General features: G+C 44.4%; 5 protein-coding genes and 1 long non-coding RNA gene across 24 annotated transcripts; 3 read left to right on the top strand and 3 right to left on the bottom strand.

The window, feature by feature from the left end:
• Nucleotides 1-24,304: 24,304 nt before the first annotated feature.
• LOC115204939 (uncharacterized) lies at nucleotides 24,305-24,941 on the bottom strand. The gene is made up of 3 exons (XR_003880532.1): nucleotides 24,870-24,941; nucleotides 24,569-24,661; nucleotides 24,305-24,430 (listed from the first exon to the last, which is right to left on the bottom strand). It is a non-coding gene; the product is annotated as an uncharacterized LOC115204939 (long non-coding RNA).
• Nucleotides 24,942-29,791: 4,850 nt separating this feature from the next.
• LOC115206392 (zona pellucida-like domain-containing protein 1) lies at nucleotides 29,792-34,435 on the bottom strand. 2 transcript variants are annotated; one of them, XM_029773300.1, is made up of 11 exons: nucleotides 34,364-34,435; nucleotides 33,871-33,984; nucleotides 33,491-33,711; nucleotides 33,109-33,290; nucleotides 32,672-32,744; nucleotides 32,369-32,466; nucleotides 31,848-31,928; nucleotides 31,449-31,620; nucleotides 31,112-31,214; nucleotides 30,754-30,783; nucleotides 29,792-30,439 (listed from the first exon to the last, which is right to left on the bottom strand). In XM_029773300.1, the coding sequence occupies exons 2-11, from the start codon at nucleotides 33,974-33,976 to the stop codon at nucleotides 30,264-30,266; spliced, it is 1,242 nt and encodes a 413-aa protein (XP_029629160.1). In that variant the 5' UTR covers nucleotides 33,977-33,984; nucleotides 34,364-34,435; the 3' UTR covers nucleotides 29,792-30,263. The 2 variants fall into 2 exon arrangements, with proteins under 2 accessions (XP_029629160.1, XP_029629159.1); XM_029773299.1 differs by lacking the exon at nucleotides 34,364-34,435 and having other exon boundaries at nucleotides 33,871-34,200.
• Nucleotides 34,436-52,855: 18,420 nt separating this feature from the next.
• Nucleotides 52,856-77,542, top strand: LOC115206391 (phosphatidylinositol-binding clathrin assembly protein). Of its 13 annotated transcripts, none has more exons than XM_029773289.1 (24): nucleotides 52,857-53,408; nucleotides 64,223-64,365; nucleotides 64,662-64,737; nucleotides 64,913-65,015; nucleotides 65,439-65,532; nucleotides 65,813-65,924; nucleotides 66,152-66,258; nucleotides 66,431-66,472; nucleotides 67,256-67,267; nucleotides 68,005-68,090; nucleotides 68,420-68,543; nucleotides 68,762-68,895; nucleotides 69,176-69,276; nucleotides 69,439-69,594; nucleotides 71,663-71,746; nucleotides 72,077-72,172; nucleotides 72,394-72,498; nucleotides 72,578-72,691; nucleotides 72,926-72,956; nucleotides 73,073-73,172; nucleotides 73,360-73,422; nucleotides 75,070-75,177; nucleotides 75,514-75,618; nucleotides 76,112-77,542. In XM_029773289.1, the coding sequence occupies exons 1-23, from the start codon at nucleotides 53,279-53,281 to the stop codon at nucleotides 75,604-75,606; spliced, it is 2,214 nt and encodes a 737-aa protein (XP_029629149.1). In that variant the 5' UTR covers nucleotides 52,857-53,278; the 3' UTR covers nucleotides 75,607-75,618; nucleotides 76,112-77,542. The 13 variants fall into 13 exon arrangements, with proteins under 13 accessions (XP_029629152.1, XP_029629149.1, XP_029629146.1 ...); XM_029773286.1 differs by having other exon boundaries at nucleotides 64,898-65,015; XM_029773287.1 differs by having other exon boundaries at nucleotides 52,858-53,408; nucleotides 64,898-65,015; nucleotides 68,768-68,895.
• Nucleotides 77,543-78,033: 491 nt separating this feature from the next.
• Nucleotides 78,034-105,797, top strand: LOC115206390 (uncharacterized). 4 transcript variants are annotated; one of them, XM_029773280.1, is made up of 19 exons: nucleotides 78,034-78,475; nucleotides 80,847-81,099; nucleotides 90,951-91,105; nucleotides 91,662-91,770; nucleotides 93,680-93,746; nucleotides 93,934-94,039; nucleotides 94,544-95,455; nucleotides 95,704-98,790; nucleotides 99,934-100,047; nucleotides 100,183-100,233; nucleotides 102,761-102,849; nucleotides 102,952-103,068; nucleotides 103,346-103,515; nucleotides 103,682-103,784; nucleotides 103,906-104,067; nucleotides 104,341-104,419; nucleotides 104,613-104,721; nucleotides 104,963-105,168; nucleotides 105,280-105,797. In XM_029773280.1, exons 2-19 carry the CDS (start codon nucleotides 80,999-81,001, stop codon nucleotides 105,426-105,428), a joined length of 5,886 nt encoding a protein of 1,961 aa, XP_029629140.1. In that variant the 5' UTR covers nucleotides 78,034-78,475; nucleotides 80,847-80,998; the 3' UTR covers nucleotides 105,429-105,797. The 4 variants fall into 4 exon arrangements, with proteins under 4 accessions (XP_029629140.1, XP_029629141.1, XP_029629142.1 ...); XM_029773281.1 differs by lacking the exon at nucleotides 100,183-100,233; XM_029773282.1 differs by lacking the exon at nucleotides 102,952-103,068.
• Nucleotides 105,798-117,900: 12,103 nt separating this feature from the next.
• LOC115206388 (heat shock cognate 70 kDa protein) lies at nucleotides 117,901-124,185 on the top strand. Of its 2 annotated transcripts, XM_029773277.1 has the most exons (10): nucleotides 118,185-118,305; nucleotides 119,227-119,290; nucleotides 119,950-120,159; nucleotides 120,260-120,465; nucleotides 120,643-120,795; nucleotides 120,945-121,500; nucleotides 121,925-122,127; nucleotides 122,351-122,549; nucleotides 123,278-123,510; nucleotides 123,672-124,185. In XM_029773277.1, the coding sequence occupies exons 3-10, from the start codon at nucleotides 119,955-119,957 to the stop codon at nucleotides 123,846-123,848; spliced, it is 1,932 nt and encodes a 643-aa protein (XP_029629137.1). In that variant the 5' UTR covers nucleotides 118,185-118,305; nucleotides 119,227-119,290; nucleotides 119,950-119,954; the 3' UTR covers nucleotides 123,849-124,185. The 2 variants fall into 2 exon arrangements, with proteins under 2 accessions (XP_029629136.1, XP_029629137.1); XM_029773276.1 differs by lacking the exon at nucleotides 119,227-119,290 and having other exon boundaries at nucleotides 117,901-118,305.
• A 518-nt stretch (nucleotides 124,186-124,703) lies between these two features.
• Nucleotides 124,704-126,804, bottom strand: LOC115206389 (lens fiber membrane intrinsic protein-like). Of its 2 annotated transcripts, none has more exons than XM_029773279.1 (5): nucleotides 126,567-126,804; nucleotides 125,952-126,139; nucleotides 125,441-125,590; nucleotides 125,154-125,288; nucleotides 124,704-124,884 (listed from the first exon to the last, which is right to left on the bottom strand). In XM_029773279.1, exons 2-5 carry the CDS (start codon nucleotides 126,124-126,126, stop codon nucleotides 124,823-124,825), a joined length of 522 nt encoding a protein of 173 aa, XP_029629139.1. In that variant the 5' UTR covers nucleotides 126,127-126,139; nucleotides 126,567-126,804; the 3' UTR covers nucleotides 124,704-124,822. The 2 variants fall into 2 exon arrangements, with proteins under 2 accessions (XP_029629139.1, XP_029629138.1); XM_029773278.1 differs by lacking the exon at nucleotides 126,567-126,804 and adding an exon at nucleotides 126,426-126,466.
• Between the last annotated feature and the right edge of the window lie 16,516 nt (nucleotides 126,805-143,320).

Here is a 143,320-nt window from a genome sequence, read left to right as displayed (position 1 = left end):
ACTGAAAACTTGTACCTTCACTACTAGCAGATTGACCTGAAAAAACACCTATTTCCATAAGACCCTGCTTTAATTTAGCTTTAATAGTCTCTTGAATTTTTTTTATCAACAATCTCAATCTGATAATGTTCAGCAATTTCAATTAACTGCTCCTTAGTACACAACTCTAAGGCTACCTCTGAAGGAGCTTGAACAAAACCACTCAGAATGGTGGCTCCAATCACACCAGCTCCAATCACTAATGACCCTCTGCCTGCAGGAGGAACCGCCCCTGCACTGTAGAGGAGGAGCCGTGACACTAATGAACTCACTCACCGAGTCAGTGTATACGTCAATGTTGTTCTCTGAGGCGTGGAATCTTGAAGCGTGGAATCCGATTGGTCAGACCAGCATTGAACGGAACTGAGCACGGGCGTTTCCTGTTTTAGTTTCAGTCTATAAGGCTGGGAGCAACAAAATGGAGTCATGGTCAGATTTGCCGAAGGCAGGGCGGGGGAGGGCTTTGCATGCATTGCGGAAGTTCGAGTAGCATAGATCCAGAATGCAAGCAGCCCGTGTCACGCATTTGATATGCTGATAGAATTTCGTAAGTCTCGTTCTCAGGTTAGCTTTGTTAAAATCCCCGGATACAATAAATGCAGCCTCAGGATGTATGGTTTCCAGTTTACATAGAGTCCAGTGAAGGTCTTTCAGGGCCGACGAGGTATCTGCTTGGAGGGGGATATACTCGCCTGTGACTACAATTGAAGAGAATTCTCTTGGAAGATAATTCGGAGGGCATTTGATTATAAGGAATTCTAAGTCAGGTGAACAAAAGGACTTAAGTTCCTGTATGTTGTTGTGATTACACCATGAGTCGTTAATCATAAGGCATACACCCCCGCCCTTCTTACCAGAGAGATGTTTGTTTCTGTTGGTGAGATGCATGAAGAAACCGGGTGGCTGTACCGACTCTGACAACGTATCCCGAGTGAGCCATGTTTCCGTGAAACAGAGACTGTTTGTTAAGGCTGGGCGCTGCTGGTGAAGAAGTCAGGTGCAGGAGAGCAGAGAGTTGTGAAACAAGCGCGCACTTTATTTGGCAGGCAAAGTGTACAGCGCGAGAAATCACAACCTGAATAAGGTTTAAAACAAACCATCTACGTGTACACAATACACGGAACAAACCAGCTATACCCGAAACACCACGTAACACAAAACAATTTCACACAAAGACATGGAGGGGAACAGAGGAATAAATACATGCAGTGTGATTAGGGAATGCAAACCAGGTGTGAAGGAACCAAGACAAAACAAATGGAATGATGAAAATGAAGCGGCGATGCCGGGGCCCTCTCGATGTCCAGAGGGGGTGGAGGAACCTCCCGCACCTCAGATTCCTGGAGCGGACCAGCCACCACCGGCCTGAGGAGAGACACATGAAACGAGGTGTTAATACAGTAATCAGGGGGAAGCTTTAGCCTGTAACACACCTCGTTTATTCTCCTCAGGACTTTGAAGGGCCCCACAAACCGTGGACCCAGCTTCCGGCATGGCAGGCGGAGGGGCAGGTTACGGGTCGAGAGCCAGACCCGGTCCCCCGGTGAGAACACAGGGGCCTCACTGCGGTGACGGTCCGCGCTGGTCTTCTGGTGTAGCGCGGCCCGCTGGAGGTGACCATGGGCGGCCTCCCATGTCTCCTCCGCGCGCCTAAACCAGTCATCCACCACAGGAGCCTTGGTCTGACTCTGATGCCACGGTTCCAGAACCGGCTGGTACCCCAATACACACTGAAAGGGGGAGAGGTTAGTGGAGGAGTGGCGGAGCGAGTTCTGCGCCATCTCGGCCCAGGGCACGAACGCCACCCACTCCCCCGGACGATCCTGGCAATAGGACCGCAGAAACCTGCCCACATCCTGGTTCACTCTCTCCACCTGCCCATTACTCTCGGGGTAGAAACCCGAGGTGAGGCTGATCGAGACCCCCAGACATTCCATGAACGCCCTCCAGACTCTCGAAGTGAACTGGGGACCACAATCAGACACTATATCCTCAGGTACCCTGTAGTGCCGGAAGATGTGTGTTAACAGGGTTTCCGCAGTTTGTAGGATCGTAGGGAGACCGGGCAGAGAGAGGAGACGACAGGACTTAGAGAAACGATCCACAACGACCAGGATTGTGGTGTTTCCCTGTGAGGGAGGAAGATCCAGGTGTGACCAAGGTCGTGGTGGAACGGGCAAGGGATGTAGCTTACCTCTGGGCAGGTGTCTAGGAGCCTTACACTGGGCGCACACCGAGCAGGAGGAAATGTAAACCCTCACGTCCTTGGCCAAGGTAGGCCACCAGTACTTCCCAATCAGACAGCGCACCGCCCGACCGATCCCCGGATGACCAGAGGAGGGTGACGTATGGGCCTGTCACGTCCTGACCAGTATAAGGGTTAATTGGGATTGTAGTTTGGTCAGGACGTGGCAGAGGGTATTTGTTTTATGTGGTTCAGGGTGGTGTTTTGGGAAAAGGGTGTTTGATTTAGTATTTCCGGGTTTTTGGTTTATGATCTATGTTTATGTAATTCTATGTCTAGTCTAGGTAGTCTGTTTTCTATGTAGAGTTACTTGGGGTGGACTTCCAATTGAAGGCAGCTGTGTGGTGTTGCCTTTGATTGGAAGTCCTATATTAGTTGGGTGTGTTTGTCTGTTTAATTGTGGGAGATTGTTTTTGCATTGCGTGTTTTGTAGCCTGTAAAACTGTTGCACTATCGTTGTTTATTGTTTTTTGTATCGTGTTCACGTTAGAGATTTATTAAATTCAAAGATGAACACGACCTCCGCTGCGTATTGGTCTACCTTTTCTGACGAGGACTTTTATATTTCTTCTGAAGACGATGATTGCTGTGACAGAATCTCCCACCAAACCAAGACCAAGCAGCGGAGAGAGGAGCAGCACGCTCAGGATACAGACTATGTGGAGAGATGGACATGGGAGCAGGTTATGGCCGGAGAAGGCCCATGGAGTATGGCTGGTAAGGACCGGGAACGTTTCCGAGGATCAAGACTGGCGTTGAAGCACGAGAGGCACCCCCAATAATTTTTTTGGGGGGGGCACACGGGTAGTTTGGCTAGGCATAGGAAGAGCCGGAAGCCAGCTACCCGTGGTTATATGGAGGAGCGTATGAGGTGGAGAGCGCCATGTTTCGCTGAGGAGCGCACTATCTCACCCATACGCACGCACAGTCCGGTGCGCGTTATCCCAGCCCCTCGCAAGTGCCGTGCTAGAGCGGGCATCCAGCCTGGTAGGAGGATGCCTGCGCAGCGCATCTGGTCGCCGGTACGCCTCCGAGGACCAGGCTACCCAACTCCCGCTCTACGCACGGCTACCATCAGGCCCCTGCACAGCCCAGTCTGCCCTGTACAAGCACCACGCTCGTACAGGGCTACTAGTTCCATCCAGCCAAGGCGGGTTGTGCAGGAGGTAAGATCAAGACCGACTGTGCGCCTCCATAGCCCTGGGTTTCCAGCTCCTGTCTCTCGTGCCGACCCGGAAGTGCGTCAACCCAGTCCGACTCGTCCTGTTCCCGCTCCCCGCACTAGCCTGGAGGTGCATGTTCACAATCTGGTACGCCCAGTACCAGCACCACGCACCAGGCTTCAAGTGCGTAAACCCAGCCTCGCCAGTCAACAGTCACCAGAGCTGCCCGCCAGTCAACAGTCACCAGAGCTGCCCGCCAGTCAACAGTCACCAGAGCTGCCCGCCAGTCAACAGTCACCAGAGCTGCCCGCCAGTCAACCGTCACCAGAGCTGCCCGCCAGTCAACCGTCACCAGAGCTGCCCGCCAGTCAACAGTCGTCAGAGCTGCCCGCCAGTCAACAGTCGCCAGAGAGGCCAGACTGCCCTGAACTGCCAGACTGCCCAGTCTGTCCCGAGCTGCCAGACTGCCCAGACTGTCCCGAGCTGCCAGACTGCCCAGACTGTCCCGAGCTGCCAGACTGCCCAGACTGCCCCGAGCTGCCAGACTGCCCAGACTGCCCCGAGCTGCCAGACTGCCCAGACCGCCCCGAGCTGCCAGACTGCCCAGACCGCCCCGAGCTGCCAGACTGCCCAGACCGCCCCGAGCTGCCAGACTGCCCAGACTGCCCCGAGCTGCCAGACTGCCCCGACAGCCTGGAACGGCCAGAACCAGAGCCACCTCCAGAGATAGGTGGGTTAGGGAGGGGGGGGTGTAGCACAGTGCCGTCATTGACGGCAGCCACCCTCCCTTCCCTCCCTTTAGTAGGGGGGAATTTTTATTTTGGTGTTGTTTGGGGTTATTTTTGTTAAGGTGCTTCTGGGGTTAGCACCTTTAAGGGGGGGGGGGGTACTGTCACGTCCTGGCCAGTATAAGGGTTAATTGGGATTGTAGTTTGGTCAGGACGTGGCAGAGGGTATTTGTTTTATGTGGTTCAGGGTGGTGTTTTGGGAAAAGGGCGTTTGATTTAGTATTTCCGGGTTTTTGGTTTATGATCTATGTTTATGTAATTCTATGTCTAGTCTAGGTAGTCTGTTTTCTATGTAGAGTTAATTGGGGTGGACTTCCAATTGAAGGCAGCTGTGTGGTGTTGCCTTTGATTGGAAGTCCTATATTAGTTGGGTGTGTTTGTCTGTTTAATTGTGGGAGATTGTTTTTGCATTGCGTGTTTTGTAGCCTGTAAAACTGTTGCACTATCGTTGTTTATTGTTTTTTGTATCGTGTTCACGTTAGAGATTTATTAAATTCAAAGATGAACACGACCTCCGCTGCGTATTGGTCTACCTTTTCTGACGAGGACTTTTATATTTCTTCTGAAGATGATGATTGCTGTGATAGGGCCCAATAGATCAACTGGTCATGGACAGGCAGACGGAACGTACATACCCCCGATGGGACACTGGGGGGACGTGGGCTCTCTACGTAACGCCTGCTATATGTCCGTGTCCAGCTCCAACACAAACGGCGCTACAAGGCAGGAGGCCGGGAGTATGGGAGTCTGATCCATGGACCGCTCCTCTGTGTCATACAGCCGGGACAGTGCACCTGCCTTCACATTTTGTGAACCTTGTTTGTATGACAGGGTAAACACAAAATGGGTAAAGAACATGGCCAACCTTGCCTGACGAGGGTTCAGTCTCCTCGCTGCCCAGATGTACTCCAGGTTGCGGTGGTCAGTCCAGATGAGGAAAGGGTGTTTAGCCCCCTCAAGCCAATGTCTCCACACCTTCAAGGCCTTAACCACAGCCAACAGCTCCCGGTCCCCCACATCACAGTTCCGCTCCCCCGAGCTGAGCTTCTTCGAGAAGAAAGCACAGGAGTGGAGCTTCGGAGGTGTGCCCGAGCGCTGAGAGAGCACGGCTCCTATCCCAGCCTCGGACGCGTCTACCTCCACTATGAACGCCAAAGAGGGATCCGGATGGGCCAGCACGGGAGCCGAGGTAAACAGAGCTCTTAGCTGCCCAAAAGCCCTGTCCGCCTCAGCCGACCACTGCAACCGTACAGGAACCCCCTTCAGCAGTGAGGTAATGGGAGCAGCCACCTAGCCAAAACCCCAGATAAATCTCCGGTAGTAATTGGCAAACCCTAAAATCCGCTGCACCTCCTTTACCGTGGTGGGAGTCGGCCAAATACGCACGGCTGAAACGCGTTCACTCTCCATCTCCACCCCTGATGTGGAAATGCGATACCCTTGGAAAGAGACGACCTGCTGAAAGAACAGGCATTTCTCAGCCTTGATGTACAGGTCATGCTCCAACAGTCGTCCAAGTACCCTGCGCACCAGGGACACATGCTCGGCGCGTGTAGCGGAGTATATCAGAATGTCATCGATATACACCACTACACCCTGAAAATCTTGTCTACAAAGGATTGGACTGATGGAGCATTCATCAACCCGTACGGCATGACAAGGTACTCATAATGGCCTGAGGTAGTACTAAACACCGTCTTCCACTCGTCTCCCTCCCGGACACGCACCAGGTTGTACGCGCTCCTGAGATCCAGTTTAGTGAAGAAGTGCGCCCCGTGTATTGACTCAATCGCCGTGGCGATGAGAGGTAGCGGGTAACTGTACCTCACCGTGATTGAATTGAGACCTCAATAGTCAATGCACGGGCGCAGACCTCCCTCCTTCTTCTTCACAAAAAAGAAACTCGAGGAGGCAGGTGAAGTGGATGACTGAATGTACCCCTGACGCAGAGATTCAGAGACATATGTCTCCATAGCCTCCCTCTCCGCTTGCGACAGGGGATACACGTGACTCCTGGGAAGTGCAGCGTCCACCAGGAGATTTATCGCACAATCCCCCCGTCGATGGGGTGGTAATTGTGTCGCCTTCTTTTTACAGAAGGCGAGAGCCAAATCGGCATATTCTGGGGGGATGCGCATGGTAGAGACCTGGTCTGGACTTTCCACCGTGGTAGCACCATCGGAAACTCCTACACACCTCCCCGAGCACTCTCGCGACCACCCCTTGAAAGCCCTCTGTTGCCATGTTATGACGAGCCAACCAGGGAATGCCTAGTACTATGGGAAACACAGGAGAATCAATGAGAAAGATACTGATTCTCTCCTCGTGACCCTCCAGCGTCACCATAGCCAGGGAGATGGTGGCTTCCCTGATTAGCCCGGACCCTAATGGTCAACTATCCAGAGCGTGTACCGGGAAAGGTCTAACCACAGGAGTAATGGGTATCCCTAAACTAAAGGTGAACGCTCTGTCTATAAAATTCCCAGCTGCGCCTGAATCGGCGAGTGCCTTATGCTGGCAATGCGGGGGAAAACTTGGGAAAACAAACATCTACAAACAAGTGAACAACAGAGGGCTCTGGATGAGAGTGGTGCAAACTCACCTGGGGTGATGCCAGAGTGCCCTGCCTGCTGCCTCGACTCCCAGAGGAACCAACCCGGCACCGACCTGCAGTGTGCCCTCTGCGGCCATAGATGGTGCACGAGAAGGCCCCTCCTCTTGCCTCCCTACGCGCAGCCCCTCCCAGCTCCATGGGCCCCGGAGCGGGAGGGCTGGGAGATGGAACTGACAGAGCCCCCTCTGGACGTCCGCGGGTGACCAACAGGTCATCCAACCGAATGAACAGGTCCACCAGTTGGTCAACGGTGATGGTGGCATCCCTGTATGCCAACTCCCACCGGACGTCCTCTTGCAGGCCTGCATCGGTAGTGGTCGATGAGGGCCCTGTCGTTCCATCCCGCTCCGGCGGCCAAGGTCCGGAACTCCAGTGCGAACTCCTGTGCGCTCCTCGTCCCCTGCCTCAAGTGGAAGAGCCTTTCCCCTGCCGCTCTCCCTTCGGGCGGATGGTCAAAGACGGCCCGGAAGCGGCGGGTAAACTCCTCGAAGTGGTCCAACGCCACGTCTCCTTCTCCCCACGCGGCGTTGGCCCACTCCAGGGCTCTCCCCAAGAGGCACGAGACGAGGGCGGACACCCTCTCCCTTCCCGAGGGAGCTGGATGAACGGTGGCCAGGTATAGGTCCAGTTGTAATAGGAACCCCTGGCACCGTGCTGCCGTCCCATCATATTCCCTGGGAAGGGAGAGACTTATCCCACTGGGACTGGATACAAGAGGGACGTGTAGAGTTTCCCCCGGTTGTGCTGGTTGAGGCACTGGAGAGACTCCCTGTCTCTCCCAGCGGTCCATGGTATGGACAACGCGATCCATCATGGCACCGAGATGTTCTATCATTGCCGAGTGTTCCTGGATGCGCTCCTCGACTCCAGGAACATAGACGTATTCCTGGTCGTAATGATGGTAAGTTGTCATCGCTTTTATATCTAATAGTTCTTCCCGGCTGTATGTCATAACACTTGAGATTTCCTGGGCTAACAATGTAAGAAATAATACATAAAATGTGACATAAAAAAACAAATAACTGCATAGTTTCCTAAGGACCTGAAGTGAGGTGATCATCTCTGTTGGCGCCAATCAAATGGCCCCCCGGACTATTTACATTGAGACCTCCCCCCTTTGTTTTTACACTGCTGCTACTCACTGTTTATTATCTATGCATAGTCACTTTATCCCTACCTACATGTACCTTGACTAACCTGTACCTCAGGACATTGAATCGGTACCGGTACCCCCTGTATATAGCCTCGTTATTGTTATTTATTGTGTTATTTTAATTTTATTTAGTAAATATTTTCTTAACTATTTCTTGAACTGCATTGTTGGTTAAGGGCTTGTAAGTAAGCATGTGACAAATAACATTTGATTTGATTTGCACTTAACTCATTACAATTTGCTCTGCAGGTCCTCGCCTTGAGAGTTGACACTTGACTGCACTGAGGGGGGATTTCTCCCAACTATTTAGTACCATGCTGTTCGCCAGCACTTTATGCCTGATCAGCTCGCCAGTTCCCCTTTCATGCCTAATCACTCCAAAGACCTGAGTGAGACGAGAGGGGGGTCTTCTCCACTATTCGCCGTAGAGGGCATGCAATTACATGGAGCCCATCAACTTGGTAGCTGTGGCTGCCAGGTTAAAGTGCCAATGTACAAGTATGAGGGTTTACCTGTCTGTCTGTCTGTCTGTCTGTCTGTCTGTCTGTCTGTCTGTCTGTCTGTCTGTCTGTCTGTCTGTCTGTCTGTCTGTGAGTTTGGGTCACAGTATGCTATGTACCACATGCATAATGAAACAGGTTGGTTTAGCTTAGCAGGCCCACACCCCAGGCAGTCTGCCCCCAGTTTGGGGATGTGTGGCTCCCTCCATGAATTATGAAAGGTGATCCTGCCCCTCAGGTCTCCCAGCGGCTCACACAGGGATTTGTACACGTTCACCCATCTTAGCCAGAGTGTCAGAGGGCATTTGTGTTGTGTGAGTGCACCGAGGGTGTCTCTGATAATGCCATGTGGGGGTGGCTGGCCTGCCTCCCCCTACACCCCCTTGTAGACTGCATTAGTGTTGGGTCAGCAGGGCTAAGTGGGCATGCGTTCCTCCAGTAGAGTAGAGTAGGTGTGGTTGCAGAGAGACAGCCAGCCACACACTCCACACTAATGGTCCCACTCTCTACTCTCTGCTGATTGCACCACACAACATTTTCCTTTCAACCACTCCCCCTCCCATCCTCCCTACTCCACTCTCTGCCCCCAAGTCTGTTGACTACTAACTCTGTGATTGCAAAATCAGGGGTCTGCCATAATATATGTGCTGGCTCGACAATGTCAGCACATTATCTGTTCTACATACTTCCCTTTCGCTGACAATATGACAACTTAGGAGGTTGTAAGGGATGCACCAGAATCTTTTAAAAGGAAACATATGTTTTTGTAAAAGCTATGAGCCGTGAGTGTTGATAAAGAAAAAGCTAAGACTTTACTGTGTGCACATCTGACAAATACATTCTTAAGAAAATGTTGCTTCTACCAAATTAAGGTTGGTGCTCTTCAGGGCTCCCCCACTCCCTCAGCCCCCTCTCTGCCTTAGTCCCTCCCTGCTTTCTGTCTGCCTGGCTGTGCATTATTGATGGGGTTTAAATTAAATGTGCCTTTGTTCCATGAGAGACGGACACAAGGCGTGTTCCCTTCACTTACACTCACAGAGTAGACAGGAGGAGCCTTCTGCCCCCTATCCCGGCATACAGCTGGGGCTTCATCCATCACATTAAGAGGTGTTCACATCAATCATTAACAAGTAGCCCAATGTTGAGAGAATGGTGGCTAGCTTGACAAATATGTTAAGATGAAGCAGGACAGGGTGATGATGATCTTACCCGTTTCAGAAAATGTATTTAAGACTATATGGGATATCAAGATGGGAACAGGGGAATTAATTTCATAGAGAGAGAGAGAGAGGAAGAGATCAACTCTGTTCAAGTTTATTCTGAAATAAGTAAAAGTCGCAAACCAGACTCAATAGATGATCTTCACTATCCTTTAAAGGGGGTTTGGTAGACTCCTGATGAGTTGTGAATCTGACACTCAAATCCTGTTTCTTGGGTGGCCACCACTTCCACAGGGGTTTTCTTTACTCTACTCTTCTGTAGGTACCTATAGTTTGATAATAGTCTAGTAACCTCTTAAAATATGTGTAATACGTTTGTGTAGTGGTCAAGGAGACAAACAGGGCTATTCCTCGAAAGTATTATTACCCCTCCTTTTGGGGGGATTTTACATACTTTTTGTCTTTCTTTGTCTGCTGTACTGGTTGCATAAAGACAGAGCCAGACCCAACCCTCTTGTTGTCTCATATCCACATATCTGCTGCAAATAGGGAGACAATTTGAGAAATTCCAAATCTAAACCAAGTGCTTGGGTCATAAGATTAGAAATCACCTTTGCATGACCATAAACGTTTTGCCTTTATCTTCTAACACTTCTCCTGGTTAAAACATGTATTTGTGAGTCTAGGCTCCGTATCTAAAGAGATGTCCATGGTGAACTACAGAGCAACTGGTCAGGTTTCTCTTTGAAAGAGATGTCAGTCACACACACGTGGCACACACACCTCAGACACATGAGCACATATGCACAAATACACTCATACACGCATGATTGTGCACACACCCAATCCTCTTTATCTCTATTATGAGTCTTTCAAACATCTAAATCTGGTGTACTAGTGTCTCTGGGGCCACATCTAATGGGTCATCTAATGCATCTTCAGCTGGTCATATCTGTTCTAAGGGCCATGCATTTTACCTGCCTGGTATCCATGCCAACATTAACACTCTTTTCAATTCTGTAAGAATACAGAGCTCTATGACAGACAGAGACCTTGGCGATGTGTCTGTAAAGAAATAAAGAGAAGGCTTTGTTGATTTAATACGTGAAATTGATAGACTCTTACTCTTCATATGGCTGACCTGAATTACAGTAGGCCAAGTCTATCAATCCTTCATACTTGTCCTGTCTGACCAATTCAAACACAGTACCATGCAAACGGTTGCTCAGCAATAGAATCCCCCAAATAATGTACAGCTGAATCAGTGTAATATTACCCTTAATGTCACACCTTGATCTGTTTCACCTGTCTTGGTGATTGCCTCCACCCACCTCCAGGTGTCTCCTGTTTTCTCCATTAGTCCCCGGTGTATTTATCCCTGTGCTTCCTGTATCTCTGTGCCAGTTCGTCTTGTTTTGCCAAGTCAACCAGCATTTCTCCTAGCTCCTATTTTTCCCAGTCTCTGTTTTTTCCTAGCCCTCCTAGCCCTCCTGTCCTGACGCTGAATCAGCCTGCCTGACCACTCTGCCTGTTCTGACCTTGAGCCTGCCTATCCCCTTGTACTGTTTGGACTCGGACCTGTTCACTGAACCCCTGCCTGTCCTGACCTCGAGCCTGCCTATCCCCTGGTACTGTTTGGACTCTGACCTGGTTTATGAACTCTCGCCTGTCCCCGGCCTGCATTTGCCTACCTATTTTGGTTTAATAAATATCGGAGCTCAACCATCTGCCTCCTGTGTCTGCATTTGGGTCTCACCTTGTGCTCTTATACTTAAAGATGGATCAATAGATTCATTAGTCTCACGCCACTGGGCACACACTGGTTGAATCAACTTTGTTTCCACGTCATTTCATGAAATGACGTGGAACAGATGTGAAATAGATGTTGAATTGAAGTCTGTGCCAAGTGAAACAGCTCTTGAGATAGTGATTGTTTCTTGTTTCTTTCATTTTGTGTTGAGCCATCATTCTGTGCTGAGTGTGGCTCAAAAAAGGTGTATACTCTAAAACCACATAAGATTTTCTCCCACATTGGCAAAATTCAATCTCAACTGATTGCATGATTTATTTATATTCTGTACTGTATATAAAGCAACAAGAATCTGTAGAAGGCAAGGCACTGGTTGCAGGCAGCTGGTTTCCCCAACAATACTAACAGGCACTTACCTAAAACAAATCACATCATGAGAATGCATTATTGTGTTACTGTAATGGTCATGTGTTCCATCTGGCCTGTCAAGTTAGGCCCAGATAAATACAGTAGCAACAGAAGCAGAGCAACCAAACAGAACACAGAGTTCCAAACCAACCCCTCCCCAGACTAGATCCAGAGTATTAACATTTTAGAGAACCATCTGTAGCTAAAGGTTAATATCCACACTATTAGAGAAGCACATGCCTGTCCTTGTTATTTTAATTCACCTATAAAGAAGCCCTAATAAAGAGAGGGGAGATTTATGCCTAACACACAATTACACTAATCATTATGGAGATTACTTACACAACTGATTTATCTTCTGCTGTTTCGAAATGAGTCAACCTGTCACAGAGTTTGTCATGGCCTACTTAAAATGCTAAGGACAGTGCCTCGACCTTTCCCCCCTATTTCAGGCAGATCACTTTTCATAGGTTCACACAACATATTCACCTTGTATTTAGGACACCATTATCAAACAAAGCCAGACCACTCACTTTACCTGTGAAGAATATGATGCTAAGATTACTTTGAAGAGACATCACTAGTGAATCATGATATACAGTGCCTTCGGAAAGTATTAGGACCCCGTGACTTTTTCCATATTTTGTTAGGTTACAGCCTTATTCTAAAATTGATTAAATTGTTTTTTTCCCCTCCCCAATCTTCACACAATACCCTATAATGACAAAGCAAAAACAGATTTTTATGTTTGCTAAATTATTAAATAAAAAACCCTGAAATATCACGTTCAGATCCTTTACTGAAGCACCTTTGGCAGCAATTACAGCCTTGAGTCTTCTTGGGTATGATGCTACTGTCACAACTTCCGCTGAAGTCGGTCCCTCTGCTTGTTCGGGCGGTGTTCGGCGGTCAACGTCACCGACCTTATAGCCATCGCTGATCCATTTTTCATTTACCATTGGTTTCGTCTTGTCTTACATCACACCTGGTTCCAATCTCATCAATTACATGTTGTGTATTTAACCCTCTGTTTCCCCTCATGTCCTTGTCGGTGATTGTTTGTATGTATGTGATGTGCAAGTTATGTTCTGGTGCGCGACGGGTTTTGTAACCACTTGTATTATTTTGTAGATTTTGGTTTTCGGAGTTTTGTGAGCACTTATTAAACGACTCCGTTTATACCAAGTTCGTTCTCCTGCGCCTGACTTCCCTGCCACCAGCACGTACCCATTACAGCTACAAGCTTGGCACACCTGTATTTGGGGAGTTTCTCCCATTTTCTCTGCAGATCCTCTCAAATCCTGTCAGGTTGGATGGAGAGCGTTGCTTCACAGCTATTTTCAGGTCTCTCCAGAGGTGTTCAATCAGGTTCAAGTCCTGGCTCTGGCTGGGCCACTCAAGGACATTCAGAGACTTGTTCCAAAGCCACTCCTGCGTTGTCTTGGCTGTGTGCTTAGGGTCATTGTCCTGTTGGAAGGTGAAACTTCGCCCCAGTCTGAGGTCCTGAGCACTCTGGAGCAGGTTTTCATTAAGGATCTCTCTGTACTTTGCTCCGTTCATCTTTGCCTCGATCCTGACTAGTCTCCCAGACCCTGCCGCTGAAAAACATCCCTAAAGCATAATGCTGCCACCCCCATGCTTCACCGTAGGGATGGTGCCAGGTTTCCTCCAGACGTGAAGCTTGGCATTCAGGCCAAAGAGTTCAATCTTGGTTTCATCAGAACAGAGCATCTTGCTACTCATGGTCTGAGAGTCTTTAGGTGCCTTTTGGCAAACTCCAAGAGGGCTGTCATGTGCCTTTTACTGAGGACTGGCTTCAGTCTGGCCACTCTACCATAAAGGCCTGATTGGTGGTGATGCAGAGATGGTTGTCCTTCTGGAAGTTTCTCCCATCTCCACAGAGGAACTCTGGAGCTCTGTCAGATTGACCATCGGGTTCTTGATCACCTCCCTGACCAAGGCCCTCCCCCCAAAATTTCTTAAAACCTTTTTTCGCTTTGTCATTATGAGGTATTGTGTGTAGATTGCTGAGATTTTTATTTATTTAATCCATTTTAGAATAAGGCTGTAACGTAACAAAATGTGGAAAAAGTAATGGGGTCTAAAGACTTTCCAAAGGCACTGTAAGTGCTCTAATTTACTGGAGGGCCAGGTAAACAATAAAGGCACTCCCTACCACTGCATTGCAGACAGCACAAGCTTATCTTTGAGGATTCCTCCCTATCAATATATCCTTCGTTAGTTAGAGTAGTAGTAAATCATAGACTCACTAACATTAACCCTATGCTGAAAAACTGAAAATGGTGGTTAGATACCCCCTAGTGGGAAGATGCTGGAAGAGCAGCATGTACTGTACTGTACTTAGAAGGAAAATCATCCTGTGACAGATGAACAAATCTACCAAATATTTACTGTATGGTAAGGAATAGGCAGTCTGTGTTTACATTCCATCAAATGCATTCCATTTTTTTTGTCGCCCTACATTTTTCAATTACAAATTGGATTAGGATCAGTTCCATTTCAACCCAGTCATTTGTTATTGGCAATCATTTTGAGTGAGTTTTGAACGTTTCAATTAACAAAATGTTCATACATTTTCTGATATTCACATGAAATAGAACTGACCACAACTCTGCAACAAGACAAGCATCTCTGGCTTCAAGTAGAGTAGCCTAGCCTGTTCCAATTCATCCCAAAGGTGTTTGATGGTGTTGAGGCCAGGGCTCTGTGCAGGCCAGTCAAGTTCTTCCACACCAATCTCGTCAAACCATCTCTGTATGGACCTCGCTTTGTGCACAGGGGCATTGTCATGCTGAAACAGGAAAGGGCCTTCCACAAACTGTCGCCACAAAGTTGGAAGCACAGAATTGTCTAGAATGTCATTGTATGCTGTAGCATTAAGATTTCCCTTCACTTGAACTAAGGGGCCTAGCCCAAAACATGAAAAACATCCCCAGACCATTATTCCTCCACCCCCAAACTTTACAGTTGGCACTATGTATTGGGGCAGGTAGCGTTCTTCTGGCATCCGCCAAACCCAGATTCATCCATCGGACAGGCAGATGATGAAGCGTGATTCAGCACTCCAGAGAACGCGTTTCCACAGCTCCAGAGTCCAATGGAGGCGAGCTTTACACCACTCCAGCCGACGCTTTGCATTGCACATGATGATCTTAGGCTTGTGTGCGGCTGATCGGCCATGGAAACCCATTTCATGAAGCTCCAGACGAACAGTTCTTGTGCTGATGTTGCTTCCAGAGGCTGTTTTGAACTCGGTAGTGAGAACGGCACTCCACGGTACCGTTCTGTGAGCTTGTGCGGCCTAACTCTTTGTGGCTGAGAAGTTATTGCTCCTAGACCTTCCACTTCACAATAACATCGCTTACAGTTTACTGAGGCAGCTCTAGCAGGGCAGAAATTTGACAAACTGACTTGTTGGATAGGTGGCATCTTATGACAGTGCCACGTTGTTTTTCTATGGAGATTGCATGGCTGTAAGCTCAATTTTATATACCTGTCAAGAACAGATGTGGCTGAAATAGCTGAATCCACTAATTTGAAGGTCTACATACTTTCATGTGTCTACATACTTTTGGCGGTGTAGTGTATATACAGAATTTAAACCATTCACTTCTTGGAAATATACAAAGGTTTCAGATAACAGTTTCCACAACATAGATTTTAAGCATCAATCCAAAAGTAAAGCCACAGAAACCCACCTGAGTATCCATGATACAAGAATCACACAAGCCTGGAAATTATAGGTTGTCATACGTGTAAGATTATTCGAAAATGTCCTATTTTAGACAGGAAAAGGTTGCAGTCCTTAGTCTCACTTCCTTTGGATATAAAGGTCATGACTTAATTAAATAACAAAATTAATCTTAACATCAACATTTAGTAATCTTTCTGGAATACAGATTTTTTTTTAAAGTACACTTATCACTTTCACTCATCCTTATGGCATCTGCGATCACTTGATTGCAAGGTACACTCATTTGCAACCAATCTTTAATTCTATATAACATGCAACAAAAATCAAGATTACAATAATATAAAGTTTTGATTTCAACTTTAAAATGCAGCTCTGGATTGTACATACACACAGATTAGGTTTCTTACAGGGTCAGTAGTCAACTATCTGTATTTACCATAGTCACGGTCCATCCTACTTGTTAACACAGTTATTAACTAGGATAGCCATAAGGCTTTAAACCAATGAGAATATTCATGTTACCACCCCTGAAACAGTTTCTCAAGTGATCCAAAGAAATGTAAACGACGCCAAAACGATAGTCAAGGTTGAGTGAGTAGAAGAGAACACTACTTTTACACCTCCACTAGTATTGAAATGCTACCCTGTCAAACTCATGTCATGTCTCTATCTTCTGATGACCAAAGGGCTTTGGCATGGTAGTCTTAGACACTGGCATTAGCTTAACCACTTCAGTTTGCAGTAAAAGGTTGCAGCCATCAGTGGAGCAGCCACACCAACCACAATGAGAACTGCTACGGCAATCCCCAGGCCACCAGGCGCACCCAAGCTGCTCCCTTGGCCACCAGAAAGCACTGTGCACAAAGAGGAGAGGGAGCTACATGACACATTACACCAACAGCCAGTGGAAAAGCTTCTTCCCATCTGAGCAACTCAATAGATTGGCCTACTGAACATAAGGATGGTGAAATTATCATTACATTAACAAATGTCTTTTAGGAAAGATATGACGTCTTATTATAAGCATATTGCTATATAGAATATAGGTACATAGAGAGTGGACATACAACTCTCTGCCATGGTCTTGATGGGTCCTGAGGTGAGGGTAGAGGTAACATAGAAAAAAAATCCAGAACACTGAAATTAGTATCATTTATTACGTTTGGCATGTATGTTACGTGTGGAATGTATTATTTTGGATGTCCATCATCCATTTCTGTAAGGCGTCTAGGTGTAGCAGGTAAGGCGGAGTCAGGCGCAGGACACAGAGATGAGTAATTCACGTAACTTTACTCAAAACAACAAAATTCCAAGATGGAAAAGAATCAAGCTCACAAAATACAGACCAACTTACAACGAACAAACACGCACAAAACCATGGGGAAATAGAGGGTTAAATAAGGAACATATAATTATGGGAATGGAAACCAGGTGTGTACAATGAAGACAAAACAAATGAAAAATGTAAAGTGGATTGGTGGCGGCTAGAAAACCGGTGACGTCGACCGCCGAACGCCACCCGAACAAGGAGAGCGACCAACTTCGGCGGAAGTCGTGACAGTACCCCCCCGACGCGTGGCTCCAGCAGCACACCGACACCGGCCTCGGGGACGACCCAGAGGACGAGGCGCAGGGCGATCCGGGTGGAGACGGTGAAACTCCCGCAGCAACGAAAGGTCCAGGATGTCCTCCACCGGCACCCAGCATCTCTCCTCCGGACCGTACCCCTCCCACTCCACGAGGTACTGAAGGCCTCTCGCCCGATGCCTTGAGTCCATGATGGCTCGAACAGCATACACCGGGGCCCCCTGTCCAGAGGGGGCGGAGGAACCTCCCACACCTCAGATTCCTGGAGTGGACCAGCCACCACCGGCCTGAGGAGAGACACATGGAACGAGGGGTTAATACAGTAATCGGGGGGGAGCTGTAACCTGTAACAAATCTTGTTCAGTCTCCTCAGGACTTTAAATGTCCCCACAAACCTCGGACCCAACTTCCAGCAGGGCAGGCGGAGGGGCAGGTTTCGGGTCGAGAGCCAGACCCGGTCCCCCGGTGCGAACACCGGGGCCTCACTGCGGTGGCGGTCGGCGCTCGCCTTCTGCCACCTTATGGCCCGTTGCAGGTGCACATGGGCGGCGTCCCAGGTCTCCTCCAAGCGCCTATACCATTCATCCACCGCAGATGCCTCGATCTGGCTCTGATGCCACAGTACCAGAACTGGCTGATAACCTAGTATGCACTGGAAGGGAGATAGGTAGTAGTTAGCAAACCCTAAGAACCGCTGCACCTCCTTTACTGTGGTTGGTGTCGGCCAATTACACACGGCTGAAATGCAGTCACTTTCCATCTCCACCCCTGACGTGGAAATGCGGTACCCTAGGAAGGAGACGGACTGTTGAAAGAACACACATTTCTCAGCCTTGACGTACAGGTCATGCTCCAACAGTAAACCAAGCACCTTGCGCACCAGGGACACATGCTCGGCGCGTGTAGTGGAGTATATCAGAATGTCGTCGATATACACCACTACACCCTGCCCATGCAGGTCCCGGAAAATCTTGTCTACAAATGCCTGGAAGACTGATGGAGCATTCATCAACCCGTACGGCATGACGAGGTACTCATAGTGCCCAGAGGTGGTAATAAATGCCGTCTTCCACTCGTCCCCCTCCCGGATACGCACCAGATTGTAAGCGCTCCTGAGATCCAATTTTGTGAAGAAGCGCGCCCCGTGCATTGACTCGATCGCGCTGGCTATGAGAGGCAGCGAGTAGCTGTACCTCACAGTGATCTGTTTCATACCTTGATAGTCAATGCACGTGCGCAGACCTCTTCACAAAAAGAGAAACTCGAGGAGGCAGGTCAAGTGGAAGGCCGAATGTATCCCTACCCCAGAGATTCGGAGACATATGTTTCCATAACCGCCATCTCCTCCTGTGACAGAGGATACACGTGACTCCTGGGAGGTGCTGCGTCCACCAGGAGATTTATCGCACAATCCCCCCGTCGATCGGGTGGTAGTTGAGTCGCCTTCTTCTTACAGAAGGCGAGAGCCAAATTGGCATATTCTGAGGGGATGTGCACAGTGGAGACCTGGTCTGGACTCTCCACCGTAGTCGCACCGATGGAAACACCTACACACCTCCCCGAGCACTTTCGTGACCATCCCTTGAGAGCCCTCTGTTGCCACAAAATAGTGGGGTCATGATAGGCCAACCAGGGTAGGCCCAGCACCACGGAAAACGCAGGAGAATCAATAAGGAAGAGGCTGATTCTCTCCTCATGACCCGCCTGCGTAACCATGCATAGTGGAGCGGTGGCCTCCCTAATCAGCCCTGACCCTAATGGTCGAATATCTAAGGCATGCACAGGGAAGGGCATATCAACAGGAAAAATGGGGATCCCTAAACTATGGGCAAATGAACGGTCAATAAAGTTCCCAGCTACGCCTGAATCTACTAGCGCCTTATGCTGGGAATGCTGGGAATGCCCCCCCTCCGGTCACCCTAAGAGCAGCACCTCCCAACTCCATGGGTGTCGGAGCAGAGGTGCTGGGGGATGGAACTGACGGACCCCGATCTGAACGTCCGCGGGTGGCCAGCAGGTTATCCAGCCGGATGGACAGGTTCACAAGCTGGTCGAATGTAAGGGTGGTGTACCCTTACATACCCTTACATTCACATTCACCTTACTGCACCGGTAATGGTCGATCAGGGCCCTGTCATTCCATCCCACGCCGGGGATGGGTTCAAAAGTCCAAAGCAAAGTCCTGTGCGCTCCTCGCCCCCTGTCTTAGGTGAAACAAGCGTTACCCCGCCGCTCTACCCTCAGGCGGATGGTCGAAAAACCGCCCAGGAAGAGGCGGGTGAAATCCTCATAGTGGTCCAATGCCGCATCGCTCTCTCCCCATACGGCGTTGGCCCACTCCAGAGCCTTCCCGGATAGACAGGATACGAGGGCGGACACTCTCTCGCGTCCCGAAGGAGCCGGGTGGACGGTCACCAGGTAGAGCTCCAGCTGGGGTAGGAACCCCTGGCACCCGGCAGCCGTCCCATCATATTCCCTCGGGAGCACGAGCTGCTTATTACATAAAGAAGAACCTGGATAGAGAGAGTTAAATTATCCAGTGAGCAGGTGCACTGTGTCTGAATGCAAAGGAGGCAAGATGTTTAATCAAGCCCACTATTACAATATATAGACTTATATATAGACTTTATTTTTTCTATTGTGTTATTGACTGTACGCTTGTTTATTCCATGTTTAACTCTGTGTTGTTGTTTGTGTCGCACTGCTTTACTTTATCTTGGCCAGGTCGCAGTTGTTGTTCTCAACTAGCTTACCTGGTTAAATAAAGGTGAAATAAAAATACAAATAAAAAACAATGAATACTCATTTTGTCACAGGGGTCGTGGAAAGGAGACCAAGGCGCAGCGTGTAAAGTGCTCATTCTTTCTCTTTAATGAATACACCTCAACAAATAAACAACAAACAACCAATAACAGTCCCGTCAGGTACACAAGACTAAACGGAAACCAACTACCCACAAACCCCAAAGGAAAATAGGCTGCCTAAGTATGGCTTCCAATCAGAGACAACGAAAGACACCTGCCTCTGATTGGAAACCATACCCGGCCAAAACATGGAAAACAAAACATAGAAATAGAATACTAGAAAAACCCACATAGAAACAGAAAACCCAAAATACATACAAAACAAACCCCCCTGCCACGCCCTGACCATACTACTATGGCAAATGACCCTTTTCACTGGTCAGGACGTGACAGTACCCCCCCCCCCGAAGGTGCAGACCCCGACTGCACCCAAACAAAAACAACCCCAAACACAAAGGGAGGGAAGGGAGGGTGACAAACGTCTATGGCGGTTCATGTGCTACACCCAGACCCCTCCTCTGCCTCCGATCCTCTGGCAACGGAGGTGGCTCCGGATCAGGGCGTAACCCCCGTTCCCCCCGCAGATCCCCCCGCTTCTGTAACTCTGGCATGTGGATCATTATCGGAGGAATCGGACTGTAGATCCTTACCGGAAGCTCTGTGCTGTAGACCACCGCTGGAGGATCTGGGCTGCAGGCCGCTGCTGGAGGCTCTGGGCTGCAGGCCGCCGCTGGAGGCCCTGGGCTGCAGACCACCGCTGAAGGCCCTGGGCTGCAGACCGCCGCTGAAGGCTCTGGGCTGCAGACCGCCGCTGAAGGCTCCGGGCTGCAGACCTTCGCTGGAGGCCCCGGGCTGAGAGGCGTCGCTGGAGGCCCCGGGCTGAGAGGCGTCGCTGGAGGCCCCGGGCTGAGAGGCGTCGCTGGAGGCCCCGGGCTGAGGGGCGTCGCTGGAGGCCCCGGGCTGAGAGGCGTCGCTGGAGGCCCCGGGCTGAGGGGCGTCGCTGGAGGCCCCGGGCTGAGGGGCGTCGCTGGAGGCCCGGGCTGAGGGGCATAGCTGGAGGCCCCGGGCTGAGGAGCATCGCTGGAGGCTCCGGGCTGAGGAGCGTCGCTGGAGGCTCCGGGCTGAGGAGCGTCGCTGGAGGCTCCGGGCTGAGGAGCGTCGCTGAAGGCTCCGGACTGAGGAGCGTTGCTGGAGGCCCCGGGCTGAGGAGCGTCGCTGAAAGCTCCGGACTGAGGAGCGTCGCTGAAGGCTCCGGGGTGAGGAGAGTCTCTGTAGGTTCCGGACTGGAGACCTTCGCTGCAGGCTCCGTGCCATGGATCATCACTACTGGTTCCGCGCCATGGATCATCACTGGAGGCTTTGTGCCATGGATCATCACTGCAGGCTCCGGGCCATGGGTTATCACTGGAGGTTTTGTGCCAAGGATCATCCCTACAGGCTCCGGGCTATGGATCATCACTGGAGGCTTCGTGCCATGGATCATCCCTACAGGCTCCGGGCCATGGATCATCACTGGAGGCTTCATGCCATGGATTAACCTGTTTAGGATAGGGGGCAGTATTTTCACGGCCGGATAAAAAACGTACCCGATTCAATCCGGTTATTACTCCTGTCCAGAAACTAGAATATGCATATAATTAGTAGATGTGGATAGAAAACACCCTAAAGTTTCTAAAACTGTTTGAATGGTGTCTGTGAGTATAACAGAACTCATATGGCAGGCCAAAACCTGAGAAGATTCCATACAGGAAGTGCCCTCTCTGACCATTTCTTGTCCTTCTATAGCCTCTTTATGGAAAATAGAGGATCTCTGCTGTAACATGACATTTTCTAAGGCTCCCATAGGCTCTCAGAAGGCGCCAGAACGGGGAATGATGACTCTGCAGTCCCTGGGCGAAAAACAGCAGGGGATTTGGAAAGTGGTCGATCTGAGAACAATGACACGGGTGCGCGCGTGCATGTGAAGACTCTATTTTATATTTTCAGTCTTTGAACGAAAACAAGGTCTCCCGGTCTGAATATTATCGCTATTTTATGAGAAAAATCGCATAAAAATTGATTTTAAACAGCGTTTGACATGCTTCGAAGTACGGTAATGGAATATTTTGAATTTTTTTGTCACGATATGCGCCGGCGCGTCACCCTTCGGATAGTGTCTTGAACGCAAGAACAAACACAGCTATTTGGATATAACTATGGATTATTTGGAACCAAAACAACATTGGGTGTTGAAGTAGACGTCCTGGGAGTGCATTCTGACGAAGAACAGCAAAGGTAATCCAATTTTTCTTATAGTAAATCTGAGTTTGGTGAGTGCCAAACTTGGTGGGTGTCAAAATAGCTAGCCATGATGGCCGGGTTATCTACTCAGAATATTGCAAAATGTGCTTTCACCGAAAAGCTATTTTAAAATCGGACACCGCGATTGCATAAAGGAGTTCTGTATCTATAGATCTTAAAATAATTGTTATGCTTTTTGTGAACGTTTATCGTGAGTAATTTAGTACATTCACCGGAAGTTTTCGCGGGTATGCTAGTTCTGAACGTCACATGCTAATGTAAAAAGCTGGTTTTTGATATAAATATGAGCTTGATTGAACAAAACATGCATGTATTGTATAACATAATGTCCTAGGAGTGCCATCTGATGAAGATCATCAAAGGTTAGTGCTGCATTTAGCTGTGGTTTTGGTTTTTGTGACATTATATGCTAGCTTGAAAAATGGGTGTGTGATTATTTCTGGCTGGGTACTCTCCTGACATAATCTAATGTTTTGCTTTCGTTGTAAAGCCTTTTTGAAATGGGACAATATGGTTAGATAAAGGAGAGTCTTGTCTTTAAAATGGTGTAAAATAGTCATATGTTTGAAAAATTGACGTTTTGGGATTTTTGAGGAGTTTGTAATTCGCGCCACGCTCTATCATTGGATATTGGCGAGGCGTTCCGCTAGCGGAACATCTAGATGTATTAACACTACAGGTTCCGGGCCATGGATCATCACTGGAGGCTTCGTGCCATGGATTATCGCTGGAGGCTTCGGACCATTGATCATCACTGGAGGCTTCCTACTGGGAGCTGGAACCGGTTTCACCAGACTGGGGAGACGCACTGAGGACCGCGTGCTCAAAGCAGGCACCGGCCGTACTGGGCTATGGAGGCGTACTGGAGGAAGAGTGCGAGAAGCAGGCACAGGACGTACTGGGCTATGGTGGCGCACTGGAGGGAGAGTGCGCGGAGCAGGCACAGGATGTACTGGGCTATGGTGGCGCACTGGAGGGAGAGCGCGCTGAGCAGGCACAGGGTACACTGGGCCTTGGAGGCGCACTGGAGGTCTGGCACTTAGGGCTGGCACAACCCATCCTGGCTCGATGTTGACTGTAGCCCGGCAAGGGCGGAGCGCTGGTACAGGACGAACTGGGCCGTGCTGGTGAATGGGGGGTACCGTGCGTAGAGCAGGTGCAGGATAACCTGGGCCGAAGAGACGCACTGGAGACCAGATACGTTGAACGGGTGCACTTCTCACTGGCTGACGGCCAACTCTAGCACAGCAACGGTGAGGAGCTTGCACCGAGCGCACCGGGCAGTAAGTGCGCATGGGTGACACCGCGCACCACCGCATAACACGGTGCTTCTACCGTCACTCGCTCCCCACGGTAAGCACAGGGAGTTGGCTCAGGTCTTAACCTCGCCTTCGCCAATCGACCCGTGTGCCCCCCCCAATGGGGCGCTGCCTCTCGGCCTCTTCTTGCCTGCCTAGCCGTTCCTCCCAGTATCGTCGTTCCGCCTTCTGCCTCTATCTCCCACTGCAGACGGCGATACTCCCAGGGCTTGTCCAGGGTCCTGCCCCATCTAAGATCTCATCCCAGGTCCACTCCTCTGACCCATACTGCTTGGTCCCGCTCTTCCTCCTCGAGAATGCATGCTGCTTGGTCCGTTGGTGGTGGGTAGGTCTGTCATAAGGGTCGTCTAAAGGAGACTAAGGCGCAGCGTGTAAAGTGCTCATTCTTTCTCTTTAATGAATACACCTCAACAAATAAACAACAAACAACCGATAACAGTCCCGTCAGGTACACAAGACTAAACGGAAACCAACTACCCACAAACCCCAAAGGAAAACAGGCTGCCTAAGTATGGCTTCCAATCAGAGACAACGAAAGACACCTGCCTCTGATTGGAAACCATACCCGGCCAAAACATGGAAAACAAAACATAGAAATAGAATACTAGAAAAACCCACATAGAAACAGAAAACCCAAAATACATACAAAACAAACCCCCCTGCCACGCCCTGACCATACTACTATGGCAAATGACATTTTTCACTGGTCAGGACGTGACACATTTGATATGAACCGGGCAACTAACACTTTTTCAATATTTGATTGAAGATTGTTTTTAATTTTTTTGACTTACAAAAAGATTGATACAAAAAGATTAAAGAATGTTGAGATGGAGAGCAGCAGGGAGACGGACACATAACATCAGTCCAGAAGCACATGGTATCTGTAGAGAAAGAGTGAGGTCATCAGAACTGAGTCAGACAATTCAGATCACAACTAGAACCCTTTATACTCATTCTAAAACTGTTTGATTATTATTTATTACTAAGGCTAAGTGGGAACACAACAAGAAGGTTCTTACTGGCATGTCAGGTTGGCAGCTAAAACCTGAACGTAGACATTAGTCCTCAATAACCAGAGAAGGGATAGCCAGGTGTGTGGTATAGTTTGCATCCTGGTGAAGGAAGAAAGGAAGATGGCATCATTATGAAAGCACACTTACATAAGATCTGACATATGATCAGACATGTTTACACATGTTGGTATAGGTTTACAGTTATTTTATAAGGTGGCAGCACATTGGCAAATTGGCACTTTGCCATGTCGCAGCCTTGTGTATATGAATGTGGGTGATTAGTAGGTGCTGGTTGTGTTATCCTAACCTGAACAGGGCATTGCTCAGAGCACTGATGAAGCTACCATTGTTGTTCTTCACAGTAATGGAGGAGGCTGACCTGAAGAGGAGAAAAGAGAAAGGTCAGACAGAGTACCTAGATCCAGTGTAGCTGACTGATTACTACAGCAGGACCCAGGCTAACACTCTCCCCACAGAAAGATCAACTGCTTTGAGCTGTGTTTGAACTGTGTAATATCATGCTGCAAACAAAACAACTGTTTGGGTGCCGTTTCAATTGCAGAGCAGTGGCTGATTTTCAAATGTAAGCGATATATCTAGTAAATCTTTTCACTTACACGTCCACTAGGGTGTTCTTGACGAGGTACTCCAGAGGGTAAGCACATGAGTAAAAGTACTTGAGCTCAGCATTATAGGTGACCGTTCCAATGTTGGTGTCGTATGATCGGACCACCCCGCTCACATTGACCGTCTGGAGGCTGGAGAAGTCTGAGAATGTCCCTGTTCCCGGAGGACATGTTGACTATGTGGCTTTGAAGGTTGCTGTGTGCAATAGTGTGTAGAAAATAGCATTTCTCTCTGTCAGAAGGACACCTCTTCAGCACACAAGCAAACCAGAAAATGAGATCTCTCGTTCCCTTGAAATTTCTTTTAGACTGAAAGCCATCACCTGTTCTTTAGTGTAAATGGGCTTTCAATTTAGTGTTACTTTCTAGCTTGTGATAAGGTAAGTTTCAAAAGTTTTAAAAGTTTCACAGGAGTCAAAATCTCTCAGAGAAACATACATTCTCTGCTCCCTCATTCCCCTCAGTCAAGGTCAGTGGTGCTGCGAGTCTTCCCTCTATCACAACACTCCTCCAGGGCAGAGGAGAGCATACATAAACATTATCCTATTAATAATCACCAAGAAGACACTCCCCTTGGCAAAGGGGAAAGCTGAATCTCAGGACAGGAGGAATCACTCTGGTGTTCAGAGTTCCCTTACAGACTGTGTTATACATGATGTGGCTCAGGATCAACAGACTAGATGGCATGGCAGATTTGAATAGCCAGGTCAATGTAGGAGGACCCCCAGACCACTGAGGTGTCTGTGTATTCTGATAGATGCAGGAAGACACTGAGTAAGATTAAAAACATTCAAATGTATTCTGAGCTAATGTATACAGATAAACCACTATAGTTTAAGTGTCCCTGCTCTAAAGCAATCCAGCTGTTTCAGACATGATTCAAATAACAATTTAACAAGACTATAACCCTAACCACCTCAAACCCTTTTTTTGTGTGTATTTTACCCTCTTTTTGCTATCCATTTACGATCCAATTATGATCTTGTCTCATCGCTGCAACTCCCCAACGGGCTCGGGAGAGGCGAAGGTCGAGTCATGCATCCTCCGAAACATAACTCGCCAAATCGCGCTGCTTAACACCCGCCCGCTTAACCCAGAAGCCAGCTGCACCAATGTGTCGGAGGAAACACCGTTCAACTGACGACCGAAGTCAGCCTGAAGGCGCCTGGCCCGCCACAAGGAGTCGCTAGAGCGTGATGAGCCAAGTAAAGCTCCCCCGGCCAAACCCTCCCCTAACACGGCCGGTTGTGACACAGCCCGGGATCGAATTCGGGTCTGTAATGAAGCCTCAAGCACTGCGATGCAGTGCCTTAGACCGCTGTGCCACTCAGGAGGCCCACCTTAAATTATTTTATCATAAACACTGTCTTAGATGAAGCTGAGATGGTTAGGATTAGCTACAGTAAACAAGAGTTGAAATGTAGAAGTGATGTAGTTACTATACCTGGTTGTCTGGCTTAAGCCCCACATTCAGCAGGTGTGAGGGCCTGATCATGGCCCACAATGCACAGGGAAGTCAGGATGAGGAAGCTGCATAAAGCCATCTCACCAGTCTGTCCTCGCTGAAGATGTGCAGCAAAACACACAGATGTCAATGTCAAGCACAAAATGTGCAAATCCAAAATCCAATTTATAGACTAGCATAAAATGCTATGGGATGACTCCATATTCCTAGATGTGTGCAATCTGTAGTACATTTACTGTCGACTCGTTGTATATATAGGGACCAGGACTAGTTATATAGTTCTCATACTTCCTTGGGATTGGTTGGAAACAGGGTCATTGCCATCTTGGTGGGGTTGTTTCAGGTAGTGGGAACAATTCACTTTTGTGGATAAACCACTGTGGGTCTTATCCTGGAGGCAACTAAAGGAAACCCTACACAGTCCCCTTCAAAGTTATATGGTAAACATAGGGCAGGTGGCTTTGTGACTTTGTGTGTGATCCTGCTCCCCTTTGTATGCTTATATGAAACGTAATAATCAAGTAAGTATATGGTTCATGATCTTTAGGGACCACACACACAATGTGAGGGGTGTCGTGTTGTTTTCTTTAAGTTCTAATACGATTTAGGTGACCCACACCTAGTTTTCAACCACTTTTAAGGGAGGGGGCTTCAGCACTATAGTATATGAGCATTAAAATGTGATATTTTTTTATGTTGGGTGAGTAATTAACATAACATAAAAAATGTCATCTTTAAATCCCTATGCTAATCAAGTGAATCCCTTTGTTGATATGATCATTTCAAATACATTACAGTGAGCACGTACTGATTACAGTTATCAAAAACACTTTGAACAAATTCAATTCTTCCTGTGTTGGGGAAAGTACTAATATTATACAGAGCATGTCTGAATAATATAAAGCTCCCGTCCAGACACATATTCATAATGAACCTATGAAAAAAAGATAATGCGACTCCAATTCAAATAAAACCAAATATGATATGTAAATGTCACCAAAAACGTTACCAAGAAACGTGCCCTGTGTGACTTTGAAGAGTGAGTCCACATACTTATTATGCATCATGTCTACATCTAGTGTCTATATCTAGTCTTCTTCTTCGGTCTGGAATCAGTAGTGGGACTGAAAGGAACTGCATGAAGGTCAGTGGTAACCTGATCTTGTCAGGTCAGCCACCTGGGAAGGGAAAATATTTACTCTGATTAATAAATAATAATAATAATAATACATTTAATTTGTATAGTGCTTTTCATACAGAGTTATCCCAAAGTTCAAATTTGACTAGAGTCATATCAGAGCACATGGGTGGTTACCATTGTCCTTTGTGAAGTGCACAAAACCATGGAGAGGATTACGGACACACACACACACGACATTGTCATTGTCATGACGTGTACACTTATTAAACATATCAGGGTCTTTCTATCTTTTTTCACAGATCATGTGTTTTCTGGTCACTACAAAAAACAAAATGCAGTCTGGGTTTGGACCTGGCAGTGACCTGAACTTTGGTTGAATATTGTCCATGAAAAAACAAAACATAACCGCTTATCAAAGATAGTAAATCTAGAGGGTGATGACTGCTCTCATTTCTCTCCTCTCAGTCATCAACAGCCATTGTGGACATAGAATATAATGTATAATAGCTGCTGAAATATGGGATTAGCACAATAAACAGCCCAGATTGCAGGATTGTAGTGTGGGTTACATTTCGACAATTGGCATGTTATAGTTAGACATGTTATAGCAGGTCACTGGGACCATATTCCTCTAATATGGAGGTGTATAAATCATGATCATCATATAATTGAATTACAATTGCTGGAATTCAAACGAAAATAGCAATATTTATGCTGTATCTTTGTTTACAAACTGCCTGCACATGTATTCTGAAAACTGGAAACTTTCTACAATATTAAAAAACCTTCTGTGATTTTATTTGATCTTGGGTAAAATACAAAATCAGGTCCGATTGAACTCTAGCTTGAAGTCTCAAACACGCCACAACATCAGTGTTAAAATGATACTAATACACTATGAAGGCCAGTAAATAATATCATTAGGCAGACTGATATGTAAAAGATTTATTTGAAAAATACCCCCCCCGTGTAACTCCTATCAACATGATTATAACTTTAAACACATAATACGAAATTAAGTAATTATAGTAAATGGATTATTGCTTTCTTTTTTTAACCTTCCACATCAAATAGCACATTCCCTAAAAAGAGGAAAAACACATCTTCCTCAAATAAAAAAAGCACAGGGTGAAATCCTGACTTGAGCAAGTAATTTGAGATTTCTTTAATTAAGCATTGATGGCAAAAACTTTCCCAAACATTCAAGTTATGTGGAAGTCAGGATTTCAGCCATGCTTAATACCAATAAGTACTGTACATACGGTACATACATATTCATCATGATCATACATATAGAATGATGAATCACTTCTTCAATTCTCCTCACATGTTAGTACTATACTTAAGTCTACCTTATCTCAGGTTAAAATAGGCAGTGCGTTATAGAAATAGCTACAAGTAACGTTTTGGTGTTGGCCTTTGTAGAGGACAGTATCAGTCATCCCCAGGTGTCAGGGTTATTTGAATGACCCTTTATTTATTTAATGTAACTGACAGCGTGCCAAGCAATGGATGACAAAAAGACACTAAGGTATTGAAAAGATGGGAAATCAGCCTCACATACAGACCTGGGTCACTTTTATTACACACTACCTGTAAAAAACAATACACTGGTCTATCAATGGATCAGAACAAAACAAGGAAAACAGTACATAACATTATTATTATTGAACATATACTGTTCCCCTGTACACAAAGTAGGAATGAACTATTTACAGTATTAATATGCGCTTGAGTATGTGTATGTACATGTACACGTGAATGTGTGACAGAGTTTGGCATGACAGTGACTGTTACAGCTGCCGGATAAAAGTAAGTTAGCGAAATGGAGAGTAAGTACACATTCAGGGAAGGTAGAGTAAGAAATGGAGAGTAAGTACACATTCAGGGAAGGTAGAGTAAGAAATGGAGAGTAAGTACACATTCAGGGAAGGTAGAGTAAGAAATGGAGAGTAAGTACACATTCAGGGAAGGTAGAGTAAGAAATGGAGATTAAGTACACATTCAGGGAAGGTAGAGTAAGAAATGGAGAGTAAGTACACATTCAGGGAAGGTAGAGTAAGAAATGGAGAGTAAGTACACATTCAGGGAAGGTAGAGTAAGTAAACCTTTCAGAAAATACAAGTCCCGCTCTACAATAACTGTCCCTATTATGTGTTGATGTATTTACTTGGTAGGTACATAGGCACATAGTGAAACTATTGCTTGTGGCTAAACCTCCTCTTACTCTAGAATCATTGTTTGAGATCACAGATATCTCTACTGTGAGTTTATTTGCAAGTTATTGACATTTTGCATCGTATTTTCACTACAATTACACTGCACCTGCCTATTTTAGCTACAGTGCAAATGCATACTGTAGGTATTAGTTATAGTTAGATGGATACAAAAAATGAGGGGGAGAATGAGAGAGAGAGAGAGAGAGAGAGAGCGAGAGAGAGAGAGAGAGAGAGCACACCCATGAGAGGTTTATTTGAAGCCAGGGTTCCATGCTCCTGAGGGAGTGGCTGTAGGGAGGCGGGGTCTGCGGAGGAGGCGGAGCGAGAGCAGGAAGAAGCCCAGACTGAACACGCCCAGAATGACCACACCTGACAGCAGAGCACTGGTCACTGGGTTCAACGGGAGGGAGGGGCCACTCGATGCAGCTGGATTACCACACACAAACACACAAAGAGTAAGTATGGGCAGACACAAATACTCACTGATATAGGCTAAAATTACCACAGTTAATGGTTATGAAACACAAAAGGGAAGTGAAACTTGTGAGTTAACCATTACTATCCTCATTTCCACTGTAAATCCGAGAGTGTCATATTTCCATTTGAAGGTAGTGAATGTATAAAGAATGTAAATATGTAGCACAGAAAAATTGTCTTTTGACATCATAAAGTGTATAGGTTAAGTAAATATATCACTTGTCAAGGCATTGCACAAGCAGTGACAAAGTGAGAGAGCTTACCGAGTTGTGAGTTATTCATTGGAGTTTCATCTGTAAAGAAAAAAAAAAATCATTGATTCTTTCAGTTTCAACATTATTGAGGAACACAACCATGCATTTTAATACAAATGTACTGAATAACCATTGAGTATACTGTCAAATCCCACCTCATTTTATTCTCACATAACCCTCCATCAGTAGATTTCAAGACTATACAATATATAATCGAAAGGGATTATCGTGTATAGACTACATCACATAATACAGTATTAATACTTACTCTACAACTATATCATGGATATCAAAATAATCTAATTGAAGTCAGACAAAACTATAGTCTAAGTTGAAGTGGTTATGGATGAAGAGGTATCCTGCGTACCAATCCTGGTAATGATGGGTCCAGCAGTGATGATGGCATCCCCAGACGACGGCCTAGACTCCAGGCTATCCTCTACGTCCCTCCTACGCCGACGGCCACAGATCTTCCAATATTATATTAATATAAAATCACATACATATACTCCTTTATATGAAACTGTATTCAATACGGAATAGTGAATAGTGCTAAGGTATTAATGGACTATGTGAAGCTTCATATTGATCAGAAGTCAAGAAATATGGTACATGTTTTCTGATATTTGCAGAGCATTGAAGTTCCCCCTACTGACTGTACTGATGTTGAACACACCATTTGGTAAGGTGTCAAATGTTCTTACCGGCATGAGCAGGACACAGTCATCTACCCGACACAGCTTGGTGACACAGTGCAGAAACACAGTGGACATCTTCTGGTGTCTGTGTTTGACAAAACGGAACACTTCGAAGGCAAAACGACCCATCTGACTCTTCCCATTCTCAAAAACAGTCGTCTGTGGGTCTTTATGGCAGCTGTTTGGAAAGAGCATCGCACGTGCACAAGCATTCACACAAGCACGAACACACACAAAATGCACTGAAACATCTAGACCTGTTTTAACTGCTCAGTGAGAAAAATGTCCTATCATTCACCATGAAAACCCATTGTAAGGGTCTCTATGATAAGTGGTTGAGGGTGAATGGGTAATGGGACACTTTTGTCGTTTATCCTGGCATCATTTGAGAAAAAGCGTGATTACCCAAAGAAAAGGTCGTAGCGCAGTTCATCATTGGGATTCCCTGAGGGAGTGGTGTAACAGTAGTCCATCAAGATATTCCATCTAGAGAGAGACAAAACAGTACGGGGCTGATACAGGATAGAGATCTAACCACACAACACAACAGGACAGATCAGACATTCTTAGCACCACCACTGGCGCCTTCACACAGTCATAGAGGACAGCTGAATGGCAATGAACCAAAGAGGATAGAACTAAATTGGTAGGCGGCATAGAGGTTAGGTCTTAAATGATAGCGTATGTGTATGACATACTGTGTATAGCATAGTGCAGTTGTACTTGACTACTATATCAATTCTATGCCATCCAGGTTATGTGGGAGAAGGTTACAGCACTTATAATGTCATAATCATAGCTTTCTGTTCACATCATGTTGGAAATCTTTGTGCTTCTCAGATCCTAACCCCATCTGTATTGTGAATAATAGAAACTAGAACAAAATATATAACTTTTTCATATCTGAAGATCTCCTTATGTCTTACCGTTTGTCCAGGTTTGTGGCTTTCACTGCAGAAAACACTCGGGTTTTCAAAGCCAGTCCGGCCATTGGGATAGAGAGTTGTTGGTTGTAGGTTGAGTCCTGCACAAAAAGGAGTTTGGCCGTGAATCAAAAAGTTGCCTATTTTTATGATACTGTATGTCTATTTCTACCTAATAAAATTGTCTCATCATTTGTTTAGTATTTTGAGCATGTTCTAGTTATTATTTGACATTGAATTCCTACTATGAGGACCCTGTTATGAAGTCCTTGTGTGCACTAAAAAACAGTGATGTTGTGTACTCACATTGTAAAGGACCATACTCAATGTGCTCACAAAGGTACCGTTGCTGTCCTTCACTGATATTGCAGCAGATGACCTAGAAAAGGTTCAAATTAATTAGTACAGTTTTGTACAGTTTTTTTTGTATTTTATTAGGATCCCCATTAGCTGTTGTGAAAGCAGCAGCTGCTCTTCCTGGGGTCCACACAAAACAAGAAACATGCCATAATGCAGAACATTAATAGACAAGAACAGCTCAAGGACAGAACTACATCAATTTAAAAAAGGCACACAAGACACAAACTATCGAGGTCAATATGAAATTGCTGACTGACTTCAAATGTCAAATTCATCTTCCAAATGTCAAATTCATCTATCAAAAATACTGAAATATCTCAACTTATTCAATAATTCAATTTTATTCAAAATAAGCCCTTCAGGTGTTTATTGCAGGCACCTACGATGCCAGCTGTGAGTTGTTGACCAGGTATTCCAGGGGGTAGCTGCAGCTGAATTTGTACAGCAGGCCGGGCAGATAGCTGATGATGGATGGCGGGTCTGGAGTGTCGATGTACCCTGAGATATTACCAATCTGCACCAGCGACATGTTCCCGTAGGCATTAGCCCCGTAAGCTGTTGTCACCTGAGGACAGGGACATTGTCTCAAAATACACAACAACAGAACTAGTACAACTCCTACCTTAGCCTCAAGCAAGACGTGCTCCCAAAATATAAAACACATTAGATTCTGGTGGTCATACTAATACAAACCTGTGTAAGTATAAAACATAACAGAAGGTGTGTGTGTGTGTGTTCGTCCGTCTGTGTGTGTGTATTCCTTACCACCAGGCTATTGCCGCAGGCCTCCAGTGTGCTGAGGCTGATGCTGAACAGTACTGCCGTGGGGAACGTGTTGTTATTGATGAAGCCCCGGCAGTGGGTATCGCCATGGCGACCATTGAGCGCAAGGTCTGCAACGGTGTAGCCGGAGAACAGCACCGGACAGAAGTTAATCTTCAGGGTCATGGTCTGAACCCCGCAGTACACGCTGATGTCGCGCTCCGCTAAAGAGAGTAAGAGAGAGAGAGACAAAAAGACAAAGAGAAAAATAGACAACGAGATAAAAGGGTAAACAGCAATTCTAACAACAATTCTCAGAACTAAGAATAAGTTAAAATGATTTGAGAGAATTTACATAGAGATGAAACGACTGTCATCCTCACCGGGAAACCTACTGTGGTAGTTGGCATCACAGTTGTATCCATTAAACTGTGCCAATACTGAAGTGGTCCTACTCATCAGCAGGAGGATCAAACATATCCGCTCCATCTTAACACCTAGAGAGCGAGGTTCCCACATTTCCATCCTTCAGAATGTTAACAACGTATAACCTTCAAAATATCTAGGGTGTTGCATGAAAGTCTGTAACTGTACTGTACTCAAGTTAACTAAAAGGCTTTTCAAATCCCCTAAAGTCCTGCAACACTTCTCATTTAGACCACCTCTTACCATAAACCCTCTTGCCCTGGTCCCCTTACTGCACCTCTTTCCAAAACTCAATACCCCAGCCCCTTTACTCTAATCCCCTAAATACTTTAACAAGTCCCCTCTTTCTAAGACCCCCCAACTCATTTTAATCCGGTTCCCTTCTTTTTCTGAACCCCTTGCCCTGGGCCCGAGCCCATCTTACTGTGGTCTGTGTGGTGGGTAGCTCACCGGTGCTCCATATGGTCTCGGCTGCAGCAAAAAAGCTAATGGACAGGCCAGCTCTCTCCACAAAATGTGTGTGCCAACGTGCGTGCGTGAGTGAGCGCATATGTGTGTGCCCACGCAGAGATAGAGAGAAACGGGGACTCGCTATGGAAACACTTCAACAAAAAGTGCTTCCCAGCAGAACATGGGAAACTCCATCAGAGGTGAATGGCCTGGACAAATCTTTTCACGGTGCTCGAAACCTGAGCGGGCTTGCAGGGTTCCCACTCATCTCCCCTTGGTCTGATCTCCGTCTGTCATCCCACACAAACGGCCACCTCAGCAGGGGGCCAGACCTGGGAATTAAGCTGTCATCAGGTGCTGAGGAGAGCGGGCCGTGGCCTACATTCACATGAACATAAAAGTCAACTCACGTCTGGTCTGCATGGTCTAATGCAGGGCTGTGTGTAGGTAATTGTGATGCGCAGGGTATCACTTAGGGTAAAGTTAATTCTGTGATTTAAACTGAAGAGTTTATGGTGTAATTTGGACCTACTTAGACTTGGAAGTTTTGTTTTGAAGGTTGTTTACATGAATTTATATTACTTGTGATTAATAAAACTTTAAGCTGCAAAGCTCTAAATTAACTTTAGTCATTGGTAGCACTGGTGCTCCCAACTTAAAAAAGTTAGGAACACACCAAACAGTATTTTCGAGCACCAGAAAAGTGATTGATTAGATATGGACTACATAAGCCCATCTCCTATCCAGGAGCCTCTTTCCTTTCTTCCAGTGTCATCTTAAACCACACAGGTTAAGTTACCAGGTTACTAGCCAGCAAGGTAACATGACTGGACAAGGTTGTTTTGTTATCAAAACAAATACTTAGCAACCCATGTGTAGTTTAAAACGGTATGCAACATGGTATATGAATTTATAATGACCACAATTTAAAAATCTATCTCAGGTAATATGAGTTATACATTTTGAACGGTTTGGGCTAGAGATTAGATGTTTTCTAAATGGTAAACGTGGGGTGGAACCATGACGGTCACAAATACTACTCTTGGTACAGCAAAGCATCATCAGACAAGGCTTGGCAGTGTGTTCATTGTTCTCAGGTGCAACGGGAAGTGAATTGCACACTGCTGCTACCTCGCTCCAAGATCCAACCAAGGTGCATAAATTGAGGAGCAAACAGAATCAATAAGAAAATTAAGTAGGCTTTTATACAGTATATTTAAAAATGTCCTCTGTTAATGGACCAATCACAATGGGAATACAAAACAAAACATTATGTTATTGGTCATATTTTTTAAACTTATTTACCAATCACATCATGTTTTTGTTTTCCCATTGTGATTTGCCCCTGAACCAGAGACGTCGCTGGTAGCAGGGAAATTGACAGTCTGGGGGGTTACTGTAGTGGCGGGCTGCCTCACAGACAATCCACGGAATTGCTCCAGCAATGTGTTGAAGGCACGGTCCTGGCGTTCTGCCAAGGTCGGGAATCCTTCCATAAGACCATAAAGTAACTCCTTGTGTCTTCCAATGGTGGCTCCCTGGGAGCAGACAGCGTTGCGGAGCTGGCCCGAGTCTGCTGTGTTAGTCATGGCCAGTTCATACTATCATAACTCAGTATATGACCCAGATAAAGATACGGGAAGTGGATAGTACAACATGAGCACAAGAACTGTTTGTCGGGAGCTTCATGAAATGGGTTTCCATGGCCGAGCAGCGACACACAAGCCTAAGTATCACGACTCAGGATATGACCCAGATGCAGACACAGGAGGCGGATAGCACAGTTCTCAGATGATTTATTAGAAACACCGGGCAGGCAAAGGGCAGGTCGAGGGCAGGCAGAGGTTTGTGATCAGGTCAGAGTCAGGCAGGTACAGGACGGCAGGCAGGCTCAGGGTCAGAGCAGGCAGAATGACCAGAACCGGGAAAAACTAGGAAACAGAACTAGACAAACAGGAATGCGGGAAAGAACACTGGTAAGACCTGACAAGACAAGACGAACTGGCAACAGACAAACAGAGAACACAGGTATAAATACACAGGCGATAATGGGAAGATGGGCGGCACCTGGAGGGGTGTGGAGACAAGCACAAAGACAGGTTAAACAGATCAGGGTGTGACACTAAGATCATCATGCGCAATGCCAAGCGTCGGTTGAAGTGGTGTAAAGCCCGCCGCCATTGGACTCTGGAGCATTGGAAACACTTTCTCTGGAATGATGAATCACGCTTCACCATCTAGCAGTCCAAAGGACGAATTTGGGTTTGGCGGATTCGAGGAGAACGCAGCCTGTCCGAATGCATAGTGTGAACTGTTAACTTTGGTGGAGGGGGAATCATGGTCTGGGGATGTTTTTCATGTTTCGGGCTAGGCCCCTTAGTTCCAGTGAAGGGAAATCTTAATGCTACAGCATACAATGACATTCTAGATGATTCTGTGCTTCCAACGTTATGGCAACAGTTTGGGGAAGGCCCATTCCTGTTTCAGCATGACAAATCCCCTATGCACAAAGCGAGGTCCATACAGAAATGGTTTGTCGAGATCGGTGTGGAAGAACTTGACTGGCTTGCACAGAGTCCTGACCTCAACCCAATCAAACACCTTTGGGATGAATTGGAATGCCGACTGCGAGCCAGGCCCAACCTCACTAATGCTCTTGTGACTGAATGGAAGCAAGTACCCACAGCAATGTTCCAACATTTAGTGGAAAGCCTTCCCAGAAGAGTGGAGGCTGTTATAGCAGAAAAGGGGGGACCAACTCCATACCAGTGCCCATGATTTTGGAATGAGATGTTCGACGAGCAGGTGTCCACATACTTTTGGTCTTGTAGTGTATCAAAAATCTTCTGTGAAGGAGTCAGGTTGGATACACATCCATGGCTATCGAGGAGGGAGGACACACTTCCCTTCGCCTACGAACAAACTTACACTCTCCTCAACTACACAATAGTGCCCTCAAAGCTCATCAATAAGCTAAGGTCCCTGGGACTAAACACCTCCCTCTGCAACTGGATCCTGGACTTCCTGACAGGCCACACCCTGGTGGTAAGGGTAGGTAACAACACATCCACCACGCTGATCCTCAACACAGGGGTCACTCAGGGGTACGTGCTCAGTCCCCTCCTGTACTCCCTGTCCACTCATGACTGCACAGCCGGACACGACTCCAACACCATCATTACATTTGCTGATGACACAACAGGGGTAGGCCTGATCACCGACAATGACGAGACAGCATATAGGGAGGAGGTCAGAGACCTGGCCGTGTGGTGCCAGGACAACAACCTCTCCCTCAAAGTGATCAAGACAAAGGAGATGATTGTGGACTACAGGAAAAAGAGGACCGAACATGCCCCCATTCTCATCGATGGGGCTGCAGTGGGGCAGGTTGAGAGCTTCAAGGTCTTTGGTGTCCACATCACCAACAAACTAACATGGTTCAAGCACACTAAGACAGTCGTGAAGAGGGCAAGAAAAAACCTATTCCCTCTCAGGATACTGAAAAGATTTGGCATGGGTCCTCAGATTCTCAAAAGGTTCTACAGCTGCACCATCGAGAGCATCCTGACTGGTTGCATTGCTGTATGGCAACTGCTCGGCCTCCAACCGCAAAGCACTACAGAGGATAGTGCAACGGCCCAGTACATCACTGGGGCCAAGCTTCCTGCCATCCAGGACCTCTATACCAGGCGGTGTTAGAGGAAGGCCCTAAAAATGTCAAAGACTCACTCCACCCTAGTCATAGACTGTTCTCTCTGCTACCGCACAGCAAGCAGTACCGGAGCACCACGTCTAGGTCCAAGAGGCTTCTAAACAGCTTCTACTCCCAAGCCATAAGACTCCTGAACATTTAGTCAAATGGCTACCCAGACTATTTGCATTGCCCCCCTCACCCCCTCTTTACACCACTGCTACTCTCTGTTGCCACTGCTACGCTCTGGTGTCACTTTAATAACTCTCTCTACATGTACATACTACCTCAAATAACCGGTGCCCCAGCAAATTGACTCTGTATCGGTACCCCCTGTATATAGTCTCGTTATTGTTATTCCACTGCTGCTCTTTAATTACTTGTTACTTTTATCTCTTATTCTTATCTGTATTTTTTGGTGAATTGCATTGTTGGTTAGGGCTAGGCGTCCCGCGAGCGATTGTTTGAGGATGGTACCCCACATAAAAATATTATTCCACCGGCAAAGGTTTCATAAATTCACAAATAGAGATTAAATATTCACTTACTTTTTGAAAATCTTCCTCTGATTTGTCATCCAAAGCGTCCCAGCTATAACATGTAGTGTCGTTTTGCTTGATAAAATCCTTCTTTATATCCCAAAAAGTCAGTTTAGTTGGCACCATCGATTTGAGTAATCCACTCATTCAACATGCTGTTAAGGCAGGGCGCTGCTGGTGAAGAAGTCAGGTGCAGGAGAGCAGAGAGTTGTGAAACAAGCGCACACTTTATTTGGCAGGCAAATTGTACAGCACGAGAAATCAGAAATCACAACCTGAATAAGGTTTAAATAAACAAACCATCTACATGTACACAATACACGGAACAAACCAGCTATACGCAAAACACCTCGTAACACAAAACAATTTCACACAAAGACATGGAGGGGAACAGAGGAATAAATACATGCAGTGTGATTAGGGAATGCAAACCAGGTGTGAAGGAAACAAGACAAAACAAATGGAATGATGAAAATGAAGTGGCGATGGCTAGAAGACCGGTGACGTCGACCGCTGACCACCGCTCGAACAAGGAGAGGAGCCGACTTCGGCGGAAGTCGTGACAGTACCCGCGCACCGACACCGGCCTCGGGGACGACCCGGAGGACGAGGAACAGGGCGATCCGTTCGGAGACGATGGAACTCCCTTAGCAGTTCAGGATCCAATATGTCCGCCACCGGAACCCAGCACCTCTCCTCCGGACCGTACCCCTCCCACTCCACGAGGTACTGAAGGCCCTTCGCCCGGCGCTTTGAATCCAGGATGGAACGGACGGCGTATGCCGGGGCCCTCTCGATGTCCAGAGGGGGGGAGGAACCTGCCGCACCGCAGATTCCTGGAGCGGACCAGCCACCACCGGCCTGAGGAGAGACACATGAAACGAGGGGTTAATATGGTAATCAGGGGGAAGCTTTAGCCTGTAACACACCTCGTTTATTCTCCTCGGGACTTTGAAGGGCCCCACAAACCGCGGACCCAGCTTCCGGCAGGGCAAGCGGAGGGGCAGGTTACGGGTCGAGAGCCAGACCCAGACCCGGCCTCATTGCGGTGATGGTCCACGTTGGTCTTCTGGTGTAGTGCGGCCCGCTGGAGGTGACCATGGGCGGCCTCCCATGTCTCCTCCGCGCGCCTAAACCAGTCATCTACCGCAGGAGCCTCGGTCTGGTACCCCAATACACACTGAAAGGGGGAGAGGTTAGTGGAGGAGTGGCGGAGTGAGTTCTGCACCATCTCGGCCCAGGGCATGAACGCCACCCACTCCCCTGGCCGATCCTGGCAATAGGACCGCAGAAACCTGCCCACATCCTGGTTCACTCTCTCCACCTGCCCATTACTCTCGGGGTGGAAACCCGAGGTGAGGCTGATCGAGACCCCCAGACATTCCATGAATGCCTTCCAGACTCTCGAAGTGAACTGGGGACCCAGATCAGACACTATATCCTCAGGCACCCCGTAGTGCCGGAAGACGTGTGTAAACAGGGCCTCCGCCGTTTGTAGGGCCGTAGGGAGACCAGGCAGAGGGAGGAGACGACAGGACTTAGAAACGATCCACAATGACCAGGATCGTGGTGTTTCCCTGTGAGGGAGGAAGATCTGTTAGAAATTCCACCGACAGGTGTGACCAAGGTCATTGTGGAACGGGCAAGGGATGTAGCTTACCTCTGGGCAGGTGTCTAGGAGCCTCACACTGGGTGCACACCGAGCAGGAGGAAACGTAAACCCTCACGTCCTTGGCCAAGGTAGGCCACCAGTACTTCCCAATCAGACACCGCACCGTCCGACCGATCATGGATGACCAGAGGAGGGTGACGTATGGGCCCAATAGATCAACTGGTCATGGACAGCAGACGGAACGTACATACGCCCGATGGGACACTGGCGCGGGCTCTGTACGTAACACCTGCTCAATGTCCGCGTCCAGCTCCCACACAACCAGCGCTACAAGGCAGGAGGCTGGGAGAATGGGAGTCTGATCCATGGACCGCTCCTCTGTGTCATACAGCCGGGACAGTGCATCTGCCTTCACATTTTGGGAACCTGGTTTGTATGACAGGGTAAAGACAAAACGGGTAAAGAACATGGCCCACCTTGCCTGACGAGGGTTCAGTCTCCTCGCTGCCCAGATGTACTCCAGGTTGCGGTGGTCAGTCCAGATGAGGAAAGGGTGTTTAGCCCCCTCAAGCCAATGTCTCCACGCCTTCAAGGCCTTAACCACAGCCAACAGCTCCCGGTCCCCCACATCATAGTTCCGCTCCGCCGAGCTGAGCTTCTTCGAGAAGAAAGCACAGGGGCGGAGCTTCGGTGGCGTGCCCGAGCGCTGAGAGAGCACGGCTCCTATCCCAACCTCGGACGCGTCCACCTCCACTATGAACGCCAAAGAGGGATTCGGATGGGCCAGCACGGGAGCTGAGGTAAACAAAGCTCTTAGCTGCCCAAAAGCCCTGCCCGCCTCAGCCGACCACTGCAACCATACAGGACCCTTCAGCAGTGAGGTAATGGGAGCAGCCACCTGGCCAAAACCCCAGATAAATCTCCGGTAGTAATTGGCAAACCCTAATATCCGCTGCACCTCCTTTACCGTGGTGGGAGTCGGCCAATTACGCACGGCTGAAACGCGGTCACTCTCCATCTCCACCCCTGATCTGGAAATGCGATACCCTAGGAAGGAGACGACCTGCTGAAAGAACAGGCATTTCTCAGCCTTGACGTACAGGTCATGCTCCAACAGTCGTCCAAGTACCCTGCGCACCAGGGACACATGCTCGGTGCGTGTAGCGGAGTATATCAGAATGTCATCGATATACACCACTACACCCTGCCCGTGCAGGTCCCGGAAAATCTTTTCTACAAAGGATTGGAAGACTGATGGACGGGCTGACGGGCTGCGGCGTTCTGGATGAGTTGTAGGGGTTTGATGGCACAGGCAGGGAGCCCCGCCAACAGCGAGTTGCAGTAATCCAGACGGGAGATGACAAGTCCTGGATTAGGACCTGCGCCGCTTCCTGTGTGAGGCAGGGTCGTACTCTGCGAATGTTGTAGAGCATGAACCTACAGGATCGGGTCACCGCCTTGATGTTAGCGGAGAACGACAGGGTGTTGTCCAGGGTCACGCCAAGGCTCTTAGCACTCTGGGAGGAGGACACAATGGAGTTGTCAACCGTGATGGCGAGATCATGAAACGGGCAGTCCTTCCCCGGGAGGAAGAGCAGCTCCGTCTTGCCGAGGTTCAGCTTGAGGTGGTGATCCGTCATCCACACTGATATGTCTGCCAGACATGCAGAGATGCGATTCGCCACCTGGTTATCAGAAGGGGGAAAGGAGAAGATTAATTGTGTGTCATCTGCGTAGCAATGATAGGAGAGACCATGTGAGGATATGACAGAGCCAAGTGACTTGGTGTATAGCGAGAATAGGAGAGGGCCTAGAACTGAGCCCTGGGGGACACCAGTGGTGAGAGCACGTGGTGCGGAGACGGATTCTCGCCATGCCACCTGGTAGGAGCGACCTGTCAGGTAGGACGCAATCCAAGAGTGAGTCGCGCCGGAGTTGCCCAACTCGGAGAGGGTGGAGAGGAGGATCTGATGGTTCACAGTATCAAAGGCAGCAGATAGGTCTAGAAGGATGAGAGCAGAGGAGAGAGAGTTAGCTTTAGCAGTGCGGAGAGCCTCCGTGACACAGAGAAGAGCAGTCTCAGTTGAATGACCAGTCTTGAAACCTGACTGATTTGGATCAAGAAGGTCATTCTGAGAGAGATAGCAAGAGAGCTGGCCAAGGACGGCACGCTCAAGAGTTTTGGAGAGGAAAGAAAGAAGGGATACTGGTCTGTAGTTGTTGACATCAGAGGGATCGAGTGTAGGTTTTTTGAGAAGGGGTGCAACTCTCGCTCTCTTGAAGACGGAAGGGACGTAGCCAGCGGTCAAGGATGAGTTGATGAGCGAGGTGAGGTAAGGGAGAAGGTCTCCGGAAGTGGTCTGGAGAAGAGAGGAGGGGATAGGGTCAAGCGGGCAGGTTGTTGGGCGGCCGGCCGTCACAAGTCGCAAGATTTCATCTGGAGAGAGAGGGGAGAAAGAGGTCAAAGCATAGGGTAGGGCAATGTGAGCAGGACCAGCGGTGTCGTTTGACTTAACAAACGAGGATCGGATGTCGTCAACCTTCTTTTGAAAATGGTTGACAAAGTCGTCCGCAGAGAGGGAGGAGGGGGGGGGGGGGAATTCAGGAGGGAGGAGAAGGTGGCAAAGAGCTTCCTAGGGTTAGAGGCAGATGCTTGGAATTTAGAGTGGTAGAAAGTGGCTTTAGCAGCAGAAACAGAGGAAGAAAATGTGGAGAGGAGGGAGTGAAAAGATGCCAGGTCCGCAGGGAGGCTAGTTTTCCTCCATTTCCGCTCGGCTGCCCGGAGCCCTGTTCTGTGAGCTCGCAATGAGTCGTCAAGCCACGGAGCAGGAGGGGAGGACCAAGCCGGCCGGGAGGATAGGGGACATAAAGAGTCAAAGGATGCAGAAAGGGAGGAGAGGAGGGTTGAGGAGGCAGAATCAGGAGATTGGTTGGAGAAGGATTGAGCAGAGGGAAGAGATGATAGGATGGAAGAGGAGAGAGTAGCAGGAGAGAGAGAGCGAAGGTTGCGACGGCGCAATACCATCTGAGTAGGGACAGAGTGAGTAGTGTTGGAGGAGAGCGAGAGGGAAAAGGATACAAGGTAGTGGTCGGAGACTTGGAGGGGAGTTGCAGTGAGATTGGTAGAAGAACAGCATCTAGTAAAGATGAGGTCAAGCGTGTTGCCTGCCTTGTGAGTAGGGGGGGACGGTGAGAGGGTGAGGCCAAAAGAGGAGTGGAAAGAAGGAGGCAGAGAGAAATGAGTCAAAGGTAGACGTAGGGAGGTTAAAGTCACCCAGAATTGTGAGGGGTGAGCCATCCTCAGGAAAGGAACTTATGAAGGCGTCAAGCTCATTGATGAACTCTCCAAGGGAACCTGGAGGGCGAGGGCAATAAATGATAAGGATGTTAAGCTTGAATGGGCTAGTGATTGTGACAGCATGGAATTCAAACGAGGAGATAGACAGATGGGTCAGGGGAGAAAGAGAGAATGTCCACTTGGGAGAGATGAGGATTCCAGTCCCGCCACCCCGCTGACCAGATGTTCTCGGGGTATGCGAGAACACGTGGTCAGACGAGGAGAGAGCAGTAGGAGTAGCAGTGTTTTCTGTGGTAATCCATGTTTCCGTCAGCGCCAAGAAGTCGAGGGACTGGAGGGTAGCATAGGCTGAGATGAACTCAGCCTTGTTGGCCGCAGACCGGCAGTTCCAGAGGCTGCCGGAGACCTGGAACTCCACGTGGGTCGTGCGCGCTGGGACCACCAGGTTAGAGTGGCAGCGGCCATGCGGTGTGAAGAGTTTGTGTGGCCTGTGCAGAGAGGAGAGAACAGGGATAGACAGACACATAGTTGACAGGCTACAGGAGAGGCTACGCTAATGCAAAGGAGATTGGAATGAAAATTAACTAAACAACTGGGGAAGCGAGAGAGCAGGGCCTCCCTCACTAACCATTCGCTGAAACACTCAAATATAACTATTCCAACTTCCACTTAGAAATTATAATTGATGTAAACTACAGTGGTTCAATGTTTCCAGGAATAGGCTCAAACTTAGTTTATTCAGCTAGATAACTTGGTACAGTATTCTTCCGTGAAACCCACCCAGTGCACCGTGTCTTATGACGCCATAGCTAACTAGCATGCTAGCATCCAATAACACACGGTTAGCACCAATACTTGGTTACAACAAACTACCAATGGATCATTCGTGTCCGTGTCTAGTTCCTTTCATAACGCAGAAGTAATTAAACGTTGGCTAGCTAACACAAAGTCAGTCCTGCTAGCTACACAAGTGGACTACACAAATCGAAAGCTTACGTTGCAAAAATCTTATTGACTAAAAATGATACAGTACTGCTAGCTGGTAGCTGGTAGAGTTGGCTAGCTAGCAGTGGCTGCGTTTACCTTTATCTTTGATACAAAGACAACTATGTAGCTAGCTAACGTTACACTAATCAAATCGTTCTGTTGTAATGTATTTAGTTTCTACAGTACCGCTAGTTGGTAAAGTTGGCTAGCTAGCAGTGGCTGTGGTGTTGTGATGTTGCCGCCGTTTGGAAAACAGCGCGAACGAACGAATACAGCTGGCTAGCTGGCTAGCTAACCTTGTTAGTTTCTCAAAGTTAGTTTCTCAAAGCTACACCTACACCTTTAGCTACACCTTTATCCTTGATGCAAAGACAACTCCTTGATGCAAAGACAACTATGTAGCTAACTAGCACACTGCAGGCACCGACATGCAGTGTGCCCTCTGCGGCCAAAGATGGTGCACGAGAATGCCGCTCCTCTTGCCTCCCTACGCGCAGCCCCTCCCAGCTCCATGGGCACTGGAGCAACCAACAGGTTATCCAACCGAATGGACAGGTCCACCAGTTGGTCGAAGGTAATGGTGGCATCCCTGCAGGCCAACTCCCGCCGGATGTCCTCTTGCAGGCTTCATCGGTAGTGGTCGTTCCATCCCGCTCCGGCGGCCAAGATCCGGAACTCCAGTGCGAACTCCTGTGCGCTCCTCGTCCCCTGCCTCAAGTGGAAGAGCCTTTCCCCTGCCGCTCTCCCTTCGGGCGGATGGTCGAAGACGCCCCGGAAGCGGCGGGTAAACTCCTCGAAGTGGTCCAATGCCGCGTCTCCTTCTCCCCACACGGCGTTGGCCCACGCCAGGGCTCTCCCCGAGAGGCATGAGACGAGGGCGGACACCCTCTCCTTTCCCGAGGGAGCTGGATGAACGGTGGCCAGGTATAGGTCCAGTTGTAATAGGAACCCCTGGCACCGTGCTGCCGTCCCATCATACTCCCTAGGAAGGGAGAGACTTTTCCCACTGGGACCGGATACAGGAGGGACGTGTAGAGTTGCCCCCGGTTGTGCTGGTCGAGGTGCTGGAGAGACTCCCTGTCTCTCCCAGCGGTCCAAGGTATGGACAACGCGATCCATCATGGCACCGAGATGTTCTATCATTGCCGAGTGTTCCTGGACGCGCTCCTCAACTCCTCTGACCGGGGTACCTGCTCCTGCTGACTCCATAACAGGGTGTGAAATTCTGTTAAGGCTGGGCGCTGCTGGTGAAGAAGTCAGGTGCAGGGGAGCAGAGAGTTGTGAAACAAGCGCACACTTTATTTGGCAGGCAAAGTGTACAGCGTGAGAAATCACAACCTGAATAAGTTTTAAACAAACAAACCATCTCCATGTACACAATACACGGAACAAACCAGCTATACGCAAAACACCACGTAACACAAAACAATTTCACACAAAGACATGGAGGGGAACAAAGGAATAAATACATGCAGTGTGATTAGGGAATGCAAACCAGGTGTGAAGGAAACAAGACAAAACAAATGGAATAATGAAAATGAAGCGGCGATGGCTAGAAGACTGGTGACGTTGACCGCCGAACACCGCTCGAACAAGGAGAGGAGCTGACTTCGGCGGAAGTCGTGACACATGCAGAGAAAGGAATCTGAAAATCTACCCCTAAACTTTGTTTCAACAAGGCAAAATACATTTCAATTTACTCCTCAGATACCCTAAAATGTAATCAAACTTTAATATTTCTTACGGAAAGAAGTATGTTCAATTGGAAAAATGATATTAGCAGGTGCGTCCTGTCTTCATGGCATGCGCAAACACGAATTTCCAAGACTATGTCCCTGTACTTAAACTGATCTTTCTTATTTGTTTTTGAAGTTACAAGCCTGAAACATTGAATATAGACTGCTGACACCTCGTGAAAGCCATAGGAATTGCATCCAGGGAGCTAATTTTCAATATGACCTTATACTTGCCATTCTAAGAGGATGGTCTCTCAAAAAAGCAAAATGTCCGGTTGGTTTTTCTTTGGATTTCTCCTATCATATCTATTGTGTTGAATACACAATACATTATTTTACACAATACATTATATCCTACATTATTTTAACATTTCTTCAAAGTGTTTTCTTTCCAATGGTACAATTATATGCATATCCTGGCTTCAGGGCCTGAGCAACAGGCAGTTTACTTTGGGCACATCATTCAGGTGGAAATTTAGAAAAAAGGGGCCTAGGCCTAAGAAGTTATTAACTGTTTAGCAGTCTAATGGCTTGGGGGTAGAAGCTGTTAAGGAACCTTTTGGACCTATACTTGGAGCTCCGGTACCACTTGCCGTGCGACAGCAGAGAGAACAGTCTATGACTAGGGTGGCTGGAGTCTTTGATCATTTTTAGGGCCTTCCTCTGACACCGCCTGGTATAGAGGTCCTGGATGGCAGGATCATGGCCCCAGTGATGTACTGGGCCGTTCGCACTACTCTCTGTCGCGCCTTGCGGTCGGATGCCGAGCAGTTACCATACCAAACAGTGATGCAACCAGTCAGGATGCTCTATTTTTGAGGATCTGAGGACCCATGCCAAATCTTTTCAGTCTCCTGTTGGGGAATAGGCATTGCTGTGCCCTCTTCATGACTGTCTTGGTATGTTCCCTGCCACATCCGACGAGCATCAGAGCCGGTGTAGTAGGATTCAATCTTAGTCCTGTACTGATGCTTTGCCTGTTTGATGGTTCGTCAGAGGGCATAGCGGGATTTCTTATAAGTGTCCGGATTAGTGTCCCTCTCCTTGAAAGCGTCAGCTCAAGCCTTTAGCTCAGTGCGGATGTTGCCTGTAATCCATGGCTTCTGGTTGGGATATGTATGTACGGACACTGTGGGGACGACGTCGTAGATGCACCTATTGAGGAAGCCTGTGACTAATGTGGCATACTCCTCAATGCCATTGGATGAATCACGGATCTGTGCTAGCAAAACAGTCCTGTAGCTTAGCATCCATGTCATTGGACCAGTTCCGTATTGAATGAGTCACTGGTACTTCCTGCTTGAGTTTTTGCTTGTAAGCAGGAATCAGGAGGATAGAATTATGGTCAGATTTGACAAATGGAGGTTGAGGGAGAGCTTTGTATCCATCTCTATGTGTGGAGTAAAGGTGGTATAGAGTTGTTTTCCTCTGGTTGCACGTGACATGCTGGTAGAAATTAGGTAAAACAGATTAAAGTTTTCTTGCTTTAGAGTCCCCGGCCACAAGGAGAGCCGCTTCTACAGTATATGTTAAGGAAGCTTGCGAGATAACATTGGTATTTGCATTGATTCACGTATGATGAGTAGTGTGTCATGTTGTAGGCTACTCATTAAATATGTCTGGTGTATTTCCTTCTTGGATCAATGCACACTTCATGAGGGAAAATCAAGTCTGAAACAAATGTCAAAGTGGAAATCACAATCCCCAGAAGCCTTTTTAAATACACTAAACGTTTTAAATGTCCTGCATTGCGGGAAAGTTCTCCTGCAACAGGGTGACCAAATTAAGATCATACATCTGTATGTGTGTATTGTCCTTGTGTGTGTGTGTGCTTGTCTTTTGTATTTTGGTTTGTTTGTTAACACCCCATAATACTGTATGCACCCCAATAGAGCATTAGTGTATTGATAGCAGCCTCCCTCATGTGTCACACTTGGTGCTAGATTGAAGCTAGGCCACAGCTGGACACAAAGCCTTCAGCACACAACGGGAAAGGGGACCCTGCTATTCATTAGCATAATGAGGCTGGGCTGTAATCAAATATGAAGCGAACACAAGAACACAACTGCCATTGAGAACAAATAGCCATGTACACAAAAAATGTACAGATGTAGGATCTTAATTTGAGCCAGTTTGCTACAGGAAAGAGTCTTGCAGCAAAAGGATTTGTGAATTATTATGTGGATTCAAAATTATGGGCATTGTTTGTAGGGGCTGATACATTTTCCTTTAGGGTAAATCAAGTCTGAAATTTTAAAGTGGAAATTTCAAATGTTAGAAGCATTTCTAAACCTCGAATACACTAGAAGTTTTCATTTCCTGCCGTGCAGGAACATTCTTGGCAACAAAAGAGTGATCAAATTAAGATCCTACATCTCTATACAGATCAAATTAAGATCCTATATCTGCATACAGATGTAGGATTTGATCACTTGTTGCTGAGAATTTTTCAGGAAATGAAACTTGTAGTGTATTAAGATCCTACATCTATACACATAGTGAAACCATTACCATCTAACACATGCACTACTTGGCCATGTGTTCCACTTAAGTCATTACTTTTAATAAGAAGCATATATTGTTAAGGCCACCTTTAAGGTGTGTGTGTGGGTGAGATGCTCTTTGTTATTTAGAAATCTTATTTTCAATGTTATGGTTATTACAGCATATACTGTACATTCCATAATACAAATAACATAATTTATTTGTATGCTGGAATGAAACATTTGCCTAGTGAGATTCTGCCATGCTTTTACACTGTACAATAGCCTACCCTATGTCCCTGAGGTTCAACCTCTGGGCTTTAGGAGAAAGTGGTTTCTATAGTGTTCTGAAATCTCCAAGGTCACTTAGGTGAGTTGTGAGTTCTGCCAGATATTACAGTCTCTATCAGATCACCTTCTAAAAACAGCCTGGCCCAACAGACACGCAAATCCTACAATCTGAGTTCATCGCAAAACTGGTGAGTTTCAGTGTAATTTGACACTCCAGCTTTAACACAAACATGGAAACCTAGTCCTCATCAAAGACTGTTCTGCATTTGATCTTCAGTGAGCAATGTTTCTAAAAAGCCATAAAATTCTTCTACCATGGGACTGGGTTTAAAGTGGATTTAAAACCACTATATATGAGCCTGTCCCATGAGTTTCTCTTATTCAATATACACAAATAAATTGATATATCAAAATCAAATCAAACTTTGTCACATGCGACAAATACAATAAGTATAGACCTTATCGTGAAATGCTTACTTATGTAGTAGACACAGCAAGAGTTGCTCATTGATAAAAGACACTAAAGAAAACACTCTGGGACAACCAAATTCTGCTGGGTCTTGAATTTTAGGATATAAATGACACTAAACTACTAGGATAAAAGCCTTATGTAGTGTATGCTTACATGAGTGCAATATGTTATGGTAACGTAAGCAGAGCTTTGCGTCTCTCTTGAACTTTGACCATGAATGGAAATGTGCAAGGGTCTTTTGTTGAGCGAGAACCATGCTGCTAATATTCCCATGTGGGAGAGGAAAACCACAGGATGACATACAGTAGAAGTGGGAAGTTTACGTACACCTTAGCCAAATACATTTAAACTCAGTTTCACCATTCCTGAAATTTAATCCTAGTAAATATTCCCTGTCTTAGGTCAGTTAGGATCACCACTTTATTGTAAGTATGTGAAATGTCAGAATAATAGTAGAGAGAATGATTTATTTCAGCGTTAATTTCTTTCATCACATTCCCAGTGGGTCATAAGTTTACATACACTCAATTAGTATTTGGTAGCATTGCCTTTAAATTGTTTAACTTGGGTCAAACGTTTTGGGTAGCCTTCCACAAGCTTCCTACAATAAGTTGGGTGAATTTTGGCCCATTCCTCCTGACAGAGCTGGTGTAACTGAGTCAGGTTTGTAGGCCTCCTTGCTTGCAAACGCTTTTTCAGCTCTGCCCACAAATTTTCTATAGGATGAGGTCAGGGCTTTGTGATGGCCACTCCAATACCTTGACTTTGTTGTCCTTAAGCCATTTTCCACAACTTTGGAAGTATGCTTGGGGTCATTGTCCATTTGGAAGACCCATTTGCGACCAAGCTTTAACTTCCTGACTGATGTCTTGAGATGTTGCTTCAATATATACACATCATTTTCCTACCTCATGATGCCATCTATTTTGTGAAGTGCACCAGCCCCTCCCGCAGTAAAGCACCCCCACAACATGATGCTGCCACCCCCGTGCTTCATGGTTGGGATAGTGTTCTTCGGCTTGCAAGCCTCCCCCTTTTTCCTCCAAACATAACAATGGGTATTATGGCCCAACAGTTCCATTTTCGTTTCATCAGAACAGAGGACATTTCTCCAAAAAGTACAATCTTTGTCCCTATGTGCAGTTGCAAACCGTAGTCTGGCTTTTTTATGGCGGTTCTGGAGCAGTGGCTTCTTCCTTGCTGAGCAGCCTTTCAGGTTATGTCAATATAGGACTCGCTTTACTGTGGATATAGATACTTTTGTACCCGTTTCCTCCTAGCATCTTCACAAGGTCCTTTGCTCTTGTTCTGGGATTGATTTGCACTTTTCGCACCAAAGTACGTTCCTCTCTAGGAGACAGAACGCGTCTCCTTCCTGAGCAGAATGATGGCTGCGTGGTCCATGGTGTTTATACTTGCGTACTGTTGTTTGTACATATGAAAGAGGTACCTTCAGGAATTTGGAAATTGCTCCCAAAGATGAACCAGTCTTGTGGAGGTCCACAATTGTTTTTCTCAGGTCTTGGCTGATTTCTTTTGATTTTCCCATGATGTCAAGCAAAGAGGCACTGAGTTTGAAGGTAGGCCTTGAAATACATCCACAGGTACACCTCCAATTGACTCAAATGATGTCAATTAGCCTATCAGAAGCTTCTAAAGCCATGACATCATTTTCTGGTATTTTCCAAGCTGTTTAAAGGCACAGTCAACTTAGTGTATGTAAACTTCTGACCCACTGGAATTGTGATACAGTGAATTATAAGTGAAATAATCTGTCTGTAAACAATTGTTGGAAAAATTACTTGTCATGCACAAAGTAGATGTCCTAACCGACTTGCCAGAACTATAGTTTGTTTACAAGAAATTTGTGGAGTGGTTGAAAAACGAGTTTTATGGCTCCAACATAAGTGTATGTAATCTTCCGACTTCAACTGTATTGTTTATGTATGTAACGCAACCCTTTACATAGAGAATAAGGACAGTGTCATAAATACTCAGTCAAATATCAGTCATCCATCTTCATTGAAAATAGAAAAGAAAGGCAAGCAGGATAAGGGAAATGAATAATGGGCTATATATCCAGCGCAATGAGAATAGAGGAGATAGTGAAGTTATGATGGATGCACCTGCAATAATCTGATGTAATTATAATAAATTAAGAATTTACATAGGCTTTTGGACTGTCAAGACAAAATTAAGAAATAAAACATTTGTTGTTCAACACTAGCCCTTTCCTTTTAAGGTTCTGTACATTACAGCCTGTCTCATTTTTACATTTATTTTTATTTAACCTTTATTTAACTAGGCAAGTCAGTTAAGAACAAATTCTTATTTACAATGACGGTCTACACCGGCTAAACCCGGACGATGCTGGGCCAATTGTGCATCGCCTTATGGGACTCCCAATCATGGCCAGTTGTGATACAACCTGATACAGCCTTCCTCATGGGTCAAGGCACTTGACACACAAATGTAACCTTTTCCTTCCAGTGTTGTGATGTATAGGCCTACTCAGAGCCAGAGCCATATCAGAATAAAATATATGGCTCTGGGGCTACTTTGTAATTGAAAAATGATTACAAACAGTTCAAATTAATCTAACTTGAGGTTATCCAATAACTTTAGCAGTCATTTAGTTATCGAAAGGGCTCCAAACTATTTCTATAGATGTAAACTTAATACCTAGAGTGACTCTGCTTTTTCACAGTAATTGTACAATCCTTTTTCTTTACAGTCTATGATGAGTAGATGAATGGATGTTCATTGTTCAGGGTGGGATGGGGATGAAGGATGTGATCATGTTGTTGAGAGTTTTGTGGCACTATACTTCCCCCCGGTGGTATTTGGTAGTGGTAGCACTGAATTGAACCACAGTTAAATAACGTCCAAGATGATTCCATAGGTTGCGTTCACACAGGCAGCTCAATTCTGATATTTTTTTCACTAATTGGTATTTTGACCAGTCATATCAGCTCTGATAAAGATCTGATGTGATTGGTCAAAAGACCAATTAGTGGAAAAAGATCCGAATCTTGGCTGCCTGTGTGAATGCACTTACAGAGCCTGTGTAGCCTAGGCCTAATCAACAGAAACGAGTCAATAGCAGCCTGCAGGGAGTGGAACTTGGACAAATGTGTTGCAAAAAATAAATAACTGTGGGCATATGCCTGTTTAGCAGTTTATCTTGAGATTTGGAAAATATTATAATATTATTGGTGAAAATTGATTAAGGTCTAACTGCTTTCGTCTGGCATATTACATTCCCACCAAAACCACAATCAGTTGTGGACACCTGCACAGAATAACATTTGATGGATTATGATGTAAAATCTGATTCCAGGTCGGCATGCTCCGTGTAAACGTCATACATTCTAACCTTTCTGAGAACAGAGCAGGCCCGCCATTTCCCTGAATGCTTCTAGTCCTTTAAACCCAGTAGGAGTGGCGATACGAAGACACACAGGGATCCAGTGAGCGAGAGATCGGGATGAGAGATAGGCAGAGAATGAGTCAGCCTACCAAATGTACCACCGCATCTTTATTTATGAAATCAATTTGATCAAAGGCGTCATTCGGATCAACACTGGACTGAAATAAGCAAGCTTTGGATACGTTTGATACGTTTTGTTGTATAATTTTTCTTCTGCCTCGTCGCCCTGTCTTTTTCTTTCAGTTTTTCCCCTTTCTTTATTTTTAAATAGGTGGTGGACTGGAGGTGTCGACCGTGGAGATTATATAATTCAATTAATTTGGAACTTTATAGACATTGTGATTTTTCAAATTCTTTGTTGCATCAATAAACGAAGATGTCGGGGCAGAGCATTACTGACAGGATAACTGCAGCCCAGCACAGTGTAACTGGATCTGCTGTGTCGAAAACAGTATGCAAGGCCACCACACATGAAATAATGGGTCCGAAAAAGAAACATTTGGATTGTAAGTATCGAAATTATCGAGAGTTTCTGATGTGTCATTCATTAAAACCAGTCGGAGGTCTTCATCTCGTGAGTTATGGCGATGCTGACAAGGCCTGAAGCCTGAGTGGATAGGCTAATGTTATTGCTATGTTAGCTCCTGTCAAAATGTTTCAAGCATACATTTTAGCAAAACGGGAGCATACAATGAGACTGCTCGTAACATTATTTAACTGGACGTTAACAGTAATATCCCATTTTTTGATAATTTCAGTGTAGGCCTACTCATCATCACTGTCACATTAGCTAGCTTTCTAGCCGTCTGTTAAGTGGTTTCATTCATTCTGCATAGCTTTAGGCTGCCCTCCCAGACCTAAACAGTTAACATGTAATTATCAGTCATAGTGTATCTTATCTTGCAAATTATTGACAAGTTCTCTATGATACAGTACATTAACGTTTTGGCTATACAAAAATGCCCCCCAAAATATATGTTCCAGGGAGTAAATTCAGTAGACCTATTTTATCTATTTACCAGAAGAGTGTATAACAACCACATTTGAACAGCTCAGCTGTGGAAACTATCTTGTTCATTTTTCAGAGTAGAATGCTTTGTCTCATATGTAAGTTGTAGCCTACATTATCATCACTACTAGGTGTGTGTCACTGCTGGGGGCCGCACACATACAGTGCCTTTTTGAAAGTATTCATACCCCTTGACTTATTCCACATTTTGTTGTGTGACAGCCTGAATTCAAAATTGATTAAATATAATTTTCTCTCTCCCATCTTACCATAATACCCAATAATGATTAAAACAAATCAAATGTATTGAAAATGAAATGCACATATCCAATTTACATAAGTATTCACGCCTCTGAGTCAATACATGTTAGAATCACCTTTGGCCTCGATTACAGCTGTGAGTCTTTCTGGGTAAGTCTCTAAGATCTTAGCACACCTGGATTGTACAATATTTGCACATTATTTAAAAAAAATCTTCAAGCTCTGTCAAGTTGGTTGGTGATCATTGCTAGACAGACATTTTAATTTCTTGCTGTAGATTTTCAAGCAGATGTAAGTCAAAACTGTAACTAGGCCAATCAGGAACATTCAATGTCGTCTTGGTAAGCAACACCAGTGTACATTTGGCCTTGTGTTTTAGGATATTTTCCTGCTGAAAGGTTAATGTTTCTCCCTTAGTGTCTGTTGGAAACCAGACTGAACCAGGTTTTCCTATATTGGCAAAATCCCCAGTCCTTGCCAATGAATAGCATACCCATAACATGGTGCAGCCACCACTATGCTTGAAAATATAAAGAGTGGTACTCTGATGTTGTTGGATTTGCCCCAAACATAACCTTTGTATTCATGACATATCAAATAAAATTTTATTTGTCACATATGCATGTTTAGCAGATGTTATTGCGGGTGTAGCGAAATGCTTGTAAAGTACATTTCTTTGCCACATTGTTTGGCAGTTTTACTTTAGCACAGGGTTGTCAAACTCATTCCATGGAGGGCCAAGTGTCTGCTGGTTTTTGTTTTTTACTTTCAATTACGACAGACAACCAGGTGATGGGAGTTCCTTACTAATCAGTGACCGTAATTCATCAATCAAGTTCAAGTTAGGGGAAACCCTGCATTAAACTCTGGTAACTATTTTCAAATCACGATTGGCCTCATGGTGAAATCCAAATTCCTTACACTCCGGCAACTGAGTTAGGAAGGACGCCAGTATTGTTGTAGTGACTGGGTGTATTGATACACCATCCAATGTAATTTAGTAACTTCATGCTCAAATGGATATTCAATGTCTTTTTTAAAAAACAAACATTTTATTACCCATCTACCAATAGGTGCCCTTTGCGAGGCATTGGACAACCTCCCTGGTCTTTGTGGTTGAATCTGTTTGAAATTCACTGCTCGACTGAGGGACCTTATAATTATCTGTATGTGTTGGGTACAGAGAGGAGGTAGTCATTCAAAAATCATGTTAAACACTTATTGCACACAGAGTGAGTCCATGCAACTTCTTATGTGACTTTTTGTTACTGCTGAACTTTAGGCTTGCCATAACAAAGGCGTTGAATACTTATTGACTCAAGACATTTCAGCTTTTCATTTTTTATTAATTTGTAAACATTTCTAAGAACATAATTACATTATGGGGTATTGTGTGTAGGCCAGTGACACTATCTCAATTTAATCAATTTTAAATCCATTTAACACAATGTAGGAAAAGTCAAGGGGTGTATGTCACTTCCAACTATTGTATGGTCTGTCTCACTCACCTGGTCTCTAGTTACAAAGGTGTAGCAATTGCTCACAGGAAAGGGAAATAGAATGTGTCAGGATGCCCTTTCATTGCAATGGGGTGTTATGCATAATTGAAATTCAAATGGACTGGTAGAGTATCAATAATCAATTCATGATTGTGGGTGTTTTATACATTTCTATTACATTTTTTTATAATCAAGTATAGTACACTCAAATCATATTAGAATTGTTCTCTCAATATTGGTTGGTAGGCCTATCCCTTTGCAATATTTGCTCAATCAGAAGTCTAGCCAAAGCTGTGTTTGCACTTGAGGTCTGTGAATGGTTTGGCTGCCTGTGTAGCAGAGCTGCCTGGTTACTTGCCAGTGGAGTAAGAGGTATTTGGTACAGAGAGCTCTTTATAGCAGTCAGGGCCAGGCACAAAGATTTTCCTCTGGACTCCAGTAGTCTGATTTAATCAGGCTGTAATACACAATTAATTGGTATATACTTTGTCTCAAATTTTGAGCAGCTGAAGAACAAACCACACAGACAACTGGTGAATGTAATTGTATTCAACATTCTGGCTTGTAAGGAACATTTACACAATTTTGCAGGCATTAGTTTCAGGCTGTATATACCAATTAATTGTAAATTACAGCCTGCTTAATCAGACGAGGCATCCATCAGACTGCTATATATATATATATATATATATATATATATATATATATATATATATATATATATATATATATATATATATATATATATATATATATATATATATACACACACACACACACACACACACACTACCGTTCAAAAGTTTGGGGTCACTTGTTTTTCCTTGTTTTTGAAAGAAAAGCAAAACATTTTTGTCCATTAAAATAACGTCAGATTGATCAAATACAGTGTAGATATTGTTAATGTTGTAAATGACTATTGTAGTTGGAAACGGCAGATTTACACATATATATACATAGGCGTACAGAGGCCCATTATCAGCAATATTAGCTAATCCAAATGTATAATTTGAAAAGGCTAATTGATTATTAGAAAACCCTTTTGCAATTATGTTAGCACATCTGAAAACAATTGTGCTGATTTAAAGAAACAATAAAACAGGCCTTCTTTAGACTAGTTGAGTATCTAGAGCATCAGCATTTCTGGGTTCGATTTCAGGCTCCAAATGGCCAGAAACAAAGAGCTTTCTTCTGAAACTCGTCAGTCGATTCTTGTTCTGAGAAATGAAAACTATTCCATGCGAGAAATTGACAAGAAACTGAAGATCTCATACAACACTGTGTACTACTCCCTTCACAGAACAGCGCAAACGGACTCTAACCATAATAGAAAGAGGAGTGGGAGGCCCTGGTGCACACCTGAGCAACATATCATATTGCAGAATGCTGTGCTAGCCATGCTGGTTAAGTGTGTCTTTGAATTCTAAATAAATCAGACAGTGTCACCAGCAAAGCACCATCACACCTCCTCCATGCTTCACGGTGGGAACCATACATGCGGAGATCATCCGTTCACCTTCTCTGCATCTCACAAAGACACAGCGGTTGGAACCAAAAATCTCAAATTCTGACTCATCAGACCAAACAACAGATTTCCACCGGTCTCATGTCCATTGCTTGTGTTTCTTGGCCCAAGCAAGTCTCTTCTTATTGGTGTCCTTTAGTAGTGGTTTCTTTGCAGCAATTCGACCATGAAAGCCTGATTCATGCAGTCTCCTATGAACAGTTGATGTTGAGATGTGTCTGTTACTTGAACTCTGAAGCATTTATTTGGCCTGTAATATGAGGTGCAGGTAACTCTAATAAACTTAACTTCTGCAGCAGAGAACATTTTCCGGATTGACTGACCTTCATGTCTTAAAGTAATGATGGACTGTCGTTTTTCTTTGCTTTTTCAAGCAGTTTCTACCATAATATGGGCTTGGTCTTTTACCAAATAGGGTTATCTTCTGTATACCATCTCTACCTTGTCACAACATAACTGATTGGCTCAAACACATTAAGAAATTCCACAAATTAACTTTTAAGGCCCACCTGTTAATTGAAATGCATTCCAGGTGACTACCTTATGAAGCTAGTTGAGAGAATGCCAAGAGTGTGTAAAGGGTGGCTACTTTGAAGAATCTCAAATATAAATATATCTTAATTTGTTTAACTTTTATTTTTTTAATTTATTTTTTACTATGATTCCATATGTTATTTCATAGTTTTGATGTCTTCACTATTCTACAATGTAGAACATAGTAAAAATAAAGAAACCCTTGAATGAGTAGGTGTGTCCAAACTTTTGACTGGTGTGTGTGTGTGTGTGTGTGTGTGTGTTACACAGTACCTTCGGAAAGTATTCAGATCCCTTGACTTTTTCCACATTTTTCTATGCTAGCCTTATTCTAAAATGGATTAAATAAAAAATCTTCAGCAATCTATACACAATACCCCATAATGACAAAGCGTAAACACTTTTTTTTTCATTTTTAGCAAATGTATTAAAAACAGAAATACCTCATCAGACCCTTTGCTTATGAGCTCAGGTGCATCCTGTTTCCATTGCTCATCCTTGAGATGTTTCTACAACTTGATTGGAGTCCGCCAGTGGTACATTCAATTGATTGGACATGATTTGCAAAGGCACACACCTGTCTATATAAGGTCCCACAGTTGACAGTGCATGTCAGAGCAAAAACCAAGCCATGAGGACAAAGGAATTGTACCTAGAGCTCCGAGACAGGATTGTGTTGAGGCACAGATCTGGAGAAGGGTACCAAAACATTTCTGCAGCATTGAAGGTCCCCAAGAACACAGTTGCCTCCATCATTCTTAAATGGAAGAAGTTTGGAACCATCAAGACTCTTCCCAGAGTTGGCTGCCCAGCCAAATTGAGTAATTGGGAGAAGGGCCTTGGTCAGGAAGGTGACCAAGAATCCGATGGTCACTCTGACAGAGCTCTAAGGTTCCTTTATGGAGATGGGAGAACATTCCAGAAGGACAACCTTCTCTGCAGCACTCCATCAATCAGGCCTTTATGGTAGAGTGGCCAGACGGAAGCCACGCCTCAGTAAAAGGCACATGACAGCCCGCTTGAAGTTAGCCAAAAGACTCTCAGACCATGAGAAACAAGATTTTCTGGTCTGATGAAACCAAGATTGAAATCTCTGGCCTGAATGCCAAGCTTCACGTCTGGAGGAAACCTGGCACCATCCCTCCAGTGAAGCATGGTGGTGGCAGCATCATGCTGTGGGGAGGTTTTTCAGCGGCAGGGACTGGGAGACTAGTCAGGATCGAGGCAAAGATGAACGGAGCAAAGTACAGACAGATCCTAGATGAAAACCTGCTCAGGACCTCTTATCGGGGCAAAGGTTCACCTTACAACAAGACAACACAGGAGTGGCTTCGGTACAAGTCTCTGAATGTCCTTAAGTGGCCCAGCCAGAGCCCGGACTTGAACCCCATCGAACATCTCTGGAGAGACCTGAAAATAGCTGTGCAGCAACGCTCCCCATCCAACCTGACTGAGCTTGAGGATATGCAGAGAAGAATGGGAGAAACTCCCCAAATACAGGTGTGCCAAGCTTATAGTGTCATACCCAAGAAGACTCGACGCTGTAATTGCTGCCAAAGGTGCTTCAACAAAGTACTGAGTAAAGGGTTCGAATACTTATGTAAATGTCCGTTTTTATTTGTAAGATTATCATTTTTTTGCTTTGTTTTCCCCCCCTCAATCTACACACAATACCCCATAATGACAATGTAATCCATTTTAGAATAAGGCTAAGGTAACAGAATGTGGAAAAAGTCAAGGGGTCTGAATATTTTCCGAAGGCACTGTATGATAAAAAAATAACTTGACTTTTTCAAGTTTTCTTTTTTAATCTGTGTGACCATCCTCAGAAACACTATTCGTTGCAAAGATGCACAAGTAACAGTGAATGCAACGAAGGACCTCTCCATTTAATTCACTCTCACTTTAATACATTTAATTATATACTGAACAAAAATATGAACGCAACAATTTCAATGATTTTACTGAGTTACAGTTAATTTAAGGAAATCAGTCAAAGGCCCTAATCTATGGATTTCACATGATTGGGCAGGGGTGCAACCATGCGTGGGTCTGGGAGGGAATAGGCCCACCCACTTGGGAGCCAGGCCCACCCATTGGGGAGCGAAGCCCAGCGAATCAGAATTAGTTTTTCCTCACAAGGCTTTACTACAGCCAGAAATACTCAGTTTCATCAGCTGTCCGGGTGGCTGGTCTCAGACGATCCCGCAGGTGAAGAAGCTGGATGTGGAGTTTGTGGGCTGGCGTGGTTAAACGTGGTCTGCGGTTGTGAGGCCGGTTGGACATACTGCCAAATTCTCTAAAACGACATTGAAGGCGGGTTATGGTTGAGAAATGAACATTCAATTATTTGGTAACAGCTCTGTTGGAAATTCCTGCAGTCAGCATGTCAATTTTCATGCTTCCTCAACTTAAGACATCTGTGGCATTGTGTTGTGTGACAGAACTGCACATTTTAAAGTGGCTTTTTATTGCTCCCAGCACAAGGTGCACCTGTGTAATTATAATGCTGTTTAATCAGCTTCTTAATATGCCACACCTGTCAGGTAGATGTATTATCTTGGCAATGGAGAAATGCTCACTAACATGGATGTAAACAAATTTGTGCACAAAATTTGAGAGAAACAAGCTTTTTGTGCATATGGAAAATGTCTGGGATTTTTTATTTCAGCTCAAGAAACACGGGACCAACACTTTACCTGTTTTTTATATTTTTCTTCAGTATATGTAATTCAATTTCAAGCATGTTATATCTCTTCTGCAAGCTGGTTATGCATAATAGGTTACCGTTCAAATGTCATTTTCATTATGGGAGCATATTGCATGACACACAGGTACAATGACGTGGAGGTTGCTGGTTCAGACCCCAACTGAAGCATGTAGTAGGCTAGCTACATACTTTATTTATTTTCCTAAATTATTTTGGGAGAAATTGCTCTTTGAAACTACTGGAAAACTGTGTGAAACCAAGGTGATCGCTGGTCAGTTAATCTGAAAGTGTCCACTTTTAATAACTTTTTAATCCTATGGACTATCTATGCTAAAGTTGTGAATTGATTCAGCCAGCCTGTTGTTTCACACCTGTTAGTTGAGTTTAGGCCTACAGTACTCTCCTGGGGTACAGGAGTCTTGATCTAACAGTATGAGTGAAAGTCGCCCCTCCCAGTCTTCCCTGAATAATCAGCTAGCCATGCTAACTGCTGCTCTGGAAGGTTATACTGTCCTACTTAGACTCCTGAAAACATGAGAATATAGGCCAGAAAGCCAGGCCTGGTTATTACACTGACTATCTGTTCATCACTCAGTCTGACTCTGAATGAGAATGGGTAAGCACAGGTTTGACTGGCATCCCCCATTCTCTACATCAGGGCTCCAACCCTGTTCCTGGAGTACTACTGTCCTGTAGGTTTTCACTCCAACCCTAATTTAGCGCACCTGATTCTAATAATTAGCTGGTTGATAGATTTACAACTGAGGTTGGAGGGTAGCTCTTCAGGAACAGGGTTGGAGAGCCCTGCTCTACATGAATTATCTAATATGTACATGTAGGTAGAGTTATTTAAGTGACTATGCATAGATAATAACAGAGTAGCAGCAGTGTGGGGGGGGGGGAATGCACTACCCCCTGTAGTTCCTTGCGGTCGGAGGCCAAGCAGTTGCCATACCAGGCAGTGACGCAACTCGTCAGGATGCTCTCGATGGTGCAGCTGTAAAACCCTTTGAGGGTCTGAGGACCCATGCCAAGTCTTTTCAGTCTCCTGAGGGGGAATAGCTCTTGAACCATGTTAGTCTGTTGGTGATGTGGACGCCCCATCGATGAGAATGGGGGCATGCTCGGTCCTCCTTTCCCTGTAGTCCACAATCATGTGTCTTGATTACGTTGAGTGAGAGGTTGTTGTCTTTGCACCACATGGTCAGGTCTCTGACCTCCCTATAGGTTGTCTCATCATTGTCGGTGATCAGGCCTACCACTGTTGTGTTATCAGCAAACTTAATGATGGTGTTGGAGTTGTGCCTGGCTGTGCAGTCATGAATTAACATGGAGTACAGGAGGGGACGGAGCACGCACCCCTGAGGGGCCCCCGTGTTGAAGATCAGCGTTGCGGATGTTGTTACCTACCCTTACCACCTGGGGGGCGGCCCGTCAGGAAGTCCAGGATCCAGCTGCAGAGGGAGGTGTTTGGTCCCAGGGTCCTTAGCTTAGTGATGAGCTTTGAGGGCACTATGGTGTTGAATGCTGAGCTGTAGCCAATGAATAGCATTCTCACATTGGTGTTCCTTTTGTCCAGCTGTGAAAGGGCAGTGTGGAGTGCAATAGAGATTGCATCATCTGTGGATCTGTTGGTGCGTTATGCAAATTGGAGTGGGTCTAGGGTTTCTGGGATAATGGTGTGCTTCCCTTTGTAGTCTGTAATAGTTTGCAAGCCCTGCCACGTCCAATGAGCGTCAGAACCGGTGTAGTACGATTCGATCTTAGTCCTGTACTGATGCTTTGCCTGTTTGATGGTTTGTCAGAGAGCATAGCGGGATTTCTTATAAGCTTCTGGGTTAGAGTCCCGCTCCTTGAAAGCGGCAGCTCTGCCCTTTAGCTCAGTGTGAATGTTGCCTGTAATCCATGGCTTCTGGTTAGGGTATGTACGTACAGTCACTGTGGGGACGACGTCCTCAAAGCACTTATTGATAAAGTCATTCTCTTATGTGGTGAACTCCTCAATGCCATTTGAAGAATCCCGGAACATATTCCAGTCTGTGCTAGCAAAGCAGTCCTGTAGTTTAGCATCTGCTTCATCAGACCACTTTTTTATAGACCAAGTCACTGGTGCTTCCTGCTTTAATTTTAGCTTGTAAGTAGGAATCAGGAGGATAGAATTATGGTCAGATTCTCCAAATGGAGGGCGAGGGAGAGCTTTGTACGCGTCTCTGTGTGGAGTAAAGGTGGTCTAGAATTTTCTCAACCATTTTCCTCTAGTTGCAAACATGCTGATAGAAATGAGGTAAAACTGATTTAAGTTTCCCTGCATTAATGTCCCCGGCCACTAGGAGCGCTACCTCTGGATGAGCGTTTTCCTGTTTGCTTATCGCAGTATACAGCTCACTGAGTGTGGTTTTAGTGCCAGCATCGGTCTGTGGTGGTATGTAGACAGCTACGAAAAATACAGATGGAAACGCTATAGGTAGATAGTGTGGTCTACAGCTTATCATGAGATACTCTACCTCAGGCGAGCAAAACCTTGAGACTTCCTTAGGTATCGTGCACCAGCTGTTGTTTACATATATGCATAGGCCACTGCCCCGTGTCTTACCAGAGGCTGCTGTTCTATCCTGCCGATAGAGTGTATAACCCGCCAGCTGTATGTTCTTAATGTCGTCGTTCAGCCACGACTCGGTGAAACATAAGATATTACAGTTTTTAATGTGCCGTTGGTAGGATATACGTGCTTTCAGTTTGTCCCATTTATTTTCTAGCGATCGAACGTTAGCTAGCAGGACGGAAGGCAAAGGCAGATTAGCCTCTCATCACCTGATCCTCACAAGGCACCCTGATCTTTTTCCGTGAAATCTCAGTTTCCTTATCCAGCGAGTAACAGGGATCCGGGCCTGGTCGGGTGTCTGTAGTATATCCCTCCCGTCCGACTCATTGAAGAAAAACTCTATGTCTAATCTAAGTAATCGCAGTTCTGATGTCCAGAAGCTCTTTTCGGTCATAAGAGACGGTAGCAGGAACATTATGTACAAAATAAGTTACGAACAACGTGAAAAAAACAAACAAAATAGCATGGTTGGTTAAGAGCTGATAAGATTGTCATGTCTGTGTGCCCAAGAAAAGACCCAGGCCTCAAATAGCAAACTTACATAAACGGTTGAGAATCAATTTTCTTCTTGTTATGTTGTGAAGAGAAAATAAGCTTGAAAGGAACTTAGCCTAGAAGCTGACTTGTACTGGTTCATGGGGCTCGTTAGAGTAGAGCTTTAGGCCAACTGAGGCTATAGACGAGTGGAGAGAACTGGTGGCGGAAGGAGCAACTAGTAGTTACTTAAGATATTTGACCAAAAATATATTGTTTGATTTAAAGATGGTGACATATTCATCAGGCTTTCATCTATTGAACTTTAGTAGACCCTCTTGAGGAATTGCCATGGCAAAAAACTTAAGAGAGAGGCAGCCTGTAGTACCGTAGCATAGTAATTAAGTGTCTTGAGTATAGTTAGGCAATTAGCAAGACCTTGAATTAAAGCTAATTGAATGAGATTGCAGTTAAGGGGAGAGTGCCCGTGTCTCTGTTTTGAACAGATTTAAAAACAGTGTCTTTCATAGACTATTAACGCGACTTGACCCCAAAATTCAACTCCCCCATAGGGGAAATGCCTTGTATCCAAAGTTGTTTTAACTTCTACTGGCCACTACTGTTACTACTTGACATCAATTATCCATGGTCTTCGTAGACATCGAGCTATTGCTAACATGTCTCTGTCTGTCTGTCTCGTCCTTAGACCTGATCCATTGCACCAATGAGATGAACGTGAACATTCCCCAGCTGGCTGACTCGCTGTTTGAAAGGACCACCAGCACGAGCTGGGTGGTGGTCTTCAAGTCGCTCATCGCCACACACCACCTCATGGTCTACGGCAATGAGGTGAGCTGAGCTTACAATCACCACTCTCTACAGTATTCTCTATGGCTACATTCACCACTCATTACATTATTGTCTGTAATATATATTATTTCTATAATAGCAATGCTATAGTGTTGAAGTTTTCAGTTCAGACATTAAGACAATCAATTGCTAACCATGGAATTTCTAGGTTTATATCATAATAAATATTTTTATAAAAATCTGGAAATTACTCTGGTGCGCCGGTCGAATTCTATTTCTGTAGATCAATGGAAATTAAGAACACGCGTTGATACCCCTCTTTTTCTTTGATACAGCGTTTTGTCCAGTACTTGGCTTCAAGGAACACATTATTCAACCTCAGTAATTTTTTGGACAAAAGTGGTTTACAAGGTAAAGTATGAGTACTTGGCTCTCAACTGCTGTTTTCAAGCTCACCTTTAACTGTTAGTGACAAATACTTATAAGCGGAAACAATATAACTTATGAACGAATATAGCATGATTCTCATGTAGGTTTTCATGACAAATGTAAGATTTATATCACTTCTCAGGTCTCTCTCTCCCAGGCTACGATATGTCCACGTTTATCCGGAGGTACAGTCGATATCTGAATGAGAAGGCTGTGTCATACAGACAGGTTGCCTTTGACTTCACTAAAGTAAAGCGAGGGTAAGAAATTCCCAACATATCAACAAAAGAAAGTGGTATGTTTGTTTTTGACTGACCCTCTCCTTAGCTGAATGTATGTCTATGGAGTTTTAAAGGCTCAAACAATTTCTTACAATAAACACTTTCTCCTTGCAGAGCCGCCCACAGGTGTAAAAATAATGAAAATATTTATGACAGCTCAAATATTTAGTTTAGAAGAGAACAAGATTCCTGTCAGTTTTAACGACAGAATGTCATTTTTTTCAAAATGTTCAACGCTTTTTATATCCCATGAAGTAATCACAGGGGTATTTCTGTAACTCTGGGAACGATTTGTTAATATGCAGTAGAAATTGACTGGCTGCGGCTATTCTCACTGATTCCCTCCCTCTCTGTCATTTGTGCTTCTAACACCTATCTAACACTACACACACATCTCAACAGGGTGGATGGGGTGATGAGGACCATGAATACAGAGAAGCTACTGAAGACCATCCCTATCATACAAAACCAGATGGACGCCCTCCTCGACTTCAATGTGAGTCTGAGGTCAACCTCCCCAGAACTGTGCTGCTCAGGTCCTGTAATATGTACTGTAATATGAGAAGGTTCCTGGGGCTAACAGATTGTCAGGAATACTGATTACTGAATGGACAATGCTGAAACCAGAGATAGATACAGGCTGAAACCAGAGATGGACACATATTCCTCCACACTGACCTGCTCTTTAATTGTTTGTCAGCGAAGCCAAAGTCATTATTGTGTGTTAAAAGGGCAACTTATGGCTTATGTGAAACTGAATGATGTGTCTCCTTCAGGTTAATGCCAATGAGCTCACAAACGGAGTGATCAATGCAGGGTTCATGCTCCTCTTCAAAGATTCTATTAGGCTTTTTGCTGCATATAACGAAGGCATCATCAACCTGCTGGGTAAAACCTCAACTCCAACTGTATTTTATTCACTAGTTTCTGATCAATACTCTTTTAAAATGTTTAGTCTGGAGATGCTTTGTAGATCCTTGTACTGTAGGTCTTTTGATATGTACAGTACTACATTTTACTAATGGAGACTAGATTCTCTACAGAGTTTATCCCTAGTGTGTCTACAGACTTTCAGAGTTAATGTCTGCTGTTTTTTATTTTTTATTTTACCACAGAGAAGTACTTTGACATGAAGAAAACCCAGTGTAAAGAGGGCCTGGATATCTACAAGAAGTTCCTGACCCGAATGACCCGAATCTCAGAGTTCCTTAAAGTGGCAGAGGTGATTTCTTCTTCACCTGCTTTGAGTTTGATGCTATTCATTCATTCAATACCATTCATGGAAGGGAACATCCTCCGATATATTTACATTTTTGTGAGAAAATTGTAGTGGTAGAAAATAAGTTTTAATTTAGAGGCACCACTATAAATTTGCACATATTCTCGTTTGACAGCAGGTGGGGATTGATCGAGGAGACATTCCAGACCTTTCCCAGGTAAGGCCTTACACTCAACTCCCTGAATGAGCCTTGCAGTATGAGGGATTTACTGGTAAAACCTATTAGACACACTCTCTGAACAAAAAGCCTACACACCAAACTTACTCTATCCATTTGTCTCTGCAGTTGGATTACTACTCTGTCTCCATCTCTCTCTCTCTCTTGCTCTCACTTTCTCTCCCTTGTTTCTCGCTGTCACGTCCTATTTTCTACTCTCATTCTGTATTCTCTTTGTATGCGTGTCTCTCAGTATTAACTCCTCTTATTTAATCAGCTCTGTTGCCCCACCACACTATATTTACTCCACCCTGCACACGTCTCCCAGAGAAGGCACTGCTCAGTGCATGAAGTCCTCCAATGCATGTTGCCAATTGTTGCCTTATTTTTCTTCTCATTTTTCTTCTTCTTGATTAGGCTCTATCTACGGTAAATAAAGGTGTTAAGCTGTTAAGAGTCCAAACTGACTGTGTATCTTACAGTACTTCTGATTTCACACTGTACTGCAAATTGAATAGATGGCCCCCCACACCTGTCGCGCTACAGTCAGTCTTTTACAGTGACACTGGTTATATTACAGTATTTCCAAGGAAAATCCCTCCTCCACCAAGGATCATACTTTTCCTTGAAAGTACAAGTGCACTAGTTGTGTGTTATGTCCCCTAATACATTTTTTATGAGGCACCTGTAACAGTGTTATACCCTTCAAATACATTATAGTTATTTATCTCTGACCATCACCACCTTTATATTCTGTATTTCCCCTTATCTTTCCACCTTTAGTTCACAGTTTGTGTAAGTATTCTCATCTCACTCTTCTTCTGTGTCTGTGACTTGCTTTGGTGTTGTCTTTGCATGCCTCTACTCTAACTCTGTGTCTGATTGACATTGTGTTTTATAGGAGTGAAGCAAATTGTACACAAAGGTCTCTTTGTCACATGAAATGTACATAGCCCATCCAACATGGCTGCCCAGGTGTGCTTAGGCATTGCAAATTCAACACCACATACTGTATGATGAAAGTGCTGTGATGTGTGTCATCCACATACATTTCAATATCACTCATCCAATGGGGCTTTTAGCTGAAACGCATACAACCATTGACTGGTGGTGGGCTACCCACAGTCCTTTGTGTTTCTGCTTGTCCATCAATGTATTTCCCCGTCCCCACAGGAGGCCTTTTGCCTTTTGGTAGGCCATCATTGTAAATAAGAACTTGTTCTTAACTGACTTGCCTAGTTAAATAAAGGTTCAATAAAATGTAAAAAGTGCTAGAATCCAGTAACTAAGGTATAGTGGTATATGGAACAGTATAGTTGGGACCTGAGTTTTTCTCACCACGTAACATGACCAGCTGAACGTTTTCCGAAAGGTTGTCAGGAAAAACTGAAGTCATATAGCTAGTGTATGTACAGTGCATTAGATGAACTAGGTTGACCACCACTGCCTTAGATGGTTGTGTTCATATAGTACAGTGTAGCTGCATGTTTCCAACCCTGGCCTTTACTAACTGCTGTTCTCCATTACAACAGGCTCCCAGTAGCCTTCTGGAAGCTCTGGAGCAGCACCTGGCCTCACTAGAGGGGAAGAAAGTCAAAGACTCCACCGCTGCCAGCAGGTATGTACAGGATGGGCTACGTCTCAAATGGCACCCTATTCCCTACATAGTGCACTACATTTGAACATACCTTGGTCAAAAGTAGTGCATAGGAAACAGGGTTCCATTTGGGACGTATCCTATGTCTCACACTGGAGTGTCTTTGGCACTGAGTCCACTATTCCCCCTGCAGGTAGCCTAGAAGTGGCTGCCACTATAATAACTGATTTGCTTTGTGCACAAGCTGTTAAGCCAAGATTGCTTTAATTATTATTCATGGTAATGGTTATTGATGTTTTCAGCCAGGGTTGCTGTAGTATTCTGCCTAAAGGTGTTTACTGTTGTTTCAGGGCCAGTACTCTATCCAACGCAGTGTCCTCGCTGGCCAGTACAGGGATGTCTTTTACTAAAGTAGATGAGCGGGAGAAGCAGGCTGCTCTGGAGGAGGAACAGGCTCGTCTCAAAGCACTGAAGGTACAGCCGTCATGACACGTGGATCACAACATCAATATGATTAGAATGGACGTGGTTTCATTTTGCCTGTCCCATCTACATGTGAAGGACAGTGATATGTTGCAGTATGCAGGCAATGATTTGAACAATTCAAAGCCTTGTTTGGTGGATCCAGTATGGCCCACATGCATGACTACAATCATCGCCTACTGTATTTGACTTGGACTCTTTCCACCCAGGAACAGAGGCTGAAGGAGCTCTCCAAGAGGCCTTCCTTTGCCACCACAGACACGTCTCCTGTCTCCACCACCGGGGTCACTATCAGCACAGCCCCAGCCATCGACCTTTTCTCCACACCCAGCTGCTCCAATGGGTAAATGTTCACCTATGACCTGTGAAGCTTACCCACTCATGTGGTTGACCAGAGAGGTCAGCGTGGATTATGTATAAATTGCTCCTAACCACTGATACAGGGTCAGATATTTCTTCATTTTCCTAGTGGTTAAGGTTAGGATTTAGAGTGCTCTGATTCCAGATCTGTGGTTAGGGGGAACCTCTACCTCAATACTTCTGTGTGTATCGTAATGCTGATGTTTAGCTACATGTCCCAGTGTGGATTCAGGTATCGCATCCCTGCTGTCTTCTCTCCTCAGTGCTCTGAAGATGGAGAGTGACCTGTTTGACATTCAGCAGACGTTTAACCCTTCAATGCAGGCCAGTTCTACAGGGCTTCCTGTGGCCACCGCATGGGCAGGTAGGAGAAACAGCCACCACCACAGGACCACTCTACTGTCTAGTATCTTCTACCATGTTCTGTTCTTCGTGCTCTCCCTCTCTTCCTGTTGTGTCTGACTCTGATGTCCTCCTGTTCTTCTCTTCTGTATCTCGTCTTTCTTTCTCTCCTCTGCCTGCCTAGATCCTTTCACCTCTGCTGAAGCTGGAGATGACTCCATGCCAAACCTTAACCCTTTCCTGTCAAAAGTCGTTGTTGATGCAGCTGCTCACTTACCTGTCGTGTCCTCCGACGGTGTTAGCTATTCCTCTAGGACGTCTGGTCATGAAATGTTTAGTGGTAAAGATGCTCTTTGTTCCTCCTGAAATATCCTTCCTGTGTCTCTGGGAATTTGAAGGAAGTCTCTCATAACTGTTACTTCTGTCTACATGTACAGTCAATTGGGAAAGTATTCAGACCCCTTGACTTTTTCAACATTTTGTTACGTTACAGCCTTATTCTAAAATGGATTAAATTGTCCCCCCCCTCAATCTGCACACAATACCCCATAATGAGAAAGCAAAAACAGGTTTTTAGATTTTTTTGCAAATGTATAATAACAAAAAAAAAAACTCACATTTTACATAAGTATTCAGACCCTTTACTCAGTACTTTGTTGAAGCACCTTTGGCAGCAATTACAGCCTCGAGTCTTCTTGGGTGTGACACTACAATCTTGGCACACCTGTATTTGGAGAGTTTCTCCCATTCTTCTCTGCAGATCCTCTCAAGCTCTGTCTGGTTGGATGGGGAGCGTTGCTGTACAGCTATTTTCAGGTCTCTCCAGAGATGTTTGATCAGGTCCAGGCTCTGGCTGGGCCACTCAAGGACATTCAGAGACTTGTCCCGAAGCCACTCCTGCGTTGTTTTGGCTGTGTGCTTAGGGTTGTTGTCCTGTTGGAAGGTGAATCTTCGCTCCATTCTGAGGTCATGAGCGCTCTGGAAAAGGTTTTTATCAAGGATCTCTCTGTACTTTACTCTGTTCTTTCCCTCAATCCTGACTAGTCTCCCAGTCCCTGCCACTGAAAAACATCCCCACAGCATGATGCTGCCACCACCATGCTTCACCATAGGGATGGTGCCAGGTTTCCTCCAGATGTGAAGCTTGGCATTCAGGCCAAAGAGTTCAATATTGGTCCTTTAGGAACCTTTTGGCAAACTCCAAGCAGGTTGTCGTGTGCCTTTTACTGAGTGGCGGCATCTCTGGCCACTCTACCATAAAAGCCTGATTGGTGGAGTTCCAGAGATGGTTGAACTTCTGGAAGGTTCTCCCATCTTCACAAAATAACTCTTGAGCTCTGTCAGAGTGACCATCGGGTTCTTGGTCACCTCCCTGACTAAGGCCCTTCTCCCCTGAATGCTCAGTTGGCCAGGCGGCCAGCTCTGGGAAGAGTCTTGGTGGTTCTAAACTTCTTCCATTTAAGAATGATGGAGGCCACTGTGTTCTTGGGGACCTTCAATGCTGCAGAAATGGAACCCTTCCCCAGATCTGTGCCTCGACACAATCCCGTCTCGGAGCTCTACGGACAATTCCTTCGACCTCATGGCTTGGTTTTTGCTCCGACATGCACTGTGACCTTATATAGACAGGTGTGTGCCATTCCAAATCATGTCCAATCAATTGAATTTACCACAGGTGGACTCCAAGTTGCAGAAACATCTCAAGGATCATCAATGGAAACAGGATGCACCTGAGCTTCATTTCGAGTGTCATAGCAAAGAGTCTGAATACTTTTGTAAATAAGGTATTTCTGTTTTTTATTTTTAATACATTTGCTGAAATTTCTAAAACCTGTTTTCGTGTTGTCATTATGTGGTATTGTGTATAGATTGATGAGGAAAAATTGTATTTAATCAATTTTAGAATAAGGCTGTAACGTAACAAAATGTGGAAAAGTCAAGGGGTCTGAATACTTTCTGAATGCACTGTAAATGATCTCATGGCTGTCTACAGTTAAATGTTTGTTGTGTACCTTGAAATGCAAAGCCTCCACTTGCCATATTTTTATTGTAGCACAGTCCTATAATGGAAGCTAAGGTTTGAACCACAAGCTAACACTGTGACGTGGAGTTACTGGGTTTGATAGGCTCCCATGCCAGTTCAGTCTAATATGAGGCTTTATCCATTGAGGTCTCACATTTTAGTGTCTAGTAAACCCATGTCCAAGATTATTCTGACTAAGTGGTTGTGTTCAAATGATGGTTTTCCTGCTGCTGATATATATTGTTTCATAATGTATTCAAATAGGCTATTGCTTCTAGATTTTGATATTACAAACCAATAATTAGATTATTTTCTCTTGTAGTATTCTCTTAGCAGTATAAGTTTAAATCTGTTTCCCTTACTAATATTATTTTTGATTCTCTAGATCGTTATAATCCCTTTACTGACACAAACTCGTCCGTTTCAACCAATTACAAACGCACAGTGCGGATAGAACACTCCATCTCAGGTACTATGATGGCTCACCATCCCAGCCTATGTTTCCTGAGCCCATAGGCAAACATAGACCCCTCAACCCATGTAATGTGTTTAGTGGCCCCATATTAACCCTATGGTTAGGGTAGTCTGGTGATTTAGATGACTTTAGTGTCAATAGGATATTTTTATATCCTTGTACTCTGCAGCTCCTGTTTTGATTTTGTTAGAATTAGGGACACTAACAAGTAAAACTCTCCTTTTGTCTGTACTGTCACTTTGCCTTGCTTGCCTTTCTTGCCGTGCCTTGAAATGCCTTCCTTTGCTCTCTTCCTTCTTCCTGCCCATACTTTGGCGTTGTCAGACTCCTTCTGTGGTGGTCCAGTGGCCATGGCCCAGCACCTTCCACACCAGGCCCCCTACCCCACTGAGCCCTCTGCTGTAGCAGGTCAATTCAGAGGTAGAGTACTAGAGAACCTGTAGCTCTACTGTAGCAGGTCTATTCAGAGGTAGAGTACTAGAGAACCTGTAGCTCTAGCCATTTAGAAGGAGACCACCATTTTCTGTAAGGTGACTTTCTGTAGCTATTTAGGAGCTCTGACTTTGACACCAATGGAATAATACTTCTCCATCATTGCACCTGCTGTGTTCTGAGCAGCCTCCCCTCTGACCTCTTTACAGGGTACTCCACAGCAACACAGGCCCCTCCCCCAGGAGCACTCCAAGTGGACTTCGAGTCAGTCTTTGGAGCCAAAGCTTCCGGTGCTAACAACATGGAATCTGATGGTGAGGTGTTGACTATTATACTGTTTGATACACATGGTGTTTCACATCCAACCAATGTACACCTCTCTGTCCTCCTTAGACATCCTGAAACCCACCATGGTTGGCTCCAATCAGGCCCTGTGCTCAATCAATCAGCTGTCAGACAAACTGGTGGGAGATGACCTGGACTCCTCCCTGGCCAACCTGGTGGGAAGTAGGTGTCACAACGTCATACTAGGATATTTCATTCAGGTTAAACTCCCAGAACAGAAAACTATGAATTTAAGAGAGATCAACACCCATCTTTGCCTGACTGAATCATGGTGTCTATTTATATTTTATTTGATATACTCCTAGGTTAGACCGCACTATGTCACACAGCTATAGCAGAAGAATGAACTGTTTCTGGATGTGTATATCTCACATTTATATTACTATCCTCTTCTAGATCTCGGGATTGGAAATGGCACAACGAAAAAGTAAGTGAGCTGTTCAGTCTCTTCAACGTGCTGTGGTCAGTGCTAGATGAAGAACTGTTCTGTATAGCCAGCAGCAGTTAGGAGCCAGTGCTAATATTAGCTGTCTTAATCTACAGTGACATCCACTGGAGCCAGCCTGGGGAGAAGAGGCTGACTGGCGGTAGCAACTGGCAGCCCAAAGCAGCCCCAAACACCACCTGGAACCCCGTCTCCATGGTAATACACACTACACTGGCCTCTTAAGTACTGGTGCTCTTATTTGCCTGTGATGAGTGTTTAGCTAATGTATCACTCTAGTGTTGGTTTCAGACAATGTTAAGAAGTTCTTGACTTGACATTGGTCTGCTGTATTCTCTGTGGGAGAAGATGTTGCGTCATCATTCGTGTGTTTGTATCTCCACAGACCCCCCCAGTCATGGCCTACCCTGCAACAACACCCACAGGCATGATGGGGGGATATGGCATGGTCAGTATCTGTCAGCTGGATGTCTGGATCCATTCCATTAGCTAATCCATGACATAGCCATGCATTAGCTAGCACTGAGGGACGTAGCCATGCATTAGTTAGCCCTGAGGGACGTAGCCATGCATTAGCTAGCCCTGAGGGACGTAGCCATGCATTAGCTAGCACTGAGGGACGTAGCCATGCATTAGCTAGCACTGAGGGACGTAGCCATGCATTAGCTAGCATTGAGGGACGTAGCCATGCATTAGCTAGCACTGAGGGACGTAGCCATGCATTAGCTAGCACTGAGGGACGTAGCCATGCATTAGCTAGCACTGAGGGACGTAGCCATGCATTAGCTAGCACTGAGGGAATTAGCCATGCATTAGCTATCTCTAAGGGACAAAGCCATGCAGTAGCTAGTATTGCTCCTCTGCTGGTCTCCTTGTCCCCCCACACACACATACGACATACAGACAGTCATGTCATTAAAAAAAACTCCTCAAAACACACCTCTTGATGCACTTGATTTTATGTACTGCACTTGATTTTATGTAGGCCTACTTTTAATGTGAGATGTCCTTAAGTATTTGTAAAGGTGTCCGCTAAATAACATGTTTTATTATTTACGGAGGGAATAGGCGTAAAGTATAGCTAGCCTTGAGAGCTAATAGCCATACAGTAGAGATGGCACTGAGAGGTAATAGCCATACAGTAGAGATGGCACTGAGAGGTAATAGCCATACAGTAGAGATGGCACTGAGAGGTAATAGCCATACAGTAGAGATGGCACTGAGAGGTAATAGCCATACAGTAGAGATGGCACTGACAGGTAATAGCCATACAGTAGAGATGGCACTGACAGGTAATAGCCATACAGTAGAGATGGCACTGACAGGTAATAGCCATACAGTAGAGATGGCACTGACAGGTAATAGCCATACAGTAGAGATGGCACTGACAGGTAATAGCCATACAGTAGAGATGGCACTGACAGGTAATAGCCATACAGTAGAGATGGCACTGACAGGTAATAGCCATACAGTAGAAATGGCACTGACAGGTAATAGCCATACAGTAGAGATGGCACTGACAGGTAATAGCCATACAGTAGAGATGGCACTGAGAGGTAATAGCCATACAGTAGAGAGAGCGCTGAGAGGTAATAGCCATACAGTAGAGATGGCACTGAGAGGTAATAGCCATACAGTAGAGATGGCACTGACAGGTAATAGCCATACAGTAGAGATGGCACTGAGAGGTAATAGCCATACAGTAGAGAGAGCGCTGAGAGGTAATAGCCATACAGTAGAGATGGCACTGAGAGGTAATAGCCATACAGTAGAGATGGCACTGAGAGGTAATAGCCATACAGTAGAGATGGCACTGAGAGGTAATAGCCATACAGTAGAGATGGCACTGACAGGTAATAGCCATACAGTAGAAATGGCACTGACAGGTAATAGCCATACAGTAGAGATGGCACTGAGAGGTAATAGCCATACAGTAGAGATAGCGCTGAGAGGTAATAGCCATACAGTAGAGATAGCACTGACCGGTAATAGCCAATAAGAATAACAGTAATACGTGCTATACATGCTTCTGTGCTATGCAATCTACTGTAGCATGTCTCTTATGCTTGATGTTTCTCTATGCGATTGTCTTTAGCCACCCCAACAGCTTGGCTCTATGGGTATGATGAACCAACCCAACATGATGTACAACCAGCCCGTCATGAGGCCGCCCAACCCCTTCAGCTCTGTATCCAGCGCTCAGGTGTGTGTTTGTATAATAATCGGTTCTGTGTGTGTGTGTACCATGCACGTGAGTTCAGTGTCCAGGTGTATTCAGTGCTGTGTATAGTTACATTAGCTGTGTGTGTGTGTGTGTGTGTGTGTACTACCCCCTGTGATAACAACAGTGTTCTAGTTTACTCTTACCTCTCAGGAGGAGAGGGACAAAATCTGTCTGTCATCCCTTTCCTCAAGAGTCCGCAATTTTACCCCCCTTGGTGTAACCTGTCTTTCACCCGATCTGATCCCTCCCTCTCACTCACACTCTCGCTCTCTCTGACCTCTCCTCTCCATGTGTTTCTCCCTCTCCCTGTAATAGCCCTCTGCAGCCTCTAGTCCTTCCAGCCAGAGTCCTCTCAGAGCCCCTGGACAGGACCCATTTGCACAGCTCTCTCTCAAGGATTTCTTGTAGAGCGTCTCTTAGGTACAGCATGCTCTGTGCTTGCGGATGTACATGCATGCACAGCGCGGCTTTACACTCATGCTTCTCTTTTTTTTCTCTTCTCTTACTCTTCCTTCATTTGAAAACTCACTGCTTCTTCCATCTGATCAACCACTGCTGTTTATTTCCTCTGGCTATATCTCTTGCACTTTATATTGGCCTGATTTAATTGGTTTGTGTCTTGCTCGCTTAAACAATCAGCAGATGCATTTCAGCATTTTTTAATTTGTTTTACACTTTCCAGATACGGTAGCCATTACGTCTTTGCTGATATGCGTTTTCCCCCATGCCATGACTTTAGATATAGTATTGTAGTTTTCAGCCAATAGGTTGCCATTGTGACAGTTGCTTTTGCTCTGAGGACATTGTGATGCCTTTTCATTGTATTTATTCAGTTTACTATTTCAGCACCACCATGAGTGAGCTGGTAAAACTCTGGTCTAATCAATCCTTGTATGATGATTTCCACCCACAGATGCAGTTCATGTAATACGAAGTGTCTCTCAGAAGATGAAGCACTTAGCAGCAAAGCTTTGTCCTCGTTGCCAGTCTAACTCTTCACGGAAATGTTCACCCCCTCCCCCCAAATACAGACATGTCAAGAACACAACGAACAGTGCAATGACTGGAGGAAAACCATGGAAACCATGTCCAAATGACGCTGGGAAGAAGAGAATTCACCACCCATTATTCTGTCATTTGTCCAAGACCTCAAGTGATGCTGCTGTAAAAAAATAATAATAATAAACCTATAGGGATTCCACAGCCATTTTATAATCTGTAAAGATAGCTATGGGTGCTGAGAGACTTTGATATCTAATGTATTTGGAAATACTACTGTGGTTGGATGTAACAGCTTGGTGTTCTAATCGAGGGGGAGGGGGGACATGAAGAAAGAGGAATCCTTCCCTCTCTTGATCCGATCATCAGTCATCCATTTCCTAGTTATTTAACTGTCACTGAGTAGTGATGCTAATGACGTTTACACCTGTTTTAGTTTGTCTTTTTTACTGTGTTTACAGTAGACATTCCTTGTGTGTTTTATTTATTTATTATTTGGTTTTAAGACTGGGGGGAAAATCTATAGTACATTGAACACCTGTGGGAGTGCTTCAGCATTAAACATGGATGTTGGATTGTTTCATTGGAGAGGTAGAGAAAAGAAAATACATATTATATAAAATACACATATAAATGCAATGATAGAGCACTAAATGTTCTCCAAGTTTTGTGTTAAGAACAATTCTTACTAGCTCAAATCTCATGATCTCCCCTGTGCAAGTGGAGTAGGGGGTTCCAGTATGAGTCAGTAATCTATATAGTCAATTCTGTGCCTAGAGTTTTTTGCAATGGAACAACTTTTCTGTCTAGTTGAAAAACACTTCATCCACGTTTCTGAAGCATCACACTGGGGTGGGATCCATTTTGCTTTAAGCTTGGCATGCCATCGACTCACTGACCGTTTAAATGGCTGCCTTTACTCTGAATGTGAATGAATTGCTTTTATATTGCACACATCTTTACGCGCTACCCGCAACAGCTCCTCAGCTCTGACTCCCTGGGAGCCAGACGAGAGGAGAGTGTGTCTGGGTGTTGCAGATACTAAACAAGGGTTACAGTTTTGATGTAAATTAGTTGTATAAAGATCCAGTGGAACAGGGTGAGAGAGGGGCACTGTTGATCGGTGCTCTGTGTATATAAAACTGACTGTTCAACGGAGAGGGAAGTGAAAGATGTATGAAATATGAAAGCAATTCAATCAAAATCTGACTACCTAAGTTTGATTCAGGATATTTTCTGCATTTGTCTGGCGCAGATTATATTTTTGTTTATGTAATTAGAACGTGTAGCAGACATTGACTGAGTTTTTTTCTTTCTTTTTCAAATAAAGAGCAGCTTCCACAAATTGATGTTCTTAAACATTTTATTAAAATGTGTTGGTGAATATTGCAACAGTGATGGCATCTTTGGCACTATGGTTAGTATATATGTGGATTCTCTTATCTTTTGGATGACTTTTTGCCTTTCTGTATTTTAATATTTTATGTCCTCAGCTTCCTTTGTAGGAGATTTCATGGAGCCTCGCCACAAAACGTATTGCATACTTGTATACTTTATCTGAACAAGACTGACACCCTGTGTCCAATTTCTATACTACACACCTTTGGTTATTACACAGTAATGTAGTTTACTGTATATCTGTAAACTGCATTTGGATGAAATCTACTTTACTCCAACAGCATGTATGCATTCACTTGGAGACTATTTACAGTGTTGTTTTTATCAACATTCACGTTTGCATTTGTACCCGCCAGCCTGTTCAAACACCTGTCCTCCAACAAGCCTCAGGTCTACACTCCTCCTTGACAAACATACTCACTGCTATTATCGCAACAATCATCATGACTTTGTGGGTTGGATCTTGAAGTAAAGAATGTCACAATTGGCAGGGAATATGCCAGATGACACGGCTAATAAATTAGCACCTTGTTAGTGTTCCTCGTGTACATTTTACACAATTTTACTTATTCCCATTGTGGCATTGGCACTAATAAGATTGTAGTACGATTACATTAACGTTAGCCTAGATACCCGTATGAAAAAACGATAACACTCGTTTTGTTGGGACAGCTGTCTTTTCAACGATTTTAGCTCATCATACACTTGAAGTTGCTACATTACAGGCTGCTATCAAAGTTGGCCGTTGACATTGAACAGTGACCAGCAGTCATTATAGGCACTTAACCCGTTTGAGTGAAGCGCGTACCTCCCCCGAGTCTGACCCACCTCCCTCCAGTGGATGTCCGAATTTCTCTTCAGAGGTAGCTTCCAAAACAAGGTAAAACTTTTTACTTACTATTTTTTGGCTGGTCTGTATTTATCTCCAAAAAGTTACAAAATAAGATATCAACCTACTGTTCTTTCAGATTTTAACGTTTTATGAGGAAAACATGAGGGCGTTGTGAAGCCTTACCCACAATGACATTTGTTCTTGACTTAACACAGGCTTTTTATTCGCTGTCTATCCTCACTGTTCAGAAGGCAACACTTGTGAACGAATATGATTACAAGCTGCCTCAAATGTCCTAAGGCTCGACAGAAAATATCATACAATGAATTTAGACTTCAAGAGACCTTTGCTGTGTATTCTTTATTATTCTTTATTTAGGCTACTTTTTGGTGGTGTTTTTCATGTTGTGGGCATGTGCAGGTGTACATCAAAAATATATATATATAAATAATAATGATAAAATGTTTTTCTTTATAAGGCTGATCTCATTGTTGTCCTATATACAACAAATGTAAACTTATTTTAAAGAGCTTTAGGGCGTCTCTTTCTGAGAAGACATGAGTCTATGCAATTTAATTATCCAATTACACTAACATAGTTAGTTATGAGACAGATTAAGTAGGCAAAAACATCACATTGCACAAAACATTTCCTTTTATAAGTTATCACTGTTGTCTGCTACTAGGCTACTATATAAAAAAGCCTACCTCTGATTTGTAGACAGTTCACACCCACAATATGCCATTACGAAATGTCTTACATTGAACTATAATGTGAATAGCTAACATCAATGTCCAAATCATGAGACAGGACAGAGGTAGCATGCATTATGTGGCTTCCATATTCATGTATCTTTTTATCTGACAACATTTTAGCTGTATGCTTTTTAGCTGTATGCTTTTTAGCTGTTTGCCCAACATTTATAAGCCATTTTCACTAACAAGTCTTCACAAGGTTGCTGGTGTTGTATTTGCTGTTGATAATGAAGGACAAAGTATTCATAACTTCTATCAGAGTTGACCTGAAGTCAACAGGAGGGGTAATCTCTGGTCAACTCAAGTTGTGTAGTATTTAACGTGCAAAAGTTGGATTTTGGATCAAGGATCATGTCTCTGAATATTCAATTGACAGTGAATTCTAGTGTCAACATCAATTTTATTTTACTTTATCATCGATTTGGCGATAACAATACTTAAATTGTGTCTTTGAATGTAGCCTACTGGGTAGCACAAATGATAACATTTATTTATAGAGATGTGATTGATTTAAGTAAAGCAGGCAACCTGTCTAAATTCAAACGAAGGGAAGTCAGCAGAATTTCATTGAGAAGGGAAAACAATGTTTGAATGAGGGGTTTCAGCCCAATTCTGAGCTTTTTTTCAGTAATTGGTCTTTTGACTAATCAGATCAGCTCTGAAAAAGATCTGATGTGAACAGATCTGATGTGATTGGTCAAAAGACCAATTAGTGGAAAAAAGATCAGAATTGGGCTGCCTGTGTGAAGGCAGCCAGTATGTCAGATGGTTTACACAGGAATAAATCCTTACCTATTTAGGGATTAATTATACCCAGCATCGGTATGGCAAAATTACGGTCATTCTGATTTCAACTGACTGCCAACTCAACATAGTCTTTTGTTTCTCAATGACTGTAAATCATGATTAATCACCTTATTTCACTCACTGTATGTGATTTATTTAACAAGGCATTGATCTCTCCAGTGTTCAGAAAAAACTAAAGCACATTAATTGGACCACTTTAGTCCAACTCTCCACCCACTGCACACCATCAGAGCTGTTTGTAGTTGAGAGAAAATAATGCAGAGTACACTTAGTCCATGTGACCGCAGAGGAAAATCACATTAACTTAAATGAATTACTGTTTGATCCAGCATGATTTACTGAATTGCTGTTTGATCCAGCATGATTTACTGAATTGCTGTTTGATCCAGCATTATTTATTGAATTAGTGTTTGATCCAGCATGATTTACTGAATTGCTGTTTGATCCAGCATTATTTATTGAATTACTGTTTGATCCGGCATGATTGACTGAATTAGTGTTTGATCCAGCATGATTGACTGAATTAATGTTTGATCCAGCATGCTTTTCTGAATTAGTGTTTGATCATGCTTGATTTACTGAATTACTGTTTGATCCAGCATGATTGACTGAATTAGTGTTTGATCCAGCATGAATGACTGAATTAGTGTTTGATCCGGCATGATTTACTGAATTAGTGTTTGATCCAGCATGATTTACTGAATTAGTGTTTGATCCAGCATGGTTTTCTGAATTAGTGTTTGATCCTGCTTGATTTACTGTTCATTTACAGTCTTCACAACATTCTCCATGCAGAGCCTAATCTTGACATGAAGAGGTGTATCACCTTACCTTGAATATTCATATCAACTCTGCAGATGCTAGCTACCTGAGCAATGCCTCTGAAGCTCTGAGCTTAGAGACAGACGCTGCCCATCACATCCCATCACTGACTGCCTCAACAGGCCACAAGGCCCAACTCCAGGCCCTTTCCATACCTGCCTGGGCGAGAGAGAGAACCTGAGTCACCATGATAGACTTGAGCCATCTGACGGAGGAGGAACAGTCGATGATCATGACTGTGCTGAAGAGAGACGAAGAGCTAAAGAAAGCAGAGGAGGAGAGGATCAAGTAAGTTTATGATAGCCATATTCTCACAGCTCTGAACCATGACTAGGATTACAGTATTTCCTAGTTTTCACATCTTATTTTTACAGCATTAGTGTTGCCCCACTTAGCATCTCCACCCTCTAGCTGAAATTATAGTTATGTAATCAAATACATACTTTGTGTATTGCAAGTAAATATGCAATATTTTATTAGATAATGTTATGTTTTCAATATTGTTTTATTTTTTAGTGCCTATTCATTCCCTTTCATTCTATGAGTAGAGTGGTTCTATGTCAACCTCCCCAACCTGTGTGGGAGTGGTAAACAGGCTGGTGAGGTGATGTTTGTCTGTCTGTAATATAATATCAACTCAGCCGGATACAGACACAGCCTCCACCACAGAGAGGCTTCAATGTGAGATAAGCAATTCGATTACCACTCCAATTCAACGTTACAGAACCACGTGGGAGAGAAAAATGCAGGCTCGATGGTCCGAAATAGATACCCTCAGAGGTAGAACACAGAGATACACCTCACTGCATTTAACCATGGAATCCTGAGGCACATCCACTAACTACATAAACAACCTTGTGTTGATGTATACTCAGACATACTTAGAATTTCTTGTCATGTCATTACACATTCAGACGTGCCAACTAAGGACAACTGGGTATCTTAAATTAGCTTCAGTCTTAAGCCTTCTTGTCAAAGCAGTTCCACAGTGAGACAAAAGTCGAGAAACAAAGGCCTATTCATTCTGTAATGGAGTTGGCCTAACAAGTCTATTTCTAACAGAAGAAGACTGGAGACTGACTCTGTATGGTTGACTTGTCTGTGTACAGCCATTGCCTTAGCGTAAAAGGATTAGCGCCAATCATGTGTAATACTGTGCTACCCCCTTTCACATGACCAGGGTTGTTTACATTCTCTTTTCCACCTTCTCCCTCCTTAATCCCCCCCCCCCCCTTTTTGCGGACAACTTTGTCAATCATTTTGAAAAGAAGGATGACGATATCCGCTCCTTATTCACTCAACCTATAGAGTCCACTGGTCCCACTCACACAGAAGTACCCTATACCTTGACCTCTTTCTCCCCACTCTCTCCAGATGAAATCCAGCGACTAGTGAGGTCCGGCGCTCAACAACCTGCCCACTCAACTCCATCCCTTCCTCCCGTTTCCAGACCATCTCTGGAGAACTTCTCACTTCCCTCATCAACTCATCCTTGACCACTGGCTATGTCCTCTCTGACTTCAAAATGTCCCAAGTGGTTCCCCTCCTCAAGAAACCAACACTCAATTCCTCTGATGTCAAAAACTACAACCTGTATCTCTTCTTTATTTTCTTTCCAAAACACTTGAGTGTGCTGTCTGTCGCCAACTCTCTCGCTATCTCTCTCATAACGACCTTCTTGACCATAACCAGTCAGGCTTCAAGACAGGTCACTCAACCGAGACTGCTCTTCTCTGTGTCACGGAGGCTCTCCGCATCGCCGAAGCTGACTCTCTCTGTTCTTATTCCCCTAAATCTATCCGCTGCCTTTGACACCGTGAACCATCAGATCCTCCTCTCCACTCTCTCAGGGCTGGGCGTCTCAGGCTCCTGCACACTCTTGGATTGCATCCTACGTGGCAGGCCACTCCTACCAGGTGACTTGGAGAGGATCTGTGTCTGCACCACGTACTCTCACTACTGGTGTCCACCAGGGCTCGGTTCTAGGCCCTCACCTCTTTTCTCTATACACCAAGTCACTCAGCTCCGTCATATCCTCACATGGTCTCTCCTATCATTGCTATTTTTTCTCCTTCCCCCCTTCTGACACCCAAGTGGCGACACGCATCTGCGTGCCTGGCAGATATTTCAGCTTGAATGTCGGCCCACCACCTCAAGCTCAACCTCGACAAGACAGAGTTGCTCTTCCTCCCAGGGAAGGCCTGCCCGCTCAAAGACCTCTCCATCACGGTTGACAACTCCACGGGGTCCCCCTCCCAGAGTGCAAAGAACCTTGGCGTGATCCTGAACAACACTCTGTCATTCACTGCAAATATCAAAGCAGTGACTCGCTCTGCAGGTTCATGCTCTACAACATCCATAGAGTACAACCTTTCCTCACAAAGGAAGTGGTGTAGGTCCTAATCCAGAAACTTGTCATCTCCCGTCTGGACTACTGCAACTCGCTGTTGACTGGGCTCCCCACTTGTGCCATCAAATCCCTGCAATTTATCCAGAACGCTGCAGCCCACCTGGTGTTCAACCTTCCGAAGTTGTCCCATGTCACCCTGCTCCTCCCCACACTACACTGGCTTCCAGTCAAAGCTCGAATCCACTACAAGACCATGGTACTTGCCTACAGAGCAGCAAGAGGAACTGCCCCTCCCCACCTTCAGGCTATGCTCAAACCCTACACCCCAACCTGAGTACTATGTTCTGCCACCTCTGGTCTCTTGGTCCTTCCACCCCTACGGGAGGGCAGCTTCCGCTCAGCCCAGTCCAAGCCTTTCTCTGTCCTGGCACTCCAACGGTGGAACCAGCTTCCCCCTGAAGCTGAGGGCAGCAAGGTCTGTGTCCATCTTCCAGAAACATATGAAACCCTACGTCTTCAAAGAGTATCTTAAATAATCCCACAGCACCCACAATTCTCACCGCAACCCCCCCCCCCCCCAAAAAAAAATTACATTTGAAAATGGCCTTTCGTGAACTAACACTCGCACTTTACCCCCCCTCTGACTTTGCTGATAGCTTCTTGATAGAGGAAAAATGTACTTACTGTACTATGACTGTGATATGTAGTTGTCCCACCTCGCTATCTTAAGATGAATGCACTTGCTATAAGTCACTCTGGATAACGTCTGCTAAATGACTAAAATGTAAAATGCAAAAGGAAAGATGATTCCTAACCCTGCTAGTGGCAAAACCTTTGAGATTCCCAATCATGTGCACTGTTTCTCTTATTGTAACAGAATTATGTTTCACACGAAAGTTGGCAAACAGCAAAGACGCTGTAGCTTTTCAAAGATGTCAGGTTCATCATCAAGTTCCAGTTTAGCCTTTTCTCTAGTTTGCATATTTAAAAAGTAAACAAATGCAATTAAATATTATTTGATTAGAAACCTGATATCACTTCCATAATCAAATAAAGTGTGTTATATAAACTCAGCAAAAAAAGAAACGTCCCTTTTTCAGCACCCTGTCTTTCAAAGATAATTCGTAAAAATCCAAATAACTTCACAGATCTTCATTGTAAAGGGTTTAATCATTGAAATGCTTTTTCAATGAACCATAAACAATTAATGAACATGCACCTGTGGAAAGGTCGTTAAGACACTAACAGCTTACAGATGGTAGGCAATTAAGGTCACAGTTATGAAAATTTAGGACACTAAAGAGGCCTTTCTACTGACTCTGAAAAACACCAAAAGAAAAATGCCCAGGGTCCCTGCTCATCTGCGTGAACGTGCTTTAGGCATGCTGTAAGGAAGCATGAGGACTGCCAGGGCAATAAATTGCAATGTCTGTGCTGTGAGACTCCTAAGACAGCTCCACAGGACAGACAGCTGATCGTCCTCACGGTGGCAGACCACATGTAACAACACCTGCACAGGATCAGTACATCCGAACATCACACCTGCAGGACAGGATGGCAACAACAACTGTCTGAGTTACACCAGGAACACACAATCCCTCCATCAGTGCTCAGACTGAGAGAGACTGGACTGAGGGCTTGTAGGCCTGTTACATTTTTACATTTTAGTCATTTAGCAGACGCTCTTATCCAGAGCAACTTACAGTAGTGAATGCATACATTTCATACAATTTCATACATTTCATTAAAAAAAATTCTGTGCTGGCCCCCCGTGGGAATCAAACCCACAACCCTGGCATTGCAAACACCATGCTCTACCAACTGAGCTACAGGGAAGGCTATTGGTACAAATGTTGTAAGGCAGGTCCTCACCAGACATCACCGGCAACAACATCGCCTATGGGCACAAATCTACCATTGCTGGACCAGACAGGACTGGCAAAAAGTGTTCTTTGAAAAAAAAAATGTTTTAACCAGGTAGGCCAGTTGAGAACAAGGTCTCATTTACAACTGCGACCTGGCCAAGATAAAGCAAAGCAGTGCGACAAAAACAACAACACAGAGCTACACATGGGATAAACAAACGTGTGTGCGAATGAAGTAAGGAGGTAAGGCAATAAATAGGCCATAGTGGCGAAGTAATTACAATTTAGCAATTAACACTAAATACAGGTTATGCAAAAGAGCAGGAAAAAAAGCATATGGGGTTGAGGTAAGTAGTTGGTTGGATGGGCTATTTACAGATGGGCTGTGTACAGCTGCAGCGATCGGTTAGCTGCTCTGACAGCCGATGCTTGAAGTTAGTGAGGGAGATATAAGTCTCCAACTTCAGTGATTTTTGAAATTTGTTCCAGTCATTGGCAGCAGAGAACTGGAAGGAAAGGCGGCCAAAGGAGGTGTTGGCTTTGGGGATGACCAGTGAAATATACCTGCTGGAGCGCGTGCTACGGGTGGGTGTTGCTATGGTGACCAGTGAGCTGAGATAAGGGCGGAGCTTTACCTAGCAAAGACTTATAGATGATCTGGAGCCAGTGGGTTTGGGGATGAATATGTAGCGAGGACCAGCCAATGAGAGCATACAGATCGCAATGGTGGGTAACATATGGGGCTTTGGTGACAAAACGGATGGCACTGTGATAGACTGCATCCAATTTGCTTAGAGTGTTGGAGGCTATTTTGTAAGTGACATCGCTGAAGTCAAGGATCAGCAGGAGAGTCAGTTTTACGAGGGTATGTTTGGCAGCATGATTGAAGGGGACTTTGTTGCGAAATAGGAAGCCGATTCTAGATATAATTTTGGATTGGAGATGCTTAAACCTGTTGAGGATCTTATCCCGATCTTATCCCGGTATTGGGATTCATTGTCATGTGACCATGGCGGGGAATTCAAAACTGCAAGAGTAATCATTTCAAAAAATCAAATAATCAACTATTTTCCTCCATTTGAAAGATATATCTCCTAAATCTAACCACGCTGTCCGATTTTCAGAGGCATTACGGAGAATGCATAAAGTTAGGTTATGTGAGGAGAGTACATTGACAATAGCTGCGTGTAATGTTTAGCCAATTCAAAGAAGGGCATCAACAGACAGAAAACTAGCTAGAATTATGCACTTACCTTTGACAATCTGCATCAGATGACACTCATAGGACATTATGTTATACAATACATGCATTTTTAGTTCCATCAAGTTCATATTTATATCCAAAAACAGCATTTACAGTCGCGGTGAAATTCAGAATTTTTTTCGGCTCGAATGCACCCAGTGAATCCAGCATTACAAATCACGGAATTACTATTCGAAAACATTGGTAAATTATAATATTGTCATTCAAAGAATAATATATTATCATCTCGTAATTGCTACCGAATGGCCAGATCTCAAAATAACTTTACTGGGAAATCACATTTTGCATAAACTGGGTACTATGCTAACAACAATAAGCTATATGCTAAGCTAAGCTAAGCTATACCGTTAGCATTAGCATCATCTAATATCGATAATAACATTCTAAATATCCCCTTACCTTTGATTATCTCCATCAGAAGGCGCTGCCAGAGATCCCAGGTCCAGAACAAATGTGGTTTCTTTTGACAAAGTTCATAATTTATGTCCAAATAGTTAGCGTTCAGTAGGCTCCCACAAAATGAGGTGGGCAGTGTAAAGTCACGTCAAAAAGCTAAAGAAAACCTAGTAAATAATCTATTTACGTTTGTTTAAACATGTCAAACGTTGTTCATCATTAATCTTTTGGTCCATTTTTAACGTGAAACATCAGTAAACATCAGTAATATTTTCACACAACCTATCAAGTGTCTAGAATAAACGATAATGACAAAGGCACTCTTCTCAGATTCATGAGCAGGCGCAAAAAATGAAGTGATGACGTGTCAACTTGTAAGCTTTCTTATTCGGTCTGTATTCATCACAGATGCTTCCAACAACTTTCTAAAGATCGTTGACATCTAGTGGAAGCAGTAGGAGTTGCGAACTGAATCCTTTCTCACTGTGGTATCTTTAAAACAATGACACTAAATAGTACAGTCACAAAATTCTCATTTTTTTAAATCTATTTTTCACAGGTTTTTGCCTGCAATATGAGTTTTGTTATACTTACAGACACCATTCAAACTGTTTTAGAAAATTCAGAGTGTTTTCTATCCGAATGTGTTAATAATATGCATATCCTAGCTTCTGAGTTGGTGTAGGAGGCAGTTAAAAATTGCCACATATTTTTTTCAAAATTCTCAATACTGCCCCCGTGGCCCGTAGAGGTTAATATGAGTCTGGAAGGAGAGTTTACAGTCTAGCCAGACACCAAGGTATTTATAGTTGTCCACATATTCTAAGTCCGAACCGTCCAGAGTAGTGATGCTAGTTGGGCGGGTGCAGGCAGCGATCTGTTGAAGAGCATGCATTTAGTTTTACTAGATGTTTAAGAGCAGTTGGAGGCCACGGAAGGAGTGCTGTATGGCATTGAAGATTGTTTGGAGGTTTTTTCACTGACAAGTCGCATTTTTTTCTCACCAGGGGTGATGGTCGGATTCGCGTTTATCGTCAGAGGAATGAGCGTTACATGAGGCCTGTACTCTGGAGCGGGATCGATTTGGAGGTGGAGGGTCCGTCACGGTCTGGGGCGGTGTGTCACAGCATCATCGGACTGAGCTTGTTGTCATTGCAGGCAATCTCAATGCTGTGCGTTACAGGGAAGACATTCTCCTGCCTCATGTGGTACCCTTCCTGCAGGTTCATCCTGACATGACCCTCCAGCATGACAATGCCACCAGCCATACTGCTCGTTCTATGCGTGGCTTTCTGCAAGACAGGAATGTCAGTGTTCTGCCATGGCCAGCAAAGAGCCCGGATCTCAATCCCATTAAGCACTTCTGGGACCTGTTGGATCGGAGGGTGAGGGCTAGGGCCATCCCCCCCAGAAATGTCTGGGAACTTGCAGGTGCCTTGGTGGAAGAGTGGGGTAACATCTCACAGCAAGAACTGGCAAATCTGGTGCAGTCCATGAGAAGGAGATGCACTGCAGAACTTAATGCAGCTGGTGGCCACACCTGATACTGACTGTTACTTTTGATTTGGACCCCACTTTTGTTCAGGGACACATTATTCCATTTCTGTTTGTCACATGTCTTTGGAACTTGTTCAGTTTAGGTCTCAGTTGTTGAATCTTGTTATGGTCATACAAATATTTACACATATTAAGTTTGCTGAAAATAAACGCAGTTGACAGTTTGAGGACGTTTCTTTTTTTGCTGAGTTTATGAGGTGGCATTAGTGAGGAGTTGTGTTCAAACAGATATGCTGCAGCTTCAGGTGGTTGCCTGTGGTGGTATGGCCCTTTTGTGTGTCCAAGGAATTATGTTTCCCTCATAATATGAGAGTAGAGTTACACAGAACAACCATGAATAGAAACTAGTAATGGTGTCACTGTCTTGGTCAAACTCGCTTGTTCACTTGTTCACAGGCAAATATTGTATAAACTCTCAGTGCATATCCAGCTAAACAATGTTGTTACAAAGAAAACATCTTACTTAATCACCAACAACGAATTCTAAGGGAAATCATTGTTGAGCTTTCCCTCATTTAATACTGATTGAAGGAAATAAGTGTTTTCTCCTCCCAAAGAATGTGGAACTATTTGGCACAAGCTTTGTATTGTGTTCCCATGTCTATTGGTTTAGATTGTTAACTCATGTGGTGGTAAATGTACCTTTTCCCATCAACGTTTAGCCTATAGTGTGTCTCTCAACCAAATAAAATGGTTAGCAGATGTTAATCGAATGTAGCGAAATGCTTATGCTTATGGTTCCGACAATGCAGTAATATCTAACAAGTAATCTAACAAATTCACAACGGCTACCTTATACACACAAATGTAAAGGGATGAATAAGAGTATGTACATATAAATATATGGATGAGCAAGATGCAGTAGATGGTATAGAATACAGTTGAAGTCGGAAGTTTACATACACCGTAGCAAATACATTTAAACTCAGTTTTTCACAATTCCTGACATTTAATCCTAGTAAAAATTCCCTGTTTTAGGTCAGTTAGGATCACCACTTTATTTTAAGAATGTGAAATGTCAGAATAATAGTAGAGAGAATTAGTTATTTCATCTTTTATTTCTTTCATCACATTCCCAGTGGGTCAATTAGTATTTTGTAGCATTGCCTTTAAATTGTTTAACTTGGGTCAAACATTTTGGGTAGCCTTCCACAAGCTTCCCACAATAGGTTGGGTGAATTTTGGCCCATTCCTCCTGACAGAGCTGGTGTAACTGAGTCGTAGGCCTCCTTGCTCGCACACGCTTCTTCAGTTCTGCCCACACCTTTTCTATAGGATTGAGGTCAGGGCTTTGTTGTCCTTAAGCCATTTTGCCACAACTTTGGAAGTATGTTTGGGGTCATGGTCCATTTGGAAGACCCATTTGCGAACAAACTTTAACTTCCTGACTGATGTCTTGAGATGTTACTTCAATATATCCACATCATTTTCCATCCTCATGATGCCATCTATTTTGTGAAGTGCACCAGTCCCTCCTGCAGCAAAGCACCCCCACAACATGATGCTGCCACCTCCGTGCTTCATGGTTGGGATGGTGTTCTTCGGCTTGCAAGCCTCCCCCTTTTTCCTCCAAACATAACGATGATCATTATGTTCAAACAGTTCTATTTTTGTTTCATCAGACCAGAGGACATTTCTCCAAAAAGTACAATCTTTGTCCCTATGTGCAGTTGCAAACCGTAGTCTGACTTTTTTTATGGTGGTTTTGGAGCAGTGGCTTCTTCCTTGCTGAGCGGTCTTTCAGGTTATGTCGATATAGCACTCATTTTACTGTGAATATAGATACTTTTGTACCTGTTTCCTCCAGCATCTTCACAAGGTCCTTTGCTGTTGTTCTGGGATTGATTTGCACTTTTCGCACCAAAGTACGTTCATCTCTAGGAGACAGAACGCGTCTCCTTCCTGAGCGGTATGACGGCGGCTTGGTCCAATGGTGTTTATACTTGCGTACTATTGTTTGTACAGATGAACGTGGTACCTTCAGGCGTTTGGAAATTGCTCCCAAGGATGAACCAGACTTGTGGAGGTCTACAATTCTTTTTCTGGGGTCTTGGCTGATTTCCTTTGATTTTCCAATGATGTCAAGCAAAGAGGCACTGAGTTTGAAGGTAGGCCTTGAAATACATCCACAGGTACACCTCAAATTGACTCAAATGATGTCAATTAGCCTATCAGAAGCTTCTAAAGCCATGACATCATTTTCTGGAATTTTCCAAGCTGTTTAAAGGCACAGTCAACTTAGTGTATGTAAACTTCTGACCCACTGGAATTGTGATACAGTGAATTATAAGTGAAATAATCTGTCTGTAATCAGTTGTTGGAAAAATGACTTGTGTCATGCACAAAGTAGATGTCCTAACCGAATTGCCAAAACTATAGTTTGTTAACCGAAAATGTGTGTAGTGGTTGAAAAATTAGTTTTAATGACTCCAACCTAAGTGTATGTAAACTTCCGACTTCAACTGTACATATGAGATGAGTAATGTAGGATATGTAAACATTATTAAGGTGGCGTTATTTAAATTGACTAGTGAGACGTTTATTAAATCCATTTAATTCAATGGCATTACCTAAAGGTAATTATTCAGAATCACACCCTTGACTGAACTGTGTTCTAGCCATGACCTCTGCTTATGTAATGTGTTTAATGGGTAACCGTAACGTATCCTGTATACTGTAATGCACCTGTGTGGGTTTTTCCCATCAGGCAGCTGCAGAAAACCAGCGCCCCAGTGGAGAGCAGGCTCAAGTATCTGACAGGAGAGTGGTTTTACGAGGCCAAGTCTATGAGACACAGGGATAAGATCCATGGCTCTGAAATCATCCTGGCCTCCATGAAGCAGAGGAAAGCAGGTTCTTTAGGTGGGTCAAAAACACAGTTCAAACACTAATTAAGTGCTGCATACAGTAAGTCATTCTCACACAAAGATAAGCATGTGTGCAGTACACATATACTGCCGTATAATGAAAACGCTATACCAGAGTAGAATGTGTACGGAAGAGTACTACCAAACCACACTGTTTTGAGTTCAAAGTCAGGCTGCAAAGGTACTGTATTTAGTACTAAACGCGTATTGCATCATGATTGCAAGGTCCCAACTGTCCCATTATCTGGTTTTAATGTCCATTCTAGAACACCCTTCTAACCAATCAGGAATGACTATTCAACAATGCTGTGGTATAAGTAAAGTTTATGATATCGAGTTGGTATGTACAGATCATCAGCAGACATGGGTTTTTGAGTTTATAGTGAGGGTACTGTAAGCACTTATTGTCTGTCTGTCTGTCTGTCTGTCTGTCTGTCTGTCTGTCTGTCTGTCTGTCTGTCTGTCTGTCTGTCTGTCTGTCTGTCTGTCTGTCTGTCTGTCTGTCTGTCTGTCTGTCTGTCTGTCTGTCTGTCTGTCTGTCTGTCTTGCAGATGGGTCTCTGTCCAGACCCAGAGCAGTCAGCGGTAAAGTCTCAGACATCACCCCCCCTCCAAAACCTGCCAGGCTCCTGGTGGCACCAACACAGCCCCAAGAGAACAGGTGATCCAATGCACCCCTCCTCCCACCCCTCTTTCCTCATCCATCCCTAACCCATTCCTCTCGCTACTGTAACCCATTAAATCAAATCAAATCAAATGTATTTATATAGCCCTTCTTACATCAGCTGATATCTCAAAGTGCTGTACAGAAACCCAGCCTAAAACCCCAAACAGCAAGCAATGCAGGTGTAGAAGCACGGTGGCTAGGAAAAACTCCCTAGAAAGGCCAAAACCTAGGAAGAAACCTAGAGAGGAACCAGGCTATGAGGGGTGGCCAGTCCTCTTCTGGCTGTGCCGGGTGGAGATTATAACAGCACATGGCCTAGATGTTCAAATGTTCATAAATGACCAGCATTGTCAAATAATAATAATCATAGTAGTTGTCGAGGGTGCAACAAGTCAGTAACACAAGCGTAAGTGTCAGTTGGCTTTTTCATAGCCGATCTTTGAGAGTATCGCTACCGCTCCTGCTGTCTCTAGAGAGTTGAAAACAGCAGGTCTGGGACAGGTAGCACGTCCGGTGAATAGGTCAGGTTTCCAGCAGGTCTGGGACAGGTAGCACGTCCGGTGAACAGGTCAGGGTTCCATAGCTGCAGGCAGAACAGTTGGAACTGGAGCAGCAGCACGGCCAGGTGAACTGGGGACAGCAAGGAGTCATCAAGCCAGGTAGTCCTGAGGTATGGTCCTAGGGCTCAGGTCCTCCGAGAGAGAGAAAGAAAGAAAGAGAAAGAGAGAATTAGAGAGAGCATATTTAAATTCACACAGGACACCGGAAAAGACAGGAGAAATACTCCAGATGTGACAGACTGACCCTAGCCCCCGACACATAAACTACTGCAGCATAAATACTGGAGTCTGAGACAGGAGGGGTCAGGAGACACTGTGGCCCCATCCAATGAAACCCCCGGACAGGGCCAAACAGGTAGGATATAACCCCACCCACTTTGCCAAAGCACAGCCTCCACACCACTGGAGGGATATCTCCAACCACCAACATACCATCCCGGGACAAGGCCGAGTATAGCCCACTACCTAGTCTCATAACCATGCCTTAAGGCTAAGTCAGTATAGCAGTTCATCATGATTGATCAATCATAGTGCTTGCCTGCACAGAGTGAGTGAGATACTCGGGTGTTTGAACAGCTCCTGAGTCCTGTGGTGTGTGTGTGTGTGTCTTAGGTGTGTCTCGTGACTCAATTGGAGTCAACATAGGTGGTGCTCACTGTTTGCATGGAATCTGTCTGCTCTGTTATACTTACAGGATGTGGTCTCACGAGGCTAGGAGTCAGTCACTATGGGAATGCTATAAAAAGTGATTATTTTGAGAAGTCGGTAATTCAATTTGATAGGCCTGTAATTTTACGTCTGGCTGTTATTGTACAGATAACGTGGCAGTATGATTCTCTGCCCAGTCACTTCTATTTTAATTGGTTCAAGTTCGGGAGGGGGGCTGCCAAGGGTTTGCGAAGGGAGGGGGTTTGGACGATTTTGGAAATTGTTTCCTGAAAAATTTTAATTCTGATATCTTACACCACTTCCTAAAGTCAATACAAAGTGAAGTCTTGTAGTGTTTGGTGTGTTTGGCATGCTATGCATGAGGTCATATGGGCTGTGTTTACCTCCCTGAGTCCCAGTAGGCAGCAGCCAGCTCTCTAGGTGAGTCGGCTCTTCCCCAGCCCTGCCTCCCTTTGATGTCACAATTAATCACATGTGAGCAGGCATCAGTTATGCAGGAGGCGTGTTCACTGAACAGCCAGTCACAGAGGTGCTCAGGAATTTAATGAGGAAATGCAAATAGGCCACAGATTCCAGTACAGTGTATCCTGGTGCTCTGAGGGCTACTAATTTATAGTATACAACCACAACCCCAATTCTTTTTTGATAGTGGTCATTCTGTCTTTTTTTTGCAGCGAAAGCCTCAGTGCATCAGATGCAGAGAAAGAGAGACTAAATTCAGTGGTGCGCTCCCCGGGAAGGGTATGTGAGATTTCATTTGCAGAGAATATATGTGAAGCATGAACAGAATAAACAAACAAAGTATTTTCATCTTGTTCTGATTTACTTCTGTTTTTCCAATCACCATATCACAGTATGACAGTATTATGAAATATAGAACCATAAACCAATTGCATTTCCTAATCATGTTCTTCTCTTCTCATTCCAGCCAAGGCACAATCCTTTTAATCGAGCATCCCTTATTCTGGAGGTAGAGAAGACAGAAAAACAGTTATCCAATGGAAATCAAGAGGCTGAGAAAGCATCTGAAACAGGTTAGAGTGCAGTGCATACACCTTTTTACACAATCAAGCATTATGCAAACATACAGGTAAATAGAAGAAAAGGAGGTTGAGTCAAATTGAGTAACCTGATCTTTCAGGATGCTATGAGAACCTATTTTGGCTGATTCACAATAGTGATTTACAAATGTAGGATCTTCATTTGGTCAATCTTTTGTTGCTCAGAATGTTCCTGGACTTCAGATGAGCTTTGTGATTTACATAAATTCTGAAAAAACACACAGTTATATTAACAGTATTGCACTTTTCATGGAGCCACCTTTTGGCTAGCTAATAGCATATTCACGATCAAGCAACATTATGAACTAAACGTTCAAATCCTTTTGCTGCAGGATTATTTTAACTGTGGCAATATATGTCAAATTAAGATCCTACATCTGTAGTATGTTGATACTGATGCCAACCAGGCCTGTGATATGGCAAGAACTTATCAAAGTAAATAATCATCATCTCCTCCATCATCTCTCACGCACACAGAGCCCGTATCTCCCCTGAAGATTCACATGACAGCAGACTCCACCAGTCACAACTCAGCAGGGTCTGCCACCTCCGAAGGGTCCTCTCTAGGATTCAGGCCTGTGCCCAAGAAGAGAACCTTCCTCTCCCGGCGCTCTCAGAGCTCTCTTACAGGCAGTGATGTCTCCGCCCCTGGGCAGCAAGGTCATGTAGCTGGGTCAAAGGTTACTGCCCCTGCCCCCCAGGGAAGTCTCCAACATGGCTCCAGCTGGGGCTCCAACCAGTCCAGCCAGGGGGCATTGGACGTTCAGTCACAGAAAATTACTCCATCTCCCATCTGTGAGTTACAGAACAATGCAACTCCAGTTTCTCCCTCTAGTCAGCAACTGAACACTTTGAGTCACCTCTCCCATAAGCCACTGAAGGATTTAACCCTAGTCTCAACCAATACTGAGCTGGAGAGAGAGAAAGAGGCCCTAGAGAGAGAGAAGAGAGCAGAGGAGCCCTCAGATAACTCAGTGAGGACTCCCTCTCTTCTTAGGGAAACTGAGAGTTCCAAAGTTCCATTGAGGCCCCTGAGTGAGCCAAAGCCTCTCAGACTGTTGGACCTTAGACCAGCCACACACTCTGATAATGACAGACACACAGATAAATCCTACACAGGTGGTCAGAAGAGTCACGATGGTCTCATCCAGAGAGAGTTTGTCAGTGTGGGTCCTCCTCAGGGCAGAGAGAGGTCTGATGGTCCATTTTCAGAACCTCTGTCCATACCACTCTCTCCGAGTTCAGAACTAACAGCCCCTACTCACCACCAGCCTTCTCAGCATGCAGCCTTTCAACTCATTGAGATGCAGGACAAGGAGATGATAAGAACCTGCAATGTGGGCACCGCTATCAGACAGGAGGACCGTAGTCTGCCTCCAAGCACTGTAGGTAAGTCCAAAGACAGAAAGTGAGAATTCATGGAGCCCACACTACAATTTAAAACCAGTGTGAAAATGTATTCAAAGTCATTCAAGTGCTTGGCTCAAGGGTACTGTTTATACATGAACGTGATCAATCAATGGAATTCTCACTAATGATGAAGGGTATTACTAGGCCACGGTTGAAATGTCTAATCTTGAGTTTTTCAGCTTATTTTCTCATTCATCATAACACTTTCATTAACTTTCTTTTTTCAGATCAATGGATGCATCATGAACTCCATAACCCTGGGGATAAGCCTGATAAGCATGTTCGTAAAAAACAAGTAGGGCACAAACCTGCCTATAAATCAGCCCCCCGTAGTCCCCAATCCACAGGGGAGGAGGGCGACTCCATATCTAAAGTCTTAGAGTGGTTCAGCCGCAGCACAGACAGCAATGACTGGCTGGAGACTGAAAGTGATCAACCAGACATGGAGGAAGACGTGATTGGCTCTGCAAAAACAGATACAGATGATCGGCCTACCTTTGAGAGCAGGTCTCAGCAGACGGAGGGGAAAGCTCCAGAGATGAAGAGAAAGCTTCTACATGTTGACCCCAGCCTGGATATACAAAGTATTGGAGAAGGAGTGTCAGTATGTTTAACACCAGATGTAGAGGATGGATCTCAGTCTGAATCCTCTGTGAATCAACCTCTTGACCAGTCACCTCTGAATACAGAAAGATCATACCAGCCCAAGAGACGCATGTCTGAGGCTGAGAGGCTGAGAGCAGCATATAGGAAGGAGTTCAAGCAAGTGATGTTAGATAGAGAAGAGGATGTGATATATAGGCAAGAGGATGTGAAGAAGGTCAGTGGCCCTCCAGCCAAAGCTGCTGGACCACAGGTCACAACACAGGAAGTCAAAGAGAAGAAGGAGGTCCAAGATGAGAACCAACCACCCAAAATCTCCCACCTGAAGTCCTTTTGGGAGAAGGGCAACACCGGGCCCAAGATACTCATCAGCAGATCAATCACTGACAAAGGACAGAAACAAATGGAGAAAGAGAGAGAACTAGCAGAGAAGTCTCATAGAACTGTTCCTGGCCCAGAGTCATACAGTGTGGAGGGGTCGTCCAGGACGAATCTCGGGGATGGAAAAGAGGATGAACGGTTAAGCCTAGATACTCAACAAAACTCTACTAGTCAAGATGTGAGAAGTGTTCAGCCGAGTGTTAGCCCTTACAAACAGGAGGTATACAGACCCAAACAGAGTGTTGTTATTGCTCCCTCTATAGAGATATGTACACTGCCAACCCGGGATGTTAGCGACACTCCTGCGGCTCAAAGTGAGAAGGATGATTTGACATTAACAGAAGAAGATCTCAGAAGATCCCCAATGACAGTAGACAGAAGAAGCTCAGAGGCAGAAATAGTCTTCCTAACTAGACTCCATCCTCAGCCTGACACAGTGTCCCAGTCCAGACTCAGTCCAGAACCTCAGAGATTCTCCCCATCCACACTTAGTCCTCAGCCTGAGCTGCTCCTCCAGCCCACAGTTAACCCCCAACCTGTGAAGCTCTCACCTGCCATACCAAAACCCCAACCTGAAATGCCGTTCAGTCCCAATCCACTGCATGAACTACTCTTCCAGCCTGCAACCAGCCCAGACTCTAAGAAGTTCCATCAGTCTAGACACAAGGTTGAAAAAGAAAGTGAACAGTTTTCCCCCAAAACTCAGCAGAGCTATGTCAATGAAGAAACAAAGGAGGGTAAAGAATTGAAAAGAGATTTTGTGCATTCAAGTGTGTCCAGTAAAAAACAAGACCACAACATTACAGATAAAGGAAATAGCCCACACACTCTGAAGCAGGTTCCCCCTCGGCAGGACAGCAAGGCAGACAAGATAAAGCAGCTCAAGTGCTTCTGGGAGCAGGAGAAGAACAGGCCTATATTTTATACAGGTAAATCAAAAGAAGCAGGGGACTCCAGCATGACTCAAACTCCATCATCGGCCCCAGGAAAGCTGAATAAAAGGTTTACCAAGTCTGAGTTTGACCTGAGGTCAATCTGCAACGAATCAGACAGCGACCACAAAGGGGATTCCAACCTTTCCTCTGACAGAAAAAGACAGAATTTCACAGTCTTCACAATGAATCAAAGACTGGAGAAGTCGTCCCCAGGTCTTGGAGCAAACCGCTCGCAGTTTAAGAATCTTCGTAACTTCTGGGGTGAGGCCACTTCGAATAGCAGAGGGCCGATCTCTTCTGACGAACCCAAAAGCCTCAAAAAGAAGGAGCCAATGGATGCCCAGAACTCAATGCTTGAGTTAAAGCAATGTGTTGACCCTGATTTCTATAGCAAATCTTCCCCCAGCCAGTCACAAAAGGTCAGTGCTAGACCACCTTTGGATGAGAGCCGGCTTAAGAAAACATCTTCACCTTCTTCACCATCTTCTCCATCTCGCCCTCCATCTTTAGTCAGGGGGAACAAAGACAGAGAGCACCAGTCGAGGCCTAAATCGATTGGAGCGGGTTCAGGAGCTATGATTGACACTAAAGCGCACCAGTCAAAGTCTAGATCAGTTGGGGTGGGATCAGCAGCTATGATTGACACTAAAGCCAACTTCTCACCTCAAATCACCGTAGAGTCAGAGCTGCAAAGAGCCCCTGGGGCTCAGAACAGGGGCTCAGAACAGGACTTCACCAAAGAGGAAAAGGCCCTGAAGCCCCAAAGCACCTCAGGAAATGAATCTTGGTCTCACAAAGCTAGAAAAGACAGTTTTGGAAACTCAAGTGGAAGTGGACGTGCAAGTTCTCTTCGGCGTGCCACCAGTATGTTCACATTAGACATGAATGAGGAACAGGACCAAACTTCTCTGTTGTACCCTAAAAAGACACTAGATATTAGTGCTTTTCAAGCGAAAAGGACACAGGGTAGACGACAGAGTGCTGACAAGCAAGCACTTCTTGGTCCAAGGAGGTCCTCAAAATCATCAGACGAGTCTGAATCTCTGACCCCTCGCGCTCGGGCCTTTGTTCCCAGAGACTACCGCCATTACCTGGGGATCACAGAGAAGACCAGCGTCCACACTGCTCTGGCCCTGGCAGTGAAGGAGCAGAAGGAGGGAGAAGGCCCGCCTGGGGCTGAACTTGACCTGAGTGGTGGGCTTGTCAGATCCAGCACCCTAGTGGACTCAGAGGAGCGCTACAGCAGGAGGAACAGCAAGATAACCCAGCGCCCCCTGGCCCTCTGGTCAAACCAGGGCAGCACTGACACAGGACGTGAGTCATCATTCTGTGCCTCTGAGAGAGCATCGAGCAGCACATCTGAAACTTGGTCTAACGCCAGGATCAGTTCAAATCGTGAGTTTTGATGATCTACTGTATACTGTAACACCCTGTTGTCTTAGTACAAGTGTTATGTAACCTGTGTTATTTCATGAGAACATACAATATTGATTTGTTTATCTGGGTTCCATGTGAAGTCATCTACTTGTAGATGTTTTTGTAGATGAGGTAGCATCCAGGATGCAGTGTCCTTGGCTATCTGTGTCAGTGTAAATAGAGTGTGTGCAGGGAATCAGCTGCCTGTGTTTAATTTGTGGGTTGGACGATACGCTTTTGTAACTTTATTGACATCACATGGTTCTCTAATAGAGCCAACAGCCAAGTAGCCAAGTTTTTTTTTTGCTTGAGTTAAGCATTCCAGTTCAGGATAGATCTAGAACATTCTTGAGTTTACTTTTATGAGTAATGATATTTACAATATAGCCAGTAAAACAAATTATTTTCAACAACCTCAAATATATTTTTCTCTTCCAACTGAAAAACTCTAGAGAAGCTTGTAAACACCAGACTACATACACTGAGTGTACAAAACATTATGAAAACCTGCTCTTTCCATGACATAGACTGACCAGGTGAATCCAGATGAAAGCTATGATCCCTTATTGATGTCACTTATTAAATCCACTATAATCAGTGTAGATGAAGGGAAGGAGACAGGTTAAAAATGATTTTTAAACCTCGAGACAATTGAGACATGGATTGTATACTTGTACCATTCAGAGGGTGAATCGGCAAGATAAAATATTTAAGTCCCTTTGAACGGGGTATGGTAGTAGGTGCCAGGTTGCAATGCTGCTGGGATTTTCACACTCAACAGTTTCCCATGTGTATCAAGAATGGTCCACCACCCAAAGGACATCCAGCCAACTTGACACAACTGTGGGTAGCTTTGGAGTCAACATGGGCTAGCATCCCTGTGGAACTCTTTCGACAACTTGTAGAGTCCATGCCTAGGCAAATTGAGGCTGCTCTGAGGGCAAAAGGGGGGGGGGTGCAACTCAGTATTAGGAAGGTTAATGTTTTGTACCCTCAGTGTAAATGATCAGTGTAAAGAGGCCGCATGTAATGTTTTTTTTTAACACGTCCATGTGTGGTCTTTGTTGAAGTCATCTGCATGTACAGTATGAGCAACTCTTTCTCTAATTTCTGATATTTTAGGTGACAATTATGATGAGGATCAGGACCATGTACAGAAGGCTTTGAAGAGAGCTCAGGCCCGCCCACGAAATCTGGCCAAAAGTCTTGAGGACATCACAGCATCCATGCCACCACGTGAGAAATGTCCCTTGTCTTCTCAACCACTATACAAGCATTATAGGGGTGCTGTCAGGATGGCTTAGGTACCAGTATTAATGCAGGTTGGGGTGAAAAAGTCATGTTGTCTTTGTTTTCCACCATTCACTACAGGACAAGATAGAAGGCTAGCTCCTCTTGATGACATCAGGCGAAGCAGTGATGGTTAAGATTTGTTATGTTATTTGCCTTTGGATCGATATTGGGTTAGACAGTTTATACCAAATATAATGTAGGGGTTTATTATTCTATGTTGTAGAATGCTAGCATTGTTGGGTAATTCAATAGCTACAGTAAGTGATCTATGATAAGGTTAATCAAATCAAATCAAATTGAATTGGTCACATACACATGTTTAGCAGATGTTACTGCGGGTGTAGTGAAATGCTTGTATTTCTAGTTCCAACAGTGCAGTAACATCTAACACTTCACAACAATACACACAAACCTAAAAGTAAAATAATGGAATTAAGTAATATATAAATATTAGGATGAGCAATGTCAGAGTGGCATTGACTAAAATACAGTAGAATAGAATACAGTATACACATATGAGATGAGTAAAGCAGTATGTAAACATTATTAAAGTGACTAGTGTTCCATTATTTAAGTGGCCAGTGATTTCAAGTATATGTATAGTTGAAGTCGGAAGTTTACATACACCTCAACCAAATACATTTAAACTCAGTTTTTCACAATTCCTGACATTTAATCCTAGTAAAAATTCCCTGTCTTAGGTCAGTTAGGATCACCACTTTATTTTAAGAATGTGAAATGTCAGAATAATAGTAGAGAGAATGATTTATTTCAGCTTTTATTTCTTTCATCACATTCCCAGTGGGTCAGAAGTTTACATACACTCAATTAGCATTTGGTAGCATTGCCTTTAAATTGTTTAACTTGGGTCAAACGTTTTGGGTAGCCTTCCACAAGCTTCCCACAATAAGTTGGGGGAATTTTGGCCCATTCCTCCTGACAGAGGTGGTGTAACTGAGTCAGGTTTGTAGGCCTTCTTGCTCGCACATGCTTTCTCAGTTCTGCCCACATATATTCTATAGGATTGAGGTCAAGGCTTTGTGATGGCCACTCCAATACCTTGACTTTGTTGTTCTGAAGCCATTTTGCCACAACTTTGGAAGTATGCTTGGGGTTATTGTCCATTTGGAAGACCCATTTGCGACCAAGCTTTAACTTCCTGACTGATGTCTTGAGATGTTGCTTCAATATATCCACATAATTTTCCATCCTCATGATGCCATCTATTATGTGAAGTGCACCAGCCCCTCCTGCAGCAAAGCACCCCCACAACATGATGCTGCCACCTCCGTGCTTCACGGTTGAGATAGTGTTCTTCGGCTTGCAAGCGTCCCCCTTTTTCCTCCAAACATAATGATGGTCATTATGGCCAAACAGTTCTATTTTTGTTTCATCAGACCAGAGGACATTTCTCCAGAAAGTATGATCTTTGTCCCCTACTGCAGTTGCAAACCGTAGTCTGACTTTTTTATGGTGGTTTTGGAGCAGTAGCTTCTTCCTTGCTGAGCGGCCTTTCAGGTTATGTCAATAAACGACTTGTTTTACTGTGGATATAGATACTTTTGTACCTGTTTCCTCCAGCATCTTCACAAGGACCTTTGCTGTTGTTCTGGGATTGATTTGCATTTTTCGCACCAAAGTACGTTAATCTCTAGGAAACAGAACGCGTCTCCTTCCTGAGCGGTATGACGGCTGCGTGGTCCCATGGTGTTTAGACTTGAGTACTATTGTTTGTACAGATGAACGTGGTACCTTCAGGCGTTTGGACATTGCTCCCAAGGATGAACCATACTTGTGGAGGTCTACAATTTTTTTGCTGAGGTCTTGGCTGATTTCTTTTGATTTTCCTATGATGTCAAGCAAAGAGGCACTGAGTTTGAAGGTAGGCCTTGAAATACATCCACAAATACACCTCCAATTGACTCAAATGATGTCAATTAGCCTATCAGAAGCTTCTAAAGCCATTACATCATTTTCTGGAATTTTCCAAGCTGTTTAAAGGCACAGTCAATTTAGTGTATGTAAAGTTCTGACCCACTGGAATTGTGATACAGTGAATTATAAGTGAAATGATCTGTCTGTAATCAATTGTTGGAAAAATGACTTTTCATGCATAAAGTAGATGTCCTAACCGACTTGCCAAAACTATAGTTTGTTAACAAGAAATTTGTGGAGTGGTTGAAAAACGAGATTTAATGACTCCAACATTAGTGTATGTAAACTTCCGACTTCAACTGTATATAGGGCAGCAGCTTCTAAGCTGCAGGGTTACGTTACCGGTTGGAAGCCACCTAGTGATGGCTATTTAACAGTATGATGGCCAGCACCTGTACTGACCTCGCCTTCTGGATGATAGTGGGGTGAACATGCAGTGGCTCAGGTGGTTGTTGTCCTTGATGATATTTTTGGCCTTCCTGTGATATCAGGTGCTGTAGGTGTCCTGGAGGGCAGGTAGTTTGCCCCCGGTGATGCGTTGGGGATACTGCACCACCCTCTGGAGAGTCCTGCGGTTGCGGGCGGTGCAGTTGCCGTTCCAGGCTGTGATACAGCCCGACAGGATGCTCTCAATTGTGCATCTGTAAAAGTTTCTGAGGGTTTTAGGTACCAAGCCTAACAATTAACTTCTCATCCCTCTCTTTGTTCTGCCCTCCCTCAGCATCTACCCTCCCCTCCTCATCCCTCTACTCTGACACTGAACATTTGAAGAAGATGAGCAAATCTGTTCCCTCGTTCCTGCAAAATGAGGTAAAGTCACTGAAGCTTTATTCCATGCAAGCACTTTAGGTCAAAGAACACTGTATGTATGTATGTGCACTGGGCATTCTAGCTCTGCTGTCTGTGTTCTAGAGCGATGGCAGAGACACTGACTCTGCCTCTGAGGACAGTTACCATGGAGGCAGGCAGAACACGGGCAGATCTATGACTAAACTCAGCAGCTCCTCTGGCATGGCATCTGTGTCCTCTGTATGTTCACTTCACGCATGCCCTGCTAACACGCAACCACTGTTCACATTCAAAGCATGCACATTTTCTGCCTAACCAAGTTTAACTGGCATTTTCTATTGGCAACTATCATGATTATACAATATTAACAGTCTTATTAAATCTCTTAATTGTCCCATTAACCACAAATATGATAGTTTTTCACATCCTGACTTTGATAAGAACTGCCTGCCGGGCTATGGTTTTATGTAAACTGTTTAAACGTTTTTAACTCTGTGTGCGTGTGTGTGTGTGTTAGCTGAGTGGCAGTGTGATGACAATGTACAGTGGCGACTATGGAGGTGTGGAGGTGCAGGGGAACATCCAGTTCTCCATCAACTACATCCAGAAGCTCAGGGAGTTCCACATCTTTGTGGCTCAGTGCCAAGATCTGGCGGCCGTCGACCCCAAGAGGGGCCGCTCTGACCCGTGAGTATAGTACCACTATTACACTAGGCCCCTGATTGGATTCCTTATGGTCCTTGAATATTGGGAATATATAGACTTGCTTTCTTATTTACTACTCCATAATTGATTGGACACTGCTGAAATACATGGTACTTTGTGTGTATGATTCTTGTGTTTCTTGTCGTAGGTATGTTAAAAGTTACTTGGTGCCTGACAAAGCCAATCTAGGGAAGAGGAAAACGTCTGTGAAGAAGAAGACTGTCAACCCCATTTTCAACGAGCTCCTCAGAGTAAGAGATTTTCTAAAAACTCTATATGATTTACGTTAGATAGAGTAATGTATCTTTACACATACATCAGGTCTGACATAAAGTGCTTTAGCAAAACCTCTCTCTCCTGTTCCTTCATCAGTATCGGCTTCGTATGGAGTACCTCCGAACTCAGACCCTCATTCTCTCCGTCTGGCACCACGACACCTTTGGCAGGAACAGTTTTCTGGGCGAAGTGGATGTGGACCTGTCCAAATGGGAATTTAACCACACCCAGATGAACTACTTAGCTCTGAAATCCAGGGTAAGACAACAACACACCTGCTTTGTCTGTGTACTGGTCTCATTCAGTACTGTACTAAAACAATAATCCAAGACTGAAATCCATATCTCTGCTTTTGTTATTTATTTCAATGGCTGTGCGTGTTAGTATTGTTTGACATGACATGTGTATGCTGCTATACACAGTAGGTTGTGGAGGTGTGAGTGTGTTTTGGAGTGTGTCCAGTGAGGTGGTGGTGCTATATCGTAAATTGGGGTACTCTCTGTGCTGACTGTCTTCCCCTGGCCTCCTCAGCCCACCTCCAGTCTGCAGCCCTCAGATGAAAGAGGGGAGATGAAACTGGCCATACGCTTCCTGCCTCAAGTCTCCCACAGTAAGAGTCTGTACGCCTCACATGTCTTAACTGTCACCAGTCTCTATAAGCAATTTACTATATAGAAAATGTATATTTTATCAAGAAAATGTGTTGCTTTCGTTAACTAGTTACCTTACATTAAAATATGACTTTTGTGCAATAGAAAGCTAGTGTACACGTTCACTGAACCATGCTTGATTCTGACCCCTAGGCCTAGGCAAGGACCCCCCCTCTAACAAAGGTGAGGTTCACATTTGGGTGAAAGACTGCAAGAACCTTCCCCTCATCAGAGGGGCCACTGTCGACCCATATGTCAAGTGGTACGTACGACACATGCCATAAATAATATCAACATTTGAAATGTATGAATGGCTAAATATGATCAAGGAGAACTACAGTATCTGGGGAGAACAGAAGATGTGGAGGCCCATCATAAAGACATATTCCCTTCTTAGCCTCGATTTCCAGCCTTTCAAATGTGCTTTGCTCAGGATAGTTGTAGGTTGTATATGTAATATTTCTGAAACAATTGCCTGACTTGTGAGACTATCTCCTTCGTAGCTTTGTGCTCCCAGACACGAGCAGAAAGAGTCGTCAGAAGACACGGGTGCTGAGAAGGACGGTGGAGCCTGTGTTTAACCACACCATGGTGTACGACGGCTTCAGACAGGAAGACCTGAAGGAGGCCTGCGTGGAGCTGACTGTGTGGGACCGTGACAAGTTGGCTAGTAACTTCCTGGGGGGTCTAAGACTGGGGCCTGGCACAGGTACTAATGGAGTTTTCTATAAAATGTTCTCGATTTCTCCATAGAAACACGTTCATTTTATTCAATTGATTTCAATGGCTAAGCCTAGATTCTCTCCATCTCTCCATACAGGCAGAAGTTATGGGGCAGTGGTGAATTGGATGGACTCGAATGCTGACGAGGTAGCTCTATGGGAACGAATGATGACCTCTCCAAACGAATGGGTGGAGGATGTGCTGCCACTGAGAATGCTGACCACAGCAAAGACTGTGCTAAAATGAGAACGACTCTGTGAGAAAGTCTTCAACCTGCCACAGTTCAAGTAACATTGTTGCTTTTTATATTATATACTGTGATGTGTAATCTAGATTAATCAAATACATTTTATATTGGAATATATAGGAATGAAGAAGCACTTGTAAAAATCTACTGAACAAGTTGATGATCATATGTATCTTTAATACATTTATGTTATATTAATGATAATCATACAAGCCAAATATTATTATTATTATCATCAGCCAAAACACACTTATTTTTGGTGTTTAATCCTCAATTACAACAAGTTTACTCACTCCATTATTTATATTTGTTATGACAGAATTTTCCATGACATTATTAACCACAATTAAAGAATGTGCAATGATGAGTATTCAGTGTTTTGATCATTGATAGTTAGTCCAGAAGATGTGAAAAGTTTTAGTAGCTCCATGGTCTGTCTGTGTGTGGGGATGATGTACAGTCTACTCTGTACCCATCTCTTCAGACATAACTGCCTGAGTAACGGCCCTCACTGCATGTGACTTTGTACATGGTGTGCCAGATCAGTTAGGCCAGAAAGCACTAAGCGCACTGCATCAGCAGCCCCACCAGGTGGACCAACACACAAACAGCAGGACTATTATTTTACCATGCACGGTCAGGAAATTGTTGGTTTGGGAACCTGTGACTGATTTTCATTATTTTCAAACTGTTGGTAACATTCTGGAATGGGATCTTTTTGGTAGACAATCAGTTGAAACAAGGCATTTTGTCTTGTTTCATTACCTGTATATTTGTCATTGAGGGTAAGTGAATTTATGTCCTACTGTATCTGAGGACCTCTCATAGAATTATGGTTCTCTTCCTGTAACACACAACCAACCACAGAGTGAGACTGTAGCATAATACCTAATATATATATATACACTACCGGTCAAAAGTTTTAGACCACCTACTCATTCCAGAGTTTTTCTTTATTTTTACAATTTTCTACAAAGTAGAATAATAGTGAAGACATCAAAACTATGAAATAACACATATGGAACCATGTAGTAACCAAAAAAGTGTTAAACAAATCAAAATATATTTTATATTTGAGATTCTTCAAATAGCCACCCTTTGCCTTGATGACAGCTTTGCACACTCTTGGCATTCTCTCAACCAGCTTCATGAGGTAGTCACCTGGAATGCATTCCAATAAAAAGGTGTGCCTTCTAAAAAGTTAATTTGTGGAATTTCTTTCCTTCTTAATGCATTTGAGCCAGTCAGTTGAGTTGTGACAAGGTACAGTAAGGGTGGTATACAGAAGATAGCCCTATTTGGAGAGAAAAAAGTGCATATAAGGGCAAGAACAGCTCAAATAAGCAAAGCGAAACGACAGTCCGTCCTTACTTTAAGACATGAGAATGCCAAGAGTGTGCAAAGCTGTCATCAAGGCAAAGGGTGGCTACTTTGAAGAATCTCAAATATAAAATATATTTTGATTTGTTTTACACTTTTTTGGTTACTACATGATTCCATATGTGTTATTTCATAGTTTTGATGTCTTCACTATTATTCTACAATGTGGAAAATAGTAAAAAATAAAGAAAAACCCTTGAATGACTAGGTGTGTCCAAACCTTTGACTGGTACTTTATATACATATAGATATATATATATAGATATATAGATATATATGTTAATTATAATCTCTACATCCTCACACTAGTGGGCTTTGTGAGGGTTCCCAGGTGATGACAGAAGTGGTCATTGAGACAGGGCTGGTTGCTCATGAACTCCATGGTTCTGGAGAAGCAGAGGGAGGTACAGAGCTGGGCCAGCGTGTCACTGCAGTGCAGCTGACGATCCGTCTTCACCATCTCAAAAGACCTCAGCCTCACGTCTGGCTCCCAGCCCTCCCTCAGAGTGTAAAGGGAACAGGTGCATCTGATCCAGGGCAGTGGAGAGTCAATGTCCCATCAATCAGCATCCCAAATGGCATCCTATTCCCTATATAGTGCATTACTATTGACCAGGGCCTTGGTCAAAATTAGTGCACTATCAATGGCATAGGGTGCCATTTGGGATTTAGACCATGAGTCATAGGGGTAAATATAAGTATGAAACTGTTAGTGACAGAGACGTAGAGCTATATGCATGTCCTTATCTAGAAGTTTCCCACAGTGCAATACTGTACAGTACAACACAGTACAATCTTTGTACATTTGTGGGTGCCACCCCCTGCTACATTTTGAATTGCTTTACATGTTTGTCACCTATGGGATAATATATTAACTCTCTTTGGATAACGTTTTTATGACCTTGCCTTTTTTTTGTGCCCAAAAAGTCCATCAGCTCCTTTTTCTCTTGAGGGTTTGAAGAGTAATTTCTCTCTTCATCGTCTTAATCCATTTCTTGGCAGACCACAGCCAGGAGGAGTGCAGCCAAAAAAAGCCCTGCCAGTCAACTAGGCATTCAGTACACACACCCAAAGAGAACCCAAACAGTTCTGTACACACATATCACGCCAAAATAGTGTTTTAGACTACTGATGGATGTGAGAAGTTAGACTACTAGTACTTAAATCTGTTACCAAAACTGTACTTTGTTATGCTGCTGGTTTAGGTTTTCTTTAGACTTTTACACGTTCTTTGACTGAACTAATATTGTATTTAGGATACTGAATAGACAGAAACCAAAACACAGGTGCCAGGTGAAATTTCTTAAATAAGACAAATAGTCAAAAATAATTACTTGTGTAGGTTCTGTGAAAGCTTTTCAACATGCTGCTGTTTTGACTTGTTGCACAAAGGGAGAACATTCTCCATAATCAAGCTGAGGCTACACTTGAACATTTGTATGATACATCAACATAACCACCCAACCAAGACATCCATGATACTCTCCCCACTGACAGTCCACGGCTGCTTTCCCAGTAATACAGCACCCATTGTCACAAAATAAACGATAGGAGAATCAAACTAGTATAACTATTCTTAGGTAAAGGCCTAGACTAGTGTTGCCAGTTTTGTTGGCCCAAGAGCAAACATCTAAAAATTACATTGAGGATGGACAATTATTTCACACACAAAAAATATTAATAAAATCCTTTAATATGAATCTGTCAAGCAAGTGCATACAACATTTGCTCTGGCCTTTAGCTATCAAACATTTACTCTGACTAGCAATCTGCTACCATACAAAAGATTCTTACAACAATCTGCACATGCCATATAGGAACTGTACATTTAGGTGTGTTGAAGTTTACCTCTAGTGCCCTGCTGCTACTTCAATTATAATTTTTTTATTTCACCTTTATTTAACCAGGTAGGCTAGTTGAGAACAAGTTCTCATTTGCAACTGCGACCTGGCCAAGATAAAGCATAGCAGTTAGACACATTCAACAGAGTTACACATGGAATGAACAAAACATACAGTCAATAATACAGTAGAACAAAAAGTCTATATACAGTGAGTGCAAATTAGATAAAATAATTTGCAGTAAATAGGCCATGGTGGCAAAGTAATTACAATATGGCAATTAAACACTGCATGGTAGATGTGCAAAAGATGGATGTGCAAGTAGTGATACTGGGGTGCAAAAGGAGCAGAATAAATAAATAAATACAGTATGGGGATGAGGTAGATAGATGGGCTGTATACAGATGGGCTATGAACAGGTGCAGTGATCTGTGAGCTGCTCTGACAAATGGTGCTTAAAGCTAGTGAGGGAGATGGGAATCTCCAGCTTCAGAGATTTTTGCAGTTCGTTCCAGTCATTGGCAGCAGAGAACTGGAAGGAAAGGCGACCAAAGGAGAAATTGGCTTTGGGGGTGACCAGTGAGTTATACCTGCTGGAGCGCGTGCTACGAGTGGGTGCTGCTATGGTGACCAGCGAGCTGAGATAAGGCGGGGCTTTACCTAGGAGGGTCTTGTAGATAACCTGTAGCCAGTGGTTTTGGCGACGAGTATGAAGTGAGGGCCAGCCAACGAGAGCGTACAGGTCGCAATGGTGGGTAGTGTTTGGGGCTATGGTGACAAAACGGATGGCACTGTGATAGACTGCATCCAGTTTGTTGAGTAGAGTGTTGGAGGCTATTTTATAGATGACATCGCCGAAGTCGAGGATCAGTAGGATGGTCAGTTTTACGAGGGTATGTTGGGCAGCATGAGTGAAGGATGCTTTGTTGCGAAATAGGAAGCCGATTCTAGATTTAATTTTGGATTGGAGATGCTTAATATGAGTCTGGAAGGAGAGTTTACAGTCTAGCCAGACACCAAGGTATTTGTAGTTATCCATGTATTCTAAGTCAGAGCCGTCCAGAGTAGTGATGCTGGATGGGCGGGCAGGTGCGGGCAATGATTGGTTGAATAAGAGCAGTTGGAGGCCACGGAAGGAGAGATGTATGGCATTGAAGCTCGTCTGGAGGTTAGTTAACCTCTCTGGGCCAGTGGGACGTTTGCGTCCCACCCTATTCAACAGCCAGTGGAATTGCGTGGCGTGAAATACAAATACCTCAAAAATGCTATAACTTCAATTTCTCAAACATATGACTATTTTACACCATTTGAAAGATAAGACTCTCGTTAATCCAACCACGTTGTCCGATTTCAAAAAGGCTTTACAGCGAAAGCAAAACATTAGATTATGTCAGGAGAGTACCCTGCCAAAAATAATCACACATCCATTTTCAAAGCAAGCATATATGTCACAAAAAACAAAACCACAGCTAAATGCAGCACTAACCTTTGATGATCTTCATCAGATGACACTCCTAGGACATTATGTTATATAATACATGCATGTTTTGTTCAATCAAGTTCATATTTATATCAAAAAACAGTTTTTTACATTAGCATGTGATGTTCAGAACTAGCATACCCACCGAAAACTTCCGGTGAATTTACTAAATTACTCATGATAAACGTTGACAAAATACATAATTATTTGAAGAATTATAGATACAGAACTCCTTTATGCAAACGCTATGTCAGATTTTAAAATAGCTTTTCGGCGAAAGCACATTTTGCAATATTCTGAGTACATAGCTCAGCCATCACAGGCTAGCTAATTTGACACCCACCAAGTTTGGTACTCACCAAACTCAGATTTACTATAAGAATAATTGGATTACCTTTGCTGTTCTTCGTCAGAATGCACTCCCAGGACTTCTACTTCAACAACAAATGTTGTTTTGGTTCCAAATAATCCATAGTTATATCCAAATACCTCCGTTTTGTTCGTGCGTTCAGGTCACTATACGAAGGGTAATGCGCGAGTGCATTTCGTGACAAAGAATTTCAAAATATTCCATTACCGTATTTAGAAGCATGTCAAACGCTGTTTAAAATCAATTTTTATGCTATTTTTCTCGTAAAATAGCGATAATATTCCAACCGGACAACGTTTTATTCATTCAAAGAGAGAAAGAAAAAATGGCGAAGTCTCGTGAACACGCATCTCCAGTGTCACTGTCCCCAGGCAGGCCACTTACAAACTCTGCTGCTGTACTTTGCCCAGAGACAGGAGACGCGTCATTCCGCTTTCTAAAGGCTTTAGAGAGCCAATGGAAGCCTTAGAAATGCTGTAATTTCGAGAGAGATGCAACAGAAGGACAACAAATTGTCAGACAGGGCACTTCCTGCATGGAATCTTCTCAGGTTTTGGCCTGCCATATACAGTAGAAAAATAAGTCAGTAGAAAAATAAGTCTATATACAATGTGAGCAAATGAGGTGAAATAAGGGAGGTAAAGGCAAAAAGGCCATGGTGGCAAAGTAAATACAATATAGCAAGTAAAACACTGGAATGGTAGATTTGTAGTAGAAGAAAGTGCAAAGTAGAAATAGAAATAATGGGGTGAAAAGGAGCAAAATAAATAAGTAAATACAGCAAGGGAAGAGGTAGTGGTTTGGGCAAATTATAGATGGGCTATGTACAGGTGCAGTGATCTGTGAGCTGCTCTGACAGCTGGTGCTTAAAGCTAGTGAGGGAGATAAGTGTTTCCAGTTTCAGAGATTTTTGTAGTTCCGTTCCAGTCATTGGCAGCAGAGAACTGGAAGGAGAGACGGCCAAAGGAGGAATTGGCTTTGGGGGTGACCAGAGAGATATACCTGCTGGAGCGCATGCTACAGGTGGGTGCTGCTATGGTGACCAGTGAACGGAGATAAAAGGGGACTTTACCTAGCAGGGTCTTGTAGATGACCTGGAGCCAGTGGGTTTGGCGACGAGTATGAAGCGAGGGCCAGCCAACGAGAGCGTACAGGTCGCAGTGGTGGGTAGTATATGGTGCTTTGGTGACAAAACGGATGGCACTGTGATAGACTGCATCCAGTTTGTTGAGTAGGGTATTGGAGGCTATTTTGTAAATGACATCGCCGAAGTCGAGGATCGGTAGGATGGTCAGTTTTACGAGGGTATGTTTGGCAGCATGAGTGAAGGATGCTTTGTTGCGAAATAGGAAGCCAATTCTAGATTTAACTTTGGATTGGAGATGTTTGATGTGAGTCTGGAAGGAGAGTTTACAGTCTAACCAGCCACCTAGGTATTTGTAGTTGTCCACATATTCTAAATAAGAACTGTCCAGAGTAGGGATGCTGGATAGGCGGGCAGGTGCAGGCAACAATTGGTTGAATAGCATGCATTTAGTTTTACTTGTATTTAAGAGCAGTTGGAGGCCACGGAAGGAGAGTTGTATGGCATTAAAGCTCGTCTGGAGGGTTGTTAACACAGTGTCCAAAGAAGGGCCAGAATTATACAGAATGGTGTCGTCTGCGTAGAGGTGGATCAGAGACTCACCAGCAGCAAGAGCGACATCATTGATGTATACAGAGAAAAGAGTTGGCCCAAGAACTTAACCCTGTGGCGCCCCCATAGAGACTACCAGAGGCCCAGACAGCAGGCTCTCCGATTTGACACACTGAACTCTATCAGAGAAGTAGTTGGTGAACCAGGGGAGGCAATCATTTGAGAAACCAAGGCTATTGAGTCTGCCGATGAGGATGTGGTGATTGACAGAGTCGAAAGCTTTGGCCAGGTCAATGAATACGGCAGCACAGTATTGTTTCTTATCGATGGTGGTTACGATATTGTTTAGGACCTTGAGCGTGGCTGAGGTGCACCCATGACCAGCTCTGAAACCAGATTGCATAGCAAAGAAGGTGCGGTGGGATTCGAAATGGTCGGTAATCTGTTTGTTGACTTGGCTTTCAAAGACCTTAGAAAGGCAGGGTAGGATAGATATAGGTCTGTAGCAGTTTGGGTCAAGAGTGTCCCCTCCTTTGAAGAGGGGGATGACAGCAGCTTCTTTCCAATCTTTGGGAATCTCAGACAACACGAAAGAGAGGTTGAACAGGCTAGTAATAGGGGTTGCAACAATTTCGGCAGATAATTTTAGAAAGAAAGGGTCCAGATTGTCTAGCCCGGCTGATTTGTAGGGGTCCAGATTTTGCAGATCTTTCAGAACATCACCTGAATGGATTTGGGAGAAGGAGAAATGGGGAAGGCTTGGGCGGGTTGCTGTGAGGGGTGCAGTGCTGTTGACTGCGGTAGGGGTAGCCAGGTTGAAAGCATGGCCAGCCGTAGAAAAATGCTTATTGAAATTCTCAATTATAGTGGGTTTATCGGTGGTGATAGAGTTTCCTATCCTCAGTGCAGTGGGCAGCTGGGAGGAGGTGTTCTTATTCTCCATGGACTTTACAGTGTCCCAGAACTTTTTTGAGTTTGTGTTGCAGGATGCACATTTCTGCTTGAAAAAGCTAGCCTTGGCTTTTCTAACTGCCTGTGTATATTGGTTTCTAACTTCCCTGAAAAGTTGCATATCACGGGGGCTGTTCGATGCTAATGCAGAACGCCACAGGATGTTTTTGTGTTGGTTAAGGGCAGTCAGGTCTGGAGAGAACCAAGGGCTATATCTGTACCTGGTTCTAAATTTCTTGAATGGGGCATGCTTATTTAAGATGGAGAGGAAGGCATTTAAAAAAAATAACCAGGCATCCTCTACTGACGGGATGAGGTCAATATCCTTCCAGGATACCAGGGCCAGGTCGATTAGAAAGGCTTGCTCGCTGAAATGTTTCAGGGAGCGTTTGACAGTGATGAGTGGAGGTCGTTTGACCGCTGACCCATTACGGATGCAGGCAATGAGGCAGTGATCGCTGAGATCTTGGTTGAAAACAGCAGAGGTGTATTTAGAGGGCAAGTTGGTTAGGATGATATCTACGAGGGTGCCCGTGTTTACGGCTTTGGGGTGGTACCTGGTGGGTTCATTAATCATTTGTGTGAGATTGAGGGCATCAAGCTTGGATTGTAGGATGGCTGGGGTGTAAGCATGTCCCAGTTTAGGTCACCTAGCAGCACGAGCTCTGAAGATAGATGGGGGGCAATCAGTTCACATATGGTGTCCAGAGCATAGCTGGGGGCTGTGGGGGGTCTTTAGCAGGCGGCAACTGTGAGAGATTTGTTTTTAGAGAGATGGATTTTTAAAAGTAGAAGTTCAAATTGTTTGGGTACAGACCTGGATAGTAGGACAGAACTCTGCAGGCTATCTCTGCAGTAGATTGCATCACCGCCCCCTTTGGCCGTTCTATCTTGTCTGAATATGTTGTAGTTAGGGATGAAGATTTCAGAGTTTTTGGTTGACTTCCTAAGCCAGGATTCAGACATGGCTAGGACATCCGGGTTGGCAGAGTGTGCTAAAACAGTGAATAAAACAAACTTAGGGAGGAGGCTTCTAATGTTAACATTCATGTAACCAAGTCTTTTACGGTTACAGAAGTCATCAAAAGAGAGCGTCTGGGGAATAGGAGTGGAGCTAGGCACTGCAGGGCCTGGATTCACCTCTACATCACCAGAGGAACAGAGGAGGAGCAGGATAAGGGTACGGCTAAAAGCTATGAGGATTGGTCGTCTGTGACGTCCAGAATAGAGAGTAAAAGGAGCAGGTTTCTGGGGGCGATAAAATAGCTTCAAGGTATAATGTACAGACAAAGGTATGGTAGGATGTGAATACAGTGGAGGTAAACCTAGGCACTGAGTGATGATGAGAGAGATATTGTCTCTAGAAACATCATTGAAACCAGAAGATGTCATAGCATGTGTGGGTGGAGGAACTGAAAGGTTGGATAAGGTATAATGAGCAAGGCTAGAGGCTCTACAGTGAAATAAACCAATAAACACTAACCAGAACAGCAATGGACAAGGCATATTGACATTAAGGAGAGGCATGCTTAGCCGAGTGATCAAAGGGTCCAGTGAGAATTAGACAGCTAGCCGAGCCATAGGTAGCAAGCTGGTAGAAGATGGAGGGAGGTCTGTTTTTAGCCACCTTGTGCGTTTCCATCTGCAGATTAGTGGGGTTCCGTGTGGTAGAGGCGACCAGTGCAATTGGCAAAATAGTTATAGTTATAGTGGCCCAAGAAAATTGTCCGATAGACCTATTCAGATAGCAGCCGATAAGACAGCTGACGATTAGCGGGCCGCAGATGGGCGTTCGGGTTACGTCACGACGGAGGGACCAGTTGGATAACACCCTCGGGCAGATAACGTCGGTAGTCCAGTCGTGAAGGCCCGAAGGGGCTCCGCATCGGCAGTAAAACGGGTCCATATAGGTGATTGTAGCCCAGGAGTGGCTGATGGAACTCTTCAGCTGGCTAGCTCCGGAATAATTTATGTTAGCTCCGGGACCGACGTTTGCCAATAGTCACTCAGGTAGCAGCTAGCTAGCTGCAAGATCCAGGTGTAAATGTCCAGAGCCTGCGGTAGAAATCCGGGAATATGGAGAGAGAATAGGTCCGGTATGCTCTGGTCTGAGTCGCGCTGTACAAAACTGCCGATAGCTTTTCGAGCTAATGGATAGCTGATGACTGCTAACCGTGGCTAGCTGAACTCCAACGTTAGCCAGTGAACTGGCCAACCTCTGGCTAACCTCTGGCTAGCTTCTGTTGAGGATTTCAGATTTGAGGTAAATAATACTTTTTTTTAAATTGGTGAGGCGGTTTGCAGGAGAGTGTTTTGAGGTTGAGTTTTTAGAAAAAAAATATGTAAAAAGATATGCGAAGAAAATATGTAAACATATATATACACGGGACACGACAAGAGGAGGACAAAGGACGTCTGACTGCTATGCCATCTTGGGGCAAAAAAAGATAATCTGTTCACCCACACCACATCTCACAAAGACACGGCTGTTGGAACCAAATTCTCAAATTTGGACTCCAGATCAAAGGATAGATTTCCACTGATTTCCACTGTCCATTGCTCGTGTTTCTTGGCCCAAGGAAGTCTCTTCTTATTATTTGTGTCCTTTAGTAGTGCTTTCTTTGCAGAAATTCGACCATGATGGCCTGATTCACAAAGCCTGATTCACACAGATGTGTCTGTTACTTGAATTCTGAGAAGCATTTATTTGGGCTGCAATTTCTGAGGCTTATACTCTGCAGCAGAGGCAACTCTGGGTCTTCCATTCCTGTGGCGGTCCTCATGAGAGGCAGTTTCATCATAGCGCTTGATGGTTTTTGCGACTGCACTTGAAGAAACTTTCAAAGTTCTTGAAATGTTTCATATTGACTGACCTTCATGTCTTAAAGTAATGATTGGCTTTTGTTTGTCTTTGCTTATTTGAGCTGTTCTTGCCATAATATGGACTTGGTCTTTTACCAAATAGGGCTATCTTGTGTATACCCCCTACCTTGTCACAATACAAATGACTGGCTCAAATGCATTAAGAAGGAAATACATTTCACAAATTAACTTTTAAGAAGGCACACCTGTTAATTGAAATGCATTCCAGGTGACTATCTCATGAAGCTGGTTGAGAGAATGCCAAGAGTGTGCAAAGCTGTCATCAAGGCAAAGGGTGGCTATTTGAAGAATCTCAAATATAAAATATATTTTGATTTGTTCAACACTTTTTTGGTTACTACATGATTCCATATGTGTTATTTCATAGTTTTGATGTCTTCACTATTATTCTACAATGTGGAAAATAGTAAAAATAAAGAAAAACCCTTGAATGAGTAGATGTTCTAAAACTTTTGACCGGTAGTGTAACTTCCAATAAATAGGTTAGTCCTAAATATTTCAAAAACTAAAAGCATTGTACTTGGGAAAAATCAAAAGCTAAACCTCAACTAAATCTTGTAATGAATAATGTGGAAATTGAGCAAGTTGAGCAACTGCTTGAAGTAACCCTGGATTGTAAACTATTATGGTCTAAACGTAAACAACAGTTGCTAAAATGGGGAGAGGTCTGTCCATAATAAAGCACTGCTCTGCTTTCTTAACATCTCTATCAACAAGGCAGGTCCTACAGGCCCAAGTTTTGTCGCACCTGGACTACTGTCCAGTCAGTCATGTGGGCACAAAAAGGGACTTAGGACAATTACAATTGGCCCAGAACAGGGCAGCCCGGCTGGCCTTTAAACGTACACGAAGAGCTAACAATATGTCGCCTTGCTCTCCTTGACGAGCTGTCTGTTTAAACTACTAGCACACAGCTCAGACACCCATCCATACCACAAGGCATGCCAACAGAGGTATTTTCTCAGTGCCCAAGTCCAGAACAGACTATGTGTAACAGTGTAGGTTCCGTCCCTCTCTTCGCCCCAACCCGGGCTCGAACCTGGGACCCTTGCACACATCAACAACTGACACCCACGAAGCATCGTTACAAAAGCCTTCAAGTCACAGAGCGAGCGACGTCACTGATTGAAACGCTATTAGCGCGCACCACCGCTAACTAACTAGCCATTTCACATCGGTTACATATGGGAGGCTCACATAACTAACTACCTTGAGCCATGACTACATTCAATTATGCACATCAAGTAACTCATGCAAGCAGTAAACTCAGATTTAAAAAAGAGATACAAATATATTTTATGGAACAGTGGGGACTGTGAAGAGACACACAGGCACAGGCCACACGCATACACACACATGATAACATACGCACTATACACATGGATTTTGTGTTGTAGATATGTAATAATAGAGTAGTGGCCGGAGGGCATGTGATCGTAAATTCACTCTGGAGTGCCAGAGTATACTCCAAGCGTTTCTATCGGAGCGTTCAGACCGCATACTAGATGCTCTGGCGGAGGAGTACGGTTGATCTGAGAGTTCTGACCTCACAACGGCAGTCAAGAACCCAAGCTAACTGGCTAACGTTGGCTAGCTTGCTAGCTACAGTACTTCCAGAAACAAATGAGAGAACACCTCACTCTGACCATTTTACTTGCCCTAGCAAAGCTGGTTAGGCTGTTTCCATTTTTTCCAGGGCGTTGGTGACTGTAACTGTGCTGCTCGCAACAATTTAATTGCGTTTTTTGCCGACGTTTACTGACACCGGCCATATTCAACAGGTGTTGAGCATTCATAAATTGATCAGTTATTCTGAACACTAGCACTCTCAGACAAGAGTGCTCTGAAATCGGAGTAGACAGCCAGAGTGAATTTATGAACGCACCCTTAATGTGTTGTGAAATCTGTTGCGAAATGTTTATAACTGCTTTAATTTTGTTGGACCCCAGAAAGAGTAGCTGATGCTTTGGTAGGTCATCATTGTAAATAATAATTTGTTTTTAACTGACTTGCTTAGTTAAATAAAGTTTTTAAAAAATAGGTTGGAATAATACTGTGAAATTGTTTAGGTGGGATGGAGTTTTGGCCTGCCTAGGACATCACATCACTTTTTTTTGTGACACTTGCATTCAATTAACTCCCCCTCCCTGTGGCACACAAGAAGCTTGACTTGATTGGCTACGTCGCTCAGTTCTAGACTGTTCTGCGGAAATCTTTATATTCCTCAAATATCACCAGCCCGCCCAGTTTCTGCGAGAATATTGTAGAGGCGGAAACCTTCTGTACTGTTCAGGGTGAAGCTACATTTTTTGTCTGATTTCTAATCTTTAATAAGGTAAGCATTTTGAAATGGAGGTTGAATATATCAGCATTACAATTGTTGGAGATGAAAAACAGTAAGTTAGGCTAACAAGCTTGAAGCAATACTGAAACAGCAAGCATAAGTGGCTATATTAGGCATAATCTGGATTCACAGGAAACGTTACCTACGGTTGGGTTTCATATTCAAGTCTCGTGTAGAATCGCCATATTCAACGTCTCCTGTAAACCCAGATTCTAATTGAAAATGGCTACATTATTTTTGAACGCAAAAATAGTTTCAACGATTGCGTCATCGGATATGGCAGTTTAAAGGGACGCTCTCTTGTTAGGCTAACTGTGAAGAAGGCTTGCCTTCCAACATTAACCTATTAAGTTGAACAATTGGTTTACCTTTTTCGATGTAGCCTAATGTACTGGTAACATATGTTCTAGTTTAAATAATTGCGTGTGAAACCTATTTTAATGGCAAGCCTACGTGAGTTGGATGGTGGTGAAGCTGAACGGAATGTTCCAGCAATTTCCCAACCCGCAGGGCAGGGGCGTGCCCTCAGTGACACAACTCCCGGCAAAATGTTTGTTTTGTATTTGAGTAGGCGGTAGTGAGGAATCGCTTCCAGGATTTGTTCTATCATGTTCATTTGGTTAAAGTGTTAATAAGTATGGAGTTACTTTAGCTATTCAGTTAAAACAGGCGGACATAAAAAAACGTAAACAGTACTTGCATTTAACCCCCCTTTTCTAACTCTGACTGCTGATAGCTACTTTATTGAGGAGAAATGTACTTTCAATGCCTGTGATATGTGGTTGGGCCACCTTAAAATGAATGCACAAACTGTAATCGCTCTGGATAAGTGTCTGCTAATGACTCAAATGTAAAATGATGTAATAAAGCACGTCTTCTTTACCCCCCTGCCTACTCCCAACCTGTAACTAGGGAAACACTCTTCACGCTGCTTCGATACCGAAGTTACTTTTTCGTAGCAGGTTATGAGACTAAGGTTAGCGAAATTGCTCTTCTAACCTGCTACTAAAATAACTGTCTGTATCAAGACGAAATGCTTTGAAGAATGTATGGTTGAAAGACAGCTGTTGCACTGAAGGTCAAGACAAGGATGAGTCTTTTGAATGCAGAATCGCATTAGTGGAAACTAAGACTGTTCTCAGGGCAGACCTGTTTGTATCTAGCTTTGTGGGGTTGTGACAATTTTAGCAATTTCTAACCCTTTTCCTAACCTTAATCTAATTATCCTAACATTACACATACATTTTCCTAACATGCCATATTAATTATCCTAACCTGCTGCTTAAGTTCTCATAAACCTGCTACGAAAAGTCACTTCCGCTAGTAAAAACCGGCAGACCTGCCTTGAGAGCAGTGTGAGTATCCAATAATGCCATACTCCTTTTTGAACAGGTGGTCCCGGGGTCTTTCAATGACACGATAGGCTACTATTGTATGAACTTTTCTGAAAATAGCATCATGTGTCACAGGCCTATACTAAAATAGACCCAACTTGACCAGTTGTACAGAGTTGTCCCCTAGAGTCTACCCTCAGGATCACTTACCTGGGTCAATGAGTTCATACCTAGATCTCTTAAAAAATCTCAACTTTGCCACCACACAGTTTGTTTTAATGTTATCGCTCTTCATTTTCAGACACCATGTCAAAGGGACCAGCAGTTGGCATTGACCTGGGCACCACCTACTCATGTGTGGGTGTGTTCCAGCATGGCAAAGTGGAGATCATTGCCAACGACCAGGGCAATAGGACCACACCCAGCTACGTTGCCTTCACAGACACAGAAAGGCTGATTGGGGACGCCGCCAAGAACCAAGTGGCCATGAACCCCACAAACACAGTGTTTGGTAAGAAATTAACTTGGAGAAATTGATTGAATACCATGTACGGTATATAAGATGTACTTGTGTGGCATTAACTCCTGTTTACCCCCTTATCTTTTCCCAGATGCGAAGCGGCTGATTGGGCGGAAGTTTGACGACAGTGTCGTCCAGGCAGACATGAAACACTGGCCGTTTACAGTGATCAACGACTCGACACGGCCCAAGGTCCAAGTGGAGTACAAGGGAGAGACCAAGGCCTTCTACCCAGAGGAGATCTCCTCCATGGTGCTGGTCAAGATGAAGGAGATTGCAGAGGCCTACCTGGGCAAGGTGAGCATCACAACAGTCCTATCACTCTGTCTTCATAGCAATGCATGTTATGGTCTTTTGGGTGTTACTGAATGGTTTAACAAAATATAAATGCATTCTTTTCACACTGTAGAGGTGACTTTCAAAAATGAAGACTGTCTTGTCTGTTCACTTAGTTGTAAATGTTTCCTCCTGCAGACTATAACCAATGCAGTGGTCACTGTGCCAGCTTACTTCAACGATTCTCAGCGCCAGGCCACCAAAGACGCAGGGACTATCTCAGGTCTCAACGTACTCCGCATCATCAATGAGCCAACCGCTGCTGCTATCGCCTATGGCCTGGACAAGAAGGTTAATTTATATATATTTATCAACACTAACAACAGTACTTAGAACTCAGAACTGTAATGCATACCTGAGGCCCATTGACCACGTGTTTTGAGAGACAAATTTTCACCCTAAAAATAATTTAACTCGCAAAAAAAAAAAAATGTTTTTAGGTGGGAATGGAGAGAAACGTCCTAATCTTTGACCTGGGCGGTGGTACGTTTGATGTGTCCATCCTGACAATCGAAGACGGGATCTTTGAGGTGAAGTCCACTGCCGGAGACACCCATCTTGGAGGAGAGGACTTTGACAACCGCATGGTCAACCACTTCATCTCAGAATTCAAGCGCAAATACAAGAAGGACATCAGCGACAACAAGAGGGCCGTGCGTCGTCTGCGCACTGCCTGTGAGCGTGCCAAGCGCACCCTCTCCTCCAGCACCCAGGCCAGCATCGAGATCGACTCTCTGTATGAGGGTGTCGACTTCTACACCTCCATCACCAGGGCTCGCTTTGAGGAGCTGAACGCTGACCTGTTCAGAGGCACCCTGGACCCCGTTGAGAAGTCTCTGAGGGACGCCAAGATGGACAAAGCCCAGGTCCACGACATTGTCCTGGTGGGAGGCTCCACGCGCATCCCCAAGATCCAGAAGTTGCTGCAGGACTTCTTCAACGGGAAGGAGCTCAACAAGAGCATCAACCCTGACGAGGCTGTCGCCTATGGTGCAGGTGAGGCTCTTTGTTTTTGTAGCTCCCTCTTTTATCTGAAGGTTTACTGGGCAAAGCTTTGCCCAGTAAACCTTCTTGTCAACTTGTCTTTTCCTGTTCTACCCTTTCTAACTTTCATTCAGAGAAGCCCTAATCAAATCAAATGTATTTATATAACACTTCTTACATCAGCTGATATATCAAATTGCTGTACAGAAACCCAGCCTAAAACCCCAAACAGCAAGCAATGCAGGTGTAGAAGCACGGTGGCTAGGGAAAACTCCCTAGAAAGGCCAAAACCTAGGAAGAAACCTAGAGAGGAACCAGGCTATGAGGGGTGGCCAGTCCTCTTCTGGCTGTGCCGGGTGGAGACTAATATGGAAAGGGCATTGTAAATTCTTTGATGGTTTGTTTAAGAATGAGTGATGACCCCTGTGTCTGACAGCTGTCCAGGCGGCCATCTTGTCCGGAGACAAGTCTGAGAACGTGCAGGACCTGCTGCTGCTGGACGTCACACCACTGTCCCTGGGCATTGAGACGGCCGGAGGGGTCATGACCGTGCTCATCAAGAGGAACACCACCATCCCCACCAAGCAGACGCAAACCTTCACCACATACTCAGACAACCAGCCTGGGGTGCTCATTCAGGTGAGGGGGACGTACTATGACTCATTCCTAGGTACCTCAATGGATTGTGTCCATCAGTGTCAAAATGTTAGCATATACTCTAGTTGATATTTAAGTTGAATTTGGATTGGAGTCAATATTGACCCACACACTAATTTATTTTAGTGTTTACATTAAAACTTGAAATGAGAATTTGAATGTATCCACATCAGTGTTGACCTGAGTGTGTGTCTGTGTCTGTCAGGTGTATGAGGGGGAAAGAGCCATGACCAAAGACAACAACCTACTGGGGAAGTTTGAGCTGTGTGGGATCCCACCAGCCCCCCGGGGTGTGCCTCAGATCGAGGTCACCTTTGACATCGACGCCAACGGCATCATGAACGTGTCCGCCTCTGACAAGAGCACTGGCAAGGAGAATAAGATCACCATCACCAATGACAAAGGTAGACTTAGTAGTAGTTACAGTTAAAGGGCAAATCTGATTTTCAAACAATAAAAAAAAAAAGCACCCACCCGCCACTGTTTTGGGGGGGAAAGTTGAGGGATGGGGCTGGAGAAATGTAACCTCTCTCAAATTTATAGACCTAGCTATGGATGCAAAGACTAATCATCCATGATATCAAAATTATAGTTTTAACCATGTTTTGAGGCTGAACAGTGTTTGTTTACAATTATATTGTTTACAAACAAAGGAGTTAATTTAACTAGCATATATGTGACCGACGGACTCGATCCGGTTTTGTGTAGCAAAATGTTAAATCATTTTTTACTTTGGATCAAAGTGGAGACTGAGCTAGAAAATGGTATATCATACGCTACAGTTGAGGAACAATGGGAAAGTAATTCTGCTTTGAAAGTTTGATAAACTTAGAACCTCACTTTTGAGATGGCCTTGGAATGTTTTGGTGCATATACAGTATATTCAAAAGTCCAAACATGGATGAACCAATCACAGATTACCTTGTAAATCTATAGTCTGGGATCTGGGGTATCTGTTCATGGCAATTCAATTGTTGATACTTACGCTTTTGATTCTTGAATATCCAAATCCCAGAATGTAGCTTTAAACACTATGCCATTTTAAGGTATGCACACCATTTTAAATAGGAATGTCCTCTCCAACAATGCTTTAACAAAGCCTCCATCTCATTGTCTGTCCCTCTCTCCATAGGTCGTCTGAGTAAGGAGGACATAGAGCGCATGGTCCAGGAGGCTGAGCAGTACAAAGCTGCGGACGACGTCCAGAGGGACAAGGTGGCGTCCAAAAACGGCCTGGAGTCGTACGCCTTTAACATGAAGTCCACCGTGGAGGACGAGAAGCTCAAGGGCAAGCTCAGCGACGAGGACAAACAGAAGATCATGGACAAGTGCAACGAGGTCATCAGCTGGCTGGATAAGAACCAGGTACAGTTACTGCCTCTGGGTCTTTCAACCAGAATGGAGTGGGTTAATGTTCATATCTAAAATCAAGTATAGCGCTCTGAGTCCCTCATTGTAATTTGATTAAACAAATGTCTGGTGGTTGGAGCACTAATGTCTATCTTTCTCTTTCTCTCTCCTTGTAGTCTGCAGAAAAGGAGGAGTTTGAGCACCATCAGAAGGAGCTGGAGAAGGTGTGTAACCCAATCATCACCAAGCTGTACCAGGATGCAGGGGGGATGCCAGGGGGGATGCCAGGGGCTGGTGGTGCCACACCCGGAGGAGGCGGATCCTCTGGACCAACCATTGAGGAAGTCGACTAAACCATTCAGAGTATACATTTACTCCTGATTGGATATGGCTAAATAGTCGTCACCATTCTAAAGCTTGGAATGGGCTGAACCTTTATTTTCACAATCTGCATTGACTACTTATGTTTGTTTTGGTCATTCATCTTTTTATGCTGAAAGCAACCAATGAATTGAATATTTTTCATGGGCACTGTTCTACCTATTCTTAAACATTTTCAGTTTAACCAGTGAATGGTTACTATACAGAGCATGTTTTTCACAAGTGGAATTCTGTGACTGCAAAATGTTTTTGCCTTTGCACTGCACTGTTGGCTAAAGATAACTATTAAAAAATAGTCTCTTGAATTCACGCTCTTCCAGATCCTCCTTTTAATTTTGACACCTATGACAGTCTTGATGACCATCAGGGTTTATCATTTAGATGTTAAAGCTGTGCTATGCAGAAATCACTTGCCATTTCCTGGTTGCTAAAATTATAATAGTTTGCCTAATTTCAGTTGTTACAATAAAAAGCACATAGTACAGTGATACTCTCTACACACTCTATTTAAACCGCTGAAATATATTTCCATAACGAAAAATATTGTATATTCAGCTGTTTGAAGCTGGTGTACAAAACTGAAAGTAAAAGATGCAAAAATGAAACTTAAGAACGGGAACCATAGAAATGTTGCAAATAGAACATATTTACCACTTAGATTTGCTATTAATCAGAATGACTGATCTATAACTCACATTTTTATGAATTTGTCGGGTCACCCAAAAAGTTACATAACGCAGCATTAAAGAAACGTTATAACTTCTAACTGGACATTACCATAACTGTGGTGTATATTCTTCATTATCAGACAGATGAATACCACGCAATAAAAAGAAGACTACCCTTTTTATTGCATATTCAATAGTGGTCAGGTAAACAAGAAATGACGTAGCTACTGTTGGTGTGTAAACCCCGGTGTCAGCTGTGTTTTGTTTTGTTTGTCAAATCAGCGGGAGTTGGAGTTTCTCGGGCATTCATGCATCCTGTAGGCACACATGTAGAAGATACCTGTAAAAGAAAATGGGACGACAATACCATTCAGTTCATGGACATGCTGTCCACTGGATTATTTACTTACGTGAAGAAAAAATATTCAAATTAATCATGTTGGACTGAGCCATCTCAAATGGCACCCTACTGCTTATATAGTGCACTACTTTTGACCAGAGCCCTATGGGCCTTGGTCAAACGTAGAACACTACAGGCAATAGTTTGCCATTTGGGACACACAGATAGTAAATGCATCTAGCTCTGTAGGCAGAACCACATCATCCTACCTGAGAAGAAAGTGAGAACCACGGCCACCCAACCCATGATGTAGGACCAGGAGAAGCGCCAGTTCCCATATCGTTTCCCGTAGTAGTTCACCGTCACCCCAGTGTACACAGCCATCGCTAGCAGTACAAAGAAACCTGTGGAGAGTAGTCAATCAAACGCTGCTTTATTCCCTTTTTCACATCCCTCAACAGGGACTTGATAGCATGGAATTAATTCATTCTATTTCTATGCTTGATATAGAGAGTGACAGGGAGAAATGACAGGAGGAGGGGAAGGAAACACTTACAGGAGATGAAGAAGAGGATGCCGGCAGTAAACGTCTTGTCAAACCCACTGAAGGAGGAGGAGCGTATGAAAGCCATGACGCCGATCACAATGCCAAGGAAGCAGGCCAGCAGGGAGAGGATCATGAAGGCACGGGTGGCATCCCAGTACGCTGGTGACAGAGAGGGCACAGAGAGGACAAGGCTGATACTCAGTACAGTACAGGTACTTACCCAATAAGCATTACTACTATTCCTGTCTACTACTGAATTACATTTCACACTTTACTCAAATGTGACACATCACTTAACAATTATTTTTTACACAATATTCAAAATATTGCCCCAACTATTGAAATGTGGTGATTTATTAGCAACTAAACCTGCTCAAATAAAAGGAGCGGATTCCTTTATTGTGGAAATGATTTTACACTAGATATTCACAGCATGGAACAAATGACTGAATGTGACCTCATCAAGGCCTTTATTTAACTTACAGTACATTTGATGACAAAGGAGACATGTTGCTCTTACCAATGCTATCTGTATGTGTCATGCATTTCCCTGGCATACAGTAGCGCCACAGGCCCTGATGCATGTAGTTGTTAGATTGACGATACTGCATCCAGTAATCGGTTGCTGTGGAGATAATAAGGAGTATGTTCCCGACTCCAGCGCAGAACAACCCACCGCCCATGAAGCTGTACATCCTGCCAAGCACACTGACAGAGGAGACAGTTAGCCTACAGCACATCTGGCTGGGACACTGAAGCATCTCTATACACTACCATCTCATGGCTGGTGAATACAGCATAGAGTAACACAACATTGCATGCTTTGAATAGTTGAAAGGGTCTGAATCAATGATATTTTGAAAAGAATAATCTTTCAATTTACACATTCATATTCCACTTGTTTTACCATAGGCCTGCTGCTTTTAGACAGTTTGTTAGAGCAAAGTATTTTCAAATGTGGCACATAGTTTTAGCTTTGATACACTGTATTTACCCTGACATGACTGATCTGTCTCTCTTCTGTCCTCTCTTCTGTCCTCTCTTCTGTCTTTTCTCTGAAGAAATATTAACTTTGAGTCACCTACATTATGTCAAAGCACACATTACGTCAAATTTTAGGTAAGTAACAACCTACCTTTATTATCCTTTTTGAAAAAAAGGTAGAAATTCCAATATTACAGGGGGTTGTCAAAGCACTCCGGAGCCCAGTATTGCCCAGGCTGGCAGGAAAGTTTAGTTTGTGTGTCGGAAACCAGGCGAACAAACGGCCGCGAGGCACAATAGAGCATGCTGAGCCACAACCAATCACAGGGGATGAGTTTTGTGTTTTAGAGAATCTGCTGAAAATACAAAACTATTGAAGTGCTGGGTAAGTCACAGTAATACTGATGACACAGGGGTATAATTCAAAATGCTGCACTACCATCCACAGTGGACATGGGTTGGCAATAGGCTCCCACACTATGCAGTAAAAGTTAATTTCACATAGTTATTTCATACAGAACATTTTAAAAAGTATAGTTGGGGCTCTCATGTTGGGTAAGTTACATTTAGATAATCTTATCTCTCACAACATCAGATGTTAAAATATTAAAATCTTTATCGAAACTACAATTGAACTCCCAAAACTGCATTCAATTAATTGAATCTCAACTGGCCAGTAATTCTCTGACCTTGATCCAAAAAGCAGCTTTAAATACACACTGTGATGAATATGAGTCACTATGTAACACTTTCCCCTGCTAGGGTAGCAGGTGTCTTGAACAAATGGTGGTAAATGTATTTTATAGTTACAAAACAGTGATTCTAGTTATTCAGTGCTATTCCATAATTAACACATTTTCAGTAATTATGTATTTAAAAAATTTTGGTGGAGAGTTAAGTCTTTTGGGAGGCGGGAACATGTTTTAAATTTGTATATACACGGTGGGCTCTGAAATTATTGACAGCCTTGATAAAGATGAGCAAAAATGACTGTATGAAATAAATAATTAAATTACTGAGCTATGCTCAAATAAATGGGAAAATTATATTATTTTAAACTCATACAATTGCTCAGAGAAAAAGATTTTGTTTAACAAGTAATACTTTTTTTCTCTCAAAAAGGTAGGGGTCAAAATGATTGACACCCCTGTTTTCAATACCTAGCCCTGCGAGAATAACAGCGTGAAGTCTTTTTCTAAAGAAATGTATGTGTTGGAGAACACATTGGGAGGGATCTTAAGACCATTTCTTCATACAGAATCCTTCCAGATCCTTGATATCCTTTGTCTGCGCTTATAGACTGCCCTCTTCAATTCAAACCATAGGTTTTCAGTGGGTTTCAAGTCCGGAGAATGAAATCCAAAGCAAAAATAAATATATTTAATAAATTAATAAGTATACTAAAGTGTTCTTATATATAAAATATTCTAACAATATACTTAAAATACGAAATGTACTATTCTATACTATATACTACATATATATGTATATACATATATATATATATATATATATATATATACTATAATTACACTTCAACACACTTATTAAAATTGTACTTTATATTCATTGCTATTTCAGTCTTTTAGTATACTATAAATACACTATCATCAACCTTCAATATGCTTATTATAAGTGTACTTTAAATGAATTGTTTTTCAGTCTTTAAGTACTATGTAATATAGTAATATAGTAATATGCTCACTATCATTAAACGTACAGACTCATTAAAACTGTACTTCAACTTCAAACACTAATTGGAAATCAGTATAATCATTCAAACTCTGCTTATGAGTGATCAAGTACACTATGTATACAGAAACTTAAGTATACAGCAAGTGTATTCTTCACTCTATATTGTGTTACAGTGTGGGATTAAAATGTATTTAATTTAATTATTTTTGTCAACAATGAACTCAAATTCTCTGTATGTATTCAACACTTGGTGATTTTCAAACAGTTACAGAGTTCAATGCCTGTGATGGGAGAAAACTGAGGATGAATCAACAACATTGTAGTGAGTCCACAATGACTTAAATGACAGAGTGAAAAGAAGAATACAAATATACAGAATACAAATGCAAAACATGCATCTTGTATGCAACAAGGCACTAAAGTAAGACTGCAAAAAAACACGACAAAGGAATACACTTTTTGGCCTAAATGCAAAGCCTTATGTTTGGGGGTAAATCCAACACATCACTGAATAACTGCCTACTTATTTTCAAGCATGGTGGTAAGTGCATCATGGTATGGCTATGCTTGACATCAGCAGATACGGATTTGTTTTTTTTCAGGATAAAAAAAAACAGGATGGAACTAAGCACAGGCAAAATTGTAGGGAAAACCTGCTTCATTCTGCTTTACATCAGACACTGGGAGGGGAATTCACAATCCCCAACATCTTGACAGAGCTTGAACAATTATGAAAAGAATACCGGGATGATATTGCACAATCCAGGTTTGTAAAACAATTAGAGAATTACCCAAGAAAACTCACCGCTGTAATCACTGCCAAAGGTGTTTCTAACATGTATTGACTCAGGGGGCTGAATAATTATGCAATGACTATATTTTAGCTATTACATTTTTATCAATCTTTACAATTTTAAAAAAAATCTTCCACTTTGACAGTATTTTGTGTAGATTGTTGACAAAACATTGCAATGAAATCCCTTTTAATCCCACTTTGTAACAATAAAATGTGAATAAGTCCAAAGGAGTATGGAGCCAGTTCCGTAGGCCTCTATTACTCATCTAACCAGTATCTGGCCAATTGGTAATAAGCATGTGGGTGTATAAGCATGTGGGTGTTTCTTCTCCACATGGTATCTGACTCCGGAGTATTTTGTCAACAGTACATGTGATCATCTCTGCAAATTTTCTCCATGATGTCAACCATGCTTGATTTCTAATCTAATCTATATCACATTAAATGCATAGTCCCATTTCTAACAATAAAATGTGAAGAATCCAAAGGGGTATGAATACTTTTGCGAGGTAATGTAGTTTCAGTGCCAATGATGAGTTAAGTACTTTCTTAATTCCTGTTCAGAAGAGTACAGAGAAAGTTGACAATGATAACAATTGTTTATTCCACTAAGGAAACATGCACAGCTGAGAAACATGCTAACTGAAAGTATACTTTTTATATCTCAAGAAAATATACTTAAGTATACTTTCACAAAAGTATATTTAACTTAAATGTCCACAAAATATATTTAAAGTTTACGTTCAAAAAACGCAAAAATAATAGTTAATAATAATAATAGCATCCTTTTCTGCAGTTTTTCATAATTTATAATATTATATTGTTCTAATTTTTAGCTTATTCAAATGTTTTGATGTTCATTTTCAAACTGAATAATGTTGTGCTTTCAATTACACATTTTATTGAAATGGTACTTTATCACTGTAATGTGAACAACTAAAGTGTGAAATATCACTGATGCACAAGTACTGTATCATATATGTTACTTTTAAATTGTTGCTCCAGCCACAACTGCTTTATAAATAGCATGTTAACATTCACTGAAAAAGGGTAACCTATACATGGCTAATTACAATAGCTAATGTGGTTAATGAGTAGAAGTGTATTTGTAAAAGTAAACTTGAAACACATTATAAATACACTTTATTTGTAAAAATAATAATACAGGAATTCTAATTCAAATACCATTTTAGTATACTTCTAATTTATGAGAAATATACAGTACCAGTCAAAAGTTTGGACAGACCTACTCATTCCAGGGTTGTTCTTTATTTTTACTATTTTCTACATTGTAGAATAGTTGTGAATACATCAAAACTATGAAATAACACATATGGAATCATGTAGTAACCAAAAAAGTGTTCTTCAAAGTAGCCACCCTTTGCCTTGATGACAGCTTTGCACATTCTTGGCATTCTCTCAACCAGCTTCATGAGGTAGTCACCTGGAATTAATTTAAATTAACTGGTGTGCCTTGTTAAAAGTTAATTTGTGGAATTTAATGCATTTGAGCCAATCAATTGTGTTGTGACAAGGTAGGGGTGGTATTCAGAAGATAGATTATTTGGTAAAAGACCAAGTCCATATGGCAAGAACAGCTCAAATAAGCAAAGAGAAATGACAGTCCATCATTACTTTAAGACATGAAGGTCAGTCAATCTGGAAAATTTCAAGAACTTTGAAAGTTTCTTCAAGTGCAGTCGCAAAAACCATCAAACGCTATAATGAAACTGGCTACATCTGCTGCAGAGGATAAGTTCATTATTATCATGTTTCTGGTATGACCCAGATGCAGACAGTGTTGAAGAAACAAAAGTTTATTTCTAAAACAGGGGCAGGCAAACGACGGGATTTCACCCGGAGGGGCAGATCCCGCGTGGACAGCCGTACCATCTGCCCGAGACGACAAGCGGTGACGATCCGCTTGTCTTTGATACCTGGAGGTGCTCTTGAGGAGGGCCGACCGGGCTCTCCTCAAGGTACGACGACAGCGGTGAACAAATATCTGGGCAGAAGGTATGCCTTCTGCGAAGAGCGGGGGCTGATACCCCAGGGAACACTCAAAAGGTGATAGGCCCGTGGCAGAGCAGGGAAGGGTGTTGCGGGCGTATTTGACCCACACAAGCTGCTGGCTCCAGGTGGTGGGGTTGGCGGAGACCAGGCAGCGCAGAGTAGTCAGTCTCAAGGTCCTGGTTGGCTCACTCCGAGTGGCCGTTGGACTGGGGGTGGAACCTGGAGGACAGGCTGACCCAATGAGGGTGCAGAACGCATTCCAGAACCGGGACGAGAATTGAGGACCCGGTCGGAGACCATGTCAACGGGCAGTCCATGGATCCGGAAGGCGTGCTGCACCATGAGCTGGGCTGTCTCCTTGGCAGAGGGTAGCTTGGGGAGAGGAATGAAGTGAGCGGCTTTGGAAAACCGATCCACAATGGTCAGGATGGCGGTGTTGCCATCAGGGAGACCCGTGACAAAGTCCAGGGAGATGTGAGACCAGGGACGGTGAGGGACAGGCAGAGGTTGGAGGAGACCAGCCGGAGCTTGCCGAGGAGTCTTGTTCTGTGCACAGACCGTGCAAGCGGCGACAAATGCGGAGATGTCAGGAACCATGATAGGCTACCAAAAGTGTTGTCGCACAAAAGCCAGGGTCTGCCGGTAGCCCAGGTGGCAGGCAAGCCTGGAGGAGTGAACGGACCGCATCAGGCATGAACATCCGGTTATCTGGACCCCCCCCCCCCCCCCCCCGAGGGTTCGGCTGGGAATGTTGCATCTCCCGAACCTGCTTCCCTATTCCCCAGCTGAGTCCCGTCGCCAGGCGGGAAGGACGGTCTCAGATTCTGGGGTAGTAGTCGTGGGGCTATAGCGACGTGACAGTGCATCTGGCTTGACATTCTTCGATCCCGGCCGGTTGGAGAGGGAGAAGTTGAACTGGATGAACAATAGGGCCCACCTAGCCTGCCTGGAATTGAGGCGCTTGGTGGTGTGGACATATTCCAGGTTCTTGTTATCGGTCCACACAATTAATGGATGTTCCGCCCCCACCAGCCAGTGCCTCCACTCCTCCAACGCCATCTTCACCGCGAGAAGCTCACGATTCCCCACATCATAGTTCCTCTCTGTGGCGTTGAGGCGGTGGGAGAAGAAGGCGAAGAGGGATGCAACTTGAGGTCCAGGGCAGACCATTGGGACAGGACAGCGCCCACTTCAACATCCGAAGCATCGGCCTCCACCACAAACTGGCGGGACGGGTCAGGATGAACCAAGATGGGAGCTGTGGTGAAGCAGTGTTTGAGATCCCGGAACGCCCAATCAGCAGCTGGGGACCATGTGAACGGAACCTTGGGAGAGGTGAGTGCAGACAGGGGGGAAGCTAGGGTGCTATAGCCCCGGGTAAAGCGGTGATAAAAGTTGGCGAAACCCAGGAACAGCTGCAGCTGTACTCTGGACGTAGGCTGGGGTCAATCCACCACCACTCTCACCTTCTTGGGATCCATCTGTACGCTCCCTGCAGCGATGATGTAACCCAGAAAGGGGATGATGGGGCGATGGAATTCGCACTTCTCTGCTTTTACAAAAAGCTGGTTCTCCAGGAGGCATTGGAGAACCTGTCGGACATGGAACACGTGTTCTTGGGTGGAGCGGGAGAAGACAAGGATGTCATCGAGGTAGACGAAGACGAACCGGTTCAACATGTCACGGAGAACATCGTTAACGAGCGCCTGGAACACAGCAGGGGCATTGGTAAGGCCAAAGGGCATGATCAGGTACTCGTAGTGGCCACTGGCCATGTTGAAGGCAGACTTCCACTCGTCCCCTTCCCATATACCCACCAGGTGGAAGGCATTCCATAGGTCCAGCTTGGAGAACATGGTGGCCCCCTGGAGCGGCTCGAAGGCAGAGGAGATGAGAGGTAGCGGGTAGTGGTTCTTCACCGTGATATCGTTGAGACCTCGGTAGTCGATGCACAGGCGCAGGGTTTTGTCCTTCTTCTCCACAAAGAAGAACCCTGTGCTGGTGGGGGAGGCAGAAGGGTGGATGAACCCAGCAGCTAGGTAGTCCTCAATGTAGGTCTCCATAGCCTTGGTCTCCGGACCTGACAGAGAGTGCAGTCATTCCCGGGACGGAGTGGTGCATGGGAGAAGATCAATCCCGCAGTCATATGGTCAGTGCGGCGGAAGCGAAGTGGCCCGGACCTTACTGAACACCTCCCGGAGGTCCTGGTACTCAACGGGAATGGCGGAGAAGTCCGGGGCAACTTCCGAGGCCCCAGGAAGATGTCCCGGGACAGGCTGTGCTAACTTCAGGCCTTCACGGGCTCCAGCCCATGATGGCACCGGCAGACCAGTCAATGAGGGGATTGTGTCACTGGAGCCAAGAGAATCCCAATACCACGGGAACCTGAGGATACTTAATGAGCAGGAACTGGATCGTCTTGCTGTGGTTCCCTGACACACGTAGGTTGACGGGGGTGGTATTGTGGGTGACCCAACCTATAGAGCGCCCGTCCAGTGCTCTAACGTCCATAGGAATGGAGAGGGGCTGAGTGGGGATATCCAGCTCAGAAGCCAGGGTAGCGTCCATAAAGCTCTCATCGGCCCCGGAGTTAATGTGTAAGGGGTGTTTAACTGGCGGCAGAGAAGTCAGATGCAGGAGAGAAATAACTGTGTTTATAATGGTGCAGTTTATTACAAAAACCCACCAGAAAACATAATAATAAAAATCAATGGGTAAACATAACCCGACGCACACCAGTACAGACGTACACAAACACTTACAATAAACAATCTCCGACAAGGACATGAGGGGAAACAGAGGGTTACATACACAACATGTAATTGATGGGATTGGAACCAGGTGTGAAGGAAGACAAGACAAAACCAATGGAAAATGAAAAATGGATCAGTGATGGCTAGAAGGCCGGTGACGTCGACCGCCGAACACCGCCCGAACAAGGAGAGGGACCGACTTCGGCGGAAGTCGTGACACATTGAGGACCCGGAGAGATTTCGACTGGTTCCCCCACAGCAACACGGCATGAAAAGGGATGCGAGTAAGGGGAGAGGAAAAGTTCTCCGTATGGCCCACCAGAGTACTCACTCCTACCGGAGAGCCTGGGCTTTTAGTGGACAGGTGGAGACAAAATGACCAGTAGTCCCGCAATACAGGCAGCTCTTAATGTGAAGCCTGTATAGCCATTTATCTGGAGACAGCCTAGCTCTGCCTAGTTGCATGGGCTCGGGAAGAGGTGAATCGGCAGCCTCCGGAGACTCTCGGGGTTACTCGGCTAGCCTCGGGTTCTCTCGGCAACGGAGCCGTCGGGGACTTCCGTGAGACCTCGGAGGTGAGGTGGAATCCAAAGACGGGCAAGTGAAATCTAATCTCCTCTCCTTCCTACGTTCCCGTAGTCGCCCATCAATCCGAATGGTCAAGGCAATGAGCGAGTCGAGATCCGTCAGTAGTTCCCGAGCAGCAAGCTCGTCCTTTACTTCCTCTGAAACTCCATGCAGGAACATGTCGACAGTGCTTCCGGGTTCCAGGCAATCTCAGCTAACAACGTGCGGAAATCCACTGCGTAGTCTGCCACACTGCGGGAGCCTTGTCAAAGCTTGAGTAACTTCCGGGCAGCCTCTCTCCCGGACAATGGAGCATCGAAAACCTTCTTTACCTCAGCCACAAACTCCTCCAGTCTGGAGCATACGGCCGACTGTTGTTCCCATACTGCCGTAGCCCAGGCGAGAGCCCTCCCGGACATCAGCGTGATGAGGTACGCTATCTTAGAGCGGTCCAAGGGGAAGGAGGAGGGCTGCAGCTCGATGATGAGTGAACACTGAGGTAGAATCGCCCGACAGCTGCCCAACTTTCCATCGAAGTGCTCTGGGGGAGGTAAGCCGTGTTCCCGGGAGACCGGGGTGACGGCGCTGCTAACAGACAGGTTACTGAGGGGCTGGGAGGTTACCGTCGTGGTAGGCTGCATAGTAGACAACCCATGGAATTGCTCTAGAAATGTGTTCAATGCTTGGTTGTGACGTTCGGTCAAGGTCTGAAACCCTTCAATAAGACCACGAAGCAACTCCTCATGCCTTCCAATGGTGGCATCTTAGGAGGAGAGGGCGATGCGGAGCTGGTCCGAGTCTGCTGGGTCAGTCATGGTCAGTTCGTACTATCACATTTCAGGTATGACCCAGATGCAGACACTGTCGAAGAAACAAAATTTTATATCTGAAACAGGGGCAGGCAAACGACTGGTCAAAGGCAGGCAGGGGTCAATAATCCAGAGAGGGTGCAAAGGGTCCAGAACGGCAGGCAGTCTCAGGGTCAGGGCAGGCAGAGGTCAATAATCAAGTACGGTGGGGAAAAGTACAGAACGGCAGGCAGGCTCAGGGTCAGGGCAGGCAGAATGGTCAAAACCGGGAAGGACTAGAAAACAGGAGCAAGAAACAGGCAGGAGCAGGGGAACAAACGCTGGTAGGTTTCATGAACAAACAAACTGGCAACAGACAAACAGTGAACACAGGTATACATACACAGGGGATAATGGGGAAGATGGGCGACACTGGGAGGGGGGTGGAGACAAGCAAAAAGAAAGCTGAAACAAATCAGGGTTTGACAATTATAGCTAACTGCACCTCAGATTGCAGCCCAAATAAATGCTTCACAGATTTTAAGTAATAGACACATCTCAACATCAACTGTTCAGAGGAGACTGTGTAAATCAGGCCTTCATGGTCAAATTGCTTCAAAGAAACCACTACAAAATGACACCAATAATAAGAAGAGACTTGTTTGGGCCAAGAAACCCGAGCAATGGACATTAGACCAGCCGAAATCTGTCCTTTGGTCTGATGAGTCCAAATTCAAGATTTTTGGTTCCAACCAACGTGTCTTTGTGAGACGCAGAGTAAGTGAACGGATGATCTCTGCATGTGTGGTTCCCACCGTGAAGCATGGAGGAGGAGGTGTGATGGTGTAGGGGTGCTTTGCTGGTGACACTGTCAATGATTTATTTAGAATTCAAGGCACACTTAACCAGCATGGCTACCACAGCATTCTGCAGTGATAAGCCATCCCATCTGGTTTGCGCTTAGTGGGACTATAATTTGTTTTTCAACAGGACAATAACCCAACACACCTCCAGGCTGTGTAAGGGCTTTTGACCAAGGAGAGTGATGGAGTGCTGCATCAGATGACCTGGCCTCCACAATCACCCGACCTCAACCCAATTGAGATGGTTTGGGATGAGTTGGACCACAGATTGAAAGAAAAGCAGCCAACAAGTGCTCAGCATCTTTGGGAACTCCTTCAAGACTGTTGGAAAATCATTCCTATTGAAGCTGGTTGAAAGAATGCCAAGAGTGTGCAAAGCTGGCATCAAGGCAAAGGTGGCTACTTCAAAGAATCTCAAATATAGAATATATTGGTGACTACTCCTGGCTAGTGTTTCCATCCCGGAGCAAGCACCAATTAGCCTGAAGCTAGCCCGGCTAGGGCTCCTGGGCTACCACCGAAGCCCACTCCTGGGCTACAATATCCGGACCCCTTCTACTGCCAGTTCGGGGCACGGAACCCCGCCAATCCTCTACGATTGGAATACCGACATAATCTGCCCGAGGATTCCAACAGGCCCCTCAGGCGCGACGTCCGCTGAAGGCCCTTTCTGCTAACCGCGGCCTGCTAGCTACCTAGAGCTACTTGGAACCCTACTAATCCACGACTGGTCTATAGACGTCAGCGCACAAAGAGGCAAAAACAGACTTACCTCCATCGCGACGTCCCCCAAAGGCCCTTCTGCTAACTTGCTAGCCCCGGTCTACTAACTGCTAGCTTGCTAGCCACGGTCTGCTAACTGCTAGCTTGCTTGCCCCGGTCTGCTAACTGCTAGCTTGCTTGCCCCGGTCTACTAACTGCTTGCTTGCTAACCCGGTCTGCTAACTGCTAGCTTGCTAGTCCCGGTCTGCTAACTGCTAGCTTCTTAGCCCCGGCCTACTAACTGCTAGCTTGCTAGCACCAGCCTGCTAACTGTCTGAATTGCCATGTCCCCAGCCAGCCCAACCACTCACTGGACCCATATGTTCACTTGGCTACGCATGCCTCTCTCTAATATTAATATGCCTCGTCCATTACTGTCCTGATTAGTGATTACTGTCTTATTTCACTGTAGAGCCTCTAGCCCTGCTCAATATGCCTTAACCAACCATGTTGTTCCACCTCCTACATCACCTGGTTTAAACGTCTCTAGAGACTATATCTCTCTTATCATTACTCAATGCCTAGGTTTACCTCCAATGTACTCACATCCTACCTGTACACTACGCCTTGAATCTATGCTATCGTTCCCAGAAACCTGCTCCTTTTACTCTCTGTTCCGAACGTGCTAGACGGCCAGTTCGTATGGCCTTTAGCCGTACCCTTATCCTACTTCTCCTCTGTTCCTCTGGTGATGTAGAGGTTAATCCAGGTCCTGCAGTGCCTAGCTCCACTCGCACTCCCCAGGTGCTCTCATTTGTTGACTTCTGTAACCGTAAAAGCCTTGGTTTCATGCATGTTAACATTAGAAGCCTACTCCCTACATTTGTTTTACTCACTGCTTCAGCACACTCTGCCAACCCGGATGTCTTAGCCGTGTCTGAATCCTGGCTTAGTAAAACCACCAAAAACTCTGAAATCTCCATCCCTAACTATAACATTTTTCACCAAGATAGAACTGCCAAAGGGGGCGGTGTTGCAATCTACAGCAAAGATAGCCTGCAGAGTTCTGTCTTACTATCCAGGTCTGAACCCAAACAATTCGAGCTTCTACTTCTAAAAATTCTCCTTTCCAGAAACAAGTCTCTCACTGTTGCCGCTTGCTATAGACCACCCTCTGCCCCCAGCTGTGCCCTCGACACCATATGTGAATTGATTGCCACCCATCTATCTTCTGAGCTCGTGCTACTAGGTGGCCTAAACTAGGACATGCTAAGCACCCCGGCCATCCTACAATCTAAGCTTGATGCCCTCAATCTCACAAAATGTTCAATGAACCTACCAGGTTCAACCCCAAATCCGTAAACACGGGCACCCTCATAGATATCATCCTAACTAACTCGCCCTCCAAATACACCTCTGCTGTTTTCAATCAAGATCTCAGCGATCACTGCCTCATTGCCTGCATCTTTAATGGGTCTGCGACCAAACAACCACCCCTCAATACTGTCAAATGCTCCCTAAAACACTTCTGCGAGCAGGCCTTTCTAATCGACCTGGCCGGGGTATCCTGGAATGACATTGACTTCATCCCGTCAGTAGAGGATGCCTGGTTATTCTTTAAAAGTGCCTTCCTCACCAGCTTAAATAAGCATGCCCCACTCAAAAAATGTAGAACTAGGAATAGATATAATCCTTGGTTCACTCCAGACCTGTCTGCCCTTGACCAGCACAAAAACATCCTCTGGCATTCTGCATTAGCATCGAATAGCCCCCGTGATATGCAACTTCTCAGGGAAGTTAGGAACAAATATACACAGACAGTTAGGAAAGCTAAGGTTAGCTTTTTCAAACAGAAATTTGCATCCTGTAGTAAGTACAAACTCAAAAAAGTTCTGGGACACTGTAAAGTCCATGGAGAATAAGAGCACCTCCTCCCAGCTGCCCCTGCTCTGAAGCTAGGAAACACTGTTACCACCAATAAATCCACTATAATTGAGAATTTCAATAAGCATTTCTCTACGGCTGGCCATGCTTTCCACCTGGCTACCCCTACCCCGGTCAACTGCCCGGCACCCTCCACAGCAACCCGCCAAAGCCCCCACCATTTCTCCTTCACCCAAATACAGCTAGCTGATGTTCTGAAAGAGCTGCAAAATCTGGACCCCTACAAATCAGCCGGGCTAGACAATCCGGACCCTCTCTTTCTAAAATGATCTGCCGAAATTGTTGCAACCCCTATTACTAGCCTGTTAATCCTCTCTTTCGTATCGTCTAAAATTCCCAAAGATTGGAAAGCTGCCGCGGTCATCCCCCTCTTCAAAGGGGGTGACACTCTAGACCAAAACTGCTACAGACCTATATCTATCCTACCCTGTCTTTCTAAGTTCTTCGAGATCCGAAAGCCAACAAACAGATTACCGACCATTTCGAATCCCACCGTACCTTCTCCGCTATGCAATCTGGTTTACCGAGCTGGTCATGGGTGCACCTCAGCCACGCTCAAGGTCCTAAACGACATCATAACTGCCATCGATAAGAGACATTACTGTGCTGCCGTATTCATCGACCTGACCAAGGCTTTCGACACTGTCAATCACCACATTCTTATTGCCAGACTCGACAGCCTTAGTTCCTCAAATGATTGCCTCGCCTGGTTTACCAACTATTTCTCTGATAGAGTTCAGTGTGTCAAATCGGAGGGCCTGTTGTCCGGACCTCTGGCAGTCTCTATGGGGGTGCCGCAGTGTTCAATTCTCAGGCCGACTCTCTTCTCTTTATACATCAATGATGTCGCTCTTGCTGCTGGTGATTCTCTGATCCACCTCTACGCAGACGACACCATTCTGAATACTTCTGGCCCCTCTTTGGACACTGTGTTAACTAACCTCCAGACGAGCTTCAATGCCATACGACTCTCCTTCCTTGCCCTCCAACTGCTCTTAAATGCAAGTAAAACTAAATGCATGCTATTCAATCGATCACTGCCCGCACCTGCCCGCCCGTCCAGCATCACTACTCTGGACGGCTCTGACTTAGAATACGTGGACAACTACAAATACCTAGGTGTCTGGTTAGACTGTAAACTCTCCTTCCAGACTCACATTAAGCATGTCCAATCCAAAATTAAATCTAGAATCGGCTTCCTATATTGCAACAAAGCATCCTTCACTCATGCTGCCAAACATACCCTCGTGAAACTGACCATCCTACCGTTCCTCGACTTCGGCGATGTCATCTATAAAATAGCCTCCAACACTCTACTCAACAAATTGGATGCAGTCTATCACAGTGCCATCCGTTTTGTCACCAAAGCCCCATACACTACCCACCACTGCAACCTGTACGCTCTCGTTGGTTGGCCCTCGCTTCATACTCATCGCCAAACCCACTGGCTACAGGTTATCTACAAGTCTCTGCTGGGTAAAGCCCCACCTTATTTCAGCTCACTGGTCACCATAGCAGCACCCACTCGTAGCATGCGCTCCAGCAGGTATATCTCACTGGTCACCCCCAAAGCCAATTCCTCCTTTGGTTGCCTTTCCTTCCAGTTCTCTGCTGCCAATGACTGGAACGAACTGCAAAAATCACTGAAGCTGGAGACTCATAGCTCCCTCACTAGCTTTAAGCACCAGCTGTCAGAGCAGCTGACAACCAACTCACAACCAAGATTAATTGTCAGATTCAAAAGAAGATCTCTTTGTTTCTTGGGACCTAGAACTAGCATCTCTGTTTTGTCCAAGTTTAAAAGTAGAAAATTGGCCGCCATCCACTTCCTTATGTCGGAAACACAGGCTTCCAGGGAGGGCAATTTTGGGGCTTCCCCATGTTTCATTGAAATGTACAGCTGTGTGTCCTCCGTATAGCAGTGAAAGTTAACCTGTCTGGGCTAGGGGGCAGTATTTTCACGGCCGGATAAAAAACGTACCCGATTTAAACTGGTTACTACTCTTGCCCAGAAACGGGAATATGCATATAATTAGTAGATTTGGATAGAAAACACTCTGAAGTTTCTAAAACTGTTTGAATGGTGTCTGTGAGTATAACAGAACTCATATGGCAGACAAAAACCTGAGAAAATTCCAAGAAGGAAGTGGCCTGTCTGAGAATTTGTAGTTCTTCTTTTGATTCTCTATTGAAACTACAGTATCTCTGGGGTTACGTAGCACTTTCTATGGCTTCCATTGGCTCTCTAAAGCTTTCAGAAAGCGGATTGAGGCATCTCCTGTCTCTGGCAGAGTATAGTAGCTCAGTTTCTCAGTGGTCTGCTTGGTGACAAAGAGATTGGATATGCGTGTTCACGAGACCACGCAGTTTTTTCTTTCCCTCTTTGAATGAATACACTATTGTCCGGTTGGAATATTGTCGCTATTTTACGAGAAAAATACCATAAAAATTGATTTTAAACAGCATTTGACATGCTTCTAAGTACGGCAATGGAACATTTTGAATTTTTTTGTCTCGAAATGCACTCGCGTGTTACCCTTTGGATAGTGACCTGAACGCACGAACAAAACGGTATTTGGACATAACTAGGGATTATTTGGAACAAAAACAACATTTATTGTGGAAGTAGCAGTCCTGGGAGTGCATTCTGACGAAGATCAGCAAAGGTAATACAATTTTTCTAATACTAATTCTGAGTTTAGTGTGCCCCGAACTTGGCGGGTGTCTGAATAGCTCACCGTGATGGCTGGGCTATGTACTCAGAATATTGCAAAATGTGCTTTCACCGAAATGCTATTTTAAAATCTGACATAGCGATTGCATAAAGGAGTTCTGTATCTATAATTCTTAAAATAATTGTTATGTATTTTGTCAACGTTTATGATGAGTAATTTAGTAAATTCACCGGAAGTTTTCGGTGGGAATACATTTTCTGAACATCACACGCCAATGTAAAAAGCTGTTTTTTGATATAAATATGAACTTGATTGAACAAAACATACATGTATTGTATAACATAATGTCCTAGGAGTGTCATCTGATGAAGATCATCAAAGGTTAGTGCTTCATTTAGCTGTGTTTTGGGTTTTTGTGACATATATGCTTGCTTGGAAAATGGCTGTGTGATTACTTTTGGCTATGTACTCTCCTAACATAATCTAATGTTTTGCTTTCGCTGTAAAGCCTTTTTGAAATCGGACAATGTGGTTATATTAATGAGAGTCTTATCTTTAAAATGGTGTGAAATAGTCATATGTTTGAAAAATTGAAATTATTGCATTTTTGAGGTTTTTGTATTTCGCGCCACGCTGTTCCACTGGCTGTTGAATAGAGTGGGAAGGTCACGTCCCACCTAGCCCATAGAGGTTAACATTATGTTTCCGAATGACATCACCAAGAGGTAAAATATATAGTGAAAACAATAGTGGTCCTAAATCGGAGCCTTGAGGAACAGCGAAATTTACAGTTGATTTGTCAGAGGACAAACCATCCACAGAGACAAACTGACATCTTTCTGACAGATAAGATCTAAACCAGGCCAGAACTTGTCAGTGTAGACCAATTTGGGTTTCCAATCTCTCCAAAAGAATGTGGTGATCGATGTTATCAAAAGCAGCACTAAGGTCTACGAGCACGAGGACAGATGCAGAGCCTCGGTCTGACGCCATTAAAAGGTAATTTACCACCTTCACAAGTGCAGTCTCAGTGCTATGATGGGGTCTAAAACCATACTGATGCGTTATGTATACATTGTTTGTCTTCAGGAAGGGAGTGAGTTGCTGCGCAACAGCTTTTTTTTTTTTTTTTTTGAGGAATGGGAGATTCGATATAGACAGATAGTTTTTTATATTTTCTTGGTCAAGGTTTTGCTTTTTCAAGATAGGCTTTTATACTGCCACTTTTGGTGAGTTTGGTACACATCCGGTGGATAGAGAGCTGTTTATTATGTTCAACATAGGAGGGCCAAGCACAGGAAGCAGCTCTGTCAGTAGTTTAGTTGGAATTGGGTCCAGTATGCAACTTCAAGGTTTAGAGGAGAGGTCGACCGATTAATCGGAATGGCCGATTAATTAGGGCCGATTTCAAGTTTTCATAACAATCGGTAATCGGTACTTTTGGCCACCAATTTTTTTTTTTTACACCTTTATTTAACCAGGCAAGTCAGATTAAGAACACATTCTTATTTTCAATGACGGCCTAGGAACGGGGGTTAACTGCCTTGTTCAGGGGGGATTCGGGGATTCGTTTTTGCAACCTTCTGGTTACTAGTCCAACGCTCTAACCACCTGCCTTACATTGCACTCCACGAGGAGCCTGCATGGCAGGCTGACTACCTGTTACGCAAGGGCAGCAAGAAGCCAAGGTAAGTTGCTAGCTAGCATTAAACTTATCTTATAAAAAACTATCAATCTTAACATAATCACTAGTTAACTACACATGGTTGATGATATTACTAGTTTATCTAACGTGTCCTGCGTTGCATATAATCGATGCGGTGCCTGTTCATTTCTCATCGAATCACAGCCTACTTCGACAAATGGGTGTCACGTCCTGACCAGTAAAGGGGTCATTTGTAATTGTAGTATGGTCAGGGCGTGGCAGGGGGTGTTTGTTTTGTGTGTTTTGTGTTTTTTGGTTCTAGGGGATTTTGGTTCTAGTTTTCTATTTCTATGTTTCTTTTTTCCATGTTTGGCCGAGTATGGTTTCCAATCAGAGGCAGGTGTTTTTCGTTGTCTCTGATTGGAAGCCATACTTAGGCAGCCTGTTTTTTCCTTTGGGTTTGT

The sequence above is a fragment of the Salmo trutta genome, chromosome 13 (assembly GCF_901001165.1).
Source record: "Salmo trutta chromosome 13, fSalTru1.1, whole genome shotgun sequence".
Lineage (NCBI taxonomy): Eukaryota > Metazoa > Chordata > Actinopteri > Salmoniformes > Salmonidae > Salmo > Salmo trutta.
Note: the sequence above shows the minus strand (reverse complement) of the source record. Positions and strands in the feature narration are given on the sequence as shown.

What these genes read in the sequence shown, in the direction of transcription:
- LOC115206390 (XM_029773280.1), top strand. Translation starts at nt 80,999, where the DNA reads ATGATAGACTTGAGCCATCTGACGGAGGAGGAACAGTCGATGATCATG. An exon ending in AAGAGGGGCCGCTCTGACCC is followed by an intron (nt 103,516 to 103,681) that starts GTGAGTATAGTA and finishes TTCTTGTCGTAG; the next exon opens with GTATGTTAAAAGTTACTTGG. An exon ending in GTCGACCCATATGTCAAGTG is followed by an intron (nt 104,722 to 104,962) that starts GTACGTACGACA and finishes TCTCCTTCGTAG; the next exon opens with CTTTGTGCTCCCAGACACGA.
- LOC115206388 (XM_029773276.1), top strand. Translation starts at nt 119,955, where the DNA reads ATGTCAAAGGGACCAGCAGTTGGCATTGACCTGGGCACCACCTACTCA. An exon ending in GGCTGTCGCCTATGGTGCAG is followed by an intron (nt 121,501 to 121,924) that starts GTGAGGCTCTTT and finishes TGTGTCTGACAG; the next exon opens with CTGTCCAGGCGGCCATCTTG. An exon ending in GCTGGCTGGATAAGAACCAG is followed by an intron (nt 123,511 to 123,671) that starts GTACAGTTACTG and finishes CTCTCCTTGTAG; the next exon opens with TCTGCAGAAAAGGAGGAGTT.
- LOC115206391 (XM_029773286.1), top strand. Translation starts at nt 53,279, where the DNA reads ATGTCGGGGCAGAGCATTACTGACAGGATAACTGCAGCCCAGCACAGT. An exon ending in ACACCCAGCTGCTCCAATGG is followed by an intron (nt 68,896 to 69,175) that starts GTAAATGTTCAC and finishes TTCTCTCCTCAG; the next exon opens with TGCTCTGAAGATGGAGAGTG. An exon ending in TGTAGCAGGTCAATTCAGAG is followed by an intron (nt 72,173 to 72,393) that starts GTAGAGTACTAG and finishes ACCTCTTTACAG; the next exon opens with GGTACTCCACAGCAACACAG.
- LOC115206389 (XM_029773278.1), bottom strand. An exon ending in CATCCTCTTCTTCATCTCCT is followed by an intron (nt 125,289 to 125,440) that starts GTAAGTGTTTCC and finishes TACTCTCCACAG; the next exon opens with GTTTCTTTGTACTGCTAGCG. An exon ending in GGTTCTCACTTTCTTCTCAG is followed by an intron (nt 124,885 to 125,153) that starts GTAGGATGATGT and finishes TTTCTTTTACAG; the next exon opens with GTATCTTCTACATGTGTGCC.
- LOC115206392 (XM_029773299.1), bottom strand. Translation starts at nt 34,012, where the DNA reads ATGGAAATGTGGGAACCTCGCTCTCTAGGTGTTAAGATGGAGCGGATA. An exon ending in ACTGTGTCCTGCTCATGCCG is followed by an intron (nt 31,215 to 31,448) that starts GTAAGAACATTT and finishes TAATATTGGAAG; the next exon opens with ATCTGTGGCCGTCGGCGTAG. An exon ending in AATGAATAACTCACAACTCG is followed by an intron (nt 30,440 to 30,753) that starts GTAAGCTCTCTC and finishes GTGGTAATCCAG; the next exon opens with CTGCATCGAGTGGCCCCTCC.